Source organism: Argiope bruennichi, chromosome X2, assembly GCF_947563725.1.
Source record: "Argiope bruennichi chromosome X2, qqArgBrue1.1, whole genome shotgun sequence".
Lineage (NCBI taxonomy): Eukaryota > Metazoa > Arthropoda > Arachnida > Araneae > Araneidae > Argiope > Argiope bruennichi.
Genome location: NC_079163.1, coordinates 41,741,077 through 41,879,426, shown reverse-complemented (window position 1 = coordinate 41,879,426; position 138,350 = coordinate 41,741,077). Strand labels below are relative to the sequence as shown.

The following is a 138,350-nucleotide window of genomic DNA, read 5'->3' as shown; positions in this document are numbered from 1 at the left end:
AATATCATTGCTATAAATGATATTAAAAGTATTGTTTTTAAAACGGAACTCTGGTTATATCATTTTATAGAATAATTTGTGCTGAAAGGTATGAAAATTGATGATAAAGAAAAGACTGGATGCATTTTTAATGTTTTTGAGTGTAAAAACTATGTAAAATGAGTTAGAAGTAAGGGAATGGATTAGCATTTTCATTTATCATTTTTATATACACCTTTTGTCATCTCATATATTACATATATATATTAAATATTTGATATTGCTCATATATTTGTTTCTGCTGTAATTCATGTTCATGCATTATTACTTTTTATTCAATAACTTAGTATATAATCATGTAAAAATAGCCTTATCTATGTAGTACGTTCCTTTTTTTTTATTTGTTCTATTTTGTATATTAAGTTGCAGTATTTTGCGTATCATTTACTTATTCATTATGCTGTAAATTGTGCAAGAATAAAGTTTAGAAAAAAAAAATCTTTGTGTTCATTTAAAATATTATAACTCTGCAAACGGCAAGTTTATTTTATGTATTCAAGAGAAATTTTGATCGAGGGGGAGTTGTGTGTACCTCTGCTAATATGGGTTATTATGCGTCGGTCGGCCACGGAGCTTGAAATTATTATACGCGGCGGCCGGTCGTTCAGCTCACTCCAACCGGAGCTATGGTAATTTCTGTATGGTTGCATAAAAATAATACATGTACCAATACTAATAAATCAACTTTAAATAGATGGCAACTAGTAGGAGGTTTCCCTGCCGGACTTCAAACTTCTATCTCATGCGCTGTCTAGTCTCCGAGGTCGCTTTAATCAAATCAACGGAAAATACCATACTTCCCCTTTATCATGAGCCCTTGGCTAAATATGCTAAAGCAAGAGGAATTAAGATGATTGCTACCAATTACATGATAAAAGAGGAAGAAAGAATCTTGTTTGTTCTTCAAAACACCATCTTAAGAGGATGTTTAAGATTTTATACAGCTGTAATCTAACGGTTAGGTGAAACAAAGGAAAAAAAGAAAAGAAATTAACGCTTCATTCTTTTCCCTTCATTGTAAATATATATTAGATAATTCAACTTGAAAGACAAAATAAGACATGTAATAATAATACTGCCAAAGCTGCTAATGCGCTTTATTATTATTATTATTATTGCCTTTTTTTTTTCCACTCAGATCCAGTATACCTAACGAGTGTAAAATTTTGCATGAGGGGAGAAAAATTTACTAATGCATAGTACTAAATCCATCTTGGATGGAAGGATTTATATACATACTATAAAACTAATTTCATTTTTTTTTCTGCCTTTCACAATTCCACAGGCCTGGATGGATAAATTTAACACTTGGAAAGATTAGCTAAGTTATTAAAAAGTTCCTATGCTTTTTTAAGTGGGTAGAATATATATTAGATAATTCAACTTGAAAGACAAAATAAGACATCTAATAATAATACTGCCAAAGCTGCTAATGCGCTTTTTTATTGTCTTTTTTTTCCCCCCCACTCAGATCCAGTATACCTAACGGGTGTAAAATTTTGCATGAGGGGAGAAAAATTTACTAATGCATAGTACTAAATCCATCTTGGATGGAAGGATGCCTTCTGCCTTACACAATTCCACAAGCCTGGTTGGATAAATTTGACACTTGGAAAGATTAGCTAAGTTATTAAAAAGTTCCTATGCTTTTTTAAGTGGGTAGAAATGGTAGTTAAAAGATTTTAAGTTTTTTTCGTCATAACCTCTGAAAAAAATCACTATAAAAACATTATTTTTACACGATTTGAAATTTCAAACAGTAAACTTTATAGTGACATAAATTTCATTAATTCCATTTTTTTATACGACTTACAAGTATATGTCTTGCTTTTTCTAACATACGTATAGACGGAGCCGCAGGTACAGCGCCTAATTAAATTAGTAAAATGACAAATATATATACATAAAAATAAACATAATAACAGAACATAAATGATATGAATATAAAGATATAATACTATTAACAAAGAAAAATAATGAATAAATAAACATGCATGAAAGTAATAACAAAGGAACATAATGAATAAATAAACATGCATGAAAGTAATAACAAAGGAACATAATGAATAAATAAACATGCATGAAAGTAATAACAAAGGAACATAATGAATAAATAAACATGCATGAAAGTAATAACAAAGGAACATAATGAATAAATAAACATGCATGAAAGTAAATCTAATAAATAAAATTTATGCCCATCTGCAATCTTCTCCAAAAGCGACGAAGATCAAAAGATATTAAGCATCTACAAAAAGAAAAACACTCGGAAGATTGTAGTACAATTTAGAGAAGGAAAAATAAAAAATCAGTTTCCATAAAAAAATTTTTGAAAAGAGTAAAAAGGAAAAGAAAGTTAGGCATGTCATGCACTGGGATAGTTAAAATTCTCACTTTATCAAAAAATAAATTTTTGAATAATTCCGTTTTTAAATTATTTGAAGATTCATTTAAATGGAAGTTTTCCCGTGTAGATAGAGCCAAACACATGTATGACCTGTATCCTCTAACTTTCTGCATATACATAAGAGATAAATCAAGGATTTCAAACGTTTGTGATCTCTTCCAGACACTGCGTCATCATTGAAATGATATTTCCCCCTGTCTTCTATATTTCTTTTCATTCTAAATTTGATATAAAAATAGGAAACCAAGATTCTATTTCTTGTCCGGCGATGATCGATATTATAGCGAAGAATAGGCAATCCATGAGTTCATCACAGGACATTTGCCTTTACCCAGACAATGTCCATAATCCATCCAGAATTGAAAGAATATTATTTGTGATTTTCTGAACAATTTCGAACCTTGGCCTAACATTCTTTAGACTCCTAACTATCTGTAAAACCATTGATTTTAGAGATTTTTCTAAGCTCAGCAAAGCTAACTGCTGCCAACTCGGCTTGAAAAATTGAAATAAAATTATTTAATATAAAATAAAAAGATATGTTTGAGAATACATTCACTGAATCCAACATCACTATAGATTTTGTATCTATCCGTATATACATCAGATTGATTGTTTTCCCTTATGGGGCTAAAATCAAAATTCTTTGATCAATTACTATTTCAGTATTATTTATATAAGCATCGAATTCTTTAATTTTTAAATTTTCTTGAAACTCCGACAGACAGATTATCAACTGAGAGATTGACAGATAGACATAATGCCGAAATTGTGATTTTTTCGATGACATTCTGTAGATGAATTCTAAATGTTTGATATTATAGCTAACTTCTGATATTCGTAATTTCTAAATATACATAGAAACAGACATTTCAGTTTAAACAACCATCTTTAACAGATTTCGGGAATTAAGTACTATAAATATTTAAAGTTTAGGCCTTTTCTTTTTTCCTAATCTTTTTTTTAATACCCCAGGCTGATCCTAAGAATGTAAACCTTGACAAAGAGATTACCTAAATGTTTGATATACTAATTTGACTTTTCGATGAGGATTTCTGTTTCAGAGGTGTTAAGCAAAATGGCACCCAGAGTAACACTTAATGTCTTTTGCTGGGTAATTCCAAAAGAAGAAAAAAAAAAAACTCTAAGAAAGTGTGAAAGATTTGATTTGCGTTGAAGCGATAATTTCTTTCAACAACTAAGCAAATTTTAATTCATCATCATTTTTTTTTTTATCTCTAAATGATAATTTGAGTTATAAATGGTGATATTTAAGTCAATTTATTATTTGAAACCCCAGTAAATAAATAATGTAAATCATTATCTTTGATGATTAGAGAGAAAAGTTTTTGAAGAAAATCATAAAAACAGGGAGGAAGGGTTAGAAAGTTTGATTCAATTACAGAAATGTTTCATTTTTAGGAAGAAGTAACTTCTTTTATTTTTTGAAATAGATTTCATAACTTTGAATCGTGAACAGTCAAAGAGAACGACATCTGAGCAGACATTCTTTTCTCCAACAATCCATGTCTCGTTAGTGGCAGAACATTTTGTCTTCGACTTCAGATTTAATATATATTAGGCCCATTTACATAAAGGATCTATAGTGAGCACAGGTGTCGAACATGAAACCCTTGGGAACTGAAGCCAGCAGGAGCTGAAACATCTTTTATTCGGATGAGAGAGGGGAAATGGGAGCGACAATAGGCCACCGATGGAGTTTTCTATGCCTAAGAAATGAAGATATGTAATTACATTACATTTAATTAGGGTCTTTAGGTTCAGAGATAATCCCATTAAAAACAAATAACAAGATGCTCCAATAAATAGCTTTTATTAAAGCCTTTAAATGAACAGATATTTCCGTTAGAACAAATAGCAAGATGCGCCAATAAATAACTTTTATTAGAACCTTTTGGTACACAGATATTTCCATTAGAAACTAATAGCAAGATGCGCCAATAAATTACTTTTATTAGAGCCTTTTGGTACACAGATATTTCCGTTGAATACAAATAACAAGGGGTTCCAATAAATAACTTTTATTAGAAACTTTATGTCACTGATATTTCCTTTAAAAGCAAATAGCAAGATGCGCCAATAAATAATCTCTTGATCCCTAAATTGATAACTGCCTATTGATTAAGTTAGGATGTACTATGGAACCATAAAGTATCATCTTCCAATCAGAAACAAATTTGAAAGTTGATATGCAAGTATTCACTTAATAGTCCCTTAGAGAAGTTGCCTCTATCCATTTTTTTTTTTTTCAAATTTAACCAATGTAAATGAGTAACAGTAAAATGAAATGCATGCAACCAGAATCATTTAAATACGAATTAAAATAAATGCCAGTGGTATTTTAAGAAAATATTACTTTTTTCATTCTATCAGGTGTAATTAATAAGCCACAACTGTGCTATAGTTGTTGAACTACGAAAAGAAAGAAAGAAACAGAACAGATAATTACTTAAAATACAAATACAAATGAAAGCCAAAGCTTGTAGCCTAGTAAATTTTAGGTTCAATTTCTATTATGAAGCAAAAAGAAAGTTAAGAGAATCTCCATACTTTGAGTCAGTGTCATATGACAAGGATGACATCTAAAGCGGCCTCTCACGCATTAAGGTCACTAATGTGAGGTCGAGCTTGTTAGTGTAATTTAATATCTGATAATGGCATTAGGTTTTCTCATTACAACGTTGGTATTTTTTTGCAAAGTATAATATATCGTTTATGCATGAAACAATTCTTCATGCTAATGAGTTGAGCTTGATTCAAAATACGAATTAAAATTTCCTGATAGAATTTATTAAGATAAATTCATTTAAAAATGTTGAATCTGGTATTTGTAAAATAAACTTTTTTTTAATCAAATTAAAGAAATATCAATCAGCAATGATTTAAAAATTTCTCAGTTGAAAGACTTACATGGAAAACGTGTCGAAAGTGTATTTTTACTTCTTTCTACAAACACAGTGAAAATGATGTATTCTCATTTTCTTGTACATTTCCACAATAAGGCATTTAACATCGAGAGTTGAGCGTACATTTGGAACAATATCTCTTTTCCTTAGCTGATTGGGTTCCAAAACTTGAAAACAGATTTGCACTTAAAGGTTACAAACTAAAATTACTATTTCTAACCTGCTATGCTTTAGAATTATCGCTTTCATTTGTTAAAAATGATAGATCAATAGACAATCAACCTTTTGACGTATCTGGTCAAGAATTTGAAACAAATCTGCAGTTTTGGTGATCAAATCATATGCAAATTTTATCCTTCTATTGTTCATTGTGTGATAATTTATTTGCATACGGACTGATTGGCAGATGGAATTGACAGATCAATAGACAGTCAACCCTTTGACGAATCTGATCCAGAATTTTAAGCAGATCGGCAGTTTTGGTGCTCAAATCATGTGTGAATAATAATTTACTTGCATACGGAATGACTGATGGACAGATTTTCTTTTAATAAACTTAGTCGAAATTCGAGATTTAAAATTTTTATTAAACTATTTTCAAAATTTCATTTGATTAATTAATTGCGCTTTTGTATTATTTTGTTCACTGTGTGACTAAACATTATTTTTGAGTTCGCTCAAAATTGTTATCAAAAGGGTCAAAATTCACTAAAAATAATTTTCGAACTCAAGAAAGCTTAAAACGTGAGGAATCATTAAAATCTCGAAGTTGCATTTTTTAACGGTTACAGTACTTTATATATTTCGCAATCAAGAATAATCACATTACTATTCCAAAAAATCAGTGTTTACCACTATATTGATAGCAATATAGACAGATATTTTCCAGAAATGGCCGAAACAGATACTTTACTACGAAATGGTCGAAACTCACTAGAAATGGTTTTCAAACTCTAGAAGGTTTCAAGGATCAACCAAATCTAGGATTTGCGTTTACTTATGGTTATAATACTTTATCTGTTTACTTCGCAAACAAGAACCACATTACTGTTACATAAAAATAAATGTTTACGACTGTATTGACAGTAATATGTTGGACAGATAATTTCTTTAAAAAAATTATCTTTTATGTACAGAAAACAAAAATGTCTAAAAGGTTAAAGCATAATCGAATATGCTACCACAAATGGGAAGATTATTTCTCCGTTAATCCATACTACCGAACGCTATGAAAATGACATTGTTAGGAAGGCTCTATTATGAATGAATAAAGAATATTAATTACATACAATACAATTATCTTATTGTTTAATGATTCAAGATTGTTAATGCAGTTTCGGCTTTTTGCTTCCCGGTACAATGAATTTGAGGTCAAGCAGCTGTATGTATCGATGGCTTAATTATCTGTTTGCTAAGATATAGATTGTAGGTTCAAATATAGAAAAACAATCAATGCTTACATTTTATGAACAAATTCAATTCATGCTTACGTAATTCAAACTAAATAAACCGCACTAATATCATTTTGGAATCCAATGTGCATTTTATGAGGTCAACAATAGAGACGTTCGCAACAAAAGGAAAGGCTCAGTCATATGTTAGAAAATAGCATGCATAATTACGTTTGCCATGTCCCCTACAAGTGGAATGGAGGTATCTCGAGTACGAGAGTAAAAAGCAAACATTTTAATAAACTGATTTTCGACTTTCTTTCCCGATGCAGTAGTAGGGCTCAATTTTGTCACCGATGATAGGGTATAGGATTTCAGACATGAAATACTTCAGTGGGGCCTATTTTGTATGGTTATGAACTCCTGTGTTATTATCTACGATGGTTCGGTTAGCCATATTCACCGTGTGGCCAACAAGGCTGGATGGGATGATTGTGATTACGTTTATGTGACTGTGACACAACACCGTTGTTATCCTATGAACATATTTGAATATTTTAAAAAATAATGTTTTACGGTCACTTGCTGAGAAGATGCTCTTTCTTCGCTATGTAAAAGGTAAGTTTTTAACAGGAGGTTAAAAACATAGAAATTAATTTTTCAGTGTAAACTCGTAAGAGGAATCTGATCAATATTCTATCTTTTTTTAATATTATATATATATATATATATATATATATATATATATAAGATAGTTAGATAGTTTTAGAAATGATCATGCTTTGCTTTAGCCAAGAAAATACCAAATCAAACCAGCTGGCCAATTCTCAGATATCGCATAGCATCTATATGCCGGCTGCTTTGTTGAATAGAAATCAAACATTTGGCCAGATTATTGTTTTACTGATAAAAAAAAAGTCTTTTGAATTTCTTTAATCCTTCGAATTAATATTCTCATCGACATTGAAAATTAATCTTCTACGAAAGGTTAGCGCCAAATAGGATGTGGAGGTAGGGAATATAACTGGAGGGGGGGGGGGTAAGCGGGGGTGCTGATGAGTAGGCAGAAAAATTATGAAACGAAGTTTTGAGAGCGATAAGTCACGTACTATAACCACCAAAAGGACCGCTTTGTTCTTCCACCCCCAGAATAACCTCACACGATGCCCCGAGGCAAGTCTGTGCTTAAATAGTCCCTTATAGACACCGCTTTCGATCCAAAGAAAACAATTTATATTCAGGTGAAGTATGAATTTTTAGGGAATGAGATGCTCAGATACATAGTTTCGTCCGACCTCATTTCACCCCTATTAACAGACAGTACTTATTGGACAGTGGTTAAGATTCTACAGTTATATAGTGAAATGCTACGCGTGGGCATGCACACAAGATTTCTAACGAATTATAAAATATTTGGAATAGAACATTTGTAAATGGAAAAGCACAAAACTATTGCCGAAATATTAAAGAATCTTCAAACTGGCGGACTTGGTGACATCTGATAAAATACTGGCTCACAGAAAAAAAAAATTAAGAAAATTACCAGTAATATCAAATTACAATGAAACTACTTTCGAAGGACAAATTATATGATTTAGATCAATAAAATTGCAATTCTAATCTGTATTTAAATAAAATCAAGTGACAAGATAGATGAATAATCAAAGTGCTGTATGTTTGCTTCGATATTCCTGGGTATACTGAGGACATTTGACGATATTTGTGTGCTAATAGGGAAAACGGTCGCACAGTATTTTCCATAATTTCCCGACATCATTTTACCATTTAAATTCATGTGAAATTAAACTTTTACAACTCCGCACTTCGTATGGTTACCAAAATCAAATTGTTAATACCTTCTGTTTATCATATCTTCTGTTTTGGTTTTAAAATTCGTACTAAAATTTACCCTCATAGATTGCGGAGTTTTTGAGTCATCGCGTTGACATGCACACGAATAAACATACAAAGAAACAGGCAATCTTTGATGGATTTAATCAAAGATTTGACAAAAAACCAACAATTTAATAATAAATCCGCATACCGAATGTTATTCACTTAGATCTTTGAATTTTAAATTATCATGTTCCCCCTGTGTATGGTTGGACAGATAAATCTCCTGTAGACAAATTTACTCCAAAATTTGACATAAATCTACGATCTAAATATAGAGATCGCTTGCAAAACTTAATTTGTCTAGCTGATTTTGAGTTAGCTAGCTCCCAAACAGATTTACCGAGGGACAGGCAGACAGACATAATTCCGAAAGGGTTTTTAAATAAACTCAATAAGATGTAACATGTAGAGATTTGCTAAAATCTCAAGAGTGAATTTTGTGACGATTACAGTTCTTTCTCTTTGTAAATTCCGTAAGCAAGAAAGTGAAAAAAAATCAGCTCTACACTAAGCAGATAATTTACAGAAGAAAACTTAATTCTATATATAAGTGACATTGATGCTGGATTGACAATCAGATTTGAAGTTGTTAGGGAAAGTTGGTAAGAAAGTAAATTATTATTGTTTTGAAAATTATTCTTTTTGTTTAAAATGACTTTAGCCACTACTAAACTTTGTTTTTGACACACTGGGTTGCTGCCCATTAAGCAGTTGCTTTATTTACCGTGCAAAATAGATCTGAATCCGAATCTGAATTGTTTTGCACAAACGTAGAGGAGCATGTACTGATGATGTGTGCTATTTTTTTCTGTTGCCCTTCTTCTGGAATAAATAAGAAATTAAATGGCGATGTTTTCAAAGAAAATTTAGTGTCATCTTTTTTAATGTTATAAAAGATTTTTAAAACTCAGTTTTTGCATCCAATGAAGAGTTGAACTTCTTTTCATCATTCGATATTCCATGATCATCATAGTTATTTTGATATTGACATGTTAATAATACTGTTTTTACATAATGTTTAGGCTTTTCATTCGTAAATCCACTCACAGTTCGTCATCCGAAATACTTTATGTTTTGAAAATTCATTCATAAGCCAAATAGCTTCTGATTTTAGGCTTGACTATATTAGTAAAAGGCTAATAAATAATTATTTCAATATTTTGTAAAGTTATTTAGATAATTATCTTGTGATTATTCTTTCGAATGAAGAAGAGAATTTACTGAATAATCATGAAGAAGAAATTTCTTTTGAAACAGCTTTAAAAACATACAAAAACATTTTTTTTTGTACTGTGTATTCATTCTAATTGTGGTCTAATAACTGGATATTTTAAAGGTATATGTCCTGTCGAAAAAATGCTCTGAATGACATAATGAATCTGAATGCGTTTTGAGTCAACAAATGTACTCTTGGAAAAATTACGATGTCTAAATTTTTGTATAGTCCCCTTGGTTCTATTAGCAACAAATTCTTGATACACTGACATTAAAAAAGGAAGAAAAAACTACACACTTCTGCGATTAAAACTGGCCTTGAAGCCAAAATTAACCAAATTGTGAGGCTTTGAATATCACTATTTTAGAACATTTCATTAAGTTTCGCCATTTCATTTAAGATTCGCCAGTTAATGCACAGCATTTTCTTGCAGAGGTTGTTGATTGGCCTAAAATAATGAAGTTCAAAGCTTTAGAACTCTTTTAGTTTGCGTCGAAGAAGTATGAAACTTTTCTTTGTTTGAAATATTAGTGTGTTAAGTATATTTTATTAAATGTAATTAATAAGACCGGGGGACTGCATAAAATTTCAGTCATTATTATTTTTTCAGCATTATATTTGCTGTATTAATCAGCATAAAATATAATTCTTTACGTCAGTTAAAGTGTTTTTCCTATGTAAGTATAAGTCAATATGTAATGACTTAGAAATTAACTATTGGGCCACGATTAAGCCCCGTTCTGACGGCCCTTGCGGGGCTTGAGTCCGGAGCATTTTACCCTTTTTCCCCTCAGTTGTGGTTTTCCGGAGGGTTTATATATATATATGTTCATATTATCGACAGTTTGCGGGAAGCTTCCGATCGACATCCACAGGTGGAAGTGGTCTTACAGTGGGTCAGATGGCAGATTTACGACCATATCTGCAGAGGCAATGGGTCATTGGAAGGGGCTTTAGAGAGGAAAACCTGCATATACCGCTCTCTTTAATGGAACAAAATATTACATTCGAATGCTTTAAATTTTTTCATTTCTATTTAATTCAAATTATTCATTTCTATTATTGTTTTATGGTCTTAAAATTTGTCTTACAAGCGTTTAATCTTCTTGATTACCTTATGTGACGACTAATTTTTATTTGTAGATTTATTTCAATCATGGCATGTACTGACTCATATGACCCAGACATAACATTGCAGTTATAATAGAGGATGCCCAGAAAGTGTTTTTCCTACTTGGAGTCTTCTTCATCTGAAACTAATGAATGAAATGGAATTAAATTTCATATACAAACTGTGAAAAGCATGAATAGACAAATTTCGAGGGAAAATTATGGCACTAAAAGTCACCAACTGGTGAAATTTTGGCCTTATTGGAATTAAAACTGCCCAATAACTACAATGAACACAAGCAAATGGATTATGCAAAATAGCATGAATTTCCAATCGATAAATAAATGCCCGAAGATATAGCATTAAATTCTCAAAACGTATTTTATTTATCATTAGGGTCTCTTGAATCGCATGCAAAATTTTCAGTGTGTTTCAGTAACAACTTCTGCTATTGGATCGTCTGACATTGCTTTCCGTCCTTTGTTGATTTTACTTCATAACTTGAGTTTACTCGAATTTTTTAACTTTATTTCTCAATGCTATAGCACATATATCTCAATTCTTGTATACCCGACTTTACATCAGTTGTATGATGTTCTCTACTATTCCTTAAAATGTCACTTCGGATATTTATAACAACTTCTACTAATGCATCGTCTGACACTGCTTTTCGCCCTCTGCTGGCTTTACTTCACAGATTGAATGTTTTAACCATATTTCTCAATGCTATAGTAGAAATCGCAAACTGGTGAACTTTTCTAAAATTTCTAAGAGCCACAGCAACCTTAAACTCTCTACTATAAAACAGTTTTACGATTGAAGTACGCAAAAATAAAGTAGGGCGCATATTAAGCTCAAATCAAAAATCAATCAAAGAATTTTTCACAATCTCCTATTTCAAACGGGATGAAATTGTTGCTGCAACATATGTGTAGGAAATTCGCATGATGTCGCTGCAGTCATCGCCTTTATGATTTTTATGATGCTTAGAAGCCCATCATCCAATTTTCATTTTGTGGCCCAATACGCCGTTTCGGGGGCAGTGGTGGATTTAGGTATTTTGCGGCTCTTAGCAGTAGGCATTATGAGAGCATTTTAATAAAATGATCAATTTAGTTCCCCATTTCAGTATATTTTTAACATGCTAATGATTTATTTTAGATTAATATATTTTTTAACTTTGTGAAATGTATTTGTTTTTGTTTATCTATTACCACTACAAACTGCCTAATATCCACGTTTATACGGTTCGGTTTTATAAATATCCTAAAAACTAAGTGAAGGCAATGAAATATGTAGAATTTTGACCAATGATACTTGCTAAAAGGTTAATATTATCCTAATGGTTTATCGTATTTCTTTAGAAAATAATTTATTTATTTCCTTATTTTCCTATCAGTTAGTAAAATAATCGAACCCGAATAGGGCTCTCTCTTTCTCAATTTTTCGGCCCTAGGCAGTTGTTTAATCTGCCTGATTGGAAATCCGCCCCTGGATCTATTTAGATGGTGCAAATATCCTAGTATGTGTCCGAAAGAAACCAAAATTTGACATAAAATTACTTTTGTAGTCACAAGGTCACATATCAAATTTCATTTATTTAAGTCATTATGCTTTTGAATTAATGCCTTTACATCTATGGGAAAATACCGACCAACAGGCAGTCAGCCCTTTGGTAGTTTTGTTTCGAAATTTGATATGTACATTTTAATTGCTAAACCTGTTTACCAAATTTTATTTATCTAGCTCTTTGCATTCTGTAGTTATAATGTGCTCGGACAGCTAGACAGGACGGTTTCCTCTGAATGGATTTCGTTCAAAATTTGATCGAAATCTACAAATGTGGTGTAAAATCTATATATACCAAATTTCGTTCATCTGGTTCAAAATATTTCTGAATTACCTACTAACAGACAGACATAATTCCAAAAATAGGGAGGTTTGAAATGTGGCGATTCATCAAGATCTCAAGTTCTTTCTTCTTCTTCTTCTTTCTTTTTTTTTTTTTGCTTGTGTGTGTATTTTTATATACTTTGTACATGAGAAAGCAAAAATGCAACTTTAACTGCTATCTCTAAATTTTAAAACCGAATGTGAAATGTTGTTGCCAAGCATAGATAGGACAATTACTTTCCTTAAATGTTTTTTTCAAAAATTTCGTGCTTCAATTTTTTTTTAATGAGATGACGATAGATATTCCCATTCACACCATTAATAGTCCTTATATCATTTCCACTTCAAAATAAACGTGGGAATCAAGATAACGTATTTTTTAATGAAACATGCCATACAAACAAACATGTTTAGAATAAATTTGGGTGGGAAAATTTTTTTTGGTGTTGGATTTCCCTCGTAGACTTTTGAACAATGTTGAACAATGTCGAACAATTCGATATAGCGAAAATTGTATTTTTTCGATCACTGAAAACGGAAAAAATAAAACTTGAAAACTGAAGACACTCATCATTCATCGTTTTTTTACATGTAATAATTAATAATAAAAACTGATTTCTTTTTATAAAAATTTTCATCTGAATACTACTTTAGAAAGATTATCTGCATGTCGGATCTATATTTTTCGTAGAGTGGCCTATATTAAATGAAAAGGAATATTCAAATGTTTCCGATCAAATATACTGTCGTAGATGCTATAGAAACAAAATCAAAATTCATACGCAGCCAATAGAAGAAAGCAAGGGGGGGGGGGAGAAAAGAAAAAGAAAAAATAAGAAAGGACAGAAGAAAAATTCTGAGAGAACGAAAGTGAATTTAGAATGGTAGTGGGGGGGGGGAAGAAAAAACAGTAAACGGATCTGCTCAAACTGCTGTTATATCTTTAAATTCGAAAAGAGAAAGGGTTTCTTTTAGTCTTAAAATCAATGTGCGCTGTGAGCTGTTATGGGCTACCGAATGATCTGTTTGACCTGCCACTCTCTAGTTTGTTGATTTATTGATTTCTTTTTCTCTTCTCTTCACGTTTTTATAGCTTCATTTTTTTTTTCTTTTCTATTTTCATTTATCATCGAACTCGCAGAATGAAGCAGTAAGTACAGAGTATCGAACTCTTAGAATAGAAAAGCAAGTAAATTATGTAAAAAGAAAGGAAATACAAATTTAAAAAATAATTTTAGGGGGCTCTGCAACCCTCATGGACTAGCCGCTACTAATTAAATTGTCAATTTAAAAAAAACGCACAAAATTATATTATTGTTGGGACTAAATTTCGATGCCTAAAAAATAACAATGCTTTCCTTCTTGAAAGGGATGTCTCCATTTGATCTAACTGTTATTAAAGTGTTAGACAGAATGACTTTCTAAAAAGATGAGACTCAATTAGATCATTGATCATAGATCAAGTATCAATTTAATTTAGGTTACAACTACAACACATAACTTAATTAATTATAAACTATACAGGGTGTCTCAAAACCCTTGCCCGCGGCTTTTATTTCACAAATATTGATCATAGAAATATACTGAAAATTACAAGGTTGCGTAAAAAAAGTTGTAAAATGTTATGAAATCGATTAAAATTTTCAAGGGATTAAACTTCAAAAAAATACAAAATTTAAATTTTTATACTGACCCCGTACAAAAAAATTCCCAATGAGTAAAATGTGCCCCATCTTCTAATAAGGTCATGTACAATTTCAGCAATTTGTCACAAAAGATTTCAAAGATATGAAACTACATAAATGCTGAGTTAAACCACTTTTCGATGTATGGATATGAGTTCGCAAAGAGGAAAAATCATGTCGGATGTTCGTGTTTTAGGGGTCGTACACAATTAACAAAGAAAGTAATGATTGAATGAATAAATAATAATTTTGCTATTTATTGGTTCAAAAGTATTAAAAATTTGTAGAAATAATAACTTAAAGGAAAGATTACATAAGTTTTTTTTACAAGTTCATTAACTGTACTATTTTTAAATTATATTCTGTAATTCATGATATAAAATTTCAAAGTATTTTTCAGGAAGCATAGATTTTAAGATTTGTATTTAAAATCAAAGATATCAAGCATATTTTATTTCCTTATGATGCATTTCTGCGTCGCGTCATCTGCACCGAATCTGTAAACATTTGCATTTTAATTTGTGATTGACCCTTCACCAACTTTGTTTTAACATATATTTGAGAGTTTTCATCTGAAATTTTGTATATGACCTTATTAGAGGATGGGGTACATTTTACTCATTGGGAATTTTTTTGTACGGGGTCCGTATAAAAATTTAAATTTGTATTTTTTAAAGTTTAATCCCTTGAAAATTTTAATCGATTTCATAACATTTTACATCTTTTTTTACGCAAGTTTGTAATTTACAGTATATGCCTGTTATCAATATTTAAGGAATAAAAGCCGCGGTCAAGGCTTTTGAGACACCCTGTATATTTAAGCAAGCCCTAACATACAAGCGAATAACAAATAAGTTACTGCCGGTGATTTTCTCCTGAAATTAAGCAAACTTATTATCTTGTGAGATGTGCAACAGCAAATATTTAGAAGATAAAAAAAAATAGTAGAAACCATTTAAAACACTCCTCTACATACAAAATGCATCGCATGCCAAATGTAATTCTGAAATATATCTTATGATATGTTTATAATAACAACACAGGAAAAAACTAACTTTCGGAGACTTTAAACTATTTAATATGGTCATATCCCATAAATAAATGACATAATTTAATAGCTACAGATAAATTAATTTTTAATGCAAAAAAAGCACATCTTCATGAAATGTACAATAAAACATATTTATAGTTTTAGGAATTACGAAAACTTCCTTAGTAATTCATGCACATTCAATAAAAATTCCATAGCAAATGCAATTCTGGGATAAAAATTACCTTATATTTAAAATTACACACACACACACACACACACACACACACACACAGAGGGGGGGGAGATAGAGAGAGGGAGAGAGAGAGAGAGACGCACACACACAGAAAGAGAGAGTGAGGGTAAGAGAGAGAGACGGAGAGAGAGAGAGAGAGACGCACACACACAGAAAGAGAGAGTGAGGGTAAGAGAGAGAGACGGAGGGAGAGAGAGAGAGACGCGTGCACACACACAGAAAGAGAGAGTGAGGGTAAGAGAGAGAGAGACGCATGCACACACACAGAAAGAGAGAGTGAGGGTAAGAGAGAGAGACGCATGTATACACACAGAAAGAGAGAGACAGACGCAAGCACACATACACAAAAAGAGAAAGAGAAAATAAACTGAAATATTCGTAAGCTATAAAATTATTTGATATATTTTCCTAGTCAAAAAATAAAATAAAATTCTTAATTAAAAAAACATCAGACATATACTGATATTTTTCCAATAAAAAAAGCAAATTACTTAAAGATTTAATGAAACCATGAAGTGAGTGTGACATAAATTTGAACACTGAAAATTAATGCTGCAAATCATATTTAGGAAAATTTTTTCACATTTGTTAAAATTAAAGGAAAATTGCACAATACAATCATTAAAAAAATAATTTTTGGAATTTTAAGAGGTGAAAAAACATTTTTTTCTGCTATAATATTTCCAAAAGTTCTAGTATTAAATTAATTAAATTTCGCTTAATTTGTAATTAATTAAATTATAGTATTATACAACAGTAACTAAAGATAATTAAAGCGAATACATGGGTGCCTTTTAATTTGTTTTATCGGATTCTGATTTTACTGAACACTTAGAAAAACAAGTGACATTCCATTCATCCTGCCATCTTTTTCTTCTCTTCAGGACCGAATTATTAAATAGACAAAGTAGGCAATTGCTTAAGGATCCACAACTTTAGGGGATTCCGAATCCCCGCTTTCTTGTGGTATTTTCGAAGTTATTTTATTTTATTTTTTGCTTACAAAAAATTGCGTATTTATAAAGGCTGTGCAATCGACCTTATTTAAATTAAAATAAAATATTACTTAAATTTTCGAAGCCTTATTCTAATAACATTCCGAAATATTTTACCAATTTTCAGTTTTACATTATGATATTTTATAATTTTAAAAAAATGCATAATTAATTATTATTTAGATTTCGATGAAAAAGTTCGGTATTTTTTAATTCTTTTATTTAAAATTGCTTTTATATTTAATTGAGAATTTTTTATAAGCAGAATATATGCATATACAGAAGCCATCTCTTAGAAAAAGCGATACGCATTTAAATAAATTTCTATTCAATGCATTGAAAATTTGGAACTTAAAGCTTCTTAAAAAAATTGTTTAATTAAATTCGAAAAATTCTTGTTTTTTATATAAAATATTTGTTTTTTAAAGCTGTGAAGGAGAAGAGGGATAATGCAAGATTTTCTAATTTTCTATTTTTTTAAAAATTTCATTATGATAATTTCTTGTTTTAATTATATTTATTGGTTAAAATCAATCTAGTGAAAATAAAGACAATTGCTATAGCCATTCTTTGTAATACAGGTATGCTAAAAAGAGTTGCTTTTATGCAGCCAAATCATATGAATTCTGCATAAACCAGTGGAGTAAGTGAAAAGGAAATTAAATATTTTTAACTGTAAAATATTTTAGTTTTTTTTCCTATAATTTATTAAGGTCCAATGATTTCACTAGTTAAATTATTACAGATAGCAGTTTGAAGACAAAAATAATAAGCTTAGGATAAGGTAGCTTATTATCCACAGTTCAAGAATTTTTCCAAGAACATGCTGAACTTCTTGAAAAGAGTTCATACCTAAATTATCTAGATTCCATATTCAATATTATGAGTATGAAATAAGAATATGAAATAGTTTTCTTTTTCTTCTTCTGCTCATTATTTCGCTTCAAAAGGTATATAATTTGAAATACTTTTGATTTTTTAATGGTCTGTAGATAAAAATGTCTTGATAAAACGATGACTGATTTAAAAAATATCGATAGAATAATGATATATACCACACTGAGGAAAACCGGTATTTAAAAGTGAGAAAATTTTTTAGTGATTTTTGACGACGTTCAAGTCTACAATAGCTTAAAGAACAATTTCGTAAAAATAAACATGCGTATTTAAAAAATTCTCCATTTCAGGAATTTATTTCTTGTTTTCGAATTAAATGAATTTTTGAGTTCAAATATATTCATATCAATAATTATATGAGAATCTAATTTTTAAGTTATATAATTGTACATGTGAAAAATTAACATCTTTTTTTTAAACAGCGTTATAAGTGACCTATTTTCCAGATTAAAAAATTTTTATTTAAGGATTCTTTTGATCAGTTTTTACGAAAAGCACCAAGTAAAAATTCTTAGATATAACACATTAATTATTTTTCTAAAAGAAAAATATTGTGGCTTCTTTTTACTATTTCGTAAATTTTCTTCGAAGATGCGTTAAAAAATTAACTGATGTGTCCAGTGAACAAAAAGACAATACCCATCATTGCATGATTTATTATTATATTATTATTATATTCGATTCTTGGTTACAGAAAATGGTAGTAAAAAGATAACATTGTGCAATGCTTAAAGCATGTTCTTGTATTTCAGGTTCTCTTTTAATCGCTCCATTTTTTGGTATAAGAAGTGGGGCATCACCAAATGGGGAATCTGCGGTATATTTCTTATTTCCGAGGCAGTTACCTTCGGGCTAAAAGATTTGTGTGGTTGATCCTCTTTCGTTATCGTAATCCTGCTTATATCTTATCTTTCATATAATGAGATGTTTAAAAGGGATGGTTTCTATAGTTTTTGGGTTTTCACGAAGAAAAGAAGTTCTATAATTGGGAAACGAAGATAAAAGCAATCCCTTTTGTAATCTGATCTTTATATTGGCGTACGACTTGAATTCTATAGTTTTAGGGAAATAGGGATTTCATGATTTTATTGTTAAAAGAATGGGGTTATTTTTAACCGTCTATAAATTTATCGTAAGTATTTGTTAAAAGATAATCTGCTACATTTGTCTTTAGAGTTTAGTCAAAAGAAATTATATCTGAGATAATTAAATTGAGTAAAATGTGACAGGCAATCCAAGGAGTCTTTCCAGAAGCTGGCTTTGCTGATTAATTCTTTTGTATTAGCTGTAGGAGTATCAGCCGTTGAACAAAATAAAAAGCTCTGAATTTGTTCTTGCAGATAGATTTCCGTATGTTATGTTTTTTCTCTTTTTTATATTTCTTCCTTAAACTACAAATCCATTTATATATCTAAAAATAAATTTGATAATAAGTTATTAATATTTTTAAGAGGTTTCTTCTTTGTTTTTGCATTCCAGTAATTTCGTTAATGGTAATTATTGTATAAAGATACAATCATTTTTTTTTTACTAATAAACTGCAATTTTCGCTTTCTGCTTTTTCATCTAATGCATATTTTATTATAAAATGCTATTTGTTTGAAAAGTTTTGTTATTTTTGGAAGTAGCACATTAAAATTATTCGGGTAAATGACAAAATATGCGAAGCACTTTGAAGTTTCATTCATATTATGTGTTCTAAATAGAAACTATCAATAAATGTGTTTATTACTTATCGGTTTGTGGTCAATATCATTTCGTGAAATATTTTCTTTCAAAATAAATATTCTTTAATACTACTTCAACGTGCGCCAAACTTATGGAGAATCATTTTGAAAGGAATATTAAATAGATTCATATGAATTTTGTAGCATATAAATATTTCTTTGCGTATAGTTCTTTTCGATATAATTTTCACATTTTAAAGAACTTATAGTATAGTTTGATGAATTGGAAAACATAAACTGCTTCTGTAAAAAAAGAAGAAAAAAAATTATCCCAAGAACTATTCTTCTGGAAGGAAAATTTCAGCCCCCGCTTCTGCCTAATATTAATGACAAGCCTGGACAAACTGCCCAACAATTCAAAAAATTATCCCTAAAATACAGACATATTTTATACTAGATATTAGAAGAACTTCCAAATACAAATATTTTAGATGTAAAAAATTTCATGTACATTTTTTTAAAGAGGATATATAATATTTTACAGTTTGCACAACACCTATACTGTTACCTTTATGGATGCTCTACGCTTTGTTACTACATCACACGTACAAGCTAGTACTACTACGCCACGTGGCATCCCCTTTCCTACAGCATAAGTCACCCCTGGTCAGTTAGGGATGGATGTGAGTGAGAAAGGACGGTAAAAGGCGATTTTTTTTAAAGATATTATGATTAGGGAATGAGGGAATTTTTTAAATAATATGGAATAAAATTTAGGAGTTTGGAATTGTTTTAACAGCATACAGCGAAGGGATAAGCATGTTTTGAGTCCCTGATGCTGAAGTACTCGAGGGCCCTCTAAAAGAATCCCTCATTTGAACGTGTAAACTTCGACCGCTCAGAAATAATGTTTTAAATTAATTTCACATATTTTGATCCATAATAACTATTTTTATTTAAAATAATTTTTAATTGCTCTGTTGTTTTATTTAATTATCTAGTTGATTACTTTAATTAATCTTTGTTGATAATTAATATACTTTGAAATCAGTGAATTAATATGTGGAATTTATTTATGTAATTCTCTTATATAAATATTACCGAAATAACATACTATTCATTATATAAAAGAAAGGCATTTTCATAGCAAAATTATTTGACCATAATTGTCGAATAAATAAGAATTGTATTCTCCGAGTTATTAAGTTAAAAATGAAAATGGATCTGATTTCAAATATTGAAATACAATAAAATAAGAACGAGTCCGTTGTTTGGAGATATAAATGAAAGCAAAGCATAGAAAATAATCTTTTGTTAAATGTTAATTAAACGGTTATAATTATAAGGATAAATAATTTAAATGATAAAAAAATGAATAGAAAAATATAAATAAAGGAATCTACGGTTTACAAATATTTTTTTACGAACTGTAATCATTTATAAAAAAAATTAAAAATGCATTCGTAACATAATTTAACTCTCACGGAGTAAATTAACTATTTTTTAAGAAAATTATTTCTAATTTTTAAATTTATTATATTTATCAATTATTTCTAGATAGGATTAAAACCCAATTTTAAACTTCGTAGTGTTATATTTAAAGAACATAATGAAAGTATGCATATTATCAAGTAAGAAAAACATTGTTAAACTTCATCAATTATATATCACCCACAAAATCAATTGTGCATTTCATTTCCATTAAAACATGGGCTTATATTGTTTTGTTTTGTAAGTTTACAAGATTTTTTAAAAATTTTTTTTAATGATTTACAATAAATACGGCATAATTCAATTACTAAACGATGGTTTTATGTACAATTTATAGTAAATATTAAAGATCTGTTCTTAAATAATATTCTAATATCATGTTATCTTTTTGTGAGGATTTAATGCCATAAACTGATATTTAAACATGTAATTATCGGAAACAAAAAGTTAAGACTTTTTAACAGGTAAGAAAAATAATGTTTTTTGATTTTATTTGTATACGGAATTAGAAAAATTCAAAAATCTAATTAAAAATCATATTTAAAAAAAAATTCTATTTAGTTGTTAATAATATAGAATTTAAATTGATTTTTGGTCTTGAATCTTTTTTATTCACAAATATGCTGAAAATTATATTTCCGGTTTCTTTTTAAGTACATTGTTTATCAAAAGAAATATGCGCTATGGATTTAATGCTTCATTTTCGTTGGAATTATTGAATTATCCCATTAATTCTAAGGAAATCATTCAGTAATGTAATATTATAATTATTTGTCAAGAAAAAAAATGAAAATCAGGCTTTGTGATTAAAGCACTTTCTTTTTATTTTTAATAATAAAGAAATTTTCTAATTGAAAATTTTACTTTGCATTTAAATGAAGGCAGCGAAATTATTATGTCGCAATTTATTTATTAAAAAATATAGTGATAAGTTTATATACACGAATATATTTAGAATGTTTCGAAAATTTGTTTGATTCCTTTTTTTTTTTTTTTCTGGAGTTCAGTCAGAATTATGTAGATACAGAAGAACAATTCCATGGAATATTTTTGGTCAAATATAAACCAAATCTGCAATGATATTTTAAGTAGAACTTATCTTATTGCTTTTGTTCCACAATGGAATAAGAATTTGTTTTCAAATGATTATATAAAATACACTATACTTATGAATTTAGACCCTGTATGAGAGATCTAGGAGACTTCAAAATCGCACACGCGCATTCCAAAAACTATGCCGACAACAATTTTCTCACATTGCAGCCTTTTTCGCAAAAATAAATAAATAAATAAAAGTTTTTTCTTCACTTTTTCTTAAAAAAAGATGAAATGAATGAATGAAGAAGGCCAAATGAAACGTAGGAGGAATAAGTGTTAATTAAAACGTGGACAGAAAAATCAGACAAATAAATAATATCAAAAGCAGAGAAATTTAAGAAGCGTATTAGATATAAAAAAATAAAAAAAAATGTAAAAAAAGACTTAAAATGATTACTACCCAATGGGCTAAATTTTGAACAAATCCATTTACAAATCCATTTACAAATCCAATCATCGATTTGCAGTGTTTATAGCGCGATTTTTCTTTTCTGCTAGAATCAACGCCGCTTTTGTTGAGGGAATTGACTTGAGGGAATTATAGCGCGATTTTTCTATTCCGCTAGAATCAACATTGCGTTTGTTGAGAGAATTGGCTTACCGGTTAAAATTGAATTTGTAAAAAGGGCTTTAGAAAAAAAGTGATTGATGTATTGGAAAAAAAAAAAGTGGGCTTTATTTCGGGCACCCTTTCAACCCGGGGCCTCTGGGACCTAGCCTTTGATCCATGCCTGACAGCATATGAATTTTGAAATTTTCAACAGAAAAAAAAAAATCGTTACTGGACCTGCCTTTGATGTCTTCTCTTTTCTTTTGAGGGACTGGTTCATAGAGTTTGGAAGAGAGGGATCATTGCGTTTTTAGTTGGGATCATCTACATATAGTAGAAAGTTGACTTTCTACTATATGTATAAAGGGAGGTAGAAAGTTGGCTTTCTACTTCCCTTTCTCCTTTCGAGGAGAAAGGGAAGGAAATCAAGAAACATGTAGTTAATACAAAATTAAAAAAAAAAAAAAAAAGTGGAAACGAGAAAATAAAATAAATAAATGTAAGTAAAAGAAAGAAAAGAAAAGGGGAACTACTTTAAACACAAACCCTTATGCGTACAGGTAAACGAAGATTACATTGTTTCAAAATAACGAAAACATATTTTTAAAGAAGAGAAAGTGACAAAAAGTAATTCTTGAATATGCATAAATGCGTAAAATATTTTCTTCATAGAAAATAATGAAGCAGCTACACATATGTAAATATGTACTCTTGGAATTTTAAAATTAGCATTGAGGAACATAATATCAAAAACAACATATGAAATAAAAATAAAGTTAAACAAGATTCTGAGAGAAAGATTTATGACGAAATTAGGTTTAAAATTAAGAAGATTTGAAGAATTCATTGTTTTATTCGAGTTTATATTTGCTTAATAATCGATATATTTACGTTTCCACAGTTGATGAGCTTCTCATTGGAATGTATGTGCTTTATCAGGTTGTTCAGTCTTCTTCTTCTATAGAAATTTGAAACGAGATTTAGAAGCCACGAAATTTTATCAGTTTTGAAATAGTATCAGGAGTTTTGAAATAGTAGGAAATGGCGAGAGGATAGAAGATGGATTTTTGAGATTTTCAAAAATAGATAGATTTTAGAAAATCCTTATTCTGGATTTGAAAGTGTAAAGTCTAGAATTCAAGCTTTATCTGAAATATAGTTATCTTGGAGTAGCAAAAGATTTAATTTAGGATATCTGGACAGCTTAATTAATCACATAATAAAAACAAATGTGATTCTATTAAACGGCTGCTTTTTTTATTAGATTTAATAATTTAAAAAGCGGCAACCTAGTTAGCAAAACTAGGTTTAGATTTTCATTTACTATTTATAGCCAGTGACTTACGTAAAAAAAATGGAGCTCAAGGCAAATACCAAAACTAGGGCCGCCCTCTCTTCTTTTTCGTTTGAAATAAAATCCGCATCTTTTTAAAAAAATTTACGACGCGTTTTCATGCTTGTAAGGATGGAAATTTGGAACTGATGTTTCCTTCATGTATAAGCGCTCTGAAATTTTGCTCAGTTGTTGGTTGCTCTTAATAAGAATAGAACATTTTGATAATTTTATTGCTCTCGATTATCATTTAATATACTAATTTAATTAAAACTAATTGCAGAGTGGGGTGCTATTTGATTATTAATTTGAGAAATGTTAATTTCTAGATTTCATAATATTGGTAACTATGAATTATGAAAAATATTAAAGACTAAAAAGTAGAAAATAATAAAAATATATAATAAATAAAATTTAATATGTTTCATTACGTGGTAAACTATAGGAAATAATATTTTTTCATCGAAAATCAAGTAATTTTATATTGAAATGAGACACAATGCACACTAAGAAAGAAATTAGATGAATTATTTTATTAAAATTCAATGATATTTGAAATTCAAAGAAATTTAATGAAAATTTCGATTATAGTTGTGATTAAAATTCCATTTTTTCTAGAACATTTCTATCAGAATTTCTACCTTTGTTTTGATATCCCTATTTTTCATTAAAAAATTAATTAGAGAAAGAAATTAAAATATAATAATTAAAATAATTATTTTTAGAATAGGAATAGTACTAATGCGAAATAAAATATTTGCTCTTTTATTAAAATGTTAAATCTGAGATTATGTACTTAACAGCTGACAAATTTCTTAAAGAAATTTGATATGATTGCTTAGAATAAGAATATAAATTTAAAGCAAGCCATCGGATGTGGTATACTGGAATAATTGTAACTTTGGTTGAAAGGAATACTCACGATTCCTGTTATAAATTAGCTAAAATAAAAACTCTGAGAAATTTAGAATTCAGAAAATTCTGCTCTATTTAATGAAATAAAGCTTTAAGATTCGAGTTTTGTTGTACTTTTCTTCATCGGACTTGCTTCTATTTTAGCATTTTTACTTTTTAACTGTGTTTATATCTACTACAAACCAGAAATGTGAACAGGAAAGTTATATTTTGAGTCCCTCACTACTATAAATGTAATAAGAAATCCTGGGTTTAATTTATTAAAGCCTTATTTCAAAAATATCCTGTGCTGTCTTCTGTGCTTTTTCTAATTTCTGCGAATATCGAAAAAGAAAATATAACTTTTAGGCTTCACCTTCTCATATGTTTTAAAATCATTTATTTGATTCTTTTTTATTTATTTAAAAGTCTAATGTTATAGAATTTTATATTATTGCTACTTTTCATAATTAAAATCTTTCTAAAATTAGAACCCACTTTCATAATTAATTTTTGTGTTTTTATTTTGATGTAATAATATAAAAAAGTTACCATTTAATTGCATGAGAGCTAAAAGCGTGTTATTTTTTAATTGCTATCAAGAGTTTGCTTAGAAGAAGAGCAAAGGTTATTAAAATTCATGCATTCATGTTTTATGTTTCATTTATTGAAAAGCGGCTTAATATAGCTGAGTTAAATCGATCTATATATATATCAAACGCTTATGTGCGTGCAAACTCGAGACGAATTTTTAATCATCATTTGGCAACAGTTCATTAGGCGCGCATACATTCTTGCCACGGCGGAAAAATCTGAGACAATGCCATTTTTTTGAATTTGGATAAAACGAAAAAAATGAGTTTAAATTGAGTAGTTTCAATTATAAATAGAAATAATAAAAAACGAGAAGTTAATGCAACTGAAAATGTTCATTAGAGGGTCTTGCCGGAACGGGTGAAATAGAAGATAAAAGCGTTTTTGTATATGGAGCGAAATGTCTGAACTACAGGAGCGTTACCAAGTAATTTCGCCACTTTATAGGTAGCCAATCAGAATGCTCTACAATTATTGCTCAAGTATAATTTAAAATAATATCTTTTCGTAATAAAATATAATTCATCTAAGTTGAATGACATGACTAAATTAATTTTATTAATACTCGCAGTCTTTGGTGATTATTTTGATGTTATTAACATTATGAAGACCAATTTTGATGAAATACATTTTATCAAAACACGGAAAGCGGAGTGAATTTAATTTTGATTTTTAAACATCTTAGAATTATATGTTTCTCTCTTCTAAAATTTGCATTTACATCTCTTTGCTATAAAAAAAATTTAATTTTTGAAATTGATGATTCAGTTTTTAGTAATTGATGAAAAATTAAGGTTAGTAATTTATGAAATTGAAATCATTTAACTTTACTGACAGTAGTGAATGTTTTTATAAAATCTTATTACTTGCAGAAATGGATAAATAAATGGTGAGCGAGGGAAATCAGCAGGGAGCACGTAATGATCCTAAAAGAATCACGACTTGATTCTTGGGGATTGGGTGAGTGGACTTGTGAGTGGGATTGGTGAGGATTACAAGCCCTAGTCTGTGTTTTATATATAGACTAGGGGATGTAATCCTCTAGTCTATATATAAAACGCATTGATAGAAAGCAGAAATCACTTTTATTACTTATTGTTGAATGGCAACAATGAAATGTGAACAAACTATCATACGAATTTCAGACTGCTTCTTTGAACGTTTTTACAGCTTCGCGTACCTAAGTAATGAAGCTGCGCAATATTATTAGAAATTTTCTGGAGATGGTTCACCTTGCTACCAAATATTGTATATTCAGCCAGAGAAAAGAAAATATAAAAGAAATCAAGAAATAGACTTCAAACAGAAAGTTTAATCGAGCGGAAAAATAGATTCAATAGTCGCCAAATGGGTAATAGGTATAATTTGCCTTCAGAAATTGATATTCATATCTTCCAAATTATTTATCTTACAAAAATAGTCTTTGTATTATCTTAAAACTAAAAAAAAATGCCTTTTTAATGATATCAATTAAATAATACCGTAGAATTTTCCTTTAGTTTTAATATTATTTTTATTCAGTTTGATACACTACATGTAATAATATTTTTAAATGCTATGATGGAATTCAAACCAATCCATCAAAACATTCAATTCCGTGTTTTTGTCAATCATTCATTTTGTAATGGGATCTTCATTTCCGCTTTTATTTCGTAAAGTATACACTTTTCAATCTGCAGTAAGCTGTTCAATTGAATTCCTGCTTTTCAGTTGCATCAAATAACAAAGTGAGGTACATTAAAAAAAATTGCATACCATAAACTATTTCATAGCCTAAAGAGTCAATAATCTGGAGGAACAAAATAGTCGCCAAAGGTGGCTATTTTTATATAATATAATATACTTGGTGATGGAATTAGACATTTTATGGCCCAAAGCATTACACAATATGAGGTCAATCTATGAAACTAGGCAACTTAGTTTCATATTTCAAAATATTTTTAACTTAACACAATGCTAATGATTTATTTAAGGTTAAATTTTTATTTTAGCAATTTTGTGAAATGCGAATGCTTTTATATATTAATCATGACTTATTGAATGCGCGGTATCCATGCTTACACACATTATTATTTAAGGAAGCATTAGTGTAACAAGGGTAAGTGGTACCAAGGGAAAATGATTTTTTCGCCCCTAGTTATCATCGGTGTCTTAGTAAGAGTAAACGTCGCTTCGCAAAAGCGCTATTATTTTTTAACTTTTTGCATCATATTTAATTTTTAATAGACTACAGATATTTATACCCCACCCCATTCCGCCTCGATCAATATGCCTATTGTTACAAGCCTTCATCATCTCTTTAGTTTTAATATATTCAAAATTATAATTAAACAGAATTTTCGGTTTAAAATCAAAATAATATCAGTATAGTAAATTCTTAGGCGTCCTTGGATCAAACGTGCTCCCAATTGACCCATTTGATTAGAAAGTGTTGCTCGAAATAAGACAGAATTAAAAATTTCGAGGCTTGAGGAGGTTTTATTGGAATTTTTTCTTTAAGATAAAATGTCGAATTTGACTCTTTTCTCGATGAAAAACTATTGAGATTAGATATCAATGTGTTGAAGAAATTTATGAGAACAGAAATGAAATAATAAGTTATTCTTTCCGCATATAGAAAGAGATTGTCACGTCTATTGCATGTATGAAATGCGAAAATCGTCCATTTGAAACAAAGCAAACTGTTTACAAAGTTTGTTGAACGAAATACGACTCCGTTGACGAATTTCAGCTATTTTGACGCAATCAGCTCGAAGATTTTCTTCATCTTATGTTCGTATTATTCTTTTAGTGAGCGACAGAACTTAAGTGGAAGATGTCCCAGATTAGTCAATAGTGTTTCCAATTTGTTTATCTCGGATTGAAAAAATGTCATAGATTTGTCCCGAACTTGAACAAAATGTCCTTGTTTATCTCGAATTTTACTTAAATGTAATTAGATTTTAATAAAATAGATCAATTAGATTTTATTTTTTTAACAAGAAAGATAAAAACCCTATTTTCAATCAAATAAAATTCTCGTTTGCTATTTTTTTTTCTCCTGCATTTAAAATGATCAGATGTTCTGAAACAAATCGTAGAAGTCAAAATTTCATCATGTCCTTAAATTACATATCTTATGAAGCTTCCTGTTTCATTTTCTTATCAATAAATTTTTCTTCTTAAAAATGATTTAAGATGAAAAATTTATTGATAAGAAAATAATTATCAATAAATTCTTCATCTTCAAAACTCTAAATTCTAATGTAAATAATTATATTAGAATTTAGAAATAATTAATCAAAAATTTAAAAATTTAGAAAATAACTATCCAAAATTCTTCATCTTTCTTATTCAAAATTTAAAACAATTAGTTTCTGAGAATTATCTTTCCCAATCGTTGCCATTTATACTATCATTTATAGAGTAGAGTCCCCCATATATGACCCAAGTGGATAAAATCTAAAGGAAATAATGTTAAAATTAATAGCAAAATGTATTGTTTATACTTCTTCATTTCTTCCTGTTATTTTTATTTTTACTTATTAACTATATTATTGTGCCTGAATATTTTTATTTATTTTATTTACTAACTTACATGTTTTTTATAATTTGCTTACCATCTCTGGTCTGATGTCCAAAAAAAAAAAAAAAAACTATTTATTTTAAAGAAAGAATCTAACATTATAAATACTTCCCAAAGTACTATTATTTTTTACGTATCTTTTCTAATGAACCAAAAGCGGTTATATAAACGAAGGGGTTTTCATAAAAAAAAAACATTTTTTTTTCACAAGAATTTAAACTCAGCAACAACTCATTTAAATTCTATCTAAAACGCAAACCATTACGCATTTATCACCCACATTCCGAACAATTTCAAAACTTGAAAACTAACTACAACCAGCCAACGATTAATCTCAAATGTTATGTGTCCAATATTAAGATAATTTAAAATGACTCATTTCATTTCTATGACTAAAAGTTCGATACGTAATTGAAATCATTCCAAGAGTTAACAATCAAAGTAGTTTTTGTAAAAAAATATTAAGACAGTTTTTATTTATTTATTTTATGACGGAGAGGCATTTCACCCTCCCATTTACCAATAATAATTTGCAATTGCAAAACTATTAAGAATCTACCGATGCGCGTGATATCACTGTGTCATAAGTAATCAACGTATGAAGGTCATTATGTACCGATTATTTTATTTTTTCTTTCAAATTTGCTAAAAAACTGAAATCAGTCATCACAACAATTAAATTCGAGTCTTCTGTCGCAAAAAATTTAATTCTCCAACCCATTATAAAAGTTTTCCTTGATGTTTCCAACACACTGCCAACTTCTTTCATTCTCACAATTCAGAAAAGTTAAATGGCACACAGGAAATTATAACAAATCTAATTTCCCCAATCTCCATTTTGAATTCAACTCTCCGCATGAAAATTGCAAAATGAGCGCTAAGATTATCTTCGCGTCATACCCCCAAGACTAGTACCTATGTTTTAATGTTTACTAATTCTTTTAACCTATGTTTACTAATTCTTTTTAACATCACTTAATTTTTAACCTCTTAACTGCACTCAATGTACAAACACGACGATCCAACTCTTCGTTTTGGCGTGGTAGATGTGGAATTTGTTTTATCCAATAAAAATAAAATCTTATTCGATTTATTAAGATTTTTTGCAAAATTTACTATGCAACCATTGGGATTGTATGTGCGTCATTGCTACTTTAAAAAAGGGGACTAGAGGGACTTTAAAAAATAAATTCCGCGGTTAACAGATTAAAACAAATACACATCGAACGATAAAATTACTTCTACTTTAATTAACGAATCGCATAAAATATTTTTCACTAGCCTCATTTATTGGTCTAGCAATTTCTTTAGTTTTACTTTCCACGCAAAAGAATTACTCGTTCCTAGCTTGGCAGTGCATTTCTTTGCTACCTTTCTTTATGTTTTCATGTGAGAGAGTGAGCATGCGGAGTTTCAATAATATTGGTCATGGATTGGATGAATGTCCCGTGTCAAGTGTCTCAAAAGTTTTTACAATAATGTGCATCGATTAAAATAATTATGTCAAGTTTAAAATAAAATGCCTTTTTTATTTCATCTCGACTACGATTCTTTCAAGCTGTGTCTACATATTGAACTAATTTTTATTACATATATATAACCTCACCAATTCCTTCTCCATGCGCCTCTATCACAATCTTCAATATTTGCAAAAATGATTAATAATCTTGTCTCATGATAATTAAATTTCTGAATAAATATTTTTAAATCTAAATTCTTTAATTAAACATTAGTATTAACCATTTCCTTAATTTATAAAAAAAACAAACAAAAAATGATTGGGAGGGGAGCTGTTCTAACCTTTCCAGCTCATTCCTTTCTTTTAATACTGCATTCCTTTTAATTCTGCATATCTCCATTGTGTTTAATGTAACTGTCTATCTAACTGATTCATACAAAACGTCGGGGATCTGCCTTTGAAAAGAAAAAAATTCGTTTGAAGATTACCGCCTTTTAATTCCCTCAATTCAATGAATTAGGTAGAAGAAATCATTTCTATTGGGGATTAAGGTAGCTCTTATTCGGAAAAAACCGATTTTCTCATTGGATAATTTAACTCCGATAGTCCCCACGTATCCATGGAAACATCATTTGCGCATGTCTAGTGGGAGGGACAAAGATTTGCTGACTTCAAAATAAGTTCTCTCTGCTACAAAAAGTGATCCCCCTTTTCCAGGAGGAGAAGTTTACATCTCACAGAGAAGAATTACCATACTCTGATTAAAGGTAAGTAACATCTTTTCTTAAGCGTTGAGCGAGTGAATGTCTTTGAGAAAAGTCGTCTTAAAGTTCTCCGGGGTAATCTGATATGCATTCAGAGGCTAGAACTGAATTACTTTCTATGTTTAAATGAAATGCAGATTGAGAACGAAATCTAAGTTCATGTACTAATTTTAATTTCACTAAAAATAATGCGGATAATTAAACATTTCTTTCCCTCTTTTTTCATTTAAAACTTAAAATTTCGGTAATTAAATAAAAACACAGGGATTATTTTTTTATATTTAGAACTGCAGTCTATCTAAGACACACACACAAAAAAAACACACCCCAGTATTAATATCGAAAAAAACTATAATTATAATTTTTTTTCGCTTATATGGCGAGTTCAAAATATTATTGAAATAATTTATGCACCTTCACTAAAAACTGTCTGATTAAAACACTGATTTATCCAATTCATAGATCACTCTTCGATATAAATCTATCAAAGGAGGCTTTATTTTTTTAATCAAATAAAGGAAATAAACTGTAATAAATATCACAATGTCTGCAATTTAAATTTTTTCCCTTGTTCTGTACTTTGTTTGCCATTATTTAATGATATAACTAGTGAAAAAAAAGTAACGAGAAAAAGGAAGGAATTGCCATTACTTCTTAAAGGAAGTAATGGTAATGGAATTGTACACTCAAAAATTTACATTTAAAAAGTTAGTATTTTTAAAAATTTTTTTTTTTGAGTTTGGTGTAAAAACCATTGAAATGCCTAAATATAAGAACTCATCTTAGGATTATCAGTAAATACTAAAATAGTTTTTTAGACTCTTTTTTAGTTTTTAGAGTTGCCATTATAATAAATTTAAAATCTCAATAATATCTTACATCGATAACTTTCAATAAAACATACTTCAGGGTAAGTGGATCTGGGATGTATTGCGTTGTCATATTAAATGAACGTATCTCGTTTGTTCATATCTTCTAATGTATTTAGAAAAGAACGAACTATACTCCAATGGTTTGTATTCTTTTCTAGTGATCTCACTTTCTTAGGGCCAAGAAGTTCTATAACTATCACCTTACTTTTCAGCGATCAAATTTATCTTGAGCTGTTTAAATACAATTATTTCTCCTTTTTTCTTACTAAATTTAGAGTAATTTTTTGATTAAAAGAATGATACAAATCGGGCCATTTTAGACTTTTGAAATTCAAGATCTCGTGTCGGCTGTTTAAACACTCTCGTTTGGTTTGGTTTCGGGGCTTTCATTGGCTCAACAATCAGTCTAGATTAAATGGTAAACCTGTATCAGGTTAAAAGTATAGCATTACAAAGACGTAGTAACCGATGCTAAAATGTTTTCAGTCAAAGTTGAATAATGTTAAAACCGAAAAGTAAAACTCTATGAACTTCAAAGCGAAAAGACGAAAAGGAACCTAAATACATTTAAATTTCCTTGTCAGTAATATAAATGCCTTCAAGTGCTTGTCTAAGTACAAGAAATTTATTTGCAAATCAAGTTTTCAAACAAGTAAATAATATAATAAAAAGCAAATGCTAGACTAAGATGCAAGATTAGACTAATTTGTGATGACATCAAGATTCGTGGAATCTAACTCGTTGTCCTTTTCCAAGTTTATGAAAAATTACCGAATTATACCATCTAATATGCTTTAAGATGGCAAACAGATTTTAGCGGATTGCTTGACAAGAAATGTGTTTTCAAGCTTAATTAGCAATTTTCACTGAAGACATTCTCTTTATTTATGAATTACAGAAATTGGTATTGCTGTAATTATTGTCTTAAAATATAAAAGATGGATATTCTTATGGTACACCCTCAGTTATAAAAAGAGCATTTAAAACTACTTCAGGACTTCCTGTTTTGAATCATTTAAAGATCTTTAAGTTGTATGTTGCCACGCCATTATTACTGTTCGTCACGAAACTTTCAAAAAATACACAGTTAGTTGCTCTACTCATAAAAGATTCCACCGTTAAAAAGTTTAATATTCTAATGCCATAAACTTAAAAATTAAGTGAATGTTATAAAATTTAAAGGAACAATTGTAATTAAACGTCAAATGATATTTTTTCAATTCCTTATCAATCTGCCAGAAGTGCTGAATCTTTTAGAATTACTTGATTTTTTTTTATTGACGGCAATAAAACGTTCTAGTAGTGATAGGAATTGGTTGATTGATTAAATTATCTTTCCTTTTCGAAACTAAGCTAAGATTATTTGGGAATGGACTTTGTGATTTGAAATATAAATTGATAACAACACCTCAGTCAGAACACTTTCTCTTTAAACTTCCCCATAGAAAGTAGATATTTGTCCATGACATATATAATGTATATTTATCTCTCGTATACGCAGACTCATAGGTAAAATCTGGCCTCTAATTCACAGTCTTCAGGTCTCGCCATAGGTGAATGCAGTCTTGTGGAATTAATAAAAACTGCTACAGTTTTCTTTAATTCCTATGGAAGTTTTGAAAAAAATCAGCAGTTATAAGCATCATTTTACGATACAAGATCTTCCCATTAAGAAAATTATGAATTCCAGATGCGTTTTGATATTCTAGAGTTTGAACTCATGGTATATGAACGATATTTCTCATAAGATTTCTTAGATTGTGATCTCTTCATAACCCATAAGCAGATTTAAGAGTAAAAAAGCTTAGGAAAGAAAAACCCTTGCAAACTAGCAATCTTACACTCACACTATTGAGCTGATGTTAAAAGGGGAATGGACCAATCAGAGAAGTCGCTATAATAGCTCATGGGAAAGAAAGCTTCTCTGATTGGTTTGCTCCCAAATATATATATATATTTTCCTTAATCTGAAAACAGGCTTGTACTTCTGTTTAACATCAGCTTCATGCAATGTTTGAAATATTAATTTTTGTCACTCTTTCAAATTTTGAAACATTGTTTTTGTTTTCTTATTTGATGTTAAGCTTTTTTTAGCTGGCAGTAAAATAAAAAAATAAAAAAATGAAAAATATACATTGAAATTAATTTTAAATGCTATCTGAATTCCTTTTTTATTTGAAAAATTAAAGTATACGATTAAATCTTGCATTAAATCAGTAAATAAAATATTTCCTAATAGACAGAAATGGTATATATTTACTTTCTAGTACAAGAAGAAATTCCAAATTCGCCAAAAATTTCGAACTGGAGATTTTTATGAATCTCCATATTTTAGACCTTCCATTTTTAAAACTATGAACAAATCTTCAAAAACATGAAGAGCTAGACAGTCTGTGTCTTTAAACTTGTAAATTTCTTCCAAATTCCAAATTTGCTTACAAGAAATTTGTCTATCCACCTGTGAACATGTGAACAAGACAATTAGAAACACAAAGATGTGGATGGATGAAGTTTAGTATATAGTTCTATAATCAGAATTGTAAATCTGCAACATATTTTGAACCAAGCGCGTTAAGAGATTGATGGTCTATTGGTTTGTGTATTCGCATGAACGTTGAAGCGATAAATAAAATCATAATATATTAAATAAATGAAATCTATAATTTGTGATCCAGTTTTCAAATCTGTATCGAATTTTGGATCCAATTAGATGGTACGCAGATATCCAAAATATACGAGCATATTCGGCTTTCTTCATTATAGTGCGAAGCATAAAGAGTGTCATATTATGTAAGTACACGAGAAATTCGAGTAGAAATGATTTCTACTGATCTCTAAATTATTTTATCTGAACCATTTATTACAAATTAATCATTTTAGTATCTGAATGTTTTGTTTCACAAGTTAATTTATTTAATAATATCGAAAATGTAGCAATTGGTAATATAATGATTATGCAAAGAATCTTTCTCTTGACTTTGAACGAATAAGTTCGAAAATTATCCTGTGGAATAAAATTTCATCTGATCTTGTTCGAAACTTTTCAGTAAAACCGTGCCAAAATTTGCCCAGAATCTGCATAGTTTATTAAATTATTATTATTTAACTCTGAATCCTATTTGCAGTTTTTTCTTCTAATTTTATCCTTATTTTTTAAAGTTGGTTTAAAACTAAGACTTGAATTGCAAGCTTAATTAATGAAAAATTTAAGGAATAAGTCAGAGAAAACAAGTTTTTGCAAATCTCTGTAATTAGTGTGTAATTTTTTTTAAGTCAGCGTCTTAAAAAAAACTGCACTAATAAAGTAAAACTAATAAAGTATGTTGTCTTTGTAAAAATGTAATCTCCTATAATTTTTTAAAAAATCTTCAAACGATTAAACTCTGAAGATACTAGGAAGGACTCATTAATTAAAGGACTTTAATTGACATTACTGCTGATGTTTTCAAATTTAAAACGGCTCAAATAGGAAAGCTAAATCTCTTTCAGTAATTAGATGGAAAGCACGCAAATAAACATCATTATAAATCGAAGAAAACAGATTATTTTACTGTATCTAAAACTGTAAAAATAATTCAGCGTTAGAATAATTTCAATCGTAGCGTTAATCCTTCAGCTGCGTATCCTCGATTTACGCATGTTGTCAATCGGTTCTTTTTCTATTGCATCTTGCGTTTTTCGCAGTTTAGAGAGATATTTTTATGATTACAAATTTTTATTATATCATATTATTATCGTGTAACATATAGTATCAGTTCACTTTGTTTAAAAATATTTAAACTTATTTGCAAACAACGCATCTAAATAGTGGTTTTAAAAAATTACGCAGTCAGAGGGTTAAACCAACGAAAATGGTTTTATCAAACTAATAAAGATTATCAATACAAACTAATAAAATAAACCAATTCTTCAACATAAAAATTGTGGATTTTGAGCAAGGTCATGAACATTACGAATGCTGAGACTTTTCATTTTCATGACCCGAACATGAGCGTTTTGTGCTTCGTAATATGGAGAAGAAAATCAAATCAGTATTTTAAAAGTTACTACTTAACAAAGTTCCTACTTACAGTTAGTAATAAGATACCTTATTGAATTTCATTTATCTAACTCGTTGCATTTTTGAGTTATTATATTTAGTTATATACGGATGAACAGATCAATAAATAGTTTATCCATGTATGTATTTCATTCAAAATTTTTTAAAAATTTCGAGCTTGAATTTTTGGATGATTATACAGTGTTGTTCCTCAATACTTCGTACACGAGAATGCAATAAGCTGGTATTTAGGATGTACTTTTAGCAGCATTTCAAATTGTTTTTCGAAATATGTTCTGAGTTTTATTTGGGATTGAAAGAGGGTGTGAGAAAAAAAATAGATTTACGTTCCATTTTAAAGTTACAAGCGATCGTATTGGGAGATGATTGAAGATGATTTCACCTCTCATGACATCCCTTTCTCCTAGCTTCCACGCCATTCCAAAGTGAGGTTCATGTTTATAGACAAAAAGATATAATACCAAAAATGGGTGTTTCAAAAGGAATGTTAGAGACAACTATATTAACCAAAATTTCGAGGTATATTTTTTGACGACTACAATATATATTTTTTTATTTAAATTTTGTATAAGGGAAAGCAGTATGTAAGATAAGTTTTTTAATCGATTAAAGAAAGGCTTATTTCCTACAAAATCATTTCTCTTTGTTAGCATTCATTTTTATTTGAACTGAATCTCCAGAGTCGTCTACAGCCAATTATATCTACCGCCATACCATGGACTTCTTATCTCTTATACATTTAGATATAGCAAAGTTAAAAGTGCTTCATAGAAAACAGAAGATTCGAGCCTCTATTCCGAATATCTTAGTATAATAATGCGAAAAAAAAATGAGAAGCTAATTTTTTGAGTTTCAAATTGGCATAAAATTGATTTATGTGAGATAATATCTTCGGATGTTATCAAGAAAAAAACTTAAAAGATTTTAATACATTTTTAATTAATTGAAATTTTGAAAAGCTCTTTCATAGAAAGAGCCGAAAAGTGTACCAAATTTGGTAGGTCTATGTTCACAAAACGTTGCATTTCATTCGTAATTGTATTCGAGTAACGAAGTTATTATATAATATACTATCATAAAAATATTATGATGCAAAGTAAGCAATTTTTTAAAATAAAATGTTACCATGCAAATTATTGGTACTTAAAACTACAACATTAAAATTCATAATTTATTTTTAAGTTGCTGTAAGTGTTTGCTAAAATTTGAAGTAAGAGTCACTTAAAATATGACATAAACTAGTGGAAAAAAGCATGCTCTAAATTGCATCAGAAAGAATTCGTACTGTGTAGGACAAATAGAACACCCGTGTGTCTATTTGTTAATCTGAGAAAGATCGTATCATTTCAATTCAAAGACCACAAATTGGTTTATAAAAAATATTCCCTATAAATCAGTCCGCTAAAGTTATCACATATATTTTTAGTATTTTTAAATTAGCGTGTTCTCTATAAATTTTGATCGATGAAATTAATGTAAAGGCTTAAGTTAAAAAAGAAAATATTAAGAGCTTCATTTTGGAACAATACTTGATTGTACTTGTACCTACAATGTATATTTTTGTTCCTAATTTCTCTTAATATTATTTTGTAATCAATGTCTTAAATAAATAAATATGGCGGAAAAATGTACTTCGATTTCTAAAATATTTAATTTTGAAAACAGTGTCCTGGTGACTCCAACGCTCAATCCAACTGTTACTTCAAAGCTCCAGAGAGGAGAAAGTCCTCTCGTCCTTCCAATGCTATCTACATACCTTTAGCTAGCTGAAGAACTAGGAGCCGCCCTTGTAGAGTTTGCTTTCTCCATTTCAGCAGGTAATATTAAAATTTATGTCATTTAATACCAAACGAGTCAAAATGATTCAAAAGGAACGGTACAGCGTTCCATAAGTCATTAAAAGAATTATTTATAGGCAAGATATTTGAAACAGTAAATAAATCAAATATAGCCATCAAGCATGTACACTTAGTAGTCAGTTCACGAGCGTTCCACTTGTATTGCAGCTTTCAAGCGATGGATGAATAACAATATAATTTGAAAAAAAAATTATTATTGATGAAAAATGTATTTTAATAAATGAAAAATTGTTCTGCTTTAGTTTCTGTGTCCATAAATTACGCCAACACTTTTAAAATGAATTAATCGAAAAGCAGGTTTCTATTGGAGCCCCACAGCAATAAGATAATCATTCTAAGATTATTTTTTTAGTAAAAAAAGGCAATATTGATAAAAGATGTGGTAGATGAATTTTTTGAAAATACCGAGTTTATTTTTGTTTCTGGCCTCAAGAATGTTAAAGGGAAAAAAAAAAAGAGTTATTGGTATGAAAAACTTAGAGATTATAACTTAAGGAAAATTAATACTTTTTAATTTTGTTGATATCATCGAATAAGGTTTCAAATATTTTTTTTATTAAATTCTAATTGGAAGGAATTAAAAACTTCTTATTTTCATCTGAGAATTGACAAATTTTCTATATGCCAGATTTTAAAAGCAGAGATTCTTATGTTGTGAATCGTGACTACAAGAAAAGATGAGCAGCTGACCTCAAGAATGGTAAAGAAAAAAAGAGTTATTAGGAAGTAAAAACTTGGAGATTATAACTTAAGGAAAATTAATACTTCTTTTTAATTTTGTAAATATGGCGAAAACTGTTTCAAACATTATTTTTATTTAATTTTGGAAGGGAGGAATTCGTAACTTTTATCTTCATTTGAAAAGTGACAAATTTTCTATTTGCCAGATTTCGAAAACAGAGATTTTTATGGTGCGAATCGGGTCTACAAATAGAAGTGAGCAGAATAGAGTCGAGGCCAAGAAAATTTCTTTCAGAATCTTCAATATAATAATCTGGCTCAACTTGGCAATCGGGAATGAACTATATTTTGTGGATTTTAGGTTCACTACTGTAAACTGCATTTAAGTACATGTAGTATGATATCCAATCTCCCAACTGCACTAAGTATGTGTAATTTGGTAAAGGGGAGTTTGATAAAATAGTGTAATTTGATGTATCAGATTGAGCCCAGTTTTATTCTGTTGCGCTTGTAATGCATTAACTTATTTTGAAAAAAAAAATAAAGCATTAATTTTTTTTTTCTATTTCATTTCAAAAACAGAGTTCAAAACCTGGATTTTGGAATTAGTTTTTTTATTCATAACTTGTTTAACACCTTGACTACCGAGGGGATCACCGGCGGCCCATATAAACTACATTGTAAGAAATTCAGCGCAGCAGTCAACGTGTTAATGAATGCTCCATTTTCAATTTATTTATTTTTCAAATTTAAAACCATATCTATTTTTTCTTCAGGAAAAAATTGTTGAGACTGGAAATAATTTCAGAAATTTGGTTTAAAAAGTAGCAAAAATAAAGCATATCGAGATACGGATTGTGGGAAAAAATATTTTTGACGAATTCTGATTATTGCTAATGAATATCAATTTGCTCATTTTCCTTCGTTAGGAAGATTTCTTCATTAAGCACCTCTCCGCAACATTTTAATGTTCCGTTTTCATTATTTCCCTCATTCTTTCATTTTTTTCTCTCTTTATAAGACATACACGAGAAATCCAAAAAATATTTTCCACATAGTTTTAGCAGAAAAGTTAAGGCAAAATTGAAATTCATTGGGCGACAGACTGTAGCTCTCTCCAATTCTAATTCATATCTTAGTTCTGTGTAGCGGCAATGAATGATCTAATTTTTATCGCCCAACTGTCAAAAGCTGTAATTTTTGACAATAAACAGACTGTTGCGTTTTTTGTCGGATGGTTAATTAGAAATTCGCAATCGAATATCATTGAAAAAGACGGAAAAAATGGAATAATATTTCGCTGATATTTCTTTATATATGTATATATTTGGAATGTAATATATAGAAATGTTATACTTCAAATACAGAGCTTTTACTTTTTTTGTTATTATTTCTTGAATTAAAATTTCTATATTTTTTCTTCCAATTAGAGCTATTTTAATTTAAAATGTACTGGTCATATAAACTATACTCGCTTACATGTTTAATACTAATTTTGTTAGTTAACTGTTAATTAAGTTTCGAGGAAATAAAACCACAAAGCGGCTGATAGTTTACTAGAATGAAAGGGGTATATAAACTGCTTCATTAAATTGCGTTTAATGTCACTAATCAAACTAACAGGGGCCAATTACGAATCTTGAATAAGTCTGTTTTTATTTGCTAACTCAGGCCCAATTATTTAGTCATTAAAAGGGTTGCGGTTGCTCGGTAGTAGATTTAAGGTTTCGCAATGTAATTGCATCAGAAATCAGCCTTTTTATAGTTACATCAGATATGTCGTAACTCAAACCTTCTAACAAGTGTCATTCTCATCTTCTGAACGGAACTCAAAATTTCGAGATCTATCCCAAAATATCCGTAATGTAACACAGTCTCACCCCTCATAAATTAAACAATCAAATCAAATTAATGACTAGTTTTATTTGTATAAGCTTTTTGCTTTATTTTAGTGGTGAAATGTAATTAAATAAATATTCGAATAGATGGAAATTAAAGATCATTAGCATTTCATGGTATCATGTTGAAGTAAATAATCATTTTGAGTGAAGTTTTCTTTTATTTTTAATTCAAAAATAAATATAACTCACTCATTAATCTGTTAAGAGTTGGTTTTATATATTGAAAGTAGTCTTCCGATATTTGCAAAGAATAAATTATTTTTTATTAGTTACGTTAATCGTATTAAAACTCAATCTAAAGCTTAAATAATTCATTAGGAGAAGAATTTTAAAAAGAAAATATGCTTAGGTAAGTGTAGAGGCTTTTGATGAAGTACTTATTTTTGATGAAATATAATCGATTTCTGCAGATACAGTTTTTGAAGTATTTTGGACTATCTTGGTAGGACCTGGCATATATTCTGATGGAGGATAACCTACCTCAAAATTATATCATATTTATTTTAATATAAATATAAACCTTAACCCATTGACCGTCAAATACCCAGCATCTGAATCTTCATAAAATGGCCATTATCATAGAAGGAGAAAGCACTAATAATTTTTACAACGCAGACGATCTTAGGACAATTTTCAGAAAACGATTTATTACGTTTCTGCCGATTTCCGAATAGTAATAGAAGTACGACTTTCTACTTTCGAGTCTTTATAAAAGTCATTCTTTGGGATGACTTTCTACGTTCAATCCGGTTGAAGGGTTAAGAATGTATGCATTTAGGCAATTAGGTATGCAAAGTAGGCAATTTATATTTGGCAAAACCCATTTTATGTATACTGGTGTTGAAATGAATATTCATAATTTGATGAATAGCTTGAGAGCTCATTGTGATTTTATTTCATGATGTTATTGTTAGATGTTCTCCAATTCTATCATTGTTATTAACTAGTAATAAAATAGTTTTAGCAAAAATTGACACGCAATAATATAAAATTGTATTGATAAGCATCAAATAAATGATATTGATATGATGAAGCATTTGATATAAAAATATTTTTGTTACTTAACATCGTCTCTAACGGCGGTAATGGTTTGAAGAAGATGATCCAATTTCGTATGGACATTTATTGAGAGCAAATCTGTTCAAGGCGACCATTTCTCAGTAGCATCGATTAAGTAGAATATTGTATTAACGTACAATATTCTACTTAATCGATGCTACTGAGAAATAAATGTGAGCTACTGAGAAATAAATGCTACTCGAAACGTACAACTTACGTTTCGAGTAGCATTTACATGATAGGTTACCTTCTTTGTATATTCTGAGTAGAGGGCGTCTATTGAAATTTTTTTTCCGGTGCATGAATTCTCTTGCGATCATACCATTAAAAAAAACGAGATCTATATTATGGTATGAATTCAAGAACAGAGCGAAAATAACTGTACAGCTCTCATGGTTATGATTACAGTGACAACGTCTCTTCATGCCAACACTTCCCCCCCCCACCCCTTTTCTTCATTAGCATGTGATCTTCACTTTGCAGAATCATAAATGATGCGAGAAATAAAAAATACCGACGTTAGGCGGAGGCAAGAAAAAAATGTAAACAATCAATAGCGATAGAAAAACGATAGGTAAGTAATATATTTTAATGCGTTTCACAACCTTTCTACGCGTGTGAAGGTTGTGTTTGAAGGTACGCGTGTGAAGGTTGTGTGTGAAGGTACGCGTGTGAACCATTCTACGCGTTGTATTTTTCCACACTTCATAATTGAACGCATATCTTAAAATGCTTGTATCTTAAAACCTTATTCTATTTCTTTGAAAGTATGGTTGCTATAGACTCGTATATATACATTTTTTTTTTATTTATAATCATCCTTTATTTTTAAATAACAGCCTTGATTAAACTATCACGTTTCTTTCAATTTGATTTTATATAACGGCATTTTTATTTATAATTATACCTTATTTTTAAATAATGGCCTTGAAAAATCATGCTTCTTTCAATTCATTTGATTTTATATAAAGGCATTTTTTATTTATAATTATACCTTATTTTTAAATAATGGCCTTGAAAAATCACGCTTCTTTCAATTTATTTGATTTTATATAAAGGCATTTTTTATTTATAATTATACCTTATTTTTAAATAATGGCATTTATTTAAAATGCCATTAATATGCATTAATTTTAAATAATGGCAATGGTTTCTTCCAATTTGATTTTATATAATGACATTTTTATTAATAATCATCTTTTATTTTTAAATAATTGCCTTGAAAAATCATCGTTTCTTTTAATTTGATTTTATATAATGACATTTTTTATTTATAATTATCATTTATTTTTAAATAATGGCTTTGACTAAATCATCACGTTTCTTTCAATTTATTTGATTTCTTTCATTCCTTCACATTTGCCATCAATTGTTATTTTGTGTCAGCAGTGAGATATCAGATGTCGTATTCCTTCAAATACTACTTTTAGCATGAACTAAAAGACAACGAAAAGCATTATGAAATTTTCTACTTTGTGAAAAAAATGATAGACTAATAATAATAGACACCTGAATTATAATTTAATAACAATGTTCACCAATTTTTTTTACCATATTTAGATTTTGATTTCTTGATGTAAGAAACCAGGAAAGTCTTTCCCTTTGTATGCCTATTTTTATCAAACTCACTTTTAATAAGATAATTTCTGAATTCTACCTAATTAACAATGTAAATGACTTTAAATAATTTTCGAGTACCCTTCTATTAATGATCTGTGTACATATTTTCTTTTCTTATATATTTATATTTTATCACTTCAACAAACTAAACTTTGCCATCAAGTATGGAGTCGCTGTAGAAAAACTAACTTTAAAAATCCTAATTTTAACTCATAGTCACATCATTTTAGCTAATGTAGAAATATTGGTGATCGAGAGATTGATAAAACATACAGTGTACTGTACTTTGTATATTTCAGAGTGTACGATAAATAAGCTAATGAAATATATGGTGACTATATTTCATCTCATATCTGAGGAAGTTAAAGAATGTTTTGCAAGAAAGAATGTACCTTGCTTTTAAACAAATCAATTAAGCAATTTTACTTAAGAATGAAACTGTAAAAATACTCGGAAAAGTCGAGATTTTTAGAAGGCAACATATATATATATAAGAGGATTTCACTAAGTTTTCATTTTTAAATAATTGAAATCATCTTTCTCATCTGATCATTCGAACTTTCCTTAAGATGTTAGCTTTCGAAATTTCTGCAATGCAGGAAAAAAACCCGTCCTCAACTGTTTCAAGTCGCTGTAGATACAAGTACTGCAATCTGTAACATATAGCTTCCATTACGGTGTAGCATATGCATAGATCAGTTTCCAAGTATGAATGCTCCATCAGCAGCGACGGGCCCTTAAGCAAATAGCACCAACATTGCCGTATCCTTCGGAGGGAGAGAGAACTAGTATATTGTAACGCTTCTCATCTTCATTTTTAAAGTGCCATTGAAGTGTCTGCGATGAATATTTTCATCAACAAATTATTATCATTTATTTTAAACTTTTTTTTTCCATTGAAGAGTAGTTATGGATTTACATTTAAAAAGTATACAAGAAATTACACAGTATTTAGATAGTTGTACTGAATGAATTATTTGTAAGGACGAATTTAAGAAGCTATCTCTTTCAGAAGATATGTTACAAGGCATTTCATCATGTGTTTTCCAAATACATGACAATTTTATGCTGTTTACAAAAACATTAATGATTTGTTTATCATTATTATTCTATCTCCATGGAGAAACAAGAACTTTGGGCATATTAAGTCGGGTCATTTCTCATTCCAAATTCACAGCTAAAAATTAAATAGCGAAGTTAAGCCTTCATTTTTTGTATCAAGATCAATTTACTTTCGCTATTAAATATTTATTCCTTCCTGTCTTCACAAAACTTATAGTCCAGTCGAATTGCCACGAAAAGTATAAAAATGTGAAAAAATACGTAACAGCAATTTTATAGGGCTTAATTTGTTGAGTAAGCCATTCAAAACATATCAATGTGTTTATTCTCATATATCGTTCCAGGATAAGAAGGAGAGAAAGAAAAGCTGAAGCATCGGTTTAATAATTAATTAGTTAAATGGCATGCTATTAATTTCAGAGAAAAAGCTTTAATAAAAAAGTTATAGGTATTGAAATAATTTACAATGAACTATAATAGTTAAGATTGCTTAAAAAATAGAGCTAATAGAGTTCTAAAATGTGTCAATCTGGAACACTCATTTCTCTCTCTTTATTTTTAAAGGAAATTTCTGTCATTGCATTGAAATATTATTGCACAAAAAAGAATGCGTAATAAAATTTTCATATTGATATCTTTATTATTTCAACCCTTTCTAGGGCCGTGGGAAGTATGCTTCCCACCAAATTTATCAATCTTTGTATGAAATTATGTAGGTTGGTATAAGTTCTGACACATTTTTTTAGTAAGTCAGAAACTTAGATGTTTTAGTTCTTTATCTCAGACAAAATGATGCGTCTTGGTTTATTACTTAATTATTAATTAACCAGATTAATTAATTAATCAAATTAAATTTATCTAATAAGCTAAATGAATCCCTTTTCTTATTCTAATTTCATGCCTAAAAATATTTTAACATAATATGACTAAAAGAAAATGGCCCTTTAAAGGGTTAAAGAAAAGTTTGTCGAGAAAAAAATCAGAATCGTTGGAAAACGATTACTTTTCCATCTGTATGAACTCATGAAGAAGGGAAAACACATTTTTACTCTGAAAGTATTTTTTTTTTTAACAATTTCATGTGGTATTATAATGACCGATTTTGGGGTGAAAAATGCGGAATTAAATTTGTAAAAGAAAAAAAACTTACATTGTGATGATTGGCATTCTAAAACTATTTAGGAATCAGGCACTACGCCAATGTCGTATTCCTTTCCGTTTTTTTTCGCAATCTCCAACGATGTTTAGATTCATCTTATGCACAAGTTTTTTATCGTGTTTTAATGAAACCCATTAAAATATTTTGATAAGAAAAATTAACGTCTTTTATTCATTTATTAATAGAGTGTTTTTTGTTTCATATCATCATTTATACTGTCAGTCACCGATCTGTATGGAAAGTTCAGCGTCAGTCACCAGTGATTGATGTGGTCAGAACGGAAAGTTCAGTCTCACTCACCGATGACTGACGTGTCGCTTAGCGTTTTAAGCAGTAGTACTCAGGAGCGTAATGGTCGTTGGAAAACGCGTTCAGGCTTAGTAAACGAGATAAAAATGTTAATTGCAAATTTTATTTTTACCATTTTTTACAATTGATTTTTCCAATATCATCTGAAATTGGTGAATGACGCTTTCAGAATAGGAATTTTTTTTTCGGCTAGCGTATTCAGATAAAAAGAAAAGTACTTTCAGGTATTTTTCGGCGAATTCGATTTTTTCGAAAAATAGTATAGATATGGATTTGAAATTTTGTTAGATATTTCCTTTCATTCAAAGCAATTAAAAAAAAATTACTCTTCCAGTTTAAAAAAATTTAACACTTTCACAAATTTATGTCTTAAAAAATGTAATCTTGCTTTACTTAAGCTAACTAAATGTACCACATTTTATTGTGAAGACATTTTTAATACCTATTATGTTTTTACTTAAAAATTTCCTCTCAAATTAAGAACATTTTCTTTACACGTGAAAAACCGATGTCATACCTTACTCTACTGCCTTCTCCCTTTATCCGGTCCGATATCCAAGAACAAATATAATGGTCTGTTTTAGATAGCCAACTCAGTAATTTAAAACAGTAAAATTGCTCTTATGTGTTTTATCCATGTCAAATTAATTTTCAGCTGGATAATTATGGCTCTCAGAATGTATATTTATTCGGTTTCCGTCAGATTCTTTTGAAAAATAATCGATGCATCATCTTAATTTAAGACATTCATTATAGTTTTACAAAAAATGTATTTTTTATACAATTTAAACCCCATATATCGAAGTTCCACACATAGAAAACATTTAAATAATGAACTTTTTCGGAGATCTTGGTTACTCAGTCTACAAACATTTTATATATATTGGATAATCTGTCTATCGAACAAAAGGTTTCTCATCACTAAAATGTATACCTAATGTATAATGTATATTGCAGTTAAAAAGTGGTAATTTATTTCGTTCATAAGAAAGAATATAAATTATACAATGTAAAAAAACCCAGCTTCACCAATTGTTAACATCAACAGAAATTCTCGGAATACCGGAAGTCACTTACGAAAAACAAACTTTCCAGTGAGTCATATGTTATTCTTAACATCTGTTCTCTAAATCCCTTTCCTAATTTGGAGAAAGATTTTTACTTGAAATTCTATTTAGCTTTAGATTTCTTATAAAATGGCACCGAAATGAAAATCTTAAGTGCACAAAAGATGTTCAGATTGATAAAAGATGTAGGAGGAGGGATAAAAACAAAAATCTCGTTTTTTGTAAATATTCCATTTACAAAAAAATTTTGATAAATAGGGTGTAACTATAATTAACTACACATTATTGATTAAAAGAATGATGAAGAATTAGTAATTTGTATTTCTGTGTATTGATATTTTCAAACCTCGAAATTTCAGTGTGCCAATTTTTCTCTCCCTAGAAACTTATACCAGAAGGTTCTGTATATAGAGTTCGACTGAATTACTCATTAATGCTACATTATGGGAAAAAAATTTAATAAGTTCTTGTATAATTAATAAGTTAAGGAAAGATTCTCTCTATCTATAGTTACATATCGTGGGAGATGGGACATTAAATTTATATAAAAAAAGAACTACAAAAATTGGATATATATGCCTATGAATCTTCTTACCGATTTCAAAGAAATATTTTCTATCTATATATACTTATAGAGAGAGATAGGATATTAAACTTATATAAAAATAATACTGCGAAAAGCGGATGCATGCGCCTATGAATCTTCTAACTAATTTCAAGGAAATATTCTAATGATTACCGATATACCGAATAAAAAATCTTTTTCCCTTCCCTAAATATTTCAACACATTGAGAAAATAATTGAAAAATCCTTGTGTTTTGAGGAATTATTTATCTTTGATCTATTAACAGTTTTAGTTGTTTACACACAGCTAATGAATTTACAAAGGAATTATTCTAAGTTCAGTTGTCATGATATGAAAGCAATGCATTTCATGGAATGATAAACCTTCCCCCTGCTTCTTAAAAGGGATAATTATGAAAAGCGATTCAGGATTTTTTTTCCCCTTCTTCTTGTGTACAGCTGACCACCCAGCCACCACCTAACAATACACTATCTACAGGAATTGTTGTGACAGACTACTGTCTTGATCATAATCAATTCATATAACTGACCATTTCTCCGGACTGGCATCCTCTTCTAGGTGGTTGGTCCCAGCCACTAACCTTCCTTATTTTCTACACCTATCATCTTGTTTAACAAGGAGCAGGCCACCATTTTGAGAAAATCCCCTCAAAATTCTCCATATTCCTCCAAATGTTTGTTCCACAACAAAAGAAAGGAAAACATTTTTAAGCTTTTAGATAGCTAGCTTGCAAAAAAAAAAAAAAAAAAAAAAAAAAAAAAAACCCTGCCGATTTTTAGCATTATGTCTTTCAGTGCCTTAAGATTTTTTTTTTTTGCGCCATTAACACTGCGCTTAAGTCATCATTTTCAAGCGATTCAGGACTAAATGGAATAAATTACTTTTTATTTTTGGAATTACAGAATATTTTTGGATTTCAAGGAAGATGAGGGGGTGCATCTCGTTCATTATTTTAAAGCGGGAGTATCAAATACAAGAAAAATAATTCTTTTTATTGATTCGCCTGATATAAAGGATTTAATGTTACAATTGAATTCGAAGATTCTTTGTAAAAATTACATCAATATTAAAAATAATCGTGACACATTTAAAATAATCGTGACACATTTAAAATAATCGTGTAAATGTATAAAATGATATCCAATTCTGAATGCAGAATTCTGCATCTGTTAGATTATATCGTTTTCATGTTTCAAACTACACTGAGAATTATTATGAACGAATCTTAATTTTGAAACACGATGCTTCGGACAATCATTAAGCATCTACAATACTGAGCTTTGTATCTGAAAATAACGAATTTCTAAGAGTTTTAACTTTAAAAAAAAAATGGATAAAAAACTTCTCAAAATTTTTTTCACGGTTTCAAGGATATTTTTAGTTTAATTGATTTCTCTAAATGATATGAAGAAACAAAGAAAAATTATATCTGTGAAAAAATTATTTAAAATAAATATGATGCTGTAGTACTTTGAATTAATAACACGATATATTAATTCAGAGAGAAAAGGAAAATTCTATTAAATGTCATCATGCGTTAAAGCAAATTCTCAATTATAAGATTAACCGTTCCAGTCACCATCAGCTCCGAAATATTTAAGAATCACAAATCTAAAATTGCAGTCAGTTGTTTCACTTTCGTTAGATGGGCATTCGTTTCGCTGTTTGTAGGACGACAAGGTCAAGCGTATGGTATATGCTATGCAGTGGGTTACTGGCGACTCTGTGTTGATGAGACAGCTACGGTAGTGAAGGTTGTTGATCTTGGTTGATTTTTGTTCATGAATGAATGAATGTTCTTGAACAGTGTGGAGTGACTGATAATGAAATAGTTGAGACTGCAAAGAATGGCAGGGATGCGCTAGAAGAAAAGTCAAATGAGGTCAGCAATGTTAAAGGGCTGTTAAGAATAGACTAAAATCCATAGAAGTCGCCTTGAAATAAATTGAACAGAAAGAATGGACAATTGACTCAAGCACGGACGTGACGCTTTCATTGTAGTGGCGTGAAATGGGATTAGGCAATATCGATCTGCAGGATAATAATTTACCATCACAAATGCTTTTTTAAGCTTAACTGTTATTTCTTTAAAAATTGTTTTCATACCACTTTATTTTTTATAGTTTATTGTTTATTTTAATTTGTCAGATTATTAGTTTGTTGGTTAGAAGCCTCAAAAAAAAAAATATAAATCGTTTATTCTTACTGAACTCTTTTCATGTTTGTAAAGATGGAACTTTATTATCTATCTTTCACTTTAATCTAGAGATGTAAAATTTTGCATATTTGTGTATTCTCGATGACAATACATCATTTGTATATTTTCAGAATCTAATTATCAGTCCATCATTGATCAAATTAAATTTTAATTCCGTATTAGTACTATATGATAGTGAGTTTGAGAAATAACAGGTCTCAGGATAAAAGAGTGGAAGATCATTAATTAGTATACTAAGAACATTTCTTAATATATTAATAGAAATATGTTTTTAATTAAAGACATCTTGAAATGTAGTATACCATGAAAAATGTTTTGTAATACAGTTTATATTGCATGAAGTATTGTTCCTGCGTTCTTTTCCCAACTATGTGATTTTGTCATTTATCCGATTCGGTATTTCCAACTTATTTCAGGTAAACTGAGATATGAACACAAGTCTCATTTCAGACAATAAAAGAGTTTTGTATTGGTGGCTTAATTTGTTTAGATGCCTACATAATAACAATCTTATGACAGAAATCTCTAGTTATGATAAAATCTCTACCAGGGAAATGTTAAGCTACAAGCTATAATAGATCTCAGTTCTCCATTAGTAAAACTCACATTTAGAATAATTTTTAAAGTAAATTAGTTCATATATTTAATTAGTTAACCACTTTATAAGAATTCAGCAAACAGTAAAACGATTCAAATAAAATGAAAAAGAATTTTTTTCGAAAACTCTTATATATTATGAATAAATAAATATAAAATGTATATCTTGCATTTAAATAAACGATTATCTAAAATAACATTATCTTCGATGATAATAATAATCAAGAGATATATTATATTGCTTTGTTCGACTTCAAAGTATTTATATATGATATCTTCTATCGTCGAGCGATGCTTTATGCCCATGTACAAATTTAGAACGGTTTAGAGAAATCAACTACTGATGCCTTACTTACTCGGAGATGAAACGGGAAGATAAGGCGCTATGTAAATGTTACATAAATTAACATTTTGGCTTATTTTTAAAGTTATCTTCACGTTGGAATACGAAAAAAAAATCATAATACATTTGATTTTGAAGCTTGAGAATCGTTAATAAATTAGAATTCGATTTGCAATTTAGTATCAGAAGTTTGCGAGTTTTGTTCTTGTAGACTACAAAGTTGAAGAAAAAATAGTTTTAGACTTTCCAAGACTTATATAAAATATCAACTACAATTCAAAAAATAAAATTTCATTTATAAATAACATACGAGAAATGCACTTGCTAGCATTCCAACAAAATTTTACTTCAATTGAAAATGCAATCAGTAGCTATTATTTCAAAAACAACTTGTAGGCTGATGTATAGGATTAAAACTTAATTTCATTGCATTAACATTTGCTTTTTGAGAATGACATTATTTAGCATTTGAAATGGATTGCAATCAATGGTTGCTTAAATTTAATTAAACCACGATTTAAGACATTTTTAACTGACATGAAGATTGACATCTCCGATTTTCCATGCCATCGATGTGTTATAATCACACAGAGAATGCGAATGATTAAATTTGACATATATTTTTAGTTAGCAAATTTATTTTTATAAAATTCATTTCTTCTTATGTCAGTTGACAAAAAAAATAGATCTTAATTTTTTTAGCGGAGTTTCGGCTGCTTATCTTCCCATCTGTTATTTTGGTCAGTGTAGATTTGGTGCAAATGTTATAGCAATATTACGAATACATTTCTAGAGTGCTAATCTATCAATATTTGAATTTGCTCTTTTAATTGAAGTTTAGAAATCAGGGACAAGATGCAACTTAAGCAAACATGCATATTACGCAGGGTTGGTTTTCGAAAATTTTAAACAGAATTTCACTTAAACATGATTCTTATGATAGGTCCTATTACGTCAACAGAGTCAACTCCCAACCACAACGGGCTGAGAAGTTATAAACACATGCTCCACTTTAGCTAGTTAACGGGGGAATATTTCGTAAATTTTTATTTAAGATAATTTAATTTATCCTTCAAAAATATTTTACTGATTTATTTTGTCTATGTATTAAGTCTAAAAGGCTTTCTTTTTTTTACGAATTGTAAAATTTTTTTAATTACAAGAATGTAATTTTTTAATTACAAGAATTACTTTGCGATTAGGCATAATGTAACAAAACCTCGGGGAAAATTATAACATGTTACAATGTGCGTGATTTGTTATAATTTGTATTTGATTCGTGTCGTTAGACTTTCTGCTTTAAACATTTATATTCACTCTCAAAGATCAAAGATATCCATGAAGTATCACCTCCGAAACTTAACCACCATTTAAAAGAAAATCTCTCATCTTACCTGACCCACTTATAAAAGAAACAGCAGAAAAAGAATAGGACAATAGAAAAGGAATGAAAACAACAGAAAAGAAAGGATTAAGGAAAAGTTTAAGAGAAATATAAAAAAGAGAGAGAGAAAAGACGAAGAAGAGGATTTCGAATTCGCATACAGATTCTGAAAAAGAAGACTTAACTTCAACAGATGTGTATAACAACTCTTTATTTCTTCTATTAACATCCCGTTTTGAAGTAACATTAGGTTATTTGGGGATAAATCGCATTATTCCGAACAACAGTCAGAGGAGGAGAGCTGTATCTCTCCCGCTCCATAAAAGCGGGTGAACATTTGGCTCCGATGAATGTAGAATACACAAAACCCGTTTATTTGACAATTCTTCGGAAAAATTCGAGTTCCGAAATTGAAGCTGTTCTATTTCGAAGCCGAGATATTACCCTCAGGCGAACCGCGATCCGCAACTCTGACGAAGGGGAATGAGCTCAATGCTTATTATGCAAAATGTAGGGGAAAAAAATCTATGCGATAGGAAGCAGTCTATCATTTGTTTGTAACTGCAATTCTAATGCAAACTTATTTTTACGTCGATTGGTTAAATAATTTTACCTTTATTTTATTCTAAAACTCCTAACATTATTTATTATGTTAATTACCAAATTATTTACCTAACACTATTTACCATGTTAATTACCAAATGTCTTATGTACTTTGATAAATAAAACCAGCGGGAGTGATTTTTCCGAAACTTTCTCACGTACTCTGTAATAAAAGTGTGATCCCTCACTCACCTCCACTAAAATTGTGGACATTGGACAAGGACATGTGAAAGTCACCAGCCCTCATGCTTATATTTTCAGAGTCCCACACATGAGAGTTGTGTGCTTCGTCCTATAGTAAAGAAAACCAGTACTTGCGTATTAATTGCATAGCAATGGCAAATAACAATTACGCCTCTCAAAAATGAATTTAGCATGATACAGAAGTTCTAGAAAATATATGTATTTTCGAAAAAGTTTTTTTCGATTGATTGAAATCAAAATTTTACATGAAATTACAATTGCGGTCACAAGATTAGATGCAAATTTTCATTTATTTAAATCATCGAGTTTGAGTTATTGCGTTTGCATGCATGTAACTGATGATCATCCTCTCTATGGATATGATTCCTAATTTGATATGTATCTACATTTCAGATACTAAACCTGTATATCAAATTTTATTTATCTAACTCTTAATTCCGTATTAGTACTATCTGATAGTGAGTTTGAGAAATAACAGGTCTCAGGATAAAAGAGTAGACATCAATGTTGCGCTCTTGGATATCGCCAAAGCATTTGATGAAGTATAGATCAATGAACTTATGTACAAAATTTTCCAAATGGAAATCCCTGATGGTATTATCAGACTCCTATTTTCCTACCTGTCCAACACGCAGTTCAGGGTGTGAGTCAAAAACTCATTATCTAAACCAAGGTATAACCATACAGAAATCGTTCAACTGTTTAAACTCGCACCCATTTGCTAAAATTTTTATATCAATGATATACCAAGATTACGAGATACCAGAATTAGTTTCTATGCTGACGATACAGCTCTGCTTCGTACCGTTAAAGATCCCATCTTCATCACTGAGCTCTCCGAGCATCAAAAACTAGCAGAAAAATGGCTCATACAATGGAAGATCCAAATTTATATCAGTAAATTCCAAACAGTATCCTTCTCTTGGAGGAAAAAACTTACTTCTCCCGACTAAACTCCATCTCCTATCTGCCTTTATAGGAAAAATACTCCATGAAATAACGATATCATCCATCTTGGCGTAACACTTAACAAGCCCCTTATTTTAAAAAAGAATATCCAAGTAATTAAAAGTAACTACAAGGGAGTGAAGGCTAAAATATATTCAATTCTTATATCCAAATCCAAACTCTCAAGGAAAGTCATCAAGGAAAGTCCGACCCGCCCGAAGGCACACGGATAACGAAAACTGAATGACCGGACCGCCGCAACAGAAACACTGGCGGGAACTGTGGTTGAGTCCTAAGGGCTATCACCGGCCACAGTACAACCCTTCCCGAAGGAAGTACGTCCCGTCATCGACGGGAGGAGCCAGATCTCTCCCTTTTTTTCGTACCCTCCACTGTGGCGAGATCCAACCACCATACCAGAAGCATCTCATCCTCATTTCGAGGTGCCCCCGTGGGTTAAACTCTCAAGGAAAAACAAACTTCATGTACAAAACAATGCACGGCCACTAATCTCCCACGCATTCCCTAATATGAGCGGATGTTTCAAAATCCACATTACAATATTAGAAAGACTACAAAATGTGACAGATGAAAACAATGTTAATCCAAAAAAAACCTTAAGTTCTCTCTCTTAACGACGTTCACAAGTAATTGTCCGCTAGACTGTTTGAAAAATTAGACAAAAGTGAAAACCTCGCTATGAAGGCAATAGATTTTTATGACCTGAAGCTCCAGAAGTCCTCCCTGTCTTTTATGGCACTTAAACATCTCCAAAAGCTTTACCGCACCAACTCCCCTCCGAATTTTGCAGATAAATCTCGTATGAAAACTCACGCTCTTTTTTCATTTTCCAACCCTCTCATAAATAAATTTAATAAACATACTTTAAAATTTTTATGCATAACTACCTGCTATGTAATCTCAATATCAAGCCAGTATCCTATCCAACTGCAATCTCCGGATGTTAAGTACTTCGAGTTCAAGAACTTCACCTCACACTTCTGCAAATCGGTAAAAAAGTTTTAGTTAACCCTATTCGCTTGTGCACTGACAGCCGGACAGACTAATTTTCTCTGAAAGCATTTCGTTCTAAATTTGATATACATCTACAAATTGGATCTCAAGTCCATTTACCAGATTTCAACTGTCTAGCTCAAAGCGCTCTTCTATTATCACATTCACAGAAATGATTACAAAAATACGTTTATTGGACTATTGGAGGATTGAAATGTGGACATTCATGAAAATTTCGAGTTCGGATTTTTTTTAACGACTTCAAAACTTTCTCTTCATATACGAGAGCGTAAAAAAGTAGTTTTAATCACGGAATAGCAAATACATTTAAAAATATATACATATTTTTTTCAAAAATTGTTACAATTAGCTCCTGCCTCTCCTTCAGGTGACTGGTTTTCATTTCCACCATCATATCGCAATTTTTAAGCGGTTCTTAATTCTTTTACTGTCGCACTTTCTTGTCATGCAGGTAATATTTAGATCATTTTCTACAGTTAAGACTATTTGGCACTATTTTTGTTAAACTTCTGTTTTTCCAACTAACTGTACGTGATTATATCGCGCTTTATGATGGATATAAGAAAGTGAGCTATTATATTTCCCATAAGCAATAGGACGTGAGATTTCTGTGGAAATGCAATGGAGAAAGTAAAATGATGCAAAATATATGCATAATTTGGATTTCGTAATCTCGGTGTATTATAGGTATATACTAAATAAGAAAAAATCTATGTGCCGTAATAATAAAATATATACTTTTATTTCTGCGAATTCATACTGGAAGGCTCATAGCTACGACATAATTTGCTTTTTTTTTCTTTTCTTTATTTATCGCTCTTTGTCATGAAAGTGAAGGCTTTTGAAGTTCTATAAAAAAAGGGATATTCTTGTGAATGGTTCTTTTAGCCACATTAAGTAGAGAGAAAAAACAATCCAATTTTCATTCATTCATTTTTTCTTGCAAAAAATAATCTGCGAATATTAAACTTATATTGCGGATTTTATTCAGATATATATACGAAAAAATTGCTGCAATTTTATCATCAAAACATTTTTCAATGTACAATGAGAAAGAAGTAATTTTAATGAAAAAAAAATTTTTTTTTGTAGATTATTGATCTTTTAATCAATGTAATTAACCTTTTAAGAGATACTCTTCTAAGCAGATAAAAAAAAAAATCACGGAAAAATTTATTTCATTGGCCCAATTAACGAAACCGGTTCCCCACATAGGATCACCCATTTCTTTAAGCACAATTAAAACAAAAGTATATTTTGTTTTCCAAATTCACATTAGCCTACAATATATGAACCTAAGTATAATAATTGTATAATTTGACCTTCTTCCTTTGTTTACTCATATATGATATAAAGCCACATAGTCATAATTTTTGTTTCTTTTGAACCAACAATTCATGTCTTTAATGCCATTTGATTCAGTCTTCTGCTTTGGCTTGTTCCATTTTATGAGGACTACTAGATATTAAAACAATTTCCCGAGTCATTCCTCTAGTTCAAGTTTGATAATATTGATTTGAACAATCAAATGTTTATGGTCCAGCCAAAGCAACTTTTAAACAATAACAAAACAAATCATCTTTAACCTTATCCTTCAACTATTTTAATAAAATTGTTGTACTAAATTATATCTTTAGAGGGTTTGATTATAACATATTTTGCTATTTACTTAAAAATAGCGTAAGAAGAATTAGTCTTTTTTTTTTAAATACTAAGTCAATGATATTTAAGTATAAATACTTGCTCTCTAACTGCAATCATGTAGCACTTTCTGTAATAAGAATTCTTTAAACCATATTTATAAAATTGTATCACAAATAGCTTAATTTTTCGATCCAAATATTTGAGTAACATGAGCTTACGATGCTAGTCCAATATGGACGGAGTTCAAATTGTTGCAAGCTTCCTCTAAATTGTTATAATCCCTTATTCTACCTTGAAACCAATTTCAATTCAAAGATTTGCCCATGTCAGTTACCTTCAGAGATTTCATCGGGTGGTTGCACCTGTAATGCTAAAAGGGAAAATCGGAAGCCTTCAAGAGTTTTTCTCCCACTCATCACTTAACACAAGCAAGTGAACTTTTTAGGAACCTTACCCATCAATTTCCGCCACAAGGTTCTAAAGGATCCATTTCTATGCATGAATAAATAACGCATCCAGCTTAAAAGGGTTTCGCAAACCACCTGCAAGCGAGATCCAGTTGAAGAGTAAAACTTCCTTTTATTTAAATAACAATTTTTTTTAATAAAAAAAAAGACCCAACTGTTTCGCTAATTGCATCTTTTATGCATATCAGCGTTTTCCATGAGCTGCTTTCGGTTGAAAGAGAAAGAGGGGACATCACAAAAGATACGTTTCGAAACAAAAGTACTGTATTTAGCTACTCGTTAGAACGGAAGTATAATTTTGAACTGCAGCTTTTGTTAAAGAAGATACCAGGTGTTTGCTTTTCTATTGTATTGATTGTTATTGTTTGCGCAAACAGAAAATGCCATTCTTATTTTAATGCAACCACTAATTTATTAATCACTAAAGTGAGATTCACTGAATACCTATTACTCTTAGTTTCTTTTATCATTTTCTCAAATTAACATTCGTTTTGTTAAAATTTAAATTGCCAAAAAGTTCTAATCTCTAGTGAAAGATACAAGACGATCAGGGTGGAAAATGTATTATGGAGATTTCTGATTAAAAGATTTTACAAAGAATTATTCATTTTAGAACATTGATATCAACTCAAGTAAATAGTTAACAATCGACAATAATTTTAGTCATTGTTTGCAAAGATAATTAGAACCAGAATCCTTCACAAAGCAACAGACAAAATATGTTATAAAGTATCCTAGATTCAGCTAATGTGACAGCTAGATTTCTAATTTTCAAGAATAAACTGTAAAATACGTACCAAACAAGTTTTGACGAATCAGAAAAACCCAGAATAGAATAAAACTGTTTAAATAATCTAAATTTTTTCATACTGGAAATGAGTCTTCATCGGACTTTTTTTTTAATGGACACACCCAGGACAAGCAGGAAAAGGTTCGTCAGTGAGTTGACTGGTGTTTTCAATAAAACAAATTTAGACTTTCGACGAATTCCACTACTTAAATACACTTCAGAAAATTAAAGGAAGAACTATGGATTAATTCTATTAAGTGGAGTCCAATGAAATGTAGTTGATTTGTCGCTCACATTCAACACTACTGCGTAATATGACGGGATTCAACTTCGCTACACATTTACTTTACATACTAATTCGCTGCACAATTTTGCTCTAATTCTTTTGCACCACATGTGCCGGATTATCAAATAGGCAAAGTAAGTAACTACTTAGTGGCCTCGGAACTTTTGAGAGCCCTAAGGCCTAGAGATTATTTGCATATTTTCAGAATAATCTTATTATTTTTCCTTCTTTTGTATTCAAAGGTTATGTATTCGAATATATTCAAATAAAAATCAAATGTCATTTAAATTTTAAAACATTTTTAGTGTTTTTTTTAAAATTCGCCTGCAGATTAGTGTGGACCAATCTGTCTTACAGTTGTCTGAGTGACTCAAGGTCAATTTATGTTAGAAAACTATTTAAATTGCTTTAAAGAAGTTTTGCATTTTTTTTTTTACATTTTTATATTTGTCAGACATTAAAATTAACTTTGTTGTCGGTGAATTCCTAATTAGATGTTTGGTTACCTCCACTTTTTAAAGTAACATACTATTTTTTTACTTAAAAATTGCCAATATAGATATTAAACAAGATCAGTAAAAATATCTGACTTCGGAAGGAGTAGAGGGGGCCAAGAAACTTACATTGCATAAGGGCCTCTATATAACTATCCAGCTTTGCGTACAAATGAAAAGAAGTGGAATTGAATGATTTAATTTCTTACTTCAAAGTTTTTCGTCAAGTTTCAGTCAAGTTTTTCTTACTTTACCAAAAATTTTCCAAATGGAAAGTGAAAGGCATCATTGAGAAGTAAAAATATCTGACTTTGGAAAAATCAGAGCGAGCTGAGAAATTTAAATTGCATTGCATAAGGGCCTCTATATAGTTATCCGGCATTACGTACGAATGAAAAGAAGCGAAACTGAGTGGTTCAAATTCTAATTTCAAACACTGTAAAAGTAGTTAGTTTCCAGAAATTTTCTAAATGGAAGATAAAATGTATCATTGAGAAGACATTTGACGATTTGAGAAAATAGTAAATGATTGGGAGAATGAAAGCAAGACAGACACTAATACAGGCTTGTCAAATGCTAACATTAGAGAAAAAGCAATATATCTTGGAAATGATTTAAAGACACTGATGCATGCAAATAGCTAAGTCGAGGTCAAAAAATTACCATAAGAGACTCTCAGGACACTTATTTGGGTCCGACTTCTAAAAGGAATGGGCAAATGACGTCTGCTTAGAATGCAATGGAATTCGCTGGACAGAAATTTGCCTGACCAGTGAATGACAAGCTGCATAAAACTGAACTATCTGCAAAGATCTGTCTCCTATTTCGTCTGGTTGTGAGATCCAACCTGTTGAAGGTTCATTGTTGTTAGAGTTTCATGGACTGAGGCCAAGTTCATTGTAATGACTAGACTTGTTTTTGTTCAAAGAATTAATCCAGATGCTTTGTAAATCGGAAAGAGCGAAGCATATGCACAAGCTCGAAAAATCCATGAAAGGCTAGGTTACAAAAGTGTACATCCTGTTGTAGGAAGGCATTTTTAACGATATTACTGACATTTTTATTAGGGTGACTAAAAACGCCGAAATATAGAGAGACGTGGTTTCTTGTCAATTTGTATATGGGTGTAATGAACAATAACTCCTCCTTAATGGATGATAATATGCACCTAAATCCAGCTCTACTAGAGATAATTTATCTTGAAGGCGGAAGAATTCAACGCATGGAATGACCGTTATATTCTCCAGATTTAAATCCGATAAATCTTGAGTGGCAAGCCTAAAGAGACCAACTTGCATTACTGCAGCATATTCGTAAATCTTTTTAGCAGGTATAAGGGGCTATTCATCCCTAATACATTTTATTATCGCAGATATTTTTGAGAAACTTGATGCAAGAGATGAAAAATCGGAAAAAAGTTTGCATTTTGGTAAGGGATGACCACGATTGATGAATGTTTTCTATGTATTTATAAAATTTGGCAAACCAAATTTTTCCTACCCCCATCTAATATCACGTTTGCCTGTTATCTTGTTTGCATTTATTTTAAGACAAAATAGAAAATTCTGTTTCTTGAGGATATGTCAGTTAGGGCAAAATAAAGATTTTGTGCATTTTCATGTCCTTAGCTGTTAAATCTTTCAAATCAGACGAGTTATGCAGTTGGCTCTCTAAAATTTTTTCAAACTTTTCCCTCAAATTTTAACTCATCAAAATAAATTTTGAGCTTGATGAATGCCAAAATTTACAAGCAAGGAAAACGAAAAAAAGAAAGGAAAGGAAACTGAAGACTATGAATCGTCTCGTGATGGAGAAAGGCATCTGAAGAAATGAAAGAAAATTTAAGCTTACTGACGGATTTAAGACAGTAACGACGGATTTATACAGCAATTTGCTTTTATAAGCAAAGTGTTGTTTTAGTGTAATGGAGCAAAAGTAAGATTTGATCGTTTTGCATCAAACATATAGTTAGAACTGCTCACAAACGCATATGAATTTCACAGAGTAGAAATAACTTACTTAAATTTATCAATGAAGCTAATTTCTACCATTACGCTTGCAGTTTGTCCAGTCTGCTTATTCAAAGTTTCACGCTTGTAACATACAAATATTGATTGGATAATAATCCTAAGTTTTGCAGAGATTTTACATTACTTTTTTGGTGTATACTCTCATTTTTATTGTTCATCATTTAGTGGAATCATTTCTAATTAAATAGTCAGAATCAGGACGCATTTGTTTGTGTGGTGATCATTCTTCAGACAAAAATTTTCCAATCAGAAATTTTTAAAAATTTCATTTTTTTCAATGAACTCTGACATTTTATTCCTCCGATTTCTTCCAATTCCCTTCCAAACTCCAAAGCAATCGATAACTATACGCTGAGGTTGTGCAATTCTTCCTCCCCCCTTTCTACTTCAGAGGGAAAAGAACATCTTGCTGATGTAGGGTCTCTACAAATAGAATTTCCTGAGAGAGGGGGGTCACCCACATACACATTTCCCGCCCACAATACCTCCTTCAAGGAAAGAGAAGGAAGTACCTGAAACTTATCGTAATGTTTCCCATTGTAATCTTCAGGCGACACTTTCCGAGATCTGCACCTCAAGAAGACGGTTGTGCCTCGACTCTGCTACCGCTGCAAAAAGAGAACAAATAAGTAATTAGAAATATTCTCAAGTACGAAATGACTTAGGTGGTTGGAAAGGATTAATTCAATCCATCAATTCCTTTTTGAAGTGTTCCGACATTGTTTGAAGCGTGTCTTCTACCGAAAAGCCGAGGTAAAATTCCTTTTAGGAAAGCCGACAAAGGAGCTCTGAATGGTAGTTACCTGGCTCTTATGACGGGCGGGCGTTTTCAATTGTTTTTCAATGGCAAAAAACGAACTAATTTTTGAAAGAAATGGATTCATCAAGTGAATTTAATCCGGTATTTTTCGAACCGATTTTTAATTCGTTATCGTTATGATTACGCAATTTATGGTAACTGGATTTAAAATCTCGAAACAGCAAATATCTGCTTTGAAAAGAAACATGGTATTTTAAAAGGTGTGTATTGATACGATTAACGATCATTTTTGCTTTTTATCTGCTGATTAAAAAGATTTCTTTTATTTTGTAATGAGGATCTGTCATTTTTAATAGCATTGCTTCTTTTAATGCGCTTCTTATATATAGAAATCTCAATTATGAATGTTGGTTTTGACTCTTTTGAGCCACAGAATGTGTAATCAAGAACGTAAACTGAAATTTTGAAATAAAATTTGAGCTACATTCATGAATTCCGAATCGATTATATGAATTGTGGAATTCTGAAAGCACGAAAAAATTGTATGTTTTGGTCAGATGCTTCACAGTTTGTATGAGATATCATTTCAGAAAACCACTGTAATTTGAAGCATTAAAAATATTCGAAATTCATCATGCAATTTTTTTTTTGTTTATTGGTAATCAGTGCTTCACTTATTTATGTTATTTATCAATATACAAAGATGCATGAGGATTAATTACACTATTTTGTCCACAGTGTTTAGATTTTTTTTTTTCTGATAGAAAAAGCTCACGAATAAAATTTTTCATCGTTTTCTTGAATGCAAAATTGCCAGTTATTTAATTTCATTTCTTTTAAAAAGATAACTTTACATTTTTACAATAGAATTAATTTATTCTATCCAATTTCTTGATAATTTTCAACCTATTTTTTAAAAAGTTCAACGTTTTGTAGAGTTGGTTTAAATAATTTTGCCCTTTTATTATTTACATATTGAACTGAGCAAAGTTGATTATGTCTGGTTTCCATTCTTTAACCGGGAAAAAAGATCCTATTTATGATATTATGGGGAGAAGAAATGTCATTTTGTAATAACTGTTATATGCATACCAAAGAGTCTTCAAAACTGAAAAATAGCAGCTACCATAGATTAGAATAAAACTGTTATTATTCAGTTCCATTTGAGAAAGATGCTAAATAAAATTTCAAACATGAATCCATTTTAATTAAAAGAACAAGATATTACACAAATTCCAAATCTTCGTTCAAATTCCAAAATTTATTTTTCAAAAAATGTATATTTATTTATACATTTGTGTTTCAATAGCTTTGTTTGATCAAGACTGCATATCAACGCTTAACAGCAATATTACTTGCCTCATTTTTCAAGTTTTACAACAGAAAAAGAATTAAATTTTTCGCCGTAACTAAAATGAGTATTAAAACCTCTACTTCCTTGCATTCTTATTTTCATTCTTCAATATATTAGCTTGCATTCTTGTTTTTTGAATTAGGATTTCATTTCTTTATTATCACTCAAATGCTGATGGTTTTGATGTCAACTCACTTTTGTTGTGTTAAGTGACAAACAAAAATCATTACTTTTTAAATCTTTCTTTTCTTTTTTTTTTCCTGTATATTTTCACGCAAATATGTTTCATAGCATGATATTCCACAGCTTTCCAGTTTTCTTTGATAAGATCTTTTAAGCAGTACTTTAACATCATAAGTTCCTTATTTCTTCTTTTTCAATAAGCTTCGATTGAAACATTAAGGGTCTTTTAGAGAACATTAAAAAGCATATTTTACAATAAGCATTTTGAAAATGAAAGACATTTGATGATTATGCATGCGCTTAGGACTCAAAAAATTTTTTTTTATACCGGGAAACAAAGTTTTCTTATATTCTTATTATAAAATGTCAAGCCATTTTTATTCGCTCAACGTCCAATTAACGGCAAAAGATATTAAAGTAAAATATATTGATTGCTTTTGGGGGGCTTACATAGTTGTTGAAGTGCAATTACAGAATAGAAATTCGACGGAATAAATGCTTTAAGCAAATTAGAAGCAGCTGCAATCAATTTACTTGGATGAAAATTATAAGTAGTTAAGCAAGGTCACAAATTTCAAAATTTAAAAAATAAAATTCCAACCACAAAAACTTGTGCAGCTGTTCTGACCACAAGTATTAAAATTAGTATTCTTTATTTATGAAAGGAAAATCTTTATCACAGCATCAAGGCTATGATAAGAAATACTGTGCAAATTCAGAAATTCTGCATAAAATCCCATTTTACACAAAATTTGTATGCATGCATACAAATATTATAAGTATAACGTAAAGAGATTCAGTTCATCATTTGAAAGGATTTATACTTGTAGATGATAATTCAAAATAAGTTAGTACTGTTGAGTTTCCTTAGATAGGCGCGGTAGCTTGGTAGCAAGGTCTCGGCTCGTGAGCCGTAGGGCTTCAGGTTTGAGACCCGATCCATTGAAGAACTGTCGTGTAAGAGGGTCCGCTGCACGTCAAATCTGTCAAGGCCAAACGCCCTCCCGCTGGTGTGGTGTGGTATTACACAAATTCAAAATCTTTGTTGAGATTCCAAAATTCAGATTCAAAATTCCAAAGAGAGGGGGGCGCCAGCTCAGGCATCGTCCTCGCCATCTGATTGCGGTTCAAAAGTACTAGGTCAGTCCCAAAATAGCCCTAAAATTAAAGATATATAACCCTAAATATAAAATAGTGTTACTTTACAACGGGACGTCAATATAACTAAACTAAACACACATTTCTTTAACGCCGGATAAATGATTGAAAATTAAGATGATTTTAGATGCCCATTTTATTTTATCCAATTTATGGTGATTTTTAAAAACTAAATGCCATTAAAAAGAATTTATTTAAAAAAAGCATATAAAGGGATTTTATCTCATATTATATATATATATATATATATATGAAACATTCAAAATATTCTTAAATACAAACATGCATTGAAGATAAGTGATTTATATAATGCCATATTACATACTTTCTTCTGGGCATCATTAGACAATAATAAAAGATAAAATGATTCTAAGAATAGTTTAAAAATGTGTTCAACTTATCACCTGCAGCAACATATGAATGCATGCTATTATTTATTGCCTATATTTTTTTAAAAAGAAAAGCACAATTTATAGCTATTTTATTGTAATTGAATAAACGAAGACATAAAAAAAATGAGATGATTATTTTCTCTTGCCTTTTGAGTTCTCAAAAAAGGATACAGCTTGAATGTGAAGTAGAATCAGGCAAGAGGAAAGAGAACAAGGAATAATTAGGAATTATGATTATAGTATAAAGCGGTAAGGCTGTAGAGATTTGAGAAGCCTGAGCAAATAGACAATTCTAGAGGGTGAAAAAAAAATGCTTTCTCGCTTTTTATAATGGTATTTTTTAAGACTTGTTTACATTAGTAGTAACTGTATTCAGAAAAAAGTAAAGAAAAAACTTACATATTATTTATTTTCTACTCCATTCATATATAAGGTAAGTTACATACCTTTTTTTATATAATGGCCATGAGAATATTTCAGTTTTATTTTTTGGAGTCTTTCCTGAGAAACAGGTAAGTGGTTCAGGAAACAAGTTTCCTGCGAAACAGGCTCTCACTTGCAAGGCAGTTCGTAACAGGTTTTTAATGCAATAAAAACCTAATTTTTCACGTATTTAGAGTAATTTGCTCTATGACAGAAAGTAATATTAACACATTATCTGTCAGATTATGCGCCTGTGCTTTACAGATAACATGAATTGTACCAAACCGTCTATCTTATTAGATGACCCCTTCTCTATTATTGTTAAGAGATAGCAAAGAAGAGGTCATGTAACTAGAGAGATGGCTTGAATATTGTGTGAGTCTTAGCAGCTAACGCGTTAAATCTAGGAAAGTGGTAGCATTCTTTTCTGTCAATAAAGTTTATTTCTTTATTTCAACTTAATAACTGATATTTTTTAAAAATCAATCATGTGTTCTACATAATATTATTTTTTACGTATGAAAGTTGTTGTTAATAATAATTTGAAGATGTTTGAAGTCAAGTGGGAAAGAAAATAAGGAAACTGATGAAGAGAAAGAAGAAAACGTGATGGTGGAGAAGGAATTTCAGGAGGAGGATTTTGCCTCTTTTTAAAAAGAGATGCAGACTGCAGAGATTGTGAACTTATTTCTAATCATCCATATCTAATTTTACAACAGTTATAAAAGTATTGGTAGATAATATAGAAGGTTTCAGAACGAAAATCCATTATTCGTGCATCTGCAGAATTCAAGTACAGTAGGGAACTGAATGCAAAAGGTTTGAAGAGCACAAATTTAATGACTAAATCGATTTTTTTTTAATGGTAGGACCTGTTTGAGATTTTTGAGGCTTAAATTAAAAGCCATACTTCTATATTTTATCTTTAGAGTAGGGTTTTTTTTTTTTCAAATAATGTAAATGACGAAAATAAATGAGTTTCATAGTAGATTGAACGTTCTGCTTGAAGTGGAAGTTTTACTTTCTTCTATTAATTATAATTACTAGTTTTTACTAATTTTAACCCTTTGCACTCTGAATAAATATGCACCTAATACAAGAACTTGTTTATTGTCCCAAAAAATAAATTCATATATAATTGTTTTAAGTTGAATTTCCCCGAAAAATTAATCTACGTCTTTTTACCATTCTGTAGGCATTTTTAACAATCAAAATTGAAAAATAAATAAATAAAGCTTCAAAATGATTCACCGTCTTGAATGGTGCCTGAGAGAAGTCATCAGAGTGCTAAGGGTTAATTCGTATTTCTTAATCAGATTTTTTTATCGCGTGTTATAATATTCAATCGTATCTGCTTTCATAAGAGTTCATTCGCTAACTTTTCCAGGGAAAATTAGAGATGGAAAAATTAGAAATTGCTCAAAATTGAAGATATTAAACAGCTATGATAATTTTATGTGATATTTCATAAAACATAAGATATTTTTGCTGTGAAGCAGTCGATATACAGTATTTTGTGATAATTAGGAATAGAGAATAAAATATATCCTACGGCAATATTGAGTAATTTCTCATGAATTCAAATATATTCTCTCCAAATCAATTAATTACTGAGAGTAGAATTCGATTCACATGTTCCCAATACTCCCATAGTTCCTAGAGTTATTAGGGACATCAGGGGTAATTAGGAACTTTCCTGTACATAAAGCTGATTAATTAACCCTTAACTGGGAACGTGCGGTCTGTGAGACCTCTAGCGATGGATTTTTTGTCACCCATATTCTATTTTTAGCTCAATTGAATGGATTGACCCTGTAGCTTCCTGTTTTGTGACCTTCAATACATGTGCACTTTTTCAACCGATTTCAGCAGATGCTTTTTAAAATAATTCAGTTATTTCTTCGAGCGCGGTCTCTATGACCTCATCTCAGCTGTTAGTGTCCCAGTGATAAACAAGGCTTAGCAGATGGCGCTAAAACTTGGTCCCCAAATTATCATCCAGTTTACTTATCCTATTATGAAGCAATGCTTCAAACACTTTTAAAGGAAACAGAAAGTGATTTTAGATATAAGGATAACTGTACAGAAGAGTTTTTCGATGAAAGTTCGCATTCACCTAATTTTGATATATATGTTCAAATATAATTAATTTTTCTAGTGATAATGTATTTTGAAAAATTTATAAAATATATTAATATACCAAGAGATATATATACAGAATTTATAGGTTGATTTTTATACTAGTTCTTAACCTGTATGTTTAAAATGCCCTAGAAAACCGTGCTATGAAAGTCACACAAGTCAATAAAAAAAGGGCCAATTTTACCCATTGTCAATTTTTTTATTTTTCGTATAATTGTTGAATTTTACATTACAGTCTCTTCTATATAACTTCATATATTGTAAAAATAAATATGATTTAAAAAGTAAAAAGTAATATGCTTTTTCAAGAATATTATTTATTGTAACATGTAATTTGAGAAGAAAATGTATGTTCCAACGCATTTACTTTTTTCAATGATAATATATTTCGAAAAATTTCTAAAACATATCTATATATCAAGAAAAATATCTGCAAAATATATTGGCAGTTTTTCATATTAATACATTCATTAGAAAATTTAATTTGAGTCTAAATGAAATGCGGTCTCGTAGACCGCACTTCCCCAGTTAAGTCCTAAAATTTCACCTCCCCAGTTAAGGGTTAGTAAAATATTTTGGAAAAGATGCATTCTATAAGGAATTTTGCAGGTTATACTTTTGGTAAAATTATAGACCTCTTCCCCTGCTCATATGATTATTTTAAGTTGGAAAAAAGTTAAAGTTTTCGAGACTGGTTCCCAATTACCTTAACTGACACTACTTTAATAGATCATGAATTTTAATAGCTTACGTGGGCAAATTTCATTCTATGTAAAACAAGTGGCTTTTTAGTAAAATCATTCTCAGAAGAATCAATGGCACTGCATCCTCTAAACTTCTAATGAACATATGTAAAGATGTATCTCACGAAAATGGCCTTAAAGAATTTCTTCGCTCTAACTCTTCCAAGGATTTTATTTATCACGTAATCATAACTTCATTTGCACCAAATAAACAGTATCTGTCGGTGCAGGCGCACTTCTTCAAGTGCTTTTTATAACTAACGAAGCAACCCACATGTCATCGTTTAATTATTTTCACCCACACACACTTATTCATTCATTTACTTATCATTTCGAAGAAACCATCGAGTTGCCTTTCCGGAAGTCATGAATTGCAGGCATGACTCAAAAATTTTCCGCCATAACTAACATTCAAGAAACAATTCTAATCTCCGTATCTGTCTTGATCTCAGAAGAATGATCGTAAATTTCTGCTTAATGAAGTCAAACATCGATGTTCATGAACTTGACTTGCTTCTGAAACCTTCACATCTTGTTCATAATGATTCAGCGATTCAACTCAGAAAGCATCTCACCACAGATTTTTCCAGTTCGCGGAAAGACTGCGTGCATTGACATTTCGGGTAAAAAGATCTGCGATTTGATAGATGGAATGTTTTTGAGTTGGAACACATACAATAGTTAGTAATTCATGTGATTAGCTTTTAGAGGGAGAATAAAGGATTAGAAGCGTGAATTTTGTAACGTAATACTACTATTTAGAAATTCATGAAATTATTATACATCAAAAGTCCAGCTTTTAATAAACTGTGGTTCATTCACAGTTTATTAATACACCAATTCACAGTTATTTCACGACACCAAATTAGTCCAAATAGAGCAGTAGTGGGCTCACGAAAACTTTTCGAGACCTTAAACTTGTTTGCTAATTCTTCAATATTTGTAGATAAAAAATAATTTTCAAAAAAATAATTATATATTAAACCGTTTAATTAAAATTTGCTAAATAACTATATTAATTAAATTATTATCCATCATTTTATGAAAAAAAAATCAATTTTAACTCGCCTCTCTTTTATTTAACCCTTTAAAGGGCCATTTTTTTTCTAGTCATATTATATTAAAATATTTTTAGACTTGAAATTAGAATAAGAAAAGGGATTCATTTAGCTTATTAGATAAATTTAATTTGATTACTTAATTAATTTGGTTAATTAATAATTCAGTAACAAATCAAGACACATCATTTTGTGTGGGATAAAGAGCTGAAGCATCTAAGTTTCTGTCTTTCTAAAAAAGTTTGTCAGAACTTATGCCAACCTACATAATTTCATACAAAGATTGATAAATTTGGTGGGAAGCATACTTCCCACGGCTCTAGAAAGGGTTAAAATTGAAACAAGATACTTACTACAAAATCACTTAACTTATAGACGTTCATACAAATTCTTTTTTAATACCTTTCCAAATTTTCTTATAGAAGTTTTTTTTATCATCTAAATAGCTTTTATTTAAAAATGTATAGATTATAGAAAAAAATCCATCAGTGAGATAAAAATCTAGAGTAAGAAAAAAAATTCTGGAAGTTTTATGCATTGTAAAAATCCTAGAAACTAGCGTAAATAACTTTTAAAATTAAGTAGCTGATTAATGAGTAAGAATTTTAACGAAACGAAATCAAAATTCTAGCCAAATGATTGAATTTTCATAATTATCACTTACTATGTTCATTTTCATTATTATTATTTGTATCGAGGGAATTCTTAAATGTCTGAAAACTTTGGAATAAAACATAAAAAGCACCGAAAGTATTTGGAAAAGTTTTTCTTAGGCAAAAGAGATTGATATTTAAGTTTAATTTATCCTTTGTTAGGGTAATAAAGGTTCATAATAAAATTAAAAAATACCATTATTAGTAAGTATTGTTTGTAAACTTCAAAGATAGAGACAGAGTTGATCTTGTTCCAAATTTTCGAAATAAAATATATATAATAACATATATATAATAATATAATAACATAAATATATAAAATATATAATTCGAAATAAAATGTTATATCAAAGCATCGTATGTCATATTGCCAAAACATTTGATTGGTGCACGACGTTTATGTAGGTTAGTCGCATCTTCTCTCCAATTGTTGCATGTTACATTCTAACATTGTATGCTCTCATAAAATATCATACTTTGCTATTGGTTTCAAGTGTTGCTCACAAATTTCGTATGTTTCGATGTGCGTTGATTTTGACATGTGACATTTTTTAAAAATAGCAAAAATATACAGGAATAATTAGACTATAAATGTTTTATACCCAACGAATAACAAGAGCTTTATTGAATGTCAGATTTAAAAATGATATGTTAGTTAATCATTTTTATTTATTCTATTATTTGGCAAGGTGATGGCTAACGTTAACTTTTCATAAAAAAGAGAAAACGAAAAAAATATTGAAGATGAAATATATATATATATATAATTTTTTTTTAACTCAGGAAAGAATGTAAATAAATAATTCATAATTTTTTTCCTTGATGGAAAAACTAGAAAAACCATTTTTATTTATTTAAAAACAGTGTCGCGTTTAACTTTCTAATATTTGTTAGAACATATGCAAAACTAATATTAAGTCATGAACTAGAGACTGAAGGCTATAATACGATTTCAATTAAAACGCAGGATATATCAAATCGATGTAAATAGAAAAAAATACCCTTTTAAATTGGTTGTACTATATAACAGTTTACAATATAAAGATTTCTTATTTTTCTTCAGATTTTTGTTTAGTTACTAGATTATCAGGAATCTCTTTTCTTTTATTGGGCCTTTTTTTATAGAATTTAATCAATTGTTTAATATGACGCGATGTTTATTGTCTTGAGATCTCTCTGAATGGAGAACAAAATACTTTCTTACATCATTATTTATTATCTCTACATTAACCTTTTCCTCTATCGAAATTAAAGAAATGTGAATTAAAAAAAAAAGAACGCATTTATAAGATCTTAAAATAAAAATTTTGCCAACTAGCTTTCATTTATTTCTTCGTTATTTCATTCAGATTCAGCATTTTCCGAGAAAAAAATTGTAATAAGACAGTTATTTCTGAAGCTGGGAAACATAGCCTTAGTTATTTTCAAATAGAATTGCTTAAAAAGCATGTTTCTTAAGTCCTCTTTAGTAAAGATGGGTAATGATAATTACCGGCAGAGCTTTTAAAAAAATTGTATTTATTATGAAACAGAATTTTCCTGTTTCAAAATGGTAACTCTTCTCGTCGCATTGACTAGTAGTGAAAAACCTGAAGCCAAAGGTGTAATAATAATCTAAATACAAATTTCACAGTCATTAAAAAAATGCATTTCCAAATAAAAATAAAAATACTGCTCATATTCAACTTTTAAATAGCAAACAGATCACTTTTGTTTTTTGAAAATAATATTAAAGATCACCACTTCCATTTCTTTCTACAAAACTGTCAAATAACATTGTGCATCGTGACTTACTGGATTGTGACTTACTGGATCGTGACTTACTTACATCGTCACTTACTGGATAAGATGATGCTTACCGTACAAGTTTATACTATATTTAAAGGTAAGAAAATAATGGAGATAAAAAATAAAACTATTAAGTACAACGTTTTGAAACTAAACAATGGACGAATAAATATTATGCCACCGGTCACATAATAAGATCTGAATCATCGCATCACATTTGGAAATTTGTCTTCACATTTGTCAAAAATACCATCAGAATCAGAATATTTGAAACGCCATCAGACTTTTTGTGCTCCAATCCTAGACTCATTTTTGATGAAATCAAGGTTTCAATCATTTAGAGATATTCTCGAAAAGCTATTCAAATTTGCAGACAACATGACTGACCAAATAGTAAAATGGAATATGTATCGATGTTTCTTATAAATGATGGCATGATTATTTATAGTGTTGAGAGTTCCGGAAATTTATAATAAAGCTTTCAAAAACTATTTATGAGAACAATTACTGACAATTTTTGATATGAACAACAATCCAGAAATTGTAAATTTTCTTTAATGTGAATGTTATTTTTGCCAAACTATTTAAGATGTCACTTCCACTCAGATATTAATAATACTGACATTAACGAATGCATCTCATAAAACAAATTCGTTTAGAAAATAATTTATAAGCTGTAATTCATTTATTATTTCAAAGTAACCATTTTCAAATCGATATTTTAGGGCAGTTTTGCCTGCATTGAAAACTTTATAGGCGTCTTGGAATCAAAACCACTCATATTAAAAATAATTTGTTTTTGTACTATGTACTATACTATGTTTTGTGTTTGTATTTTTGTACTATTCTTATTTTAAAGTTCAGACGGAATGTAAAAACGAAAGAAGAAAAATCCAGTATACCGTATTTTTTGTTTGAAATTGGCTTAACTATTCGAGTTAATCATTAATTTTTAAAAATGACTGTTTAAATCTTTCTTGAAGTGTGTGGTGTGGTGTGGAGAGGGGAGTGCCAGCTCAGGTGTCGTCCTCGTCATCAGACCGCAGTTCAAAATTACGAGGTCCGTCCCAAAATAGCCCTAGTGTTGCTTCAAACGGGACGTTAATATAACTAAACTAAACTAAACTTTCTTGAAGTTTTTTCTAGGAAGTAGTATACTAAGGCGTTTCTTAATCTTGTAATAATTTTAAATGCTTAAACATAATATTTTCTTTTTTCCTGAGTTGTTCAGAATCACGATTTGATGGCGGAAATATATATCTCATTGTGTATATATATATATATATATATAAGAAAGAAATACAACAGGTATCTATTACAACATATTTAATGTCTTCTAGTATAAGTGTATTCGAAATCCGGGTAGCAGCTCTTAAAGGAAAATAGCTGAAAAACCAAGCTTTACTAGGCAAGTTTTTTTTTCTTTGAGAAAATATTTAGATACGAGTCATATACTGATTACATATGAATATTTTTTCAATCTTATCTACATATGAACTGTTCATTTATATAAAAAAAATCATGAATGTACTTAGTTTAGCATGTTATTTGCAACAGTCTGCTATATTACAGCATTCATTTTGCAGTTTATCTACCATTACTTATATTTTTGAACTTACACTCAGTTTTACCATAGTGAAATCGGATCCGATATAGTTTCGTATGACATTGTCAACATGAGAGCGAATAAAAAAAAAGGCTCTAATAGTTAGTTAGAAAAAATGTGTTTTTTTGTGTGTGTAAAATCGTGTTTTCTCAGGAAAGACACCAATATAGATAAACTTAAAAAGCAAAGACATTAAATATAAATGCATAAGTAAAAGAGTAAAGCAAAAAGCACTATTCGCACCGAGGACTCGCAACACACGCGTCATTCACCTTGTTTCCACCACTATATTGCACTGTTCACACTTCGAAGCGGCAGTTGAATATACTTATTCTAATAATTAACTATAAAAAAATTTGTGGGTAAAATCGCGTTTTTTCAGAAAAGACACCTATATAGATAAACATAAAAAGCAAAACCTTATCTAAATATAAAATTTGATCCAAATCGTTAGTGCCGTTTCCCAGATATACGAAATAAATTAATATTTATACAAGAATTGCTTGTTCAAAGTTATAAGATTTCTACTAAATCTCACAAAAAATATTTTGTTAGTATAAAACATTTTAAACAAGAAAATAAACTCACCAATAACTACAGAATTCAATATTTTGTAATCACTATTATAATTTTTCACATTTAGAATCTTGATGAATAGTCCATAAAGTACGATAATTTTAAATTCAAATTTAAAATTATTGATTTGAAAATATTTGATTAAATCCCTCCAATAAATGAATTTCTTAAAAAAAATTTTTTTATTCCCTTTCATCAAACTTTTTTCTTTCATTTTTCTTTTTTAAGAAGTTTTGCTTATTTTGAGCACCGAATTCGCACACAAGAATTAAAGAGATTTTCTCTTGTATCTGTATCTCTCTCTCACTCTCTTTTCTTTCAAAAATATTGATATGACTTTTCCGTAGGATTCCTTTAATTACTTTGAAACTAGAAAAAAAACACACACAAAGTTTAATATATAATCTTCATATATATAAAAACTTGCACACAAATGTTTAGATTTCTGTAGATTTAGTTTAGACATTAACACTCCGTTTTGAAGCAAAATCAAGGTTATTTTGAAACGAACTTAGTAATTTTGAATCATGATCAGATGAGAAAGACATCACTGGAACCCTTATCAAAATGTTTGCCCCAAATTAGAAAGGATTGTCCTTTAAAAGCAGATTTAACTTATACTAGTCTCACATATAAGGCAGATCTTACGTTTAATGAGATACGAGTTTAAAACCCTTCAGACTCCAAATCTGGAATTTTCCGCCATGTAACGTAGACTCTTATTATAAGTATTTCTAATTTAAAAAAAAAATATGGTGAAGAAATATGGTGAATCTTAGTGGTATTTACCGGAACAAATGTCGTTTGAAACTGTTCTGATTCGAAGAAACTTATTTCATTTGGATTATTTCTGTATCAAATGAACACAAAATGTTTAGCTTTATATAGATTCCAATTTTAATGTGGTATATACGAATAAAGCTTTGTCTATCTTTGATTTTCATGCTGTAGTTAGTAATAAATACCTTTCAAAATGTTGTCCAAAGAAAACACTAACGACTTTCGTTGTTATTTTGACTTTTAATGCAGTTTATTTCGCTAATTTTTTTGAAAAATATTCATTTGTATACTGGATAAGTCTTTAACACAAGCGAATCTTGGATTTTATAAAGTTATTTTTGAAATTCTTCCTCAGTGTTGCTTTAAGTAAACAGACAACAGTTTATTGGTAGCCAAAATAAAAATAATAAATAAAAAGCCTCAGGAAAAAACAGCAAGAATTATTTTGAGAAAATATTATCTATGATCTCAGACCGAGCAAAGCATGCCAAAGATTAGTTAAAAATAAACACAAAGCGCATAAAATTTTATTCCAAGAATTTTGATGTGTGTTTATTACGAAGTGAAAAACAGGGAGATTGTAATAAAATTGATTATCGTCGGTTCAATGAATAAAGGCGGAAAAAAAATCCAGTTATTTTATTGGACTTCTTGTGGAATGTGAACTACTACAATGAGAGTAGCCAACCAAATGCGGAAGTTATAAATTTAATAGGACTTTCAAATTGGCTTTTAAAAGCTAGATTGACTCAATGAATAGACGCCTGAATGGTGCTTTAAACACGAGACATCATTGAAGAGGCCTTTGAAGTTATCTTTTGTAAATGCAGTACTCGCGTTTAAAAGATGATTCGACCATTTTTAAGAATACACAGCCAATTTTTCGCAATTAAAACTTTGAAATAATACAATTTCATTTGTTTAAAAGTAAACGCTTAAAACGTTGTTCAAAATCGCAATGGCTTTGATAAAAGTGTAAGAAAATATTATTTTTTCTTATAAGGAAATGTATTAAATCTGTTTTTTTTATAGCTTGGTTTTATTTCTAGAAAATGATCTTATTTTTCTAACTTGTAAATGGCTACAACTGCTCAAAACAAAACAAAAAAGCAATATTCTTGGTTTTAATATAAATCCCTATAAACAAAATTTTCTAGTTATACTTGAGATAGTTTCAAAATGATTAACTTTGGATTAATTGGGAAATGGACTGCTCCGGATAATCGAACAAATAACTGTCTTTTTGGATAATTGGCAAATAAAAAAAAGTTTCTGAGATAAAAAAACAAGATTATTTTTATAACATATAGATTAAATGAATATAAAAATTGTATTTGTATTTTATATAAGTACATTCTAAATTAAAATATCACTGAATGAACATATTCAAAATCTTTTAGTTTATGATTGTCAATGTCTTTAATCGCTTTTTATTTGAGGAGATTTTTTTTTGCGTATTTCCTCCCCAGCTCTTTTTTTAAAGCGATCATGGCTCTTAGAGTTATGATAGTTGGGATTTTATTGTACTTTCAAGTCATGTGAGTCACATTTGCATTTACTTATCAGTTTTTGACAGTCGTCAAATCGAAATTCTGTTAATTTTTGATGAGTGCTAGATTACATGTATCTGAAATACGTGAATCTCAAATAGTTCAATATTACAAATAAATTTTTAAGATGTGCATAATCACATAATTCATTCCGTGAAGGTAAAAAATGGTCACATATAAGATTATACTTAATTATTTAATTAAATTAGTTGAGCTGCAAAGAAACCTCAGTAATGAGAGAGCCAGTGAGTCCTTTAGAGTCAGATGGTTCCTAGATCAGATTCCACAGAACATTTGGAATATATGCACGTCTGATGTACTTTAAATCTATCATAGAGAGTCATACATTCTTCGACCGGTGGTTCTAATTCCGCTGGGTCTAGCATATCCATATAAAAAAAAATGTGGTCTCTTCTGCTTGTGAAAGTGCTATAAGGGACCTGAGGTAAAAGTCTGATTCAGCTCCGGTATACCAGCATATAAGGTTAAATTACCTTCTTGGAGAACTTACTCGGGAAACTGGCCGGCATTTGTGTTTATCATGGAAAGAATCTTCCTGTAACAAATCCTACCGCAGCTAATAGGCCGTTACTAAGGTAAATATTAGCTTTTTAGTTTCTGAATTACATCTAATAGCTTTCTTCATTCGATTCCTGTTCCTTGGCCTTGTCATACCTTATCTTAGTAGTATTGAGTAGCCTCTCGTTTTAAGACTCTTATGGAACTGAAATCTAAAGAGAAGGCTATGTAGACAACTTTGTCATCTGACCAAAGTTCAAAATTACAATGTCTGTCCGAAAATGCAATTGGTGTAGCTTTAAAATGGGACTTTAGTTTCAAAATAAAATTTATACTTTCCAAATACTAAGTAAAAACGTAAGAAAACAAAGTAATCTTTCTATTTGTAAATAAAGACAATGGGAAGTTTCTCTATTTGAAATTTCAAATTTGAAATTTCAAATTTGAACAGTTGCATCGTAGGAAACTGGTCTCCTTTTCACTAAAAAGAACGTTACGTTTTTAATTTAGTCGTGTAGTGATAATTCCACTAATTCTTTATATTTATAATTTTTTTTTTTTTTTTGCTTTCCCTTTAAATTTTGCTTGTTATTTGTCATGCCTTTTGCGATATCCTCTAAGTGTATTTGATACCTTAAATTAATTACATAAATACTTCACAGCAAGTTCCATCTGAACTCATGGGTTTTTTGTTAATTTATCCAATCTTATAACTTTAATAACTTGTATTTTTATGGTTTTTATATCATGTTGAACAACGGAACGTATTATCCGGTTGTTTTTAATTTTGGATTTACTAGTCAAGGTGTGACATGCTAGTCCGTCAAGAAAGGCATAATAAGACTACTTTTATTCTAAAAAACAAGTAACTAGAGTAATCAGTAAGTTGAAACCAATTTGAAAGTCCTTAAATTATAAAATATTTTGAACTAGAGAAGGCAAAATTAAAAATGCATACATAATATAGGGAAAGGTTCTAAGCTTTGAAAAAAAAATATCGAAGACCTTTTTTTCTCCTATCACGTTTGTTTTCATTGGAATATTCTGCCTAAAACTAAATCTAAAAATTAATAACAAGGATTACTAATCAATATGTTTTCAATTATTGTATATTAGAAGGAATAGAAAAGAATAGTTTTTTTTAAAAATTCATATTCATTAGATTTGTATAAGTTTAAAATGCCGGTGGAATATTAAAAGAAGTGAGAAAATTTAAAGAAATATTTTAATATTGTTTTTTATGTGAATTTTAAAATACAGTTTGGCATCACAAAGTAAATCACTATTAATTGGGGGTCGATGTACGTGGTACAACAGGCTCACATTTTTTTTGTTCATATCTCAATTTAATCAGTAGTTTTTTTTCCCATGATGCCGAATATACACATAGAGTATTTGAATACTCCATTTACAAATTTTTAGTGGCACAGATGTCTAAAGAGATTTGGCATTATATAGAAAGGCATGGTCGAAAATGTCATTTTTTTACGTGCTGCTATATAGAGATTGCTAGAAATGTACATATGTAAGTAAATTTATTAATTGAAACAGATAATTTTGTGAAATACAAGAGCTCACAGAAGTTTAAAATCGATCATATATTTGGCATCATCGGCTCACTAATTCACGAATACTCTGTAAGATTCCCTGCTGTCTTGGATGCCCCATCAGCTGAAAAAAAGGAACGCGACAAAACCTTAATCACTTTTCTGGAATTTATCGTGTTACTAAGTTTCCAGACGACTTCCAGAAAAAGCAAATAAGACGAAGTAACCTTCGGCCAGGGTATGGGACTGCTATTCCTAAACCAGTATATTTTTAAGTGTCAGTTAAAATACTTTCAAATGTCATGGCTGAAATGGTCTCTCATTTAGCTCGAACCACATATCAAGTAAAAGAAACTATTTAACATACTTTTTATCCCATAATTTCTTATATAAACATTCGATTATTCTCTATATCGAGATATTTAGGACTGAGGTACAGGTATATTTAGTGGCTCCTGAATTCTAATATATTGATTGATTCTTAGATATAATTTATTGATTCTGTGGATTCTTAGACGCCATTTAATGCATGAACTGTTCTCCGGCTATCCATATCTGTATTATTCCAATTCGTCTTTCAATGTGTTATGATCTCAACAATTATTTCCATGTGTTAGTGGAATTCCCTCTGCAACTAAAAAAGCAGAATAATCGAAAGAAGGTGTAATAATCGATGAGTGAATTAAAATTTTATTTCATTTCACCCAAATTTTCGAACTAATGCAGTCTATGTAGGTTGTAAACTCGAAGAACACGCTCTGTGCTGACAAGAAAAAAGGTTCAAAAGGGGAAAAAACCCCAAAGAAAACCAAAATATTTGTAAGAAGTCTCATTTTCAAATACATTTTGTGCTAATACATGCATATATCCATAATTTCTAAGTATCCAACACAAATTACGCTTTTACTTTATATTTGTTTCAAGGTGAGAATTAACTTTTATCTCTTTGGTACTTTAAAATTCGTCCATTTCTTTGCTTTATAAGCGTCGAAAGTCATTAAAGTCGACTAGATAAACCACGTTTTTCATGCCTTTCACTGACCCTAGATACGTGCTTTTTACGTGTTTAAAAGTGAAAAGTATTTACAAGCCCATGGAAGTATCTATAGGAAAGGGTCACACTAGGGCACACTGTGTGATGGGTACACGCTCACGAAGACAGAGATTTCCGTGCATTATCGCGATGAAGTGTTGTTAACGAGGTGGAAGCGGCAGCAGAGTCAGCATTTTAAAGTCTCTTTTAATATTTCTTTCGGCAATTTTTTCTTCTTCTTCTTCTCTTCTTTTTTCTCCTTCACATTTCCGCTCCTTTTTTTTTTTTTTTTTTTTTTAATCTCATCATTTTCATCCGTGGATTATCGGAAGTTGTAATGAGATTCGGTCGTTTGAACGGAACTGCTGAATCATTTTCAGAAGCTACTGACAGTCGCATGTTTCCTGTTTGGATTATGAGTGGTTTTTTAAAAAGTTGAAAGGGGAATTGGGATGTTATGATTGATGATGAGATTAGAATAAAGCATTAATTATTGGATCTGATGTATTTTAAGGGGCGGAAGATTACTGATTTCAGGAAAAATACTCAATTCTGACTCTTTACGGGTGGGTTTGCTGTTTTATACTATAAAGCTAAAAGGGACGGCTGTTTGGAAAAATCCCCCACGAAAATTCGATCTATAATAGTATGATAAAGTTGAAATTGCTTCTCCAAGATTCTGAACAAAATAAAAATTTTCGATAGCCGACGAGAGATTTAACAGACAACAGGACCTTAAACTTGAAATCCTTTGAACCTGAAACCATAAATCTGAGAGAAGGCTACTACAGGCTTTTTTTTAGTGGGAATGGTCCGAAACTGTACCATTCCCATTGCTAATCCAAAAATCTATAGATTAATAGAGACTTTTCTCTATCGTACAGAGTGTCCTAAAAGACGTTTATATACTTTATGAATAGACCAGGCATACAGAAATAAGTCCTTTATACATCAGAATATGCAAATGCAAAGTGCAGCATCTAAAGGATACTTTTTGTCAGGGAATTGAGTAATAAAAAAGGATTCACCAAACAATGTGTACAGTCAAATTTTCATAGAATACAAATTCGCAACAGATCTGCAACATATTTCATAAATACAAAACATTATAAGTCGTATACAGCATGCCAAATACAAATACAAGTATGACGCTATTATCAATGACAAACGCTTGAAGTATTAAAGAAAATGCCACCCTAATCTATCTATACATGCCTTATTCATATTATTTCTCACTTAATTCCCCAACAAAGAGCACCTTTTAGTGGTTGTCTTTTATGTCTGGGACTCCACATTTTAAACAAAAATGACTCATAAATGTACTTCTAATTTTTCCTTAAATTTGTAAGATATTAGGGTATATCCTGGAAATGAGCAGCTCTAAAAGCATTAGAAAAACGCAGCTCTTGGTGCTTTCATTTTTAACGCATTCAAAGTAAAATATTTTTGAAAAATGCTAATTATTACAAACTCTCTCTTTCTAATGCATTCAGGGTCACATAGATTTTCTGCCATTTTTACTTTATCCAACAAAAACATCTCAGAACACACAAAAATTATTTATCATTTAAATTTGTTTAATTATTGCAGCAAATGTTTAAGAAAAACAACTGTTGTAATTAAAAATCCAAGCCCATTAACTTCCTCATAAATTTAAGTCATAACATTAGTGTCTAAATTTATTGCAAACATGAAAATTTTATTACAAACCTTATGATCCCATAAAACTTTTTCTGATGACATTTGCGATATTGTAACTAAACATTCTTTTTGGTGATAAACTTTTTTGGTAAGTGAGCAAAGAGAAAAAAAATTTTAAAAATTGATACAACAATTGTTTCAAATTTTTTTATAGACTGCTTCTAAAATGTTAAAAAAATTTGATGAAAAATGTAATTCAGTTTTTATAACTTCTGATATACGAAACATTATAAAATAAATATACGTCGAGATTTAAAATCTCGATGTTTTAGATCTACTTTAGTCCGAAATAAGTGTTTTTGTATTGTATATCTCTGCCTTCTGTGAATACGTTACTCAAAAATAGAAAGAAACAGACACATGAAATTTGGTATTCGATCTTTATTTCATTCAAATTTTGAGGGCTCGAAAACACAAAAATCAAAGTGAAAGAAATTTGGCATGTTGTATTGAAACGGAATTATAAATCAATTTCAAATTTCAAATGAAATATATCATCTGAAAATGGTCCAAAATACATACTCTCTACTTATCACCATCCTCGGTAGTGAAACACAAAACGAGTCTTATTATGAAAATGAATGTACGAAAAAGTTGAGGGATGAGCGCTACCCCAAGTTTAGTTAAAAAATCGTAGAAGAAAGATACAAATCCAGAGTTATTTTCACCCTCAAATTACGAAAATCTATTTTGGAAACACAGAACACGTCTTGTTGTAAAAGATGAATATACGAAAAAGTCGAGGGGGGAGCAATTCCACTAATTAAGTTATGAAAATGTAGCCCAAAAAGGAATTATTTTCCTTTTCAAATGATTAAAATCTATTAGCAACACCGTCATTCTGTGATTGAGCATTTTGTCACAAAAATTCTTATACAGGAAGTAGACTGTTGTGTTGTGGAATTAGCAACACCGTCATTCTGTGATTGAGCATTTTGTCACAAAAATTCTTATACAGGAAGTAGACTGTTGTGTTGTGGAATTAGCAACACCGTCATTCTGTGATTGAGCATTTTGTCACAAAAATTCTTATACAGGAAGTAGACTGTTGTGTTGTGGAATTAGCAACACCGTCATTCTGTGATTGAGCATTTTGTCACAAAAATTCTTATACAGGAAGTAGACTGTTGTGTTGTGGAATTTGAAATTCTTATATAATTAACAAAACTCAAAATTTGTAAAAAAATTTTTGGGATATACGAATAGTTTCATTTTTGTACAATTATTTTTCAAAAATCATAATTGTAATTACAATGAGTTTATTTTTATTTCTTCATGAAAACATGAATAAAATAGTTTCAAGGAAATAAATCTTTCATTTGCGTTGTATTGTTTGTAATATTTAAAAAAAGGTCAAAATTACCAAATTGAGAGAAACTCTAGAAAGCAACAAATTCTTATTTTTACTTCAATAAACTTTTATAAACTCTTTTATAATAAAGAAATAAGAAAAAGTATCCAGACGCATCTAGAATCTATAAATTCTGTCCCATCTAGAAAAAAAATAATAAAAATACTATTAATTCCATACATATTGGAAGTCAAATTTAAATCTTTGCATACCTTAACCACTTAACTAATTTGTCCGTGTGTCTTATGGGCATTCAATTATCGTATTGTTAAATTTATAAACTCAGATTCAGTCATTCATAGACCTTAAAATGCTATATAAAAATATCATGGAATAAATAAACTCCACATGTGTTCCATAAACTCTGTCTTGAATCAATACCACAATATATTCCGTTAACAGAAAGTACTATCCATTTAGATTGTAAATTAAACTAACTAGTAAGTTATTAAAATATTAAAAGTTAAATATTTTGGAAATAATTTTAGCAGTGAACTAGATTCTAATATTAGATATGTGAAATAGCATTCCCATTTAGTGCCATATTTCTACATTAAAACATATGTAATTAAATCTTTAGATTTTTATACTATAGATAAACCATATTTTATTACATACGAACTATAGCTCACATATATTTTATTACACACGAACTATAGCTTATTTATATCTTTATTATGTATGAACTGTAGTTTATGTATATTTTCGAACATTCTTGTACTTTATTCCGTACTCACACCCAAATTGATATGAATGCGAGACAGTGCAATGATCCTTTTAGCCTTCATATAAATTTATGCCTTTTACACGTGTCTACATAAAGATTTCAATTCTGCGTGTAGAATTTATAGCTTGGTTGCTTGTTCATTGTGTTTGATGATTAAGTGTTATGCTTATTTAATTGCGCAATTTCATGCTGTATTATAACTTGCATAAATAATTATGCTCTCGGTATTGAAAATCATTTAATTTAGGGTATTTTATCAAAATAAATGAGGGAAAACAGAAATAATGAAAATTCCGAAATACTGGGCTTTCTCAAACTTCAAATATTATTAGAAAAATAAGAAAATTTGAGTATATATTATCAAAGTAAGTACTCATTCACTCTCCATTAAAAAGGACAGTTCTCAAATCATTTCATAAAGAGCACTTTTTTTAAAAAAAGAAAAAATCCTAATAATTTTATGAAACCAATTAACATAAAATCTGGAATACTACAAAGCTTTTTTATTCCGTATTTTTTATGTAAAAAGTAATACAAATCTGAATATTTAATCTTTGGACTAAGAAAACAGCGGCAGGGGTCTCCTCAGAACTTTCCCATATACTCTCTAATAAAGATCCCCCAACCTCGCAAAATTGTTAATTATGAGTAAGGCAGAGAGGGTCTTGCTTGGCACCCAACAGTTATGAAATATTAACATTTGGCTTGAATTTAGCATTTTTGCTGAATTTAGATTGCGATTCTTGGCATGTATTTTGGCGATTAATCCCTAACATGGAGTTAATAGTATCCGAAATATGAATTTGTATTTTAGGCGCATTTGTATTTTAGGCACCGATTGAAACCAAAATTTGGCACTGAACTGCAATTGTAATCACAAGAATAAATACAATTTTCATTTATTTAAATCATTGAGCTTTTGAGTTATTTTGTTTGCGTGCATGCGAAAATACACCCTGACGGTCAACCCTTCGACGGATATAGTTCCAAATTTGGTATGTGTTTACATTTCAGATACTAAACCTGCATATCAAATATTATTTATTTAGATCTTTACATTTTTAAGTATTGCTTGGAGAAGTACACATCGATAGACGATTAACTCTTTGTAGAATTTTGCACAAAATTTTATATATCTGTACTATGGATGCTAAATATGTCGACCGAATTTTGTTCATTTAACTCTCTTCGTATAGTAGTTGCCGTGTTAACTTATATACGATAGACAGATTGAACTTTTAGCAGATAAGACAGATTTTCACTAAATAGATTTTACTCAAAAAAATTACAGAAAAATCTACAAATTTGTTATAAAAACCATATACCAAATCCCATCCGTCTCGTTCAAAGAGTTTTAGAGTTATCTTGATCACAGACGGAAAGACACAATGCCAAAAATGTGTTTTTCAAACTCAGGAAAGTCTAAAACTCGGAAATTCGCCAAAAGAGTTCGAGCTCGAATCTTTTGACGATATAATACTATGTCCATACTTCATATACTAGAAAGTAAAACTACTTTGATTTTCATAAACACCAGGAAAGCGATCAAGATTCCGTAATTCAATGAATAATAAATCACTCTGAAATAGGAGCTTAATATTGGTGATGGGAGCGTAGGAAGCGTAATATTGTTCAATAATGGGAGCGTAATATTGCTCATAGCCACAGAGGAACATGAGTTGACAATAGAAGTTTCTATCGCATTAATCATCAATCAAATTGAAGTTGTGAGAAAAATAATGATTTCTATGATATACGAGTTTTGAATGCCCAGTATAACAGAAAGAAAAAAAAACGCGCATATTAAAACGTTATTAAAGACGTTGCCGCGTCAGTCGTATGAGACGGGTTCAAGTTTCAGCCGTGTCGGGCACAGCGATAGTTAGAACTGTGTTTAAGAACACTTAAAAAATACTAACATTAATAATTTTTTTCTCATCCAAGATCATTCACACACAAGAACTGCTAATACGGAGCAATGAGAAACGCTTCCTTTTTGTTTTGACATTATTAGTGAAAATGAGACTTGATACGTCGTAGCCATAGGAAATACTGCGTAAAGAGGAAACACACTTTTATTTTAATGAAACTCTAAATATATGAAATTACCATGCATAGACCAAAGCAAATCCGCGTATTTTCACAGGATATGAAAAGCATGATTATGAAAAAAATATAGCATTAAAATATAAACTCTAAAATAATGTGTGATTAAATAATGTGTCAATAATTGTTTGTTAAAAAGTCAAAAAAGTAGAAACTCTCAATTATTTTATGAAATTTGGCTCACATCCCTTTTTTTGGTTTTAAAAATAAAGATAATTTACATGTTTACAATATGTGATAAGTATCAGCTTTCACGTCATTAGAAAAGAAAAAAAATATTTTTTTCTCTACGAATCCTGTTTGCTTCCGTTGTATTTTATAATATTGTATTTTATATTATGCTTTCCCTTCAATCTTAATCTTTTATACAGCTCAATTTCTCTTCAAAACATACGCAGTATAATATATGAAATTTAAATAGAGTCAAAATGTAAAAGTTGGAATCGTGTGATTTTGATATGTCTCACTCTGATATATTAACATAATAGAAAAACATTTTGGCTCTTTTTAAACCTTAGTTCCAACTCATTATCTTTATAATAAGGAGAATCTACATGTTCCCAATATAAGGCAGATATCAACTGCTCATGTTCACCGACAGTGGCCTCAAAAGAGCTATGCATTTTTGTCATTATATTTGTGCTCTGTTGCGTATTTTATTTCTCTTATGCTATGGTTTCATATTATTTTTTTAAATGTATTTTTCCCTTCTCAAAAACGTAATTTAAGAAATCAAGCAGCTCAAATCTTCATATGATGGACTTGAGACTTAATGTCATCTGAACGAATACAGCCAGACCAGTAACCTTTAATAACTGACCTAGACTTATTGATTCAACTTTTCCAAAGAATTTTAGGCTATTTACAGAACTTTTGATTGTTGTATTTTTCAAACTTTTCTCTCGTAAGTGCGAAATTGGCCGCTGTGGCCTCGTGGTAAGATGTCGGTTTCACACTTGGACACCCGATTACATTAAAGAACCGCTGTACCTTCGGGTCTCATGCAGGCTAAATCTGTCGGAGCCAAATATCTTCCCGCTGGTGCAGTGCGAAAGTTTGGAGAGGGTGGTGACAGCTCAGGTGTCGTTCTCGTTATCTGAACACGACTTAAAATTACGAGGTCCGTTCCAAAATAGCCGCAATGTCGCTTTAAAGCTGAACATTAATATAACTAAACTAAACTTGAATCCAATATTTATATGTTGCTTTTTTTGTTTTGACAAGACCCAAAATAGTCATATTTCCCCATATAATGAAAAAAAGTTTCGATTTTGTGCCAAGTCTGAGAGTTGGATTTTATAGTCTCAGTCTAATCTTGTTTATTTTTTCTGTCCAATTCAAGAATACAAAGCTCTTGATATAGCATTTGTGATGCTGAAATGCTGTTTCGGCTTGCATTGTGTTGAATGATTGCTTTTTATTTTTGAAACAAACATGTATAGATTTTATATTCGCTTCTTTGAAAACTCAGACTCGCCTGTTTTGCTTTCAATCACATAACCTATATTAGACATAAGTGTTTCCTATGCTGGCCCATAATAGTAACAGGGATTCTTTGGGGCATAATAATAATTTGTCCTTTTATAATATTTTTCAGAGAATAATTAATTAGAGGATAATTAATTAATTATCTTTTTTTTTCAATGAAAAGGCAGTTTATTTGATTCTGTGCATAAAAGCAAGTGAGAATTTTCAAAACTGGGATGCTTATATCTCAAAATTCTTTTTTCAGGGAAACCTCGAAACCCTTCGAAACGTTGCTACCTAAATGGTGGACGAAGAAACCAGCCTTTCCTTTTCAATTTCCAACGTGATCCTTGGCATCAACCGAGACACCTGACAGTTACTGGCACTCTCCCTCATCCTGATGATCCGTCCTCGATTTATCTTCTCTCATCCTTTCTGGCTCGGACTGGGACTCATTTTCTCTTATCTCTATGGGTAAGTCAAATGCCACAGTCAGGAAAATCTCAAGAAAACACTAGTGATAAACAGACTACGATTTTCTTATTTAATATTCACGAAACGTTTTGCCAACTCTTTTAAGGATAGAAACAACAATATAAAAAATAATAAAAGCTGGCATAATAAAAGTGATAGAACAAAGCACGTATACATTTGGCTTGGGGTATAAGGAGGTTTGAATGCCCCTGCTGCGTATCTTGGAAAAGCCCGCAAAGACAGATATTAGTAGAATTTTTTGTTTTGCAAGGCGAAATGTGACATTTCAGAGAATATCATATTATACATTGGACGCTACTTACCAATGTTAGGCCACTGCAAGAAGAATATAATTTTCCCCAGAACCTTAAGTAAAGCAATTCATTCATAATGCTGGAAATGTGAATTAAAATGCAGATGAACTGTTGAAATGCCATAAAAGATTATTATTTAGAAACGAAATTAAGAGTTCCTGTTTACATTCATTCACTTCTAAATAAATGGAAACGTTTCAGGGCCTAATACTATGATGACTTCAAATGTAGATTGACGAAATCTTGTGGGAACAGGGAGCAGTTCACATTCTAGAAACTGGCGGATGTCTGCCTGGATTTGTGACTTAATTTACTTGCCTCCTAGATATGCAACAATTTCTTTTTTATCAGGGAGGCACATAAAGCAGTTGGTGCTCGATGCATCTGTGGATTCTCCCCCCTCCCCCCGTTTTTTTTTAAATTCATAGCGCGAATATTGGTGAGACTACCAGTTCAATCAGTTTAAGTAGATTACAACTCTTTACTTTCATATAAAATACATTGTTCGCCTTACACTGTAATATCATTATTGCACTTTTTGTTGTAAGAGTTTAGGGATATCCTGTATAAACAGAAAACTGAATTAGAAAACTGCGGGAGAGAAATTTCAACATATAAGCAATCATTGTGGATTATTGTATTATTGTCGTCGAACAATGACAAAATGCATTTCTGATATGAATCAATGTTAAGTTTATTCGAATAAACTGAAATAATGGGAAAGAGAAGAAAAAGCAACTATGCTTTGTCCAGTTGACTTGTGATACTTCCAAAAGAAAAGTTAACTGACGTCAAGTTGCCTTTGTTGTTGTTAGTGATGGTGGTAGTCTACTCACCGCTTTTATGAGGCGTGGAAGCCCATTATAATTTTTTTTGAGGCTTATCCTCAATCATTACGTCATCTTTTTGGGGGTTGTGTCGAATTTAAGTATTTTGCAGCTCTAGGCAGTGCTTATTACGAGATTACGAGATCCTTTTTTAATAAGATAGTCTTTTAAGTTTCATGTTTCCGCATATTTTTAATATATCAATGATTTATTTTAGAATAATCTTTTATTTTACTTTATTAACTTAATGAAAATATATGTTTTTATCTATTATGATTCCGGACTGCCCGGTATCCACGTTTATACTCAATATTATTGAAATAGAAATTCGATGTTTATAAATATTTTAATAACTATGTGAACGTAATGGAATATATAGGAATCCGACCAATTATATTCGATTAAGTGCTGATATTAGCCCAACACTTTATTATTTACTGAATTTGTTAATTTTTACAAACTTATTTATTTGGCAGATAGGAAAATAAAGTTTTTAAATCAACTTGCTTGCTCTTAACTTAGCGCCTTAGGTAGTTGTTTAGTCTGTCTAGTCGGAAATTCACTACTGACTGGAAGGCACCTCATGTACGGTGAAAAGAAGTTGCCGAAACAGTAAGCAGGTTCTTGCTTTTGTCTTAGGTACAATATTGGGGTGATTCCTCCTCTGTATGAAGCATGCCACAATGTCCTGCGCATGAGCCGTTCGTAATGGGAGATATTACGCAAAGATACCAGAATCCAATATTATTTTTCGCAGCGCCTCGGTCTTTCAGATCACCTCTGACGCCCTAATAAGATGAGAATAATTCTTTGTAATTAATTATTCCAACAGCAAATTGTTGTACATTATTGTACTGATAGTTGCTTGTTTCCAAATTTATTGCTGTTGTACGAAAAAATATTTTTCTACTTTAAAAATTACATCATCATTCGCAAGGCCTCTAAAAATGAATCTATATTATGAATGAGCGTAGTCAATTTTCTTTCCTTTTGCTCATACAAATAAATCATACGAAAAAGTTTTTACCTTCAGCAACTCGAAACCCGAAACAACATATTTAACCACGCAACCACAAAAGATTTAAAAGATAAACCGCAATAACTATATTTCGAGTTCTCAAGTTATTTGCGGTTGACCTAAGTGCAATGCAATAATAAATAACATAATATGTATAATTTTATATAATGACTTTTAAAAATTACCATAGAAGCTAAAAGCAATAACTGAAAATCTCTTTTTCACTCTGGTAACCCGAATATATATATATTTTTTTTTATGTCCTAAGGTAGAAAGGTGGGAAAATTCCTATATGTAATAAAATATTCATTCAGACAGCCTCATATTTCTAATATGATTAATTTTTTAACAGATTTACTGCCATGACTCAAGCTTGATATTTGGATGACTTATTTAATTACAAGACTCTTCTTGCTATCTCTGAATTGTAGAAGAAAAGCTGGTCATCTAATTAGATAGATGGTTCAGTACAATTAGATAGTAGCGTGAACTATAGGAGAGACGCTTGGCAATGAACATATAAAAAGAGTCTCAAAAGCCTTTGTAAACTTAATCACATAGTAATAAATATTAAAAACTTTTAAAACAAAATTCTTTTATCAGTAAGTAAGAAAAAAAAAATAATTTTCATCAAAAATTAGAAACAAAAATTCCGAATAGCCTGAGGCTAAGATCGAAATATTCTAAGTAAATTGTAATTGTAATCATATTTATAATGTTTTCTAATTTTTATAGCATAAAAATTTGAGAATTTTTTTTGTTTCCTATGATATTTTTTGTGGTTTTCATCTCCTATTGTTTTCTTGGCCTCACACTTTTAAGATTTTTATTTTGACATATTTTTATTAAAATTATTATCCTTTCTCGTTGATACACCAATAAAAATTTTTCATTATTATTTTCTAGTTTTTTTGTGTTTATTTCTTATGGTATTTGTAGTGGCTACAAAATGACTTCAAATCCTTATTGGGGAGTGGAACACGTTTATGTTGGTGCGGTAGCACATGCCACACGCAGACCTCTATAACAAATCAGTAGGCATTCTTTAAGTTTACATCGATATTCTAAACAATCATATATTCATTGCGAAGAAAATTACCTTCAGTCAATATTCTAGATTTCTAAGAATAAATATTCTAATTTTTAGATAACCAATATATTTGATATCCCTTTTAGAATATTTATTTTCTAGCTCATTCTAGCAATACTCCTATTTTAAATGTAAATTTTTAAATTACTGTCTTTTTATAATGTTTTAATTTCTTACGTAAATTCCTTCATTTTATCAAAAATGTAGATGCAAAAACAAAACCATAAAAGTGCGATTTGCTGATAGAAATACTCTAAGTAATTTGGAATTTTAATCTATAATATATTTTTTAATTTTCAATAAATATCCAAGAATTTCTTTCATATAATTACATTGCGACTTAATTTCGTTATAATACTGCTTGATTTTCGCATCATTCCCAATTTTTTACAACACTAATAAAAAGAGATTTAAAAGCATTTAAATTTTATTAACTTCTACTTCTTAGTCTTTAATATATTTCATAATTTAAGGCTACAAATGTTATGGAAACTAAACATTGATATTTTTCAAATTGATTTCGTTATGTTACCACCACTGCTAACTTAATTTTTATCGCATTTATTGAAAATTTAAGAAGAGCCTGAGAAATACAAAATTTCTGTACTCTATAACATGAGAATGAATATGAGTAAAATATCGACTACAAAATTTCATTTTTGCAAACATGAATCATAAAGCGTCTAAAAATTCTAAAATTGTTTGTAATGAAATTTTTATTCTTTCTCTTATTTTGCTGAATTTAAGACTTAAAAAAATGTTTTATCAAAATAATTTATAATTGGTTGGATTTAAAAAATAAACCATAACAGACTTTTTTAAAGATTTAAATGAGAATTTCAAACAAACCAGTATCTTTGGATGAAACTACTACTTTTTATGAAACCGAACGTTTCTTAAAGAGGTACTAAAGAAAAATAAATAAAAAATTTCATTCAGTATGAACCTTTAATAGTTAAAAACAAAGAATAGAACAAACAAATCTTGTCAAAATGAAATCATACAACATTAAAACTTTGAAGTAACTGTATTGAATATTGAAATCTGGCCATTCCTGGAATAAAAACAAAACCTGAAATAAGAAAAAGAATTAACAATTTTGTTTACTATCTGTTTCCGATGATTCAGCTCTAGGCTAAAATCCACGCTACAATTCATTCAGAAAAATGGTATTTTACTCAGATAATTGATGTAGAATTAAAGTAAAAGTTTTTGAAAATAATTTTGTTCAATTGAAACCTCAACACACTGTAAAGGAGAGGAAAACGTATGTTTAGGAATGCGATTCCTTAGGTCACAATACATTCTCAAAATGCACCGCTGGAAATTGATAGAAAATTTGAAATTAGAAGTGAGATAAATCTCAATTTATTAATTATCTTCAATTTTAATTATAGGTGAATTCTTAGTTGCTTTGCTTTTATTCATAAAAATATTATATAAAGCTTTGAAAATATTTCCAAATACAATCAAATCACAGTTCATGAAAGCCTGGGATCAAAAAATACGGTTTACAAACTAATTTTTCAACGAGCAGAGTCTGAAATGAAATTTTGTTCTTCTAGTTGCGAATGCATTTTCAACATTAATGCCGAGTATTACCTTAGAATTATTTTAATATATAATCCCCCCCCCCATCAAAAAAAGAAACCGCATCAGAAAACTTGCCTAACCAAAGAGGGATTATAGTGGTTCCCTTCAACAATATTGCCCTTCTATATCATCTTACACCTCCAACTTTGTCCAATATAAGTACAGCAAAAACAAATTCACTTTATCATGATATTTAATGGGGTTAGTGGTGTGTTAGCATTATTTTCTGATAGATTTATTAGATTCGATTGTTTTTTTTTGTTGTGATTTTGTGCACAAAAGTTTGGTTGTACAAGTTTAAATCGATGATTATCTAGTACAGCAAAAACAAATTCACTTTATCATGATATTTAATGGGGTTAGTGGTGTGTTAGCATTATTTTCTGATAGATTTATTAGATTCGATTGTTTTTTTTTGTTGTGATTTTGTGCACAAAAGTTTGGTTGTACAAATTTAAATCGATGATTATCTGGAGTCCAAAAGTTCATTAAACAAATTTATTTCAATTACTCTGAGAAAAATAAACAAGGTGCAGTCAAATTTCTGACGGAATTGTATAAAAACGAGTGAAATGTAAAATATCAAATCGAACTTTGAAAAGATACTCATAAGAAAATAAATACGAATTTAAGATCGCGTTTAAACATAAACATATCGTCGCTGTTATATTAAAATGTGGCATGTCAAAAACCACATACAACAAAATATCAGAAATTTTGTATATCAGCTGGAATCAGTAGTAACATGTGATATTTTGTGACATCATAAAACCATTTGAAAGTAGATGTAGCTAATCTATACAAACGTTTTGTATCAATAAATATTTTAGCAAATTTGCCATACGACCTTTTGATATTAAAGAAGCGATACCTTGCATGATGTTTCTAATAATCAGAGAATCATGTAGACTAGTTTATGAATCTGTCCTTATTCGCTATGTTCCATTTAAGCTAGTTTCTATTAATGAAATAAATATTTTATAGAACGATTCTCATTTTTCCAAAATGCTACTATAATTATTTGATCTATTATCGAGTCGGATAATCGAATTTTTTATTTGGAAAGGTAAGAAAATATTATCAACGAAAATAAAATAACTTTTGAGATAAATGCAGAGGTATTGAGTCTGGATATCATCAGATGAAAGACGGCATTGATTTAATCCTATTTCATAAAAAATAATAATAAAAAAAATCTTTGAAAAATAAAGGGAAATGACCCATCTCGTACAGAGCATTTTCATTCTTTTCACAACAATGCCTTGTTCAGAGAAAAAACTTAATTATAGTAAAGCTCAATTCATTGTTTCTAGTTTCATTTTCATATAATTAACCAAAATAATCCAAACATGATCATTCAAACAAATTAAAACAAAGCGAGATTTTTACCGCTTTTTAAATACCTTACAAACTATGATAAAAAAGGGTTGGAACTAGCGCCCTCTCCTTAAAGTTCAAACAATAAAATAAAGATTATTGTATTGGTGTATATTGACCTTGAACATTTCCACGCATGCTCCAGCCACTTCCATGAAAAAGAGCTTTGAAAAATGTTTGTGCTATACTCTTGTAACAATTTTTATGGTAAAGAAAGTTACTGAGAAAAATCTACAAAAAATTTGGTGATACATGTGGTGAGTTTTACACAAAGTCGATGAAAGTTTATAAGGAAGATAGTATAAAAGAGTTCATAATTTGTTCATAAGTTTATAATAGGATGTGAAGGTGATAAAAATGGCGACTTTCAAAAGATAGATAAATTTCAAAGTATCCAAGATTATGTGTGAAAATTATCGAATCTGTTGGTGGATTGTCTGGAGACTGCAACAATAGCTATGATTCAGTCCAGTTCATTCTGACTGAAGTCACGGGTATGAGTTGTGTTTGCTTAGTTTGCGCCGAAAACAGTTCTATGCAGATCAAAATGAAGACCCCTTCAACTGCTTTCTATCTCTTTAAGAAGGGAATGTGAAAATAATTGTAATAGTATGTGAATCGTGAGTTAGTAGATATGGTTGGTTAGTTGACTTGGATTCTTTTGGCACAAGAGCCATTTCTAGCCATACTTTTCCATCCATACAGTAAAACAGAGCGTTATTAATTTTTTAAAACATTGTATAAAATTAAGTATGGTTATGCATATACTAAAACAAAAGAGCTAAAATAAGAATGTAAACGAAAGAAGGCATTTACATAAAAAGAACTATGATATTTAAAAATTTGGAACTGTTGAAGAAGTTAAATATAAGATAAAAGGTATTTAGCATTAATTTTTTTTTTAAATGTTTGTATGGTACTTCTCTTCCAGCAATTTAGGGAGAGTTACATAAAATGAATAAAAAAAAAAAAAAAAAAAAAAAATGGTTGCGATGAATGTTAAAAGTTGGGCATTCGTTTAAAATGTGATGAACTGTTGTTTCGGCACGGGTGAAGCATATAGGTGCCTTTTCTCGGAAGAGTAGGTGCTTATATGTAATCCAAATATGCCCAATACAGAGGCGATAATTTCATATCTCCTCCAAACGTTGGCAAAATTGGTCTCAAGTCAATAAAAGGTTTAATGAAATGCAATTTATTCTGGATCTACAGATCCTGTGTTTCCGGCCATAGAGGAAAAAAAAAAAAAAAAAAAAAAAAACTAAAATGCAATAAATTTCCTTACATTCTGCCCTGCAAGAGGGAAAAAGTTTCTGCAGCATGATCAGCCTGCTCAGTACCAGTAATTCCCACTTGACTAGGAATCCAGCAAAATAAAATGTTAAAATCTCTGTTATGCAGAGGTACTAAGATTTCAATAACAACTGGATCTTCATGAGAATAAAAATGAGAGAAGATCTCCAAAGAACACATGCTATCGGTGTTTATGCAAAACGAGTTAATAGATACGATTCAAGGACATCGAGTGCAGTTTCCAACTCAACATTCTTAACTAAAATATAGACGACGGCTGCACAGTATATAGATGTTAATTATTTCTTTTGTACAGAAGAAGCCAGTGCTACAACTTTGTACCTTTTCATACATGCATAGGAGGAGTCAAGGCTAATATCCAATAATTGTCTTCATTTTGCGTGTTTTAATTTTGAGGGCAGGGCATCAGTACCAATAGTTTTTTGTTGTTACCGTTCAAAGCTTTTTTAGATTCTCCACGTACAAGAAGAGCAGAATAAGAAACTTTGCAATTGCACATAATTACGAACATTAAAAATCCAGTGAAATGACAGGTATCTCCCATCCCGCTCAACGGGGCAGTATCGATGGGTTGGCATTGTTCGAAGGCAACCAGTATAAATTTACTATACTGATTTTATTTTTATTTTAAACCAAAAATTGATCTAATTATGATTTTAAATATGTTAAAATTATGACTTGGATTTGCAACCAGGCAATTACCTATTTTGTAATATTGCATAACCATGTACTTAGGTTCAAAAATATTTGAACACCAACAATGAGCAGTAAGCTATATGAGTAATAGAGATTTAAAACTTTATCAGTGATAAAGTATATAGTTGTAAGCTGAAATTGAATATCATAATAATGAATCTGATTTGGATAGTAAAATGCAGATTGTTTATATACTTATACGTATTATAGTTATATCAATTTATATATCATATTATTTAACTATGTAAAATTTTTCTTACGTGAATTTTTCTTAGATTATGAATTAAAATTTATGTAGACAAATATTTAAAAAAACTTAAAGTTAAATAATAATCTTAAGTTAAATAAAATCCAAATCAATTATAGATGAATTATTATATTAATTTAAATATTCATATTATTGTAATTCTGTATTAAATAGATATATAAAATAGAGTAGAAAAATAATATTCTTATAAGGAAACCATTAAATTAATTCAAGTATACTATCAAGTGTTGCAAATGTTGACTTGCTCAATCCTATTTTGAGAAGGTGCATATTTGTCACATTGTAAGGCGTCAATCTGAGAACAGGTGATTTTTTTTCTTTGCTCCTTAGTTATTCTATTAGGTAGATCTTTTTGTTGGGCTACAGGTGTTCAAATTCTTAGTTGCGGTTCTCATGGAGCGCCAAATTACTTTAGCCCCAGGATAATCAAGTTTGCTAAGATGGTTCAGCTGATTAGATTATATTTCGATACGTAAGTGAGCCTTAATTTTGCCTCAAATTACCCTAACCCAAGGCACTCTATTTGGCGGTCCAGACGATTAGATGGTATCTCGATTGGTAAGTGAATCTTAAAATAAAGCTCTTGATTTTAAATTTTATCGAGTAAATTTCTTTATTTTTCAACCTGCCAATAACATTAATGTTTGCTTTTACACATTTTTTTTCCCCCTTTTAGTTTGGTTTGTGACACTCATTTATATGATATGATTAAATTCTCGAAATTCGCTTCTCGCGTTTTCTTTTTTATGCACGATTTTCTAAACTTTTTGCTAAAAAACATTTACATGGTACCTGCAAAACGGGTCATAAATCGCGTTATCATGTAATCAATCAGTAACAAGTCTCTAATTCCAAGTTTCATTTACAGGATTTAATTTTTATAAATATCTGTCTCCTTCCCATTTAAGCGCTCATTAACAAATTTATAGTTTCCTATTCTGCATACAAGATTTTTTTTTTATTCGAAATGGGAAAATTTAACTGAAATGCACAAAAAGCAATCGTTGTTTAAAGCAGCTCTACTTCATGCTCATCTAATATTTCATTGAAGTAAACTTTTATTGTCTTCAGTCGTCAATAGATGGCGCTAACATACTTATGAATTTTTGACTTTGCTGAAAATGAAAATTAAGCGAGTTGCAAACCATTCTTTTCTCATAATTATTTCCTACGGAGTTATGGTACATTGTGCATAATAGATTTCAAGTGAACTATTCACATTTAAAATGAATTAGAATTTTTGCATTTAAAATGAATTACGCCATTTTTTACGCACATAAACAAATTACTAAGAAAATTTGCAACATAGAGGAATTTGTAAAAATTAACATAATAACATTCAAATTTGATTTTGTGGAATCAAAAATTAGTTTAAAAATCAAATATTTATAAAAATGAGAATTCACTTTGCATCTCTCAAATTGCCTTTCTTTTATTTATGGAAAATACGGAATGATTAAACAAAAATTTAATAATAAAAATTATTTAAGGAGATTTTTTTGGTTTCAACTATATTGTTATAATAAATTTATTACAGTTGTTATTTAAGTTTTGTTTTATTAACTTTTGTTTTTAACTAAAACTAAAATTTGCGAAATATGAATTAAAAACTTGATTCGTAATTGTACCCTATGTCCTTCTAATCAATGAATAAAAGGCTTCATGTGCTATATCCAAATAATTCCTTTCTGTGGTTGCCACATTTATAAATTTCATTTTTAAAATGTAAATAATGCAGCAGAATAACTAATCATCCTTAAATCATGCGTGTATCTGTAAATCATGTGTTTTTTTAAATTTTTTTTTCTTATTGTTTTTAAAAAGCTTACAAGTGAACTTTTCTTCTAACAGATTCTCCTTTTTATGTATATTTTATATGTTTCATTTGAATGATATGATTTTTGTGTCACTATTAAATCTTAGTACTAAAGTAAACATTCATTTTTAAATGATTTTTCACCTTTTTAAAACATAAAGTAGCATTCAGACGTGGCCAACTATTACGCACGATAAAAGTCACGTCCACCTCAAGAAAATCACGTGACCTCAATGGGACAATTTTAAATGGTGTCTCATCGGAACAATTGTTTGCTATTGTTCCATTGCGGTCACGTGATCTTGAGGCAGGCTGGTCTTCTATTGCGCACAATTATAGGCCTCGTGTGAACGCTGCTTAAGATAAGCATCGAATGGAGTAACATTACATCTAATGAAATACCATAACTTGATAATAGCTTTCCAGATGTAGCAGTGGTCTTATGAGTATGACATAGCTAAGGAATACGAATCAAAGCAAGATAATTATGGGTTCCAATATCTGGGCGTGCGCATAACAATATAATTATTCGCTAACTAGTAAGCGGATGTGGGTTTTAAAGATGATTTGCTTGCTTCAGGCAGGTTAAATGTTGCTTTCAAGTGAAATACAGCTGTGAGATAGTTACGCCGGTAGGTCCTCCAGGAAGGCAGCTTACTCCCATACCGGTAAAGCCCGTTACTATGGCCTGTGCGCGACTAGAATCAGGCGCATTTTGCCCTCTTTCCCCTCAATTGTGAATAAACGAGGCTCTTTGATATCTGTTCATTTTACCGACAGTTTACGGGAAGCTTCCGGTCGATGTCCACATGTAAGAGTGATCTTACAATGGGTCAGATGGCAAATTTACGACCATATCCGAGAAGACAACGGGCCACGGCAACTGGACTTAAGTTGTACACATACTATTTGTATCGGTTAAGTTACAAGTGACAAACATTATTAGAAGCAGTTATCGACGCTAAGTGCATTGATGACATTTGGATAATGGTATGTACATGCCTCCGATGCTGTTCCGATTTCCCTCCGACATTAAGTGAAATGCTATGAAAACCCGTCGCTGATTACTTGTCCGACATTTTTGCGTCGCCGGAGGTATGTGTGCAGTACTCAGTTGCTATCAATGTAGTTCACTTCGCTAAATACCTCTGCAACATTTTGCCACTAACGATTGCCCGACACAAATCGAATATGTACAATGGGCCTCAGTGAAACTAAAATAAGAGGGCACGATTTTCCTTTTTGGATTTAAATAAATAAGTGGGATTAGAACCCAAATATTTTCCTAAATCTAAGTCAAATATGTTTATGAGTTAAAAGTTCATGCCTGTTAATACACAAAGAAGGCCTTCAAGTATTTAACTACCCTAGATGAAATGCAAGATCTGACTTGGAAAAGCTTGAATTTGATTTGAATTATTGCCTTTTAGAGCTCTTTCTTCAATTCAAGGAGGTCTTAGCTTCAATGACATTCTACCAGAAGATCCCAAAATGTACGACAAAATGAAACCACCTAAGAAAGATGGTAAGAATTTTCTATTTCTAGTTTTCTCTATTCTAACTAAAATGATACTAAAATATTCCATTTTTTAAAAAAAATGTTGAAGAGCTTCCAAATTAGAAACCTATTAAAAAACTAAATACAGAAAACTTAAAAAGAAGGAGAATTTTATTAAAAAAAGACGATAATATGGAGACAAGAGCACTCTTGCATTGTATGAGTTTTAGGGTTTTTTTTTTTGTTTTCGAAATATTTATATTTTGTGATATCAACTTTTTATGTGATATTTCAGAATAAACGAATCTAGGGAAAAAAATATTCGTTTATTTATATCAACAAAAAACTATAATTTTATTTTTTTAAGAATTTTATTTTTAAGATTTGAGGTTCACAACACGGTTCCATCAATGAACCATTGTGCATGTCTGTCTAATGCACATTAATTCTCACGTCGAATGTTCTCTTGTTAATGCGGTGTGGAAGTTCAAAGATGAAGGTGCAGGATCAGGTGTTGTTCTTGACATTTGATTAAAGCTCCGTTCAATTTCTTGTTCCTTTATAAACATACGTAAATATAATTAAATCAACTGACTAAACAAAATTGTGCATTTCTTTCCGGATAGTAAAACTTTCTTATCGTATGTTCTTGGCAAATTCTTTCACTATAAATACTTCGCATGGCATGTAAACTTTAACATTTCTGTATTCATATATATGCTGGCGAACTTTACACTTGTTAATGTGGTGATTAATTAATTTGTGATTAATTTCGAATTTGATACAAAAAGTGGTAATTTCATAATAAACTTTAAAAAACTTTATAATAAGGCTTCTTAAACTTTTCAATTTGTGTCGCCTTTTTGGGTGATTTTTTTTCTTTCTTTTATTTTTTGGACCTTATTTTCAACTGAAATATAAACTCGGGGTTAGAAAAGAAGAGCCCCTTACCTGTTTTTGTTGTTCTATCTAACTCATGGCATCTTTTGTTTTGGAAATGTGCTGACGTATTGATTAAGAATCCATAAAACGAGTGAGAAGTCTATGGCTTCCTTGTAATTTTTGCATCATTCTCTAATGTTTGCGAATAATTTTATTCCTATTTATAGGTGTAAAAATACAATTATGCTATGTTTATATGAATCATGGGTAGATCTAGCGAATTTAAAGGATATTCATTTAAAAATTATTATTTAAAGTATTTAAATATTCTATCGCCTTATATATCCAATGAAATATTGAAAATTCCGAAAGAAAAAATCCAAGGGAGTCTTTTCACGATTCCAATATTTTCCTAAATATCACTACATTAATTCGTGATCTGCAGTTGAAGAAACTCTGCTTTAGAGTTTGTTTAGTTAATATTAACATTCCGTTAGTAAACAAAAAGTAGGCTTCTTAGCGAAAGATCTCATAATTTTAAACCGTGGTCTGGTAAAGAGAGTGACACTTCCTTTCCTGATTTGGCATCAGACCAATGATAGTATCTGATTCTGAGTAAAGTTAAACTCAATATTTCATACTGATGTTTATTGATTCTTAGGGAGAATGACGTGAAGATAAAGCAGTCATTTGAAATTATCATATTACCTTTCCCACAATGAAGCATTATTTTATGTCATAAAACGAATCTACCAAGGAATTATTTACAGATCTAAGTCAGTCGTTTTAGATTTGAAACATACGAAAACTGCGTAATTTGAAAAGGAATAAACAAAAGGACCTTACTTAAAGAATAATCTTTAATTTATTCCTATCTTATTGCATTTTTGAGTTACAGTGTCCATGTGTAAAAGAATAATCATGCCACTGTATGTCACGATTTATGTTTAACTTCGTTGTATAATAAAGAAATCTGAACGCGCAATACGGGCCTATTAAGTCGAAAATTTTATACAAATCTAAAATTGTAGTGCTAAGACTACATAACATTCAGTTTCATATTCCTATCTCATTGCATTTTTGAGTTACAACATTCATGAGCAAAAGAACACATAGGTCAAGAGACAGGCAGCTTTTCCACTGCTAAAATTCACTGATCTAGCTTGCTGTTTTTGAGTTCCAGCTTTATACAGAAATAGACAGATTGACAGTCAAACATTTGAGGGAATTAGTTCAAAACTGATACCGATTCACAAATATGGAGATAAAACTATATAACTATTTTCGTTCGTCTTCCTTCTATGGTTTTTCTAACTATCGTTTTTAAATAAAACAAGGATTGGCAGATAGACAGACTTCTCTCACACGGATTCCATTCAAAATTTGATTGAAATCTACTATATTCGTGCACCCTTCGTCTTCGTCATCTGACCACAGTTCGAAATTGCAAGCCTATGCCGACAGAACCCTAGTATTGCTTTAAAAGTGACGTTAATATAACTAAACTTAACTCAGCAATGTGGTATTAAACATTTTATTATTAAGAGATACTTTTTTAAGGATAAACTGTGGCTCTATGTATGCAAGACTTCCCTATATGTTTGACTTTCGGGCAATTCCGATAATTAGAGATTTGTGAAGTGTTCAAAACAGAGAAATGTAGAATCATCCAACATACAGAATTGAAATTTCAGATTTGCTGATGCGAGATGATGATGTTTTATAAGAAATATCAGTAAAGATTTCTTTGGAGGTTGATGTGCAGCTTAGCTCATTGTGTAATTCTAATACACACCATTTCTTTATTTTCATGATGATTACTTGTTTAAAACTCTGTTTAACATTATAAACAGAACTCCAAATCAGGGTTTCTGCTCATTTCCGAAAGAATATATTTATGTAAGATGATAGAAAGTAATCATCAACCAGATTATCGCCGAATTATTTTTGAAAAAGCTTTTTAATGAATCACATTTTAAAATATTTTTATTTTAATTTCAGGCAAACCCACCAAAGTTTTCTTTCATGTAACTGTAATGGGTCTAGATTCCATCAATGAAGGATCTATGGTAAAGTATTTTTTCAATGTTTAAAAGAAATTTTCTAAAAAGACATTTTAAATGAATAAATATCTATTATACATTACTTACAAATATATTTTTGTTTTATTTGAAATCATTTTTATTTCTTTTTAAAGACTCTAAAAAGTTTTTAATCATTTCCGATGTTTCCATTAAATAGGTTGATAATTAGTAAATTTATGTCGTTGCCAAATGAAAGTTGGATAGTGTTTCTGTAGATAGAACTTTTAGATTTCTTTCATGCATGTCAGAAGAAATATAATGCAAAACGGTTAGTAGCGATGTGACTTTGAATAAAATAGAAGGGACAAAACAAGTAACATTATACCCTATTTCCTCTAAATAAGTTGAGCGTTCTATAATCAGTTTTTGTCAACATATGTTAATGGAATCGATATTTAATATTAGGGATTCTTGTCATGAATGACTAAAGCAGTGTTCCAACGACCCGTCAATCTTCAGAGAGGCACACTACCCCCCCCCTTTCCCCTCTCTTGCGGTTTTCTGGGGTACTTTGATGTATATCCAGGTACCGATAAATTGTTGGTAAACTGGACAGACATCAAAGCACCCCGGAAAGCCACAAGAGAGGGGCAAGGGGTGAAAATGTGCCCTGTCTGCAGAAGGACAGGTCGTAGGAACGCCTCTTAAATGCGATTGACCTGTTCGTCTCATGCAATTTGCGCTCACATGTCAGTGATTAGAATAATTACTCCATTGGAAAAGTGTACCGCATGACATATAACCCATAAGCATTCTATATTCGACTGTAAATGACAATTCTACTATTATTCGTTTTCGGATTCGAAAGCTCTCCACACTTTTACGCATGCGTCATGATGGGTTTGTTTAGTCAAAATAGGGGTGAGATGAGATATGAAAGGAAGAGATCTTTACATTTAACAACAAGGTGGACTCGAATCATTCGAGTACTGGGAAGCGTAAAAACTGAGGATAGTGCTTAACATTCTTGGAAGAAGATACTAATTCACAATAAAATACTTTAAAGCAATTTTTATTTACTGTAAAAGGCCTAATCATTAAATTATAATGAATAAATGGACGATTTCTGTTCTTAAAATTTGGTAATTCACTTTTTTACAAAGTAATAACAATTTTTATATTAAAACACTTTTTTTGTTTGTTATTGAATTTTTTGATAACATTTTGAGATTACCAACGGAAGATAATCTCGGCCACATTTAGTGATATTATATAAAATATTCTTCATGCCACTCCCCAAAACGTTTTTTGTCACTTGAAAAATGTCACTTTTTTGTCACAAAATATCGATATGTAATTTTGAATTAAAATAATAAGGTTTTAAATGACACGGCATTCACATATGTATAGAAAAACAGCTGAATGAAAAAGTATCTAATGGGACGGAAATCAAGGTCAAAGAATGACAAAGAACTCTGGAAATGGCTCATCCTTCCACGTCTCACCTCTTAGCGAAGTAGAGTCGTTGAAAAGTGGTAGTCTCGGGATACTGAAACGAACAGTAACTTCTACCCTCAAATACTGGACTAATGTAGGCTGAGCATTTAAGAGGATTCCACGGCATTGAGGAACTTCATTTAATTCATTTAATGACAAGTCATCTATTCATTCGTTTCATTTAATGACAAGTCATCTATAAGAAATCTCGTAGTTCTAGCACTTGCAATAATGACTTTAGAACCACAATCAGATTTCCATTTGGGTGTATCTCGTATTTTATTGCAAATTTCATGCATAGTTCATTAGGTATGTTATTTATAAACCTTATAATTCTCAGACATATGCGGCTGATATATTTTTTGCTCAAACGTGGAAAGACCCCCGCTTGCGTTTACCCGAAAATATGACTTCTGAATACAGACTCCTGGAAGTCCAGTGGTTAGAGAACATGTGGAGGCCGGACTCCTATTTCAAGAACGCCAAGTCTGTTACCTTCCAAACAATGACGATTCCAAATCACTATGTGTGGCTGTATCAAAACAAAGATATTCTTTACATGGTGAAGTGAGTATCCTTATTGATTCATTTAGTAATTTTATCATAACATTTTTCTTATGTGCAATAAAACTGCCGTAAGAGCAAAAATTTTTTTTTTGCGAGTATCAGTTTGTACACACATTGCACCACTGAACCATAAGATTACCCTTCTTTAACGAAACTAATCTATTTGTACTATAATTACCTTGTAGTCAGTTTCACATTCCTATTATTATTATTATTCCTTTGTTATGGCTAGATTAGATTCCAAAACAGGAAAACAATAATAAATAATTTAATTTGCGCTTGAAAGGACTTCAGATAATTATTTTGAAAAGTCGTTAAATAGAAGGAAATCTTTTTAATGCTTATTTGCGTCAAGCCACCTTTATAAGGATACTTTGAGAATTCATCTGGTTTTATAATTTAAAAATCACAGTGCGTCCCGAATTCGAATCCCGGTTCAGACATGGTTGTTCTTCTTCTGTGTTCTATCTGTGAGGTGTGTAAATGTGTTCTCCTGTAAAAAGGGGTTGTGCAATCGAATGTGACGCATGAAGTAGCTAAGTCGTACCCCTAGCCCTAGTTGGCGCTACTGAAAAAACAAGAGACGCTCACTCGGCTTAAATCGCTGATAGATAACTGTCAGGGGGATTGTAAAGTGCTATAAGTCACAAAACAACAACAACAAAAAGAACAATACTTTGGTTAAAAATTAAATTAATTGGTTAACATTGGTTCTTAGTTAAATAATATATTAAATAATCAGTTATATCCAATCACGCTATTTATACTGAATCAATAAAGTTGCTACGAGAGAGAGTTTTCTGCCTTTGCACATTATCTTCATGTAATATGCGAGGAATTTTCGGCTGAATTAGAAATTATTGCTTTAATTTGATTAAGAAATGATTTGTTGTTGTTTTTATTGAAATCACTGCATATTAAGCTCAGACACTTATTAATGCTTGTAAAAATCAACAATTTATTTTGAAAACTATATTTGTTTTTAAACTATTCATGATTAAAATTACCCGGGCACTCATGAGCCAATTATGGACTCATTAACAGATATTATTAGTTAATGGTAATTTAATTAAATCATTACCATGTACGTTATGTGATCTAAAGCTCCGGATGCTTTTAGATTAATACACACACACACACGTCACAATTTCAAATTTCTCCAGAAAGATTGGGAGAATTACCCTTAAGCTTCGACTATAAAACGATATATTTTAATTTGCTTGTGAGAGTATTTGGATAACTGACCAGAAGTGGAGAAAGAAGAAAATGATTCAAGATTACTTCGTTTCATAGAAAGTTGATACAATTTTCAAATACAATCAACATTTTTTTCGGTGTCAGCAATACTTATATTAAATAATTAAAAAAAACCTCATACAAACTCCTACTCATTCATAATTAAAAAATCATTAAAAAAACTTATATTCAAGAGGATGTAAAGTTTTTTTTTTTTGTTTTTGTTTTAAATTCCAAATTTTTCAGAATGATTTTTCAACTTCATAACTCGGCTATTTTGAGAACACAAATAGCACATTTGTATGACACAAAATTCATACAAATTAGGATAAAGAAAACTCATACAACTCATTCAAAGGCAAATTTTGTAAAAGTTATTCCTTGCTTTTTCATAGACTATTTCATATTTATTCAAATATTATTATTATTATTTTGTGTGTATAGATTTCAATAGTCTTTTTTTGAGGGGAGGGACATAAACACGCACAAAGCAGATAGACTGAAAGATTTTTACTTTAGTCTAGATATTACATTGTTTTACTGTGTTTTACAAACCTTTTTTCTCCTTTTCTTTAGACTGACGCTAACATTGTCTTGTGCTATGAATTTTGCAACCTATCCACATGATACGCAGACGTGTTCTTTACAAATGGAAAGCTGTGAGTTTTTTTATTATCTATTCTTATACATTTATAGAATGATATAAATGAATTTATTGTCTCTGAAGGGAAAAACAAACAAACAATTTTTATATTTGATTAAACAATGGCAGTTTCATTTTTAATTTCTATTATTATAAGATTAAATGATTGCTGTAATAAGACACCTATTAATGAGAATTACACCCTAAAACTTAAAATGAACACCTAGGCGTGATTAGTAAAGACAAGACTTAAATTTGAAACAAATATTTTGGGTTGGAAATATTAATAATGGCAACTATATAGTTTCCGCTGATACAACATTGGTATTAACATGTATCTAGTCCATCAATGCGATTGCCAGAGTGGTGTTGCCAGGAATATAGAAATTGCAGAATACCTGAAACCACACCAATTCTGATGAAGATTCGGATATAACGGTCTATTACTTTTAAGAACAGTTTTTCTAGAACAGTTCAGTAAAGAATGTCATGAAGTGGCTCCTTCTTCTCAAATCAAATTATAACCACAGCAGTTTAAATAGGAGTAGATGAAGTTCCAGGTCTAAGGAAGAAAAAAAAAAATCAGTCAAGAGTGTCTACCCGGATACAAATGTCCAGCATCTATTCAGTGTTCCAAGTATTTTTAGACAGCTTCATCTTAACCATCACCAAAACAGCTTCAAATACTGTAAGTCTTCCATACAGCTGAAAACATGTTGCATATAGCGTTGGTGACTACATCAAAGAATTATTAATGCTTTAAGCGTAACAATATTGTATCTGCTGTATTTACATGGTTGATGCTATTAAACTTCCAGCCAATGACAGATTTCCAACAAGGCAGCCGCCTTGTACCAGCAGGCTTAGAGAAGGCCGCAAGAAAATCGAACTGATTAAATATATTTTCTTAGTTGCCAAATAAATAAATGTGATATTAAAAAATGATAAAAATTAAGATAATATTATTGAGATTCTACGACTGTTAAAATATTAGAATAATATTAACAGTTTAACAAGTATAATTGATTAGTTCCTATATGTTTCATTACGTTTACTAAGTTGTTAGAATATTTATAAAACCGAACACCTACTTCAATAACATAATGTGCAAATGTAGACTCCGGGCAATTCGGAGTCATAATGAATAAATGTAAACTAGTAGATATTCACAAATCAGATAAAATAAGAAATATTAATGAAACATAAAGCATTAACATGATAAAAATGTGCTGAAATTTGAAACTAAAGTGGCCATATACCCAATTTCGCTACTGTTTGAAACCTTTCTAAATCAGAAAATTGAGAAGATAGTGTTTATATGAGTATACAGGGTGTCTCAAAAACCTTGACTATGGCTTTTATTCTTTAAATATTGATCATAGACATATACTGTAAATTACAAAGCTGCGTAAAAAAAGGTGTAAAATGTTATGAAATCGATTAAAATTTTCAGGGTATTAAACTTCAAAAAATACCAAATTTTAATTTTTATACGGACACCGTACAAAAAATTCTCAATGAGTAAAATGTGCCCCATCCTCTAAAAAGGGCATGTACAAAATTTCAGCAATTTATCACAAAAAGTCTCAAAGATATGACATAAATACTGACTTAAACCACTTTTCGATGCCTGGATATGAGTTCGCAAAGAGGAAAAATCATGTCGGATGTTCGTGTTTTAGGGGTCGTACACAAATTAACAATGAAAGTAATGATTGAATAAATAAATAAATAATAATTTTGCTATTTATTGGTTCAAAAGTATTAAAACTTGTAGAAATAATAACTTGAAGGAAAGATTACAAAAGTTTTTTTTTACAAGTTCATTGACTGCGCTATTTTTAATTTATATTCTGTAATTCATGATACAAAATTTTAAAGTTTTTTTCAGGAAGCATAGATTTTAAAATTTGTATTTAAATCTAAAGATATAACGCATATTTTATTTCCTTATGATACATTGCTGCGTCGAGTCATCTGCACTGAAGCCATAAACATTTGCATTTTAATTTGTGATTGACCCTTCATCACCTTTGTTTTAACATATCTTTGAGAGTTTTCATGATAAAATTCTGAAATTTTGTACATGACCTTATTAAAGGATAGGGCACATTTTATTCATTGGGATTTTTTTTTGTAGGGATCCGTATAAAAATTTAAATGTTGTATTTTTTGAAGTTTAATCCCCTGAAAATTTTAATCGATTTCATAACATTTTGCACCTTTTTTTACGCAACTTTGTAATTTACAGTATATGTCAGTGATCAATATTTAAGGAATAACAGTCGTGGTCAAGGTTTTTGAGACACCCTGTATATATGACATATGACTGTGTTGTATTAAGTTATTTATTATCTTTGGTCTAAATCATTTCTGAAGTAAATGAATTTGTTACCTCTGTAGTATCTTATACGACTGATGATTTGCTATTTGACTGGGAAGAAACTATGCCATTGGCTGTTGATGAGAACATTGAACTCCCGCAGTTGGATTTGGTCAAAACGGAGAGAGGAGATTGCACTCAAGTATATTCGACAGGTAATGTGAAAAAAACAAAAACAACGGATTTCAAAAACTAATAGTTTTAATTGTAAAATTAGTTTATCAAAGTTAAGTTTAAAAGAGTTTCTTAAAATTAATTTAAGTTATAAGCCATGGTTGTAAATCAGTTCAGAAATGAGTTGCGTCATGCAAGTTTTCCTTAGAAGCTTAAACTTACTTCTCCCCACCACCAAAAAAAATTGCGTTTAAATATTTATTAATTGGATATTCTAACGTTCAGAGTCAGATGTTATGATTTTTGAATTTCAACAAAATAAAATGTTCACAGTTTGATTTACTATAAATAAGTTTCAAGATATATTTATTTCCTCTATGATTAAAGATTTCCCTTATCTGATGAGAAATTAAATTATAACAAGTTAAATAATTTATTTATTACTTAGTTTAATATTCTTACAGTGATTAACCCGTAAGAATTTTAAAACTAAATTATTGAAAAAGAGCGAATCCAAAGAAAACAGTTTGTGGGGAAAAGGAAGTTTTGAATGGAAGAACGTCAATTTGTGACTTTTCTAAAACGGCGCATAAGTTACGAAGTTTACAGACTTTTTCCTTATAATTTGTACCTTTATTTTTGTCAAGCACATTAAGCCATTTTGAACTTTTTATCCACGCATAAAAATAATAATATATTTGAAAAATCACTCAATATCTACTTAATAATTACGAATTATCTTTGTCACTCCAGTGAAGGCAGCACTGTAATCCATAGAATATTTGAAAGAACGAATGCACAAGAATTGCTCAGTTAATCTTTTAAGAAAACGTTAGCATTCATAAGATTAGGTCAAATAAGAACACCCATTTCATTCTCAATTTCTGAGAAAATGTAGGAATCCATCTCTCTCTACCCCCTCCTTTTATAGCGTTTTTTTTTCTTCTTTTTCTCTTTTGTTCCCACCATTAACGCGTTAAAGTTATAAGTTCGTTCGGTATATATCTTCCACAAAAAAATAAGTCAAAATTATTGCTTCCAATCCATTTTGTTAAGCACCAAAATATTTTAATTTTTCCTCAAAGAGAAGTGTTCCACTTTGGTTGTCTAGCCCAAATTCATGATTGCGAATGATATTCTATCAATATTTTAATAATTTAGATACATTACGTTAGAATTTTCAATTCTGCCCTACCCCACCTCAATTTAAGACTGAAATTAAAAAATCGTTTTCTATCATATGATATTATATTCGCACATTTTCTTTAATCAATTTCCCCCTCTTTTTTTTAAATAAAAAGTAATAAAGATGATTACAACAAAATCATATAAAGATGTATTTTATTTCCGTAGGAAATTTCACATGTCTTCAGGTAATTTTCACTTTGAAACGACGTCTTGGCTACTATTTGTTCCACACGTACATTCCAACGTGCTTAATTGTCATTATGTCATGGGTTTCATTCTGGATAAAGGTAAGTACTGGTGTGTGTGTGTATGTATATAAATTTAAGCCGCGATCTTTTAGATCAATACCAAAAACTGTACTTACTGAAAAAAAGTTTTACTGTATCAAAATGCAAATTGAAGTTTTGTTTTATTTACAAATGTTTTCAAACTTACTTTTTAGAATCTTAAAATAATAATAATTTATATATATACTCAGAATATGTTTTTTAAAAAATATATTAGTTTAATTTCTTAAAGATAAGGACAAAAAATTTGCAGTTGAATGTACGCTAAAAAACGTGTCGAAAGACAATTTATATAGGAATTAACTTAGATAAATAAGCAAAAGGAAAGGGGAAATAGTTAGCTAATATTCATAGACCATTTCTTTTCGAATAAATGATTTCAGAAACTTATCCTTAATTCTTGCAGCCAGAAGCTGTTCCAGCTCGAGTCACACTTGGGGTAACAAGCCTACTAACTCTTTCTACTCAACATGCAAAAAGTCAAGCTTCTTTGCCACCGGTTTCATATATCAAAGCAATAGACATTTTCATGTCAAGCTGCACATTTTTCGTTTTTCTTTCTCTTATGGAATATGCTTTGGTCAATGTGGTACTTGAAGATGAACAAGCTACTTTTAGACAAATGAACAACGTAAGTACTCGTTTTTATGTGCTCTACAGGTTTTGGAAAAAATATTCAAAATAATTTTAAAAAATGAAAACTTAGTAATCCAAGCACAAAAAATTATCCGAATTCTATATTAAATATGTTTTACAAACATATACTTCTAAAAAAAAGTGCAATACAAATTCAAAAGTTCATAAGCGAGGAAATAACTAACAATGGTTTTCTACTTACTAAATCTTTCATTAAAAATAGCAGAGGGTGAAAAAACGTGTCAACATTTAAGCAAACAAGTTTCTTCCCTTTACTTATATTTTTTATCTGTAAAAATTTATGTTCTAATTATTATTTTCCTTTTTAGGATAACACTCGGATTTTTAATCTTCAACCAAAGCTTGCTGGTTTGACACCTGTTCAAAAGCGCCGAAAAAAAGCTATAAAAATTGACCGATTTTCAAGAATACTTTTCCCCTTAAGTTTTATCATCTTAAATATATCATACTGGGTGTATTATGTGGGCTTACTGTAATCAGTCCGAATAATACCAGTTATTTCAACACTGTTTGAGAAAACTGAGATAAATATGAAATGGGAGTAGCGAATTAATTGCAAATTAAACCAACCAAAGATCGTATGTTAAAAAAAAAGATTAAAATCAACTCGTCGAATAAAAGAAATGATGAAATACAGTTTCCTTTCTATAAAACATCTTTAAAACTGCCTTCACTTACTGTTTACTATTACTTATTAAAATCAGAGATATGAGCAATATTTCCAACAATACAAAAATTGCTTAAAAGTAATGATAATTTAAATGCGATAACATTGCTCTGTTTATGTAGCGAAATTTCAGTGAAATTAAAACACACTGATTTTTTTGTCTTAAATTATGCGACAAACCAGGGCAATGGCGCCTATCAGTAATATCTGTGGAGACAAATAAGCGATCCAACAGAAATACAAGTTAACAAACGCATTGATACATTAGTATGATATCTGAAAAGGAAAGATACAAAAATATGCAAATAAATTTTTTTAGCCTTTTGTAAGATCTTGTATTCCGGATTGTTCAATTTAAGACAGTAAGAACAACAATTTTTGCAATAAATCATAAGAAAGAAGATTTCTTTGTTTTTAATCGTAACGAATATCTGGTAGTAAAATAGAACAATATATACAGTGTTTCCCAAATATGATTTTAAATGAGCTGGGAGATGAGAAGCTTCTAAATTGTAAAAATATATAACCTGAAACAATTACCCGTAGCCATTTCTGAATATAGCTGATATGAAAGGAAAGCGATGTATCTGCTTAAACGAATGAAGCAGCAAGCACTCATCCTTCATATTGCAGTTCATATAAGAGACAACAGATTTCATTCTGAAACGGACGGAGAAAATACATTTGACACCTTCAATACTCAATAAATTTTGTGAATCGAATAACTTCTTTAAATAATACACACAGAAAAAACTTCACAGGACTTTTTTTTTTTTTTTTAAAGAATGGATACTAAATACTTTCCTAATTTTACAAGAGAATGAAGCATATTGTGAAGCACATCAGCAACTGCATGTAAACTTTTTTTAATATAAAAATTTCAAATTTTTTCATTAAAAGAGGAGAGAAACGAACAAAAATAATTTAGATTATTATTTTTTTCAATCAAAGTTCAATAATCAAGAAATGTGAATGCCAAATTTCCCTGCTCCAACTTAAATAATTGAAAACTTTTGGAGGAATTTTTGAGTTTGGAAATCAGTTCTTTGAAACTCGTGAATGAGAATTCAATCCGTTCTTCTAATGTAAATGCAATTTTGTTATGATTTAAGTTCACACAGTGAGCAATGAAAAGAAAATACTGCAATTGAATTTTTAAACCAACCAGATGCGGAAGCATGAAATAGGTATTTGTTTCATATAAAAGTTCAAAAATTCCTTTAATGCAAGACAAAGAATGTAAAATTAATAATTTTATAGCTAATCAACAGTTTAATCAACAGTTTTAAGCATTTCAACAGAAATACCAATACTATTTAATTATTTATATATATTTCCAAATCCATTCACTGAAATATTAATAGCACTTCTAAAAGGATAGAAACTATCATGGTAATTTAAAATAAATATGAAGCTGATGCTTTTTTACTACTTATAAACTATGAATCAGCTATGATGTTACAACACTTTTTCAAACTTCAAATCAAATTTAATAAAAATGTAATAATGATGATTGATGCTATGATGCTTCGCATAACTGTAAAAATGAAATGTAAAACAATAAAATGTTTGAACATACCTTGTCTATTTTTTATTATTGGAGAGAACTTTTCTCTAATGTTCCCATTGTGATGCACTAATAGACATTTACACAATCATATATAAATGTTTTCGAAATTATTATGAAGAACTAAGCACAAAATCGTTTTTACCAGGAAATATTCACTAAAAATTTGATTACAAATCAATCTGAACACATTCTCTTTTATTCATAATCTAAACTTTTTTTAAAAAACAAAATTGGACCATAACTTGTTTGAAATGAGTAACAGTGAAAATGTTTGAATATTTTAGGAAATTCATTTATGAAAAAATGAAACATTATGCTTAGCTTTAAATTTTACAGCCTTAAAAAAATTACAGGACATAATTGCATAATCAGAAATTCTTTTTCAATTATGTTTTTCAACTCAATGATTATCTTCTAAGCAAAGAAATTTGTAACAGAAACAGTGTATAAACAAAATTTATTGATATGTAAAAATAATAATAATAATACCTAAATGGAATGGGGAGTAAACAAAATCAGCTAATACATGCAAATAAATAAACTAACACAGAAACAAGCAATAATGAATAACATATATAAACTAATTACTTTTAAATACAGTGTTAACCTTAACAATTAAAATCTGTAATAGATCGACAAAAATCTTTAAAACAATTGATTGTTTTGATCACAAATAAAAAAAGACAGCAAAGATTAAAATAATAAAATAAAATACAACTTTTTTTGATAACGACTTTAATATTAACAACGAAAAACCGTTCCCGTAGATTTTTTAAAACTGAAAAATGGTGAAATTAAAATGACGAAATCACCATGCTCATCTACTATACTGAAAATAATTACTGCACTCAAGATAATGTCTTAATTTAATATGTAGTAATGAAAAAAAAAAAAATGATAGGTTAAAGTAGAAGTAATTTTATTTTGATATCACAATATGTCAGTTTTAATTCAGAAATTGCTTTTTCTGATCTATAAAAATGAATACGGTAATTTCAAAAAGTAAATAAATAATTTTCCAGTAATTTAACATGTAGATATTTGTTTCCAGAAGGGACCAATATGTATTATTATTCGTATATGTAATAACAGAAACATATCAAACTCCACTCCAAAGATTTGTCTCTTCTTCAGAAATATGTGATAGTAATCAAATTATTCAAAATAAGTTGAATAACAAATTAATAAAACAGAGTATTTTTAAAATATACAAAAGATATTTTTAATAAAATATTTACTAATGAGCCGGGAAATTTTTTTCCAGCTAGAATGTTAATATAAAATTACAAAGAAATAATTCAATACTGCCCTTCATTGCAAAGTAGACGAAATATGCATAAAAATTTAGAGCATGTCAATAATTATTTAAAGTATTCAACATGCTAATTTGGATTTTTTTTTTTTCATTTTATAACTTGCGTTCATTTGTGAAGTTTTGAAATGTATTCAAAGTGTCAAGTAACTGCTAAATTTTCACTTTAAAAAAAAATAGCAGCGAGAATACGATCACACCAGGTCAATTTTAATAACAAATGATATATGAATAGATTTAGTAACAGCAATCAAACAGTAGAGATAAAAATAAATTTGAATCAATATGTACAAACATTTGATGAAAAGGTAATAGGATTTGTAATATATATATATTATACTCAAATTTACATAAATTTTTACATATATATAAACATGTATCACACACATATATATACACAGCTTACTAAAATTACATATATACGCACAAAAGAATAGATATTTTTCAGTTCTCTGATTCTATGATAAGTGCCTTAGTGATTAACATAATTTAGAAATAAAACAATAAAAAACTTCAACATTTAATTCAAAGACTTCTTATATAAATGAAATAAGAAGTAATTTAATTAAATTGTCCTTAACACGATCGTTTCTATTAATATAAATGCCTTTCCTTATAATCGTAGAATATGTACATTAAACTGAAGCAATAATGGATGTATACGACTGTGTAAGCGGAACAGTTTATTAATTTAAAATTACAGGGTTGCCGCTCCATTTTATTAACAGTTGTGAAAAGATTAAGGAAAGTGAATGCCCACAATACAATAAGAATTCAAGTACAATAGAAGAAAAGACAAAGGAAAAAATCACAACACTAAAATTAGCTTGAAAACCTGAGATCTAATTAGAATTCCAAAACAGAAATACTGCATTCTTCAAAAAAACTACAACACTGATTTAACAGATAGGTCCCAATTATGGCATACCACAAAACTAAGTAAAATAGGAAATAAAAGTAGGATTAAAATTCTTATCAGCATGAATTGAATATCTTATCAGAAGAACAAAATGTTTTGAAAATTGAACATAATTTGAAATGAATAAAAATCTTAAAACCTCTTCCATTTGAAAATGGTATCTAGTTCTTACTACTTGTAATCTGATATAGCCAAATACAAATATAATAATTAAACACATAATACTTTTATAAGATATTAATGATGGATGCAATCAACTGAAATTCAATACCTCAATACATTACAATACTGAAATTCAATACATCAATACAATACAATACTCAAATTCAATCGAATTCATTCGACGACTTTTTTATACATATAAGAAATCAATTTGGATGGATTACTTCACATTTTGGTTATTAAATGAGAATCCAAAGAATGTGAAATCTGATAAAACATAAGTAAGAATTTTGCCATATTCTCATATATTGTGAATAACTATCAAAGAAGTTCTAAAAAAGAAACAAACTTCTGTCAACAAACTTTTGATGTATTAAAGAAAACTTAAGAATACTAATTTAAATTAGGCCCTTTAACGCTCATGAGATTGGCTCGACATATTTTATGTCGAGCCAATTAAATTTTGGTATCTACGGTGGATTTTGAAGGAACAGAATAAATTTGATGTAATTCTATTAAAATCCTGTTTTGAAGCAACATGATGGCTATTTTGGAAAAGACCTCATAATTTTGAACCATGGTCAATAGATAAAGACAAATGCAACGAAATTCCTTTTTCCAAGCTTTCATACAACTCTGTATAAGAGAATGTCTGACCCTCAAAGAAAAAGGACATGATGTTATGCCTTAGTGTAAGGCAGCACGCAATTACAAGTTAAGGGCATAAGTTATGCACATTTAATTACTTCCCAGAAAATCAGAAGATATTAAAAATTAAGTAGATTATTTTAACTATGCGGCATGTTTAAGAAACAAACAAAAAATCAGTTACACAGAAAATGAAAGTTTATAAACATATGGGACCTTAAGTGCACACTATGCTCAAGTTCAAAATGAAATGTATACTAATTAGACGATCAAAGTAGTTGACGAGAAATAATTGCTGAAAATATGACAGAGACATTTGAATGAGAATTTGGGACACTCTTAAGAAACTGAACTGTTTGAATTAAAGCTTATAGATTTACATAAAGCTACACATGACAAGATTTAAATATTGCCTTATTTAATCGGATAAATTTTCAATCATTACTGGAGAATCGTATGAAGAGTCATTGCTTTCTGGAGACTCTTCTTTTGGCGGAGATGGTAATTCTGAAGTGGAATCCATCATAACAGCAGAATCTTCTCCCAGCAAAGTGCACAATTCCCTTAATCTTCTTTCCATTTGAGGAACACCAGTTAAAGACGCTTCAAGCTTCTCTTTCTCATCTCGTAATGAGAGCCTGGTATTAGTATCTAATGGTTCAAGGCTCCAACCACCTTCACCATCAAACTGTAGTAAATGTGTATGGAATTTCCTAATTTTCAGACACAAAGTATATAATCAATCTAGTTATTCATACACAAGATAAAATGTGAAAAAAATACTCATTTGAAAAAAGAGAGAGAGAGAGAAATAGCATAAGGTATGAAGAGTCACATAAGATTTCCTGTATTTGCGTAACATTTGATTTTGAAAAGAAATTCCCCCAAAAATTTTAGTCACACGATTTTTTTGTAAAATGACTAATGTTGTCAAAATTAGTTCGATGGAACTTTCACAAATATTATTGTTATGCTATTTAGTTAAAACTGAGCCTTGGAAACAAATTTTTAATCAATATATTTGAAGAACATGCTGCTTAACACAAATGCATACATGAAGAAAAGTGTACAACAAATTCAATATTCAAATTATAACTACTACAACAGAATACAAACTAAATACAATTTTTGCAAAAAGTTATTTCAGGATAATTCATTGAAATAACTACAGTACAACTATTCCTTTACACTTTTCGAAAGACTAAAGGAATAATTTTGTATATTATGGCAAAATATAAATCGTGAGAATCACATTGGTACAAGTGAAAGTGCTGGTGGGAGGGATCATCAAAAAGTGTAATAAGTGTTACAACTATTCTTCATCAAAAAGTGTAATGCAGGAATGCTAATGTAGTGTAATACTATATTAATAGAAAAGGATTATAGTTACTCGTACAAAAACATAAGGCAAAAATGTCCAAATAAAATGTCTCAACTGCCTAATGTATAATATGGAATAAATAATACTGATGAATTTAGGTAATTAAAAACCCATACGCGTAGAAGCTCGCTAATTCTACAATAAAGACAATGTAGTAAATAGATACAAGAACCGATTAAAGAATTACTTCTTACTTACCAAAGTGATGGCCTATGAGTTATAGTTAAAAGGGAAATTCCATTGTCTTTAGCAGCTTGATATATCTGACTTTCAACATCAATAGAAACTGCACTAGTACATTCATCCAGTAGAGCAAACTGTGGCCTAAAACAGAACATGACATCTATTTATAAAGTGTGCCAAAGATTTCAAAATTTGGGAAAATATATCAGAACCAAAAATTTTAAATGACACTGCCACATAAAACGAACTTTATTTACAAATACAATACAAAACGATAATACAATCGCAACTAAAATTATTCCAGACAGCATTTTAAGGTATCATACGTTTTGACACACACACACACCTCTTTTGATAAACATCATAAACTCATACATTAAATATACATTAATGTGCTCTCTTTAAAAATATATAACTCGCTTTCATGTCGGGTCATTTTCACATCTTCATATTTTTCAATGACAATCCTCACTGCTTCTTCTTTTAAATCATTATTCCCATTGAAAAACCTCTCAATCTGAAATTTTATAAAACCGAGGCAAAACAACTGGGGATACAAAAAGTAGAAGGAAAAAACAAGACATATGCATCTGATTATACACAAAGGTAGAAAATGAGCTATTCTCATAAGTCTAATTCTTATATTTATTTACTTCAATAAAAAATTTAACCACGGCTCTTTCATCAATTCTAAAAACGACGTGCATAGAAAGAATGATATTTTAGAAACAACAAATAGGAAATTTAATATTAAAAGTTCTTTAAATTCACCACCTCTCACCACAAACACCCTGATATATACGAATTTACAGTTCACTCCATTATTCTCTATCAAAATAAAATCAGATTTACATCTTTTGACGTTTTATTCCATCATTTTTCAAACAATTTAGATTCCAAAAAATTTATATCTAAATTAGTTTCATATGAAATAATAATATTTAATCAGATTTATTTTAGAAACAAAAACATAACATCTATAATTGATATTCTAAAAAACGTTTTTTTTATCTACGATAAAGTTGTTATGAGAAGGATTTCACCAAAAGAGAAAAAACTGCAAAATTTTTTGATGTGACATTTAGCATTCAATTAAGTAACAAAAGGAATCACAAATAAGAGAACTGAAGTGCACATTTTAAATCTCCATTTCGTTTTTAAAGGATAAAGCTGTTATAACCTGATGCCAGTATTTAATCCATTCATTAATAATTTTATTTAATCATACTTTTATAGATGCATTAATTTTTATAATGTCATTTAATCTTTTCAAAAACTTTATCAGATGAAAAATTTCCAATAACATTTTGAATCCCTAATTAGTTGAACACGCAAATAAATCTACGCTGCTGTTTGCATCATAATTATTTTGAAATGCAAATTCTTATTTCAATACCTAATTATTAGTCTAAAGTAATATTCAAAGACCTTCTTTTGTTTTATTTTAATGGTACTAGTTCCCAGCTAATACATTTGTTAAACTGTTCCAGTCCTTTGTCCTCTGAAAAACTGAAAATGGTGGCATTGTGAAGGCTAATAATTTAATCTGGAGAATTTGTGTTTGCATTCCAAATTGCATGTTGCTATTTGGGAAAAAAAAAAAAAAAAAAAAGAGCGGAATTAAGTGACTCAATGCATAAACATTTTTTTTTTTTTATCAGGGTTGCCAGTTAAATCTGGAATAAAAAATCCTCGTTTTTTCCTTGTACGTATATTCATGATACGAGAAAATGCGCGAATAGCACTAGTGCTAATTATAATGGAATATTGTTTTAAGGAGTTGAAAAAGCAATGAAAGGAAGGAACAATTAAATATTATTCCAAGTAATTTCATATTAAAAGACGGCTTATATTTACATAAAGAAAAAATTATCTTCAATTATTATCTAGAATTTAGCTAGACAAATTTATATATTAGAGGGGAATATATTACCTCTCATACCCTTTAATTGTAGGACATACAAATCAAGGACTTGGGTGAAATAAAACACAAAATATTTATGTCATGATACAAATAATTTAATGATTACTTAATAAAACACACTATAAAGCAAGATTTTCTTTTAAATTCAGTTATTCATTTTTGTCAATTCAAGTATTTGGGCATCAAGTATGTGTGGAACATCTTGAACCCATTCTGCAAAATCAGGATTGAATTTTTTTTTTTTATCCGTCAAATTCGTATTACATACGAATTTTGAGTAGCTCACCGATTTAAAAAATATTCTCTAATCTACTTAGAATAAGTCACAGTTTCTCAAATAAACAAATCATTCAACAAACTCAAGTATGTCAGACTAAAACCACCGCACTGCTTCCGCAGATTGAATGTTGCTAATCTATCCAGAGAAATGTATTCTATTTTTTCGTGTGGTTACAGAAGTCTCGTGCATGACTATTAGCTGCAATTCGGGAATCTCGCGGAAAAAGAAAAAAAATATCTGGCAAATCGGAACTGGAATGATCTATACAGAAAAAAAAGGGGAGATAGAAGGAAGGAAAGTTTTTTTGCATTACATAATTGCGAATGGTATTGTTTCGTTTTTGGAAGCTTTGATTACGATCTTTTATTCTTGCAATCTTCAGAGATTGGCATTTTTTGGATGAGAAAAAAGTAACTCAGAAATTTAAAATTCACTGTATTTTCTGTTTTTATGAACAATTTCAAATGGCCATGCATTTTTCGGGTTTCTTGAGCTTTCACGGTTTTCCCTGTTCTCCCTTGGCGTGGCAATCCTGTTTTATACACTTTTGATAAGGATCATAGAAAATTTTGGTTTCATTGTGCAGTAATTGAATTCCAAATAATAAGCAGTATTCAAATACTTTGACAGACTTTTTGAGCTCTGTAAACCAAAATATAAATAACATCACCTCTTTAATTTAAGGAATATAAGTAATCTTAAAACAAATGAATATATTAAAAACTTCACATACGGGTATTTCACAAAATATGAGTTTGATACCTGGGAATTATAAATTTAATTTTTTTGGGGCAGATGAATTTTGTTCATAATTTAAATTTCTGAGCTTTCACGGTTTTCCCTGTTCTCCCTTGGCGTGGCAATCCTGTTTTATACACTTTTGATAAGGATCATAGAAAATTAGAAAAATTCCTTTAATTACATTTATACTATTTTAGCAAAGAATATATTGGAGACAAAATGTACCTTATATTAAATAATTTTATTGAAATTATGTTATAAAATGAAATTACAGCTTTAAATCATAAAACAGTGTGAAAAATTCTCAAAATGAATGAAATATTATCTTTATAATAAAAATGAGAAAATCAATGCAACAAAATAATTGGATAGTTTCTGAATGCCTATCCTCCCTCACATTTGCATTATTGAAGTTATGAGTAAAATTACGATTAACCATACAGCGAATAAAAATTTTCGACCAAAAACTACGACCTATATAAAGGGCTTCTTAATTTCCAGGATATGTAATAAATTAAACAGCTGAAAGTCTGTGAATACAAGCATTTTTGCTTTGAATTCCTCACACATTTGTTTTGAAGAAAAGATTTGACAGTACAGTGCTTTACCAAAATCTTTAAGTGCTCAATAAGTAAGACATATCAAAGTATTAAATGATAAGATGAAACATATATCAATTAATAAAAAACTACACTAAAACAAAGGAAACAGAGAAAAATCTTTTGAATTATGATTTTATGCTAAGTTTCACTATTTCAGATACAATCATTTCTCAATTCTTATAATGAAATAAACATTTAAAAAATATTTCGACGTATTTTTAACTATAAATTTTACTAAAAGATAACAGAAATCAAGATATTAATTTGGAAAAATTATTATAAAAAATACCCACTTCATCAAAAACTAATTTCGGATATGAGCCATTATAACCAAATATTTTGCCCAAAGCACAAAATATTAACTTATATAATGATCAATATTTAGTAATAATGCCTACATTTATAGCGGGGAATGATGAAGAGAGAAAATTGAAATCAAAATAATTTCTTTATCCGGCACAATAATTCATGTGACTTCCAATTAATTGTACAAGCTGATTCTTGTATGAAATAGGACTGACAAAAACTTATTTACAATTAATTATACCAAATTCATGAATCCTTAGGAATTTTATACTTAATCACATAACTTTAACAGAAATAGATGTACTGAAGGCAAGCATTTAAAAAATGTTTTGAGATGAAAATAATAGAATGCTTACTTGTGGTAAAAGAGTCTGGCCATTCCCATTCTTTGTTTTTCACCTCCAGAAAGCACATCTTTCCAGTCTCTTTTGGCATTCCATCCTAGATAGCAAAGGGGAAAAGCTATATATATTTGTAGTAATTTACAGTAAGAATCACATACAGTTCCATTTCTTGGACAGGAAAGAAATCAAGTCTAGAAAATATATTAACAACAAAATCTCTTGCTCCATTTAAAATTAGCTAATTCGAAACAAAGTTCATGTATGTGCAATTTCAGATAAAGAAATATTTGCAATTGAAAATTCCAGAAACGGCTAGAAAATTACAAAAACAAGCAGTTTGAATTCTCACAGGCTTACTTTTTTATTCAGAGAAATAAAATGGGTTTTATAATAGGTGATCTGTTATAAAATAAACTATGACTTTCCAAAGGTTCGAATAATATTTTCAACCGAAATATTTTACATATGTAGCACTATTGTCACAATATGAATTAAAATATTAGCGATATTATTCTGCAAGATGTAACATACAAAGATAAGATGGATTCAGTGAAAATAGAGTCCATTTCTGCTCACATAAAAAGCATTAAATGGACAATACAAATTTAATTTTCAAATCCATTAAGCTAAAACATGCAATAAGATGTTCGAAAATATGGGTGTATTTACTTTTGCCATGTGAATGGACTACATCAAGCCAACCATTTTTAGTTGTCAGAAAATGAAATATCTTTTTTTGACTCAATAAGGATATTTACCAGGAATATAAATTATTTAGATATCAGTTTTAGTTTCATAAACAATGATCAAAGACATTAAGAAACAAATTATGAAGTTGCATAAAAAGCGGTGTAGAATTTACGAAAATAATGAAAAAGTCATAAAATATTACTTAAAGAGGTACAAAACAGTTTTTTTTTTTACACAATCCCACTTCATGTAAAAATATTCAATGAATAAAAAGCTACCTAAATATTACTTGGGTGATGTGCAAAATTAAGACTGAATAAAAGAAAAACACCTGGGTATAACAATACATGATTAAATCCAGGCATTTTCAGATTTATGCCTTTTTTTTTTTTTTTTTTAAATTTCTTGAGGAATGAAATGTTTTTGAACTTTGACTGTGTAAAGAATATCTTAAACGTACAGTGAAAATTAAAATTCGACCAGGAAAACATTTAAGGATCTAACCAGAAACTGATGAACAAAATGATTTCATGCAATCCCATTTCAAAAAAAAAAAAAAAAAAAAAAAAAAAAGGCAATGATTTGCAATTTATACGTTTCCTTTACTGTTCACAATACTTGCATGCATTTTCATAAAAATAGCATGTGCATTAGGTGAAAATATAAAAGTTTCTTTTTTTTAATCGCTAATTTTTCTGCTTGATTTTTTCCTTATAATATGAAAAGTCTCCTACTAAATTATACGAACCTTATAGAATTTATGACAACAGGCCAACAAAGCATTATATTACAATAAGAATAATTCGAGTATACAAGGAAATAAAAGTATTTGAAGTAATATGTGAAAGATTGATATTTTTCTTCCAATATTTCAAAGTTTGACACATAGGGCAGCATATACAAAAATTCCAATTCAACACCTTTAAAATTCAGAGAGACATCGTTTTTGCATAGAGCTGAAATTCAGTTGCTCTCTAAAAGAAGCTAAATTGTGTTGATTTATTCATACATTTATACGCTTAAAATTAAATTTTCAGATAGTTAAATTGCATTGCATAAATGTTAGAAACAGATTAAATACACAAACATATATATTTATTAATAAAGGACAGTATTTATACCGTATTAAATAAAGCATTCTAAATAATAATAGGCGTAAACTAGCAAACTCTGTCACTGATATACAATTTAAATGCAATATTCCAATTCATGAACAATTATGTCAGGAAACACTCTGCACAGCCCGTGGTTCGCGGACAGAATGGACTTTTCACAAACTATAGCCACAATGTAAGCAGCATGGAAATGCCTATCAAATATTTAGCTTATTTATAACCTTTGCACAATTCAATTCAATACTTCGACGATTTAAGTTGAAAAACAAAAATTTGTAAAGGGAAAAAAAAAAAAAAAAAAAAAAAACTCTTCTAGCATTAAGCTTCTCTTAAAGAGCAATAGCTTGTTGCAAAGCTTAAATTTTTCTTCTACTTCACATTATTGAACTGCAATTTCAATATCAGCTGCTTTAAATAAATGGCTTCGAAATAATAAAAGATATATATTTACACACAGTTAATACAAATACTAAAATTTTCTTGAATGTTCTACGCATTTACTTTAATTTTAATATAATGCTTCCTTGTTATTGTCATATATTCTTTAAGTCTGATATAATTTCCTCGACAACTATGCATGTTATAAGCAATAATGATAAACAGAAACAGGGTGAAAAATTTAAGATTTTATATATCTTTATGTCGTCCCGAATATGTGTTATATCTAGAAAAATCCATGAAAGTATAAAGGACTGCAAACAAAAACACTGATGAATGTTACAAATCATTATGAACTTTCTGAGAGACAGGAGGAGCCCAAATCATCGCCTGGTACATTAATTTCTGATCAGTACCCTAAATGCTTCAGCAATTCAATCTGCATTGTAAAATGGGAGTTCAAGTCTATTCTTTGCATGGGCGACGATCAAGAGAAGCTCGCCCAGCCTTTCTGGGGAAATTGGGGGGGGGGGGGGAGGAAGGCCCGAGTTTTTGATCATGCATTAAATATTTAACCAATGATGTTGAAGGATTAAAAATTTAAAATTTTTAACCCTCAATATAACTGGGATTATAAATAAATGCATGCATATGCAAATAACATGTTCCTAATTGGCATGATAAAAAATGTTTTTACATTTTTTTTTATCACACTTTAAGTCTAGGATATTCTACCACTGAATAGAGACAAACAACTTTAAGCACTGAAAATAGGGTCAGAAACATACAGTGGTCTCTACAATTAAAATGGAGTTTAATAAATGAAAGGGATACAACAAATACAACACGTTTAATTGAACACATATCACATTTGCACGAATTACAACAAAAATTGTACGTGGCATGAAAAAACAACTGCATCTAAAGCAGCAAACCTTAGGAATAATTTAAAGCAAGTGTTCTCAAGACTTGCTGTTTGAAGTAATACACGATTCACATGCTATTCATGGAACTGCATTGCTGTTCTGCTGAGTATCAGTATTTCACTAAACCTTAGGTATTACTGATATTATCATTGATGTAAAAGCACCAAAATATGAGTTACAGATACATAATTCACTTTGGGAAATATAACAATACAAGGTTAAGCTTATTATTTTATCTTTGCATAGCTCGGATGCTTTTTCTGATGCAACGATGAAATTTCACACATCATTTAATCAGTAAATGGTGGATATTTAACTCACTGAAGGTTTTGTACAACAATTAATGCACTTAGAATATCTTACTGAACTAGAAAGTTTTTAATTGTTAACTGTAAAAAATGCGAATTTTGCATTTCTAAAAATATATTTATAAACGAGTTTTAATTGAATTTCAACTAAATAAATTCTGCAATTTAATATATACTTCTAGGATCAATAATAAAAAAAATCAAAGCTGACATAGAGGTACTTTAAATAATTTTACATACGTTTGTAAATAAGAAAACAGATATATTTTGTTGTAAATGAATTTAAATTCCTTTTCAACTAAATATATCAGCTTTTCATAGTGATTTATCCATCTAAAAAAATTGATGAACTAGTTATCAATAATTGAATATTTATGTTCTACAGCAGAAATCATGAAAAATATACTTACCACCTTCCCTAAACACTATATGTTGCAAATGAACAATTCCTAACACTTTAAAAAGATCATCATCAGTAAGATTATGTTCTTTCATATCTTCAACAGTATGAGGATAAATTACTTGATCCCGAAGAGTCCCAACAGACATATAAGGTCTAAAAAGGAAAGGAACTATAAGTAGTTGCAAGTTGAATATTGCTTTTTTGCAACATACTTCATTCCTACAGTTAAACATACAGAATATTTTATAGATCAACTTATTTAACTTTCCAAACAATGGAAACAATCACTAAACGATGCTTGATTATTATTTGTGGACATTAAAAACAATACATAAAATAAGCAATAGCTGATAATAAAATTGAAAAAATTAATATCATTTACAATAACTTTTCAAAAGGGCAATAAATAATACATTATACTTAAATGATTCATATCACAGCCAAATTTAAATTTACTACGATCAATACCTATAAACTCAAATCCTCTTTTAATTGTCATAAGAATGAATCATAAAAAAGAATTTTATTTAATATATCTAATGTACACTGATGTATAAAATTAAGAGATTTCGCATATTTTGTCGAAAATAACTGAATTAAATGTGAAACTACTGCTTCGAAACAAAAATGCAAATCTTGTATGTCGAATATGTAAGCGTACACGTGTGGGTATGGGCGCAGCTAGTCGAGAAAAAGGCTTTATAAGCGCGCGTACCAAAATCGGCATTTTGTTCACCAGCAGATCTCACCGAATTTCTCGTTTTTTTTTTTTCCCTAGCTATCGGTTAGATTAAAATTTAAACATCAGATTAATAATCATCAATGTTTAGATGATTGAATAAGGTGGCGAATTGTGGGTAGGCTAGAAGCAGGCCAGTCTCAAATCCATATTTGTAGTTAATTCAATTTAACGCCCAACATCGTGTACAACTTATGGACATGACGCTTATGGAAACAATTTCAGGATACCGATACATCGAGAGAAAGCCTGAGCAAGGTCGTCCAAAAGCCATGACGACCAGAGAAGATCGCCGTTTGTCCAATACAGCGAAGCGTAGGGATGCTCTTACGTGAGTTGTATGCAGCTATAGGATTGGAATGGTTTAGATTTTGGATTTTTATGGCGCAAGAACCAAAGCTGGCTATGTTGCGCCAAAACAAGTGGTAATGCGGCCATAGGAACCCAAGTTTCAAGGGTGATTGTTTCCAGAAGACTTCATGAAAGAGGTCTCTTTACATCTCGCTCAGTTCTACGACCACGAAAGTCCATTTAAAATGGTGTGGAGATCATAGAGATTGGAACATGGATCAATGGGCGACCGTTCTCTTCACCGATGAGTCCCGGATTCTCGCCGTACTTTATATGGAGAGAATCAGTGACCCGCTAACTACTAACATTATCCGAGAAAACAGCCATTATGACAGCTGAGGTTTGATCTGTGCAGGCATCATGTTGGATGGGCGCACAGACCTCCATGTTTTTGAAGGACCCTGTGACTGGTATGAGGTATTAGGGATGAGGTTTAGAAGCTCTATGTTCGCCTTTTCAGAGATGCAGTTGGCCTTAATTTCATTTTAACGGTTGACAACGCGAAGCCACATAGAGCTCATCTGGTCGCCGAATTTCTGAAAAGTGAGGATATTCGCCAGATGGATTGACTAGATAGATCTCTAGACCGAAATAATATAGAGCAATCATGAGTTGCTCTGGCAATTCGAAATCGCAGCCCCCCCCCCTTCCGAGAACCATCCAGGGCCTGAAAATACCGTTGTTGAACGAGTGAGACCAATTTCCACAGGAAAAAGATTAAATTTCTACCACAAGAAGATTGAATTCATGCACCTTATTTCTGCCTTTCAGCTTTGATGAAAAGATGCAAAATTTCTATATTGAAATCAAACTTCTAAAATACAATAATAAAAAGTTAACTTGCTTATAAAAAAAACTGCACTTTTTAAAATCTGAAATCACATAAAATATCGTTTTTTTTGATAAAATAATTCGAAGTTATTTTAAACTACATTGTATTTAGAAATATCATATTCTTCATAATTGCTTTCTTTTAAATAAATCATAAATTTTCGGATCAAGAAAAACGAGTAAATTTTCTCTAGCATTATTATTAAGTAAATGTAAGCAAATAGAGGCGAGGACCGTAACAAAAGCAAATTTTAAGTCTAGGTTGACCTTAATAATAGCGCTTATGGGATACTTCTACAGAGCATTGAATTAAAAAATAATTTACATTACATTTTAGGATACTTGAATGCATCTTAACCATCTCTTTTTGATTGAATACACACTTAAGTTTCTATTAATTGACACAAAAAGTTCAAGAGAAATTAAGAATCACATTTAAGCTGATCAAATTAAAATAGGAGGTCAAGTTAAAATAAATAATTACCCACTCAGACTCAAGAAATACTGAATGATATTTTAAAATCAATGATCGTTATAAGGGCAGGGATGAGAATTATTCAGTGGACGGACGACCATTTAAATTCTTATGGATGTAAGATGAAATATTTCAGTACTTTTACAATAGGGGATATTTTGCTCAAATTCAAGTTTATAAGGAACAAGAAAATTTTATTTTACCGATCAAAAGAATTCAAACAGTGTATTTGATTCAATGTAAATACTACCTATATTACAATTAGATTACATAAAAATTTTGAAAAAAAATGATTTAATAAAACTTTTGAAAAATTTATTTAAATAATTAAAAATCATAAAATAACCATTATATATAAGCTAATTAAACAATTTGTATCCTTTTTTTAAAAAGATTTTCCAGGATTTCATCATAGAAGCAAAAGTAACTGTTACTTGTTACACTATTAGTGATTTTGTTACATCCTGTTAGTAATTTACACACTATAATTGATTAGTACTTATCCATTGTTAGTATTTTTGTTTTGTTTAAAACACTGTTAGTAATTTTGAAACACAAAAAACTAAGTCAGATTTGAATTTAAAATTCAATCGGTATATTAACAAATAAATTCTAAAAGAATTCTATGCATTATTTATTTGTTTTTGCAATAATTACTAATAAGTGGAATTAATAATAAAATAAAACAAATTGCATTGGCTTTTCGTTGAAATAAAAAACCATAAGTAAATTAACATATGTGAGGTTGTGCATCACCCTCATTTGATATAAAACTCCTTTTTATCAACTGATGCACTAAGTGATGCTGTGGTTGATTTGTTTCTAATATAGCTAATAATAAATATTGCAGTGAGGAAAAAGCTTCACATTGCTTCAAATTCATCATATAAAAATAGAAATTGATGGAATTTTAAGCTGGATTATATGACAACCTATTACACTGAAATATTTAAAAAAAAAAAATACATAGATAATATACAAGAGTGACAAAGTATTAGACAGTAACTACAGTTACATTACAGAAAAGCGGAACCATTATTAATTTTCAAAGCACAACTACAACAGCATACTTTTAAAAGAGATTCTAATTACATTTTAAAAAATAACACGGTATTATGAAGATTATGAGGTGTGAAATAGAATAACATGCGCTGACATTTTTTTTTTTTTTTTGTTCCTTACCTTTGAGGAATATAGAACATCTGATTTTCTGGAGGTCTTTCTAAAACACCAACATATACTGGCCATAATCCTCTTACTATTCGAAACAATGAACTTTTGCCACACCCATTTGGACCAGTTATAAGCAGATGCATATCAGTAGTCATCTAAAACAGAAAAAAATGTGGCAAATTTACAATCCATAAATAATGATATCAATTTCGAATGTAGCATCCATTTTTCCCATCTGGTAAAAATGACTCCTAACTAAAGTCACACTAAAATATATATTTATCAAGATCAACTTGACAAAAATTTTATCTAATTAATATGCCATATATTTATTATAAACTGAAACCTTTGCATTTAAAAATGAATTTCATTGAAAATAAAGATTAAGATTTAAAAAATATTATTAAATATTTGCATGAATTCCATAACACAATCCGTTTCCATAAAGTAGGTAGAATTTTTACCTAACATGCCATATTTTCAACTAAACTGCTGAAAAACTACATTATGCCAAAAACATGATTACGATATCAGAAATTATCATATTTTAAGAACAAGAATTATAGCTAAAACATCATGATTAATAGAATCTAATGGAAAGATATAAAGAATTATGCTAGTGGTTTTTCAAACATAATGCACAATTATATGTTTCTCCTTTATCTGTTATCTACAAATAATAGAAACGAAAGTGTGTGTATGTGTTGGCACTGTGCAGATCAGATTGTTTGAATTACAGCCACCAAATTTGGAACATCTATACCATAGAGTGCGGGAATGTGCACCTAAGAGATTTTTTAGAAATTTTAACTATTTAAAAATTAAATTCTCGCCATAACTTCCGAAAATATCGTTTCAAAATATCTTTTTAATGACATGAATTTAACGGTCGTGCGAATATTTTCTGATTTTAGGCAATTTTTTTTTTTTGGACAAATGTCCAATAATATAATACATTGTTGCCCTGAAATTCAATCTGTTTTCATTGTTTCATCAAATATTCATACGCGGACATTTCTTCCATTATTGAAGATAAAGAAGTAGGATTTTGTTTAATATATCTGTAGTTTACAAGATATATAAAAAAGTGAATTTATAATACCATGAAATGTAGAAGATAGATGAACCGTATATTTACATTTTTAATAGCGTTATGATGTTATGGGATCGACTCCATTTGAAAAGTTCATATGTACAATAAACGGAACTTAATTAAGACAATTAAAATAACACAACTTTAATACAAAACAAATTATAATTAAATAAGTTATCTGAAATCAAATATAATCAATATTCTTGGCAAACCAGCTGGTCGCTTCAGGCAACTAATGAGTAATAAAAAATTATGTGTAAAACTTGTTCAACCGATAATTTAGATTCATCTTCATAATGAATACAAATTACTGAAACTTTTCTATACCCCTTAAATATTTAAAACAATATTGAACACATTTAAAAGGTACAATATTCCAAAAAACATTGACTTACAATAAAAGATAAACTTGGAACAACTATGTCACAGTTAGGAGTAATAATAGGAACACCTTCCAATTTGATTATGCCATTTTTCTCTATAACTTGGCCTGTAAAAAAAATTAACATTTTTCATTTGTAAATAAAATCTTAAAAATAATTAAAATTCATCAAAATACTAAAGTACTACCAATACAACTACACATCATTAATTTCAGATTATAAATGCACTTGTGAAGGTTATTTGGTTGGTCAAGTTTAATGGAACAAGGACTAGATTTGGATATAAATGCCAAAGTGTAAAGGTAAATGGGAGAAATCATCATGCCCTTATAAAATAAGAGCAAAAAAATCAGCATAGATTGAATTATTATGATTTAAACACTTTCTCCTATTTGTGAGCAAATTGTTAGTAAATTCATTTAATACTGAATTCATAATTATTGAACATAACATTGTAAAATTTAACATACTGTTAGTCTAGCTACCATTACCTCTACCTTTTCCAATTATCCTTTATAACAAAATCCATATTTTCATTATTTCACAAATTACTTATTTAATATATTTTAAATTACACACTGAACATTATTTACTTTATAGGTGAATAATTTTCATATTAGAATTCATTTTGATTCAATGACTTCCATTTAAATTTCCAAGAGGTTTAGGGGTAGAGGAATTTCACATACATTTTCATTCAGGGTTCATTATTTGGTTCATTTAATTGTATTTATTTTGCTCTAAATAAGTAAATTTTTTGAATATGATGTAAAAAAAAAGTATTTTCTCTCTACACCATAAAACCAGTAATCAATTATTAAATACCCAGTCTGTTTTGTAAAAATGTCATACTATAAAAAGTATTAACAGATGAGACTATTTCCTACTACACTGCACTAGTCATATTAGTTAAAAATAACTTAAAACAATTTATTTATCTGAAAGTAACAAATACAAGTTATATTGTTTTAACCACAATCATATTACAGAAGGCCAATGTCTTTATGCAAAATTAACCATCACAAAAAATAAGAATAATTAAAAACAATTTTTTAAAACACTTTTTAGTATAAGAAATAAAATATCATTTTACTACTTCAAGTTAATTTTTGCTCTTTAATCCGAGATTAATTTCTTTGCAAATTTACTACAGGTAAAACCAATGGTATAGAATCAAAATTTAACTAAAGATTAATTCATAACTAAGTTTTGAAAATATTTAAACATTGGATTTTAATGGAGAATGCACAGATGTACCAAATTTTAAAACTCTACCATATTCGAAAGTGATTAAATCAATTATAAAATTCTTTTTTAAAAAACAAGGCAATTCAAGAGAAATAAGAGTGCTTAAAAAATCACCAATGATCTCAGGCATGCCATTCTTGAATTTCAGATTCTTCAATTCTGTAGCTTTTTTAAATGACTTTGAAGAACTAGCAGTAAGAGTACGTTGGTATTTTCCATCTGACACATCTTCAAATACAGTTAGCATTTTTGAAACTCTAGCAGTATATCCAGCCAATTCAGTTATCTAAAAAAAAATTATGAACAAGAAAAGATTTATTTTTCTGCATATAAAATGGTTAGAATAAAATTTTCCATATTTTAATATGTTGCTTTAAATCAATCACTAATAATCCAAACCAAAAAAAGCTGCAATTCACTTATTTCTAAAAATTACCAAACCAATATATATTCTGTTACATTCATGCATATAATTGAATGATGGTGCCACTACAAGTAAAAGTATGAAGTTTTTCCTACAATTAAGGACTAATTACTTTTTAAAGCTGATTCACACTTCTCTTCCAGAAAATAAGACAGATGTCTAAGACCTGAAAGTTTGATTCTAACATCTAAAGTCCTCAAAAAGATTTACAAATTTTGTACTATTATCTCCTTATTTCAGCATACAATGAAATTTTTGCTAGATCTCAATTTGAGAGAAAGAAAATAAACCATCTAAAATGATGATATAAAACATATATCATTAAAATACTATTAAAAATAATTTAAAAATTATGCAAGCTTAGATCAAAATAAGTCATATTTCAATTATTATTTCATACAATTTTCATGCGAAATTTAAAAAAAAAAAAAAAAAAAAAAATTGGAAAAAAAAAAAAAAATACAAGAAAATCTGAAGCACATTTTTCTTAAACAGATAGAGAGGGGTAAATGTGTATGTCTGAAACAAGTTTAAATTTACTTCTTTGTAAGATGACATAAGTCTTTCAGTAGCATCACCACCAGCAATTAAGATATTTTTTGCAGTTGTCATGTACTGTGTCCGTGTACTGACGCCATCATCACTGTAACTGTCATCTGAAAAACAATATTGAAGATAATACAATTATAATGCACGAAATATTTTATATTATGATTTTAAGTTGTAAATAATTGTTTTGTAGTTTTAAACAATAAATAATTTAATTGCAGAAACAAACTAAGATATTATAAACAATAAATTAGAACAATAAAAAGCTATCTACAAATAAAAGTGAGCAATTGATTACATTGCACTTCTAGATTTAAAGCAAATTCAAAACTTCATCAATGAAATGTATAAATTTCAATAAAAATGTGTTAATTAAGAAAACTATTATGAAACAATTGAATGAATTAAGATACCAAATTAAAATATTTGTGTTTGTTAAATTTGTGTTTGAAGCAGCAATAGAAGTCAAATTAAATTACGCCATGCGAAATTGCAATATCTTTTGTATAATATCTATGGTATATGGTAACAATGAATTTAACAGAAATTACTCCACTATTGATACAATAAAATTTGTATGCCTCAGAACAATTAGTTTTTAAAATATTTAATTCAATTATTGCCCCTTCCCAAATAATGAAACAAAGATATTTCATGTTAAATAATACTCAAACTATATTAATGATGCTGGTATGAACATCATTAATGTGAATTTTAATCTAAATAGGAGATTTTAGCAAACTAGGTTCGATCAAATAAAATTAATAACATAAAATTACCAATAGCCATAAATATTTGCAAATAAATATCATAGCAGATTACTAGAAATATAATTAAAACAAAATTCACAGAAATAAGAAATTTTCATAAAGCTTAAATACATATTTCTTATAATAATATATTAGAATAATGAATTTTAGCTTAACATTAAAATTACGCTTTTAACTGTTAATATTAATTTCTTCCTGCTATACAAATTGACACTTCATCTTGTTAAAATATCCTTTGAACAAAAAAGCAAAAACAATAAAACATTTACAAAAATAGCAACAAATGCTTCTGAGATTTTAGATTACAATATAACTACATAATGAATGTAAAACGAGTAAGATTTTTGTAAGAAAACAGGAATTAAATATAAAAAATTTACTTATTGAATTACTGTTCTATGGAGGAAGATTAATAAAAAACAACTTCTGATAATCTTTTAAAATAAAAGAAAAGTTCAACAATTATACAACTAATAATAATCATAAAAGTTTTGAGATTTTGATCAGACTATGTAGGTAAACAAGAAATGTTTTGTATTTAATCCACAATATTACAAAAGTTTTGGTTTAACCTATAATTAGATTTGCTGTCTTAATTTTCTTAAGAACACAAAAATCATTTGAAAGAAAATGAAAAGTAAAAAATATTTAATTCTTCAATTGAACAACTATTAAATGACAATTTATAATTTTTTTTAGAAAACTTTCAACCAGAAATCAATTAAATAGGGGGGAAAAACATTTCATTAGCAGATACAGCACATTTAGTCTTTTAAAAAGATACTGTCACATATGTCTACATTTAATTTTACTTTAACTCTTTTGAGATGGATTGCACATCGTTAGTGCAAAGAATTTCCAAGCCAAAAAGATGAGCAGCATACTGGGTATGCTATGATGTTGGATTGCAGTCAATGTGAAATTTTGGTTTAGAGATGTTTTTTAAAAAAAAGTCATTGTGAATGGGTTAAACAAGAATTATTCTCTCTTTTTTTATTTAAATACTGTAGCATATAAATTCAAAAAGAGCCAAAATTTTTTTCTACTTCAGGAAATGATATAAACAGATATGCTGATGATATAAAATAAATATATTATAATGAAACAAAAATTATTATTTTCCTTTCGATAAATACTCTCTTAGAAGACGTTAAGAATTTATTGAGATATTTTTTAATGATACACAATCTGCATTAATTTTCAACTCTTAAATTTATACTTGTTATTGAATAATACAAAAACATTGCACATTTAATTCATTAAAGATAAAAGCATTTCATAGAATACTGAATATATATGCAAAATAATGATAATAATGAGGGCATTAATTTCCCAATTTTATTTTACCAAATTTTAATTTATTAATATATTTATGAAAGTCCAAGATTTCATTTTACACAATTCTAATCAAAATGAGTAGCATAATTTCTAGTTAGATCAGAATTAATGTTGATAAGAATTAAAATTATGATATGGTCTATTGCCATGCTTCTGGCAATAAAACTTTCATAACTTCATCTCATATGGCCGTAAAAGTCAAAATTAGAATAGTCAGCAAAAGATAAAAATAAAAAAAAAAAAAACTTCAACTTTGGTGACTCCACCACTTAATATCTATTAAAGATGGGAAAAAAACTTACTTGCATCTGTTTTTGTATATCCTGTCATTATGGGTAAGGATATAATTATCATACCAGCTGCACTCCAGCAATACTTCATAAGGAATTGCTCCAACATAACATACCACAGTTTTTTGTTATAAATTTTATTCATCTGCCATGCCAAAGCCTTATAGCTTCTCTGCAATAATGACAATTCAACCTGCAAGAGTATCAGTTCATTTAAATAAGTAAATATTTCAAGTAGAAAATTATTCAAATAACGTACACAATAACTTGAGTATTTGTTATTTTAAACAGAGAGAAAAAAAATTCTAAAGCAAGAATCTGAAAGAATATTCTTCCAGTACATATCATTCTACTAACTTAAAAATACAAAAACTTTTAAAATTAACATAAAACATAAATGAAAACATATATATACTTTTCTCTAAAACAATAGCACAAATAAAATTATACTTTAAAATTTATGCACCATAAACATTATTAAAGCCATTATTTTTTTCTAAGAAATACAACAAAGAGAAAAGAAATGCTGATTTTAATAACCACTTACCATAACACACTAAATTTTTAATTTCATTTTAAACCACATCAGAAAAAATGATTTCTTAAAAAAGGTCAATGTTTTCTAAATACACACATACAAACTATGTGATTGGGGGAAAAATACATATTAAGAACTTTAACAAGTAAGGAATTCCTTCAAACATATACCAACTTAACTGGATATTGCTATATTTTAAATATATTGCTATATTTTAATAAAATTTATCAATTTATATCTTACATATATGGATAAAGTAAAAAGTTTCAAATTTCAGAAATCTGACAAATTATGAAGTATAACTAAATAAGATATGTAAATAACAAATTTAACTTATACTAATTCAAATGAAAGGCTAATTTTCTCATGAAGAAATTTTAATAATTTTAACTTCATAAAGCATTCCTATATTTCAGACAATATACTAAAAAAGTAATACGAACAATTGAATTTCAGTGAAATGAAAACAATGTTGAAGAACAGGGATATTTTATTTTAAATCTCTGTAATTGCCAATATAAAAAGTTTTTTTTTTTCTTACAAAAATTTGATGTCAATTTTGACCTTTTTCAAATATATAGAAATTCACCAAATACTTGCATTTATTTTTTTATTAACAGGAATCAGTTAATCTTTGACACATTTAGGGATGCTTTGAGTTGGTGCCTTTTTTTTTTCTAAATCAATATTAAAAGATTTTCATTGCACTTTAACATGGATCATGCATGAAATAGACATAATAAAACTAATGAAAATTTAATCACAACATAAGACTTAAGAGATGAAAAAAATTAATTGGCATTTATCAAATATTATAAGATATTTTCAAGATGTACAATTTAGAGATTTCTGTAAAAATCTCTAATTACTACAAAATTTATATTGACAATAAGTTTCTTCTGCTTTTAATTTATATATGGAGAAGAGGAAACAACATTGAGATTTAATAATTAAACATAAGAAAGGATAAGTCATTGTAAATAAAGAGTTGATATTTTATCCTTTCAGATGACATCAGCAGCAAAGAATCAATTCAATCTATCGATTTATTAAAAAAAAAAATTAAACTTTATTAATTCACCATATCTTGCAAAGTAAGTACCATCACACCAATAAACAATCTCTTAATTTGACAAAATCCTATAAATTTTTCTTTCAATTTTAGCTATTATGTTATTTTCCAATTTATTTCATATCTTAAAAACAAGTTTCATTATATTATAATGCAAAGCTTAAAGAGTTCAAGGGGGGAAAAAAATTAAGGAAAGACTTAGCATTTAAAAAATTAAATGTTTCCAAAATGAGCTGATGTTTTAAAAAAATTGACTAATAAAAAATGCAAAAGAGCCGATATTTTTCAATTTATATTTTTGTTCAGAGAAATAGACTGATATAATTAATATTATGCTTTTTAACATTTAAAACAAACCATATAAAATATGTAAAAAACACACACACATTAAGTTAAAGACATTAACATTAAAAAATGTATATAAGTGAAGTATATACATTTTTTACATACCTTATGACCTCCATAGAAAGCAATTTCTTCAGCATTTGTGATAAGTCGAGAATGCACAAATCTTAGATATCCTTTGTGTTTGGCTTCTTCAGAAACCAATTTTCCAAATTTTGGAGTGACTTTACGTAGAATATGAGCAGTGATAGAAACAACAGCAGCTGCAAACAACTGTCCAGACATTCCATAAGAACCCATGCTGCTTGCCATTTTAAATAGAGTAAAATTTATAATGATCAAATCAAGGAGAGGTTTTGTTATGTGTGAATATAAATGTGCTATTGACTGAGCGAAAGATGTAATGTCTTCTGTTAAACAGTGATCAGCATTTTCTAGTCGGCCATCCAAATTGCTCACTCGGTAATAAGTTTGATTCTTGAAGTACAAAGAATATGCATACCGTACTAACCTTGTACGAAATGCAAGGGCTAGCTGACTTTCTAGAAACCTGATTAAACTATTAAGAAATGTAGCTGGAAGTGCAATTAACAACCATTTTGTCAATTGCACTGTAAACATACGGATATCTTTACGGACAATAAATTTAACTACACAACCTTCTAATTTTGCTACATATATAGACAGAAATGTCCGCATAATTAATGAGAAGGTATGCAAAATCAGTAAACCAGCTTCTATGTTCCAAACACCAGGTATCATCACTTTAATTAATTTTGCCAATTGCTGAAGAAACTCTTTGTTAAAAGCTGGAAAATTTTTTAGATCATATATACTGCTTTCTTCTTTTTTGCCATCTCCTGCTTCTTTACATGTTTCAACTTCATCAATTAACTCATTATCAGATATCACAGGACTGCATGCATTTTTCTGAGGACTTGTAGATGAAATCTGTTGCTGTGCTTCAGTAGCTCGATTTTTAAGACTTTTTATAGTTTTTGCGAGCATAGGAAATCCAACACGAGTAGCATATAGAAGGCAAACACCACTCACCATACATAAGCTGACTTTCTCTGGTGGTATCGAGGTTTTATCAGAAATTTTCTGAACAATTTTAGAGAACGTATTGGTCATGATGAGGCACAATATGTCAAAGAGCACACAAAAATTTTAAACAAGTTAAAAAAAGAAATTGATTTTTAAAAGTATTTCCTCATTATGGTAATTTTCACAAATATAGAATGCTACAATATTAAGCACAGATGCACAATTATATCTCACACAGAAAAATAAAGCCAGCGAGAAACGAAGAACGATCAGTCAGTGCGTGTTTCCCTTCTACCTATCCATTATTGCATAAACTTGGAAAAGTACCTCACACAACCATTCAACATCAACTGTTAAATCACTGTCAAAAGTTCGCATCAGACTTACGTCATTTGGATAGTTGTAGCAGACATCAACAGATGACTCTGTTGTCATTTCGAAATTAAATATATCATTTGTAAAACAAAAAATAATTTTTAAATACATTTCATCATTTTTATGTTTGATATGTTAAATAATATTAGTGTTTTATTTCAAATTCAAGATACCAAACAACTTTTTAAAAATTATCATCCCCAATGGTAATAAATGTCGTGCTAGAGCAACGTTTTCAATGTTATATCCCGCCTCACAATACAATATTTTCACTTTGAAGACGGTGGTTTGGTTTGGTTTAGTTATATTAACGTCCCGTTTTAAAGCAACACTAGTTTAAAGAGGGTGATAAAAATTGCATTTTTTTTTATTTTTTTTTTTATTGTTCTCGATGTATAAACTCCTTGTGTGCCAACAAATATATCACAAGGCTTACAGATGTAAGTCAGTACGCAATTGACAGTAGAATAAATTTCAAATACAAGGACGCAAGCACAAATGCAAAAAAAAAGAGAAGAAAGAAAAATAGGGGAAAACAAGTAGATACACAAACAAAAGCAAAAAAGAAACAAAATTGCTCACATAGTAACAGAAACATACAGTAAATGATATAAAACAATTGAAGAAGCATGA

At 29.6% G+C, this 138,350-nt stretch overlaps 2 protein-coding genes across 2 annotated transcripts; one reads left to right on the top strand and one right to left on the bottom strand.

Annotated features, from left to right (window-relative positions):
- The first annotated feature begins 86,362 nt into the window (after positions 1-86,362).
- On the top strand, positions 86,363-111,750 carry LOC129960305 (glycine receptor subunit alpha-3-like). The gene is made up of 9 exons (XM_056073642.1): positions 86,363-86,528; positions 98,272-98,366; positions 101,223-101,290; positions 103,083-103,309; positions 105,122-105,204; positions 107,592-107,726; positions 109,039-109,160; positions 109,567-109,791; positions 110,126-111,750. The coding sequence occupies exons 1-9, from the start codon at positions 86,455-86,457 to the stop codon at positions 110,291-110,293; spliced, it is 1,197 nt and encodes a 398-aa protein (XP_055929617.1). The 5' UTR covers positions 86,363-86,454; the 3' UTR covers positions 110,294-111,750.
- A 742-nt stretch (positions 111,751-112,492) lies between these two features.
- LOC129960169 (ATP-binding cassette sub-family D member 2-like) lies at positions 112,493-137,707 on the bottom strand. The gene is made up of 10 exons (XM_056073371.1): positions 136,401-137,707; positions 134,353-134,533; positions 131,934-132,049; positions 131,084-131,255; positions 129,734-129,828; positions 128,255-128,400; positions 124,684-124,829; positions 120,869-120,953; positions 116,675-116,800; positions 112,493-115,808 (listed from the first exon to the last, which is right to left on the bottom strand). The coding sequence occupies exons 1-10, from the start codon at positions 137,427-137,429 to the stop codon at positions 115,514-115,516; spliced, it is 2,391 nt and encodes a 796-aa protein (XP_055929346.1). The 5' UTR covers positions 137,430-137,707; the 3' UTR covers positions 112,493-115,513.
- Positions 137,708-138,350: the final 643 nt, after the last annotated feature.

Bases quoted from the DNA above. Each gene is read 5' to 3' on its own strand.
- LOC129960305 (XM_056073642.1), top strand. From the start codon at position 86,455: ATGATCCGTCCTCGATTTATCTTCTCTCATCCTTTCTGGCTCGGACTG. The intron at 98,367-101,222 runs GTAAGAATTTTC...TTTTAATTTCAG, and splicing joins GAAACCACCTAAGAAAGATG to GCAAACCCACCAAAGTTTTC. The intron at 109,161-109,566 runs GTAAGTACTGGT...TAATTCTTGCAG, and splicing joins GGGTTTCATTCTGGATAAAG to CCAGAAGCTGTTCCAGCTCG.
- LOC129960169 (XM_056073371.1), bottom strand. From the start codon at position 137,429: ATGACCAATACGTTCTCTAAAATTGTTCAGAAAATTTCTGATAAAACC. The intron at 128,401-129,733 runs GTAAGTCAATGT...TTTCTGTTTTAG, and splicing joins TTCCAAGTTTATCTTTTATT to ATGACTACTGATATGCATCT. The intron at 115,809-116,674 runs GTAAGTAAGAAG...TCTGAAAATTAG, and splicing joins ACTCATAGGCCATCACTTTG to GAAATTCCATACACATTTAC.